The sequence below is a fragment of the Rhinopithecus roxellana genome, chromosome 16, assembly GCF_007565055.1.
Source record: "Rhinopithecus roxellana isolate Shanxi Qingling chromosome 16, ASM756505v1, whole genome shotgun sequence".
Classification (NCBI taxonomy): domain Eukaryota; kingdom Metazoa; phylum Chordata; class Mammalia; order Primates; family Cercopithecidae; genus Rhinopithecus; species Rhinopithecus roxellana.
The window spans coordinates 22,152,709-22,296,887 of NC_044564.1; the positions used below are offsets into that span (position 1 = coordinate 22,152,709).

Genomic DNA, 144,179 nt, shown 5'->3' on the forward strand with positions numbered 1-144,179 from the left:
TTTCATAAACTGCAGGTTGCAACTAATCAATGTATCATGAAATAAACTGAGTAAGCTTTAATCTGCATATTTAAGAATAAGAGACTTCTCCCTCAAAGTAGGATAGAATAGTTTGTGGCAGATTAACGCTCCTGCAAAGAACTAGAAAAAAATGGATTGAAATATGTTTGTTCAAACCACTATGGAAAACAGTATGGACATTCATTGAAGAACCAAAAGTGGAACTACCATTTGATTCGGCAATCCCACCAGGTATCTAACCAAAGGAAGAAGTCATATGAAAAAGACACATGCACACATGTTTATAGTAGCACAGTTCGCAATTGCAAAGATACAGAACCAACATAAGTGCCCATCAACCAACCAGTGGATAAAGAAAATGTGGTATATATACACCGTGGAATACTACTCAGCCACAAAAAGGAATGAAATGTCTTTTGCAGCAACCTGGATGGAGCTGGAGGCCATTATTCTAAATAAAGTAACTCAGGAATGGAAAACCAAATATATGTTCTCACTTATAAGTGGGAGCTAAGCGCCAGGCACAGTGGCTCACGCCTGTAATCCCAGCACTTTGGGAGGCTGAGGCGGGCAGATTACGAGGTCAGGAGATCTGTCTTTTACTTTTTAAAATCTGTCTTTTACTTTAAAAGTGAGATTCTGTCTAAAAATAAAAATAAAAAATAAAATAAATAAAAACAATACATAAGTATGACTGCAGATTAGACATAACAAGACGACAAAGTTAATGAGCTAGAAGACATGTTAGTAAGTAAACTAAAGCACACAAATGGTGGAAAACATACAAAAGGGAATAAAAGTATGTGAGACACAAGGAAAAGGTTTAACTTACATGTTAAGTGGAGCCTCAGAAGGAAAGACTAGAGCAGAAGCAGTATTTGAAGAGATAACAGTAGAGAATTTTTCAAAACTGATAAAAGACATCAACAAAAAGATTCAAGTCTCTCAACAAACTCCAACCAGCATAAATTCCAGAAAACAAAACAAACAAAAAAATGTACATCAAAGTCAACCTACTGAAAACTAGAAACAAACAAAAATATTTTAAGCAGTCAGAGGAAAAGAAACATTACCTTCAAAGAAGCAACAATGAAACTGACAGCTGATTTCTCAAAACAAATGATTGAAACCAGAAGACAATGCTATGACATAGTGAAATGGTAGTTGTAAATTCAACTATATAAGTATATTAAAAGTAAATTGTTTGTAATTCACTATACGAACAAATTTAAGAGAAAACCCATGGCCGGGCGTGGTGGCTCACACCTGTAATCCCAGCACTTTGGGAGGCTGAGGCGGGCAGATCATGAGGTCAGGAGATTGGGACCATCCTGGCGAACATGGTGAAACCCCGTCTCTACTGAAAATACAAAAAAATTAGCCAGGCGTGGTGGCAGGCGCCTGTAGTCCCAGCTTCTTGGGAAGCTGAAGCAGGAGAATAGCGTGAACCTGGGAGGCAGTGGAGTTTGCAGTGAGCGGAGATCGTGCCATTGTACTCCATCCTGGGCAGCAGAGCGAGACTCCGTCTCAAAAAAAAAAAAAAAAAAGGAGAAAACCCATGTAATCATCTTGATACAGAAAAAGGATATGACAAAATTCAGCATTCATTCATGAACAAAAATCTGAACAAACTAGGAATAGAAGGGCTCTTCATTGAAGTGATGGCAAACATCTATGAAAAACCCAGTTAACATCATACCTAATGGTAAAAGAATTATTCTTACCCCATAAGATCAGGAACAAGGCAGGAATGTCTTCTCTCACCACCTTTATTCAACATCATACTGGAGGTCTTTGCCAACGTGATATGGTAAGAATAAGAAATAAAAGGCACAAAATTTGAAAAGGAAATAAAATGGCTTTATTCACAAATGATGACATAACTATTTACACAGAAAATCCTTAAGAATCTACCAAAAAAAGCTACTAGAATTACTAGTGAGCTTAGGAAAGTTGCAAAATACAATGCCAATATATAAAACTCAATTGTATTTCTATAATGAACAATTAGAAATTGAAATTTTAAAAACACCAGTTCAAAGGCATCAAAAACACATGGGAGGCACTGATGAGACAAATTAAAGACGACCAAATACCACGTTCACGAATCAAAAGAATCAATATTTTTCCTGACATGACTTAGAAAAAGAATCAGGCCAGGCACGGTGGCTCCATGCCTGTAATCCCAGCACTTTGGGAGGCCGATGTGGGCAGATTACTTGAGGTCAGGAGTTTAAGACCAGCCTGGCCAACATGGTGAAACCTTGGCTCTACTAAAAATGCAAAAATTAGCTGGGTGTGGTGGCACATGCCCGTAGTCCCAGCTACTCAGGAGGCTGAGGGAGGAGAATCACTTGAACCCAGGAGGCGAAGGTTGCAGTGAGCCGAGATCGTGCCACTGCACTCCAGCCTGGGCAACAGAGGGAGACTCTGTCTCAAAAAGAAAACAGGCTGGGCGCAGTGGCTCAAGCCTGTAATCCCAGCACTTTGGGAGGCCGAGATGGGCGGATCGCGAGGTCAGGAGATCGAGACCATCCTGGCTAACACGGTGAAACCCCGTCTCTACTACAAAGTACAAAAAACTAGCCGGGCGACGTGGCGGGCGCCTGTGGTCCCAGCTACTCAGGAGGCTGAGGCAGGAGAATGGCGTAAACCTGGGAGGCGGAGCTTGCAGTGAGCTGAGATCTGGCCACTGCACTCCAGCCTGGGCAACAGAGCGGCACTCCGTCTCAAATAAAAAAAAAAAAAAGAAAAAGAAAAGAAAACAAACAAAAAAACCTCTCATATGTGCTAGTAACTGTTGGTAGTTCCTTCTACAAACATACACTGACCACAGGATCCATTAATTCCATTCCTGGATATTTACCTAAGTGAAATGAAAACACATGCATACATCAAAACCTGCACATGGATGATTATAGCAGAATAAAACCCCAAAAGTAAAAACTCAAAAGTCCTTCAACTGGTGAATAAACACATTTTGGTATATCCAATTGACTGTCAACAATATTATTCAAACTATTATTCAACAATAAAAAATGAGCTAATATAGACAACCACATGGATAAGTCTCAAAATCATCATGCTAAATGAAAAGAAGTTATACCCAAAAGTCCCATGTAGTAAATGATTCCACTTATATAATACTCTGGAAAACAAACGAAACTATAGAGATGGAAGTCCTATCAGTGATTGCAAGAGCCTGGGAGAAGGAAGGATTGTCTATAAAAAAGCAAGATGAAACTTTTTAGGGTGATGGAAACATTCTAATCTCAACTATGGTGGTAGTTACACAACTACGTATATTCATCGAAACTCATCAAAGTGTACACCTAAAAAGAGTATCAATTCCACCGTATGTAAATTATATCTCAATAAGCCTGAGCCCCCAAAAGGATTTTAAAGTAAACGTACTAAAGAACTCCAACTTAAAGATTACAATTGTCAGACTAGACATTTATAAGAGAAAATGGAATATGCTGTCACTTACAGTAAGGCGAAGCAGTGCTTCATATATGTTTATATGTGATGGATCCTAAAGTCATTAGGAAAACGTAAATTAAAAGCAAATGAGATAGATACTACTAGTGCACTACAAGTGCTTCCATCACGTGTACTTGTTTCTTGCTGTGGCTAGTGGTCAAAAACTTTTGAGAATCACTATTTCAAACCACACCACTTCCCATAGGGAAAAATTAATCATACTTTTATATTTTATAAAAATAGGTAAATTGGACTTCAGAAAATTAAAAACTTTTGTTCTTCAAAATACACGATCAAGAAAGTTAAGCCCGGCCAGGCGCGGTGGCTCAAGCCTGTAATCCCAGCACTTTGGGAGGCCGAGATGGGCAGATCATGAGGTCAGGAGATCGAGACCATCCTGGCTAACATGGTGAAACCCCGTCTCTACTAAAAAATACAAAAAACTAGCTGGGCGACGTGGCGGGCGCCTGTAGTCCCAGCTACTCGGGAGGCTGAGGCAGGAGAATGGCATAAACCCTGGAGGCGGAGCTTGCAGTGAGCTGAGATCCGGCCACTGCACTCCAGCCTGGGTGACAGAGCGAGACTCCGTCTCAAAAAAAAAAAAAAAAAAAAAAGTTAAGCCCACAGAATGGAAAAAACATTTGCATATCATATATATTATCATATATCTGGTAATAGACATATCTAGAATATATAAAGAACTCTTACAATTCAACAATAAAAACAGAATCCAATTTTAAAATGTGCAAAGGATCTGAATAGACATTTCTCCAAGAAAGATACACAAATGGCTAAAAGCATATTAAAAGCTGCTCTATATCATTAATCATTTGGGAAAAGACAATCAAAACCACAATGACATACCACTTCATACCCACTAGGATGACTAAAATTAAAAAGACAGATAACAAGTGTTTGATAGAATGCAGAAAAGTTAGAACCCTCATACATCACTGGTGGGATCATAAAATGGTGCAGTGGCTTTGGAAAAACAGTTTGATAGTTTCTCAAAATGTTAAATGACCCAGCAATTCCACTCCTAGGTATACATACAAGAGAAATGAAAACATGTCCACACAAAAGTTGTTTATATACAAGCATTCACATCAGCATTCATAATAGCCAAGTGGAAACAATCCAAATGTCTATCAAGTGATAGTGATATATCCATACAATGGAATATTATTCAGCTATAAAAGGAAGTACTAATATATGCTACAACATTACGAATCTTGAAAATGTTGTGCTAAGTAAAAGTAACTAAACCCCAAAGGTCTTATATTGTATGATTCCATTTATATGACATGCCCACACCAGTCAAATTCATAGAAAGAGAAAGTAGGTAAGTGCTGGCCAGGGGATGGGGGGTGGGGAAAGGGGAGTGACCGCTAACAGGTATGGGGCTTCTTTTTGAGATAATAAAAATGTTCTAAAATGATATTGTGGTGATGGTTGCACAACTATGAATATATTTTTATTTTTTTTGAGACGGAGTTTCACTGTCACCCAGGCTGGAGTGCAGTGGCACAATCTTGGCACACTGCAACCTCCGCCTCTCAGGTTCAAGTGATTTTCCTGTCTCTGCCTCCCGAGTAGGTGGGATTACAGCCACATGCCACCACACCTGGATACTTTTTTGTGTTTTTAGTAGAGACGGGGTTTCACCATGTTGGCCAGGCTGGTCTCAAACTCCTGACCTCAGGTGATCCACCCACCGTGGCCTCCCAAAGTGCTGAGATTACAAGCATAAGCCATGGCGCCCGGACTGAATATACTTTTAAAACCCCACTGAATTGTACAGGCTTTAAAGGAGTAAATCTTATGACATATGAATTACATCGCAATAAAGCTGTTGTTAAAAAATTAAAAATCCTTTGACAGCTCTCCTTTGCCAAAACACTTATTTTATTGGGGCATTCAAGTACTTTCATGACTTACTTCCATCTAAACTTTGATAATCATCTACTGTCATTTCCCGCTTCCACAATCTTTTGCTTCTACCCCAAATACATAATGATATTTTATACTTCCCTGTCTTTGCACATATTGTTCTCTCAAAAATGTCATGTCCCAAGCTGGGGTGGTGGCTCATGCCTGTAATCCCAGCACTCTGGAAGGCTGAAGTGGGAGGACTGCTTGAGATCAAGAGTTTTGAGATCAGCCTGGGCAGCATAGTGAGACCCTGTCTGTACAAAAAATTAAAAAAAATTGCTGGGTGTGGTAACACATGCCCGTACTACCAGCCACTTGGGAGGCTGAAGCAGGAAGACTGCTTGAGCCCAGGAGGTCGAGGCTGCAGTGAGCTGAGATCACGCTACAGCACTCCAGCCTGGGAGAGTGAGACTGAGTCTTGGAAGAAAGAAAAGAAAAGAAAAGAAAAAAGTCACACTCCTCACTCTTCTCTTTCTGCTGAACTCCTATATATCCTTCAATGACAAATGCTGTTTCTTTCAAGAATTCATTTCTAACTCCATGCAAAGTGGGTCAGTCCCGCTATGCTACAAATACATCTGTCCCTGCTAACAGACCTGAAATCCTTGGGTTTACTAGACAGTAGCAGCTTCAGCCTGAGGACCTAATGCTTGTAAGTACTTAGTAAACATTTATTGAATAAATGAATGACAAAACATTCCCTTCACTACTGACCAGAAGGAGTGCTATTTTTTCTCCAACTAGTTTAATTGGTGAAATCCATACCAATATAACTTGAGTTCTAGCCTTTAGAGACCAACAAAATGAAGTAAAAATACAAATTTGGGGCCAACATTGAGACTTAGGGAAATTACCATAAAGTAACATTTCAGGGGGGGTTCATAGTTTGGATACTTATCATTTGTTGACCAAACATACTTACTGAAGTCAATACTCTTTTATTCAACATATTAAATGTGTTGTTTAACTCTGGTAACCACAGCTGTGACTTAGTTAACGATCTCAATAAATCCTACTTAAATCAGAGACAGGAAAAAATTATGCAAATGAATTCTTATCTGTTTTTCTGCCCAAGGCATATTTGATAACAGATAAAACATACTCCAAATAGTCTCTACTTAATAGTCAGGAAGCCATTTGAGGTTTTATTTGGATCAAAATCAAATACAAAGAAGAGAAGCCTGCTATATTCACAAATGGTTTTATTTCAGAAAGAAATTACACATTAAAAAGAGACATAGTTAAGAGCTTACATTCACATATGGAAGTGAATCTAAGAAAGTCAACAATTATTAATATACGAAACCACATGATTAAAAAAGACAGTAACAGATAATGACAGATGGGCTTGACTTAGATTCATCCACAAAATAATCTTTTGTTTAAAAACAAAAAGATATTGGTCTTAAGATAGCTCTTTAGAAACAAGTTGGTAGTTTCAATGAACTTTAAAATCAAAGCGATCATAACAGTCTTTATGTAGGCTGTATCACACCCACACCCATCCGGCAGGATGGAAGAATCCATCAATTATACCTTGCAGCTAGATAGGATGTCTTCCACTAATCTCTTGTAAACCCAGGCATCGCCCTTAAGCCGCTGCCTCCTGATACCCACCACATCCGGTTTTTGAAGCTGGCACACTTCTAGTTCAAATTGCATTGTCACTTTGCCAAAATCTGACTGTGTTTGACACTTCAGTGTATAACTGCAAAAAACAAGATAAGAAGCTAGTTAGTAGGAGAACCATATTCTGTATAAGAGTTTTCTAAGCCTCTAGGAGGCCAGTGGAGGAAATGAACCATTATTTCATATTAAGCAAAGTATTACTGTTTACAGTTTCCAAATGACCTAACTATGCTTTAGTAATAGAGTATGACTGGTGTTTTCCCAGAAACTGAACTAGGATCCTAAGAATAAGCATGAAAAGGCTTTATTAGAATTCTCCCTTGCTCCAAAGAAAAGCCCCTGTTTCATAGCTATACATGCCATTCATGCTCAAGAAATCTGGCATTCTTTACGTAACCCTTTCAACAGTGTAATCCGCAAACATTGGGCATTTCCACAACATTCACAACAAAGGAAAGTGCAAGAAAGATAATATTTCATATGTGTGAGCCTTGTCAGAGACTTCTGTCTTTCATATAAATAAAGCTGAAGCCACTAACCTGTCAGAAAGGCACGTGTTTTTGAGGTTTTTCTAATTAGTAATAAGAGGTTATGATCATCACATCACTTTATGGCAGAAAGAAAAGCAGAAAAAGTCCAAGGAAATGATATATTCCCATAACTGAAATGTATAGCATTTATAGCTAGAACTGCCGCATTATCTACTCTGAGAATGGAAAGGCCCAGTCAAAATGAAGCCTGAAACTCATCTTAAGACATATGTATGACCCTGAAAAGTTGGATAAATTTAATTCATGTATATAATTTTTAATTAGTTTACATTCTATTTTAGAGTTTTGTCTTACTAATCTTCAATAAACAGAACTGATTTTAAGTTTCAATTCCCTAAATACTTAAGGGTTCCTGATTAGGTGCTGTTCCGCAGATGTGTGGAGAAGTTACATTGTTTCTGTTACGCACTTTTTTCTGTTTCATACTGTTATGTACCAAAATATTCTTTTTCTTAGTAACTTAGTCATGTGTTTTGGGAAAGAGGCTTGATCTCTCAAAAATAAGCAGTCCACATCAGAAATGCCAAAAGGAGCACCCTGTAGTTAAGATTCTTGACAGGAAGATGAGGCATAGAACAATTTAGTCACATGTTAGATCTAACAGATCATTGAGAGGCCTGTGACAGAGATATGCCCAGAGGCTCATAAGCCCCAAGCATGAAGAAGAGATCAGAGTGGGAGAGATGTGTTCTAATGAAGCCTGAGAGGAATGCCAGGGTTCATAGAAGGAATGCTTGCCAACATTTACAGGTAAGTAAAAAGTAAAATTATATCTGTACAGGAATGTTTCTTAAAATCTTACTCTATATTGACTATTCTATTTACCTGTTTAAATCCATGCGTGTCTCTACTGGCTGCTTTAATAAGGAAATTTTAAAGGGAAATAATTGAATGGAAATGCTTAGAAATATGGCCATCTTGGGTAACCAGAAGAGGCCTGGCTATTGAGACCAGGAGATCATAACCAAGGAGCTTTTGATGGCAATTCCTTCAAAAGGAGAGAAATAAGGTGAAAAAACTTCCTAAAGCACTGAAAATCCAGCCCTGAAAAATAGCCAATCATGGAAGAGAAGGATTCTATATAAATCCCTGATTTGTTTGAAATGTCTCACAAATTTAATTATAATTTATAAATACTATTGTAAAGCAGAAAATCAAAGGAAAATAGAGGATCTACAAGAAAGCCAGAAGAATTTTGAATTTTCCTATTTTGAAATAAAAAGTCTCACTTTGAAAGTGGAACAATATCTATGCTTCTAAAACTTTTATAGCTTGAACCAAACAAAAGAGAATAAATTATAAACAATAACACTACCTTAAAAGCTTTTGGAATGAGGTGGGAGAAATATATTTTTTCTAAAGCACAGGGATGGGGAGATCAACTCCTATTTTCTCTTTTTTTTTGAGACAGAGTCTCGCTCTGTCACCCATGCTGGAGTACAGTGGTGTGATCTCAGGTCATTGCAGCCTCCACTCCTGGGTTCAAGTGATTCTCATGCCTCAGCCTCCCAAGCACCTGGAACTACAGGCATGCGCCACCATGCCCAGCTAATTTGTTCGTATTTTCAGTAGAGATGGGGTTTCTCCAGGTTGGCCAGGCTGAACTTGAACTCCTGGCGTCAAGTGATCTGCCTACCTCAGCCTCCCAAAGTGCTGGCATTACAGGCATGAGCCACAGCACCCAACCAACCCCTATTTTCTCAAAGTCCAAAAGACATTAAGTGATAAATGCAACAGCTTGTAAATGTGCTTCTTACCCCTTTTGTACAAAGTCAACATGCTTCTTTGGAAGGATAGACATTATTTCATTCAAGAGTTGATCTGGATTCACTAATCTAGTTGTAGTCACATTATAGTGAAGCTTAAAAAAGAAAAAGAAGAGAAGTAAATTTTTACATCAACACAAAGACTATCACACTAAATCAAGAGTTCCAAAACTCCTCAATATAGTACCATTTCAAATGGAACTATTTCCTGAAAAATACCAAAGGAATTTACAGTCAACTCTTTTTTTTTTTTTTTTTTTTTTTTTTGAGACGGAGTCTTGCTCTGCCGCCCAGGCTGGAGTGCAGTGGCCGGCTCTCAGCTCACTGCAAGCTCCGCCTCCCGGGTTCACGCCATTCTCCTGTCTCAGCCTCCCGAGTAGCTGGGACTACAGGCGCCCGCCTCGTCGCCCGGCTAGTTTTTTGTATTTTTTAGTAGAGACGGGGTTTCACCGTATTAGCCAGGATGGTCTCGATCTCCTGACCTCATGATCCGCCCGTCTCGGCCTCCCAAAGTGCTGGGAGTACAGTCAACTCTTAGTGAGTTCATGGCACACTGGGAAAGCTTGGAGAAATGATGGTTATTAGTAACCACACCCATAGCTTCCTTTTCATACTTTCATCTTCCTCTCCTACCAATCCTTTTAAAGAAATAAATATTAAAGAGCATCCATCTAACTGTTTGATCTGTGCTTGTTTTCCCCTTCCCACACTATTTTAAGAGACATTAACAGTCCTGAAATGTATACCACAGAAAGATAAACACCATACAAACTTTGCTTTGTACCTAGTTGGATATGTTTCCTTAATTCTTTCTGGATTATTTAAAGAATATTATAGAGTTCCAGGAGCTGAATTTATGACAGTTCTATGAGGAAATAAATGTAACAGGTATTCCTTTTAAAAAGTAATGTCATATTATTTTTTCTCATTGATTGAGAGCCTAATTCTCAGAGATAATTTCATTCCTAATTGATATTTATCCTTCATTCATTCACCAACTATTTTTTGAATATTTACTATGTGCTAGGCACTATTTTAGTGGGTCCTGGACACACAAAAATCCTTCCCTTTCTGGTAAGTACCTTCACTGTCAAACAAAACCTTAGTTTCTATATCTTTCAGGTTTGAGTTCATTGTATAAATAAAATGCTGAGGGAAAAAAGTATCCAACTTTTCAAAATAAGAACCTATTGCCCAAAGAAGAGATATAAGTTTCTTAAGGTAGTGCTTCTCATAGTGTGATATAAGATATACAAGATAGACAAGGTAATTCTGGGTGGCACATGGATAAATATTTTTAAATATGTATTTGTTCCCATCTGATTTAGAAAACATAATTAACAACAAAAAAATAACCCTAAAGATATATGTTTCCTTTTAAATAAATTTGAGTTTTAAAAAATTATCTTGATTGTGGTAATGGTTTCACAGATGTTACATATAATGCCAAAGCATATTAATTGTACTTTAAAATATGCACAGTTGGCCAGGTGTGGTGGCTTATGACTGTAATCCCAGCACTTTGGGAAGCCAAGGCAGGAGGATTACTTAAGCTCAGGAGTTCAAGACCAGCCTGGGTAACATAGTGAGACCTTGTCTCTACAAAAAATTAAGACTTAGCCAAGTGTGGTGGCACATGTCCCAGCTACTCAGGAGACTGAGGCAGGAGGATGGCTTGAGCCCAGGAGGTCGAGGCTGCAGTGAGCTATGATCATGCCATTGCACTGCAGCCTAGGCAGCAGAGCAAGACTCTGCCTCAAAAAATTAACAACAAATAAAATAAAATATGTGCAAGTTTATTATATATCAGTTATATTTCTATAAATCTATTTGTTAAAGGAGAGTCAACATAAATAAAAATACCAGATAAATAATAGTGCACACAATACACCCATATAGCAAATGTCGTGAAACTGAGTGTAAACGAAGGGACCCTCTCTTTCTTGGTTCCTGATCCAGTACTCTTTTCACCAAACTAAATTGGCTCTGTCAAGATGATATTAATAATAAACTGAACACCTTCAAATCACAATATAAATTACTGCTTTGGTAAAATAAAGAATAAATCCTAATTTATCTATTTAAATTTTGGATTTTTAATAGACTGCTTCCTAAAAGAGGACATAACTACATATGATTTGCTATCTTAAAAAACTAAGGTATTATTTCTACTATCCTTGCAGCTCTTCTGGTAAGTGTATAGTTTTTAGTACAGTATTTGAAGTTGGTGGAAAAAAATAAGGTTAATTTCCCAAAGAAAGTCCTTCAGTTTTGCAAAAACTTAAAAGCAATAAAAAGTGTTAAAGATCTAAAGTTAAAGTTTTTGATCTTAGGACTCTGCTAATTATAGACCATGGGCCTATAGATGGGGGGGGGGGGTAAAGTGCTCAACACTGATAGTAATCCTTGATATTGGAAATACCACCTTATACTAATAAAGCATTTAATACGCCACGTAGCATCCCATATGTAGAGTCTTGTTTCTACATCTCAGCCCTGTGAGGTTGCCAGGGTAGGCATTTTTCCAGATTTTACAAATGAAGAAACTGAGGAGATCAGGAATAAAATGATTTATCAAAGCTATATAGTACGAAGCTGGAGCCAGAACCCAGGTCTTCTCATTCCCAATCTTGTGGTTTTTCTCCTACATTCTGGAAGTACTGGAGAACTCCCTAGAAAGCCAACTAATACCACAGTAGTTTCTATTGAAAAATGCATTCAGGTTCCAAAATATTTACATAAGTGACCATTTTTAGAACATTATCCATTAGTATTTGGTAACTGCTTAGCTTCTCAATAATGTATATATACATATATATGGTTGAACTAGTTTCCTTAATTTTATTTAACATTTTTCAGTGCAATGGTACTATGGTTTTTTTAAATCCCAGTGTCAGTGCTTGAAATACTTAACTATCTCCAACCAGAGAAATTTCAAAACAAAAGAATAAAATATGCCTAATAAACAGCTGTATGTAACGTAAACGTCTCAGCACACTACAAAGTTCAAGGCAATGACTGCTAGTGGATAAATCCTATCTTCTTCCCCTTTAAGACAGAAAACAAATGAGATCTCAGAACATTCTCCTCTGAAACACCCTTCTGCCTAGTAGCTCAGCATTTTCCTTCCCTCACCACCCAGATTTGCTCATTACGAGAGTCTCAGTGCAAAAACTAAACACAGACCCAGTCCCCAAATGACGGGCACACTACCATCTTCTCCCCAGCTCTGGGCCCACACCTCTTGGAACGTGTTTTTACTATAGCACTAAGCCCAGTGTGTCAGAACAACATCCTAGCCTGTTTTCACAGCCAGCCTAAGAATTCCTCAAGGACACGGGCTGTGTCTCATTTGTCCCTTTACCTCTTAATTACTCCCTTTCCACCAAACAAACATGTATTCATTAGGTGTTTGAATGAATACTCAGAAAGAATCCAAGAGAATAGAAAGTACTTTATATCAACTAATAGTTTATTTTTTCCTTTCCTTCCTTGACCAAATATATTGTCCACACCGGTGACACATTAACCCTTTTAAAGCATACTGGGTCTATTAAATAAGATCCACACCTTTTTAGCCAGGCCTTGAGGCCCTTCCAGCCTACCTTCCTCGCTTGTCACTCACTGTTTTCCTGACACACACCACACTCAAAGTTCCAATTATCTTCCCATGCATTCAAATATTTCATGAGGACCTACAAAGTATCCATGAATCAGGGACACAACTAAGCTCAAGTCCCCCTCCTTAGCAGCTCTCAGTTCTCCATCTGTGCCCCCTGCTTCCTCACCTCCATGTTGCCCCTGTGACTAATCCCTCCAACTGCTCTTGAATATTTGAATGACAGCTGTTTGCTCCTTGAAGGGAGTGACTGTATCTATTTACTGACTGCACAGTAACATATATATTTTAGTTGCTCAAAAAACATATATTAACTAAGTGAATGAATACTCAAATAAAAAAACACTAATAAATTCATTCAGTACCTTTAAAAAAAAAAAAAAGGCAGTCCATTAGCAGTCAGTCAGCTTCTGAAATCCATATGAAAGAATTCCAGCCTGCTTACCTTTAGTCTTCTGGGCCCGTCTCTGGCACAGCCCTTCCTTTTGCTCCTGGTGAGCACAGTGATAACCTTATCCAACCCCCTTTCAAGGCTTCCAAACACTTTGGCTCCCTTTCTTTTTGGAGTCTCCTCCATATGTGCTTGGTTGAGATCCAGTTCCACTGAGCGGCACCTGGAAAAAAAAAACAAAAAAGGCATGAGTAGAGCTGGGCCTCCGGCCTGTGGGGTCCGCAAGGGCGAACTTTTGTCCCTTCATACACATTAGGGTGCCTCATTCAGGTATGCCAGGGCCAGATCACCTCTCTCCTCACCAGGAAGCACCAAAGCCATTTCCTCCTGGACAGGAGCTCTCACCCTTCCACCAGGCAACTGCCACTCAGCAAAACTATTTATCCCCTTCCTTTTTAAAAAATGTCATATATATAGAAAAGTTCAAAGAAGAGTACAGTGAACACCGGTATATCCTCCTAGATTCAACAATTGTTCATATTTTGCCACATTTGCTTTCTGTATGGATATAGATAATACATTAATGTGCATATGTATATAGATATATACTGATATATATACATCAATGCATATATCTATATACATAAATTTAATGTATATAGGTAATACACTAAATTTACTTATTTGCTAAGCCATCTGAAAGTAACTCATCTGAAGATATCATGACACTTTACTCTGAAACACTTCAGTATACATCTCCGGTGAATAAGGATGCTGTCTTCCATAAAGACGATACCATTATCACATCAATAAATTAATAATAATTCCATAATATCTAATACCCTGTTCACATTCTAATTCTCCCAATTGTCTCTAAAATAGACAAAGCCTTTAAGAAATTGCTATAAAAGAATAGCAACTTGAAGGGTTACCTATGCTGCAGAACTTTTCATACAGAGGATTTTCTTTGAAACAACAGTGAGTATCTTTACGATTTGGGAGGACTACAATCTGTTAGTGGATATCTATATTTCACTGGCCTCAGAGAAGGGTAAGATGGGCCTCAGAGAGGCAACCAGTTGGCTGGGGTGAGGGCCACTGTCTTCCCGGCCTGTTGTACTTAAGGTGCCATCCTACTGCTGATCAGTTTCACAATTCTACCCCATGAGGAAGGCAGTGGCTACATGTCCAGGAATGGCCACAGGTCATCCACATATAAACAGATATTCCTACTCTCCAACAGAATCTATGTGATGATTTACCTTAATCAGGTCTATTAATATATGAAAAAGGAAATCTGGTTACATACACTAAAGATTAGAATCTAAAAAAACCAAACACTTACCGTCTCTCAGGGCTAATGACACCTGTCATTAACTTGTCTGTTCCTGTTGAATTTACTGGCATTTTAATTGGAGTTTCTTTCAGGCACTGGTTTCTAGCTATTAGAAACAGAACAAACGCAATCCATATGCAGCACATACTATGGTTCTGAAATTTCTATTATTAATAATAATGCGTGTATCACATTATTCATTGACTCAGAAATAGTATAATCACTTGACCTGTGATGTCAAAGGCTCTAATTCTTTCAAGAAATGTTTCCATGTGATTTATAATAAAAACAAAATCATTTTGCCTTGTATGTGTGGCTCTTCTTTTTTTTCTTCACTGCAAATTGAGGCCATGCTTTTCATTTTATTATAAACAACATATGATAAATCTAAACAGATCATATAAATACAAATCTCATAATTACTGATTCTTTTTCTAAAAATAAAAGTCAATCTGTATTTATACAAGGGCCCAATTTATGCTTTCAATTGATCTAATAGTAAAAGGTGTTAATTCAATTCATAGCCCGATTAAACTCATGTTAGGCAAAAAGAACAGACCCCTGTGAAAGCTTGACATAAGTTATTAAAGAGATGTAAGCTTTGGCCAGGCACGGTGGCTCACGCCTGTAATCCCAGCACTTTGGGAGGCCGAGGAGGGCAGATCATGAGGTCAGGAGTTCGAGACCAGCCTGGCCAACATGGTGAAACCCCATCTCTACTAAAGATACAAAAAAAATTAGCTGGGCCTGGTGGCGGGCGCCTGTAATCCCAGCCACTTGGGAGGCTGAAGCAGAAGAATCCCTTGAACCCAGTAGGCGGATGTTGCAGTGAGCCAAGATCACACCATTGCACTCCAGCCTGGAAGACAGAGTGAGACTTCATCTCAAAAAAAAAAAAAAAAAAAGATGTAAGCTTTGATTTTTTTTATATTCTCTGTTCCAGAATTTTATGTTTTATTCTAAGTAGGGTATTTGCATTCCAGATAGTTTGTGACAAATTTGTACTAACAAATCTGGTTATGCTGATTAGCTCATGATCTAAAAGTTTTATACCCTTTAGAGATAATATTCACACTATAAAAACAAAGACAAAATATCAAAATTTGTACAAGAGATTAGGGGCTTGGTTTTGTTTATGACTATTTGGCTATACTCTCACTTTGCACAAGAACAAGAAAATAAGAGCAATCAGAAAGATCTACAAAAACAGTTTTCATCTTTGTATACAGACAGTATCTATCACCATACAGAACTGACCTTCAACAAACTGCCAATGCCTGCATTGTATAGGAAGGATAAAAATGAAATTAATATTTATGTCAAAAATAACTCACAATGAAAGTAAAATGCAGGGCTGGGCATGGTGGACTCACCCCAAATTTACTTTGGGATTACTCATCCCAAAGTAATCCTAGCACTTTGGGAGGCCGAGGCGGGTGGATCACCTGAGGTCAAGAGTTCGAGAGCAGCCTGCCCAACATGTTGAAACCCCATCTCTACTAAAAATACAAAAAATTAACTGGGCATGGTGGTGCACACCTGTAATCCCAGCTACCCAGCTACACAGGAGGCTGAGGCAGGAGAATTGCTTGAAACTGGGAGGCGAAGGTTGCAGTGAGCCAAGATCACGCCACTGCACTCCAGCCTGGGCAACAAGAGTGAAACTCTATCTCAAAAAAAAGAAAAAGAAAAAGAGAACGAGAAAGAGAAAGGAAAAGGGAAAGGGAAAGGGAAAGGAAAAGGAAAGGAACGGAATAGAACGGAGAAAAGCGCCAATGGAAGCTAGCAATCATGGCTTCAGCCACTTGCTTCCTTAAGTAGCTCTTGTGTTTAAAGAGAAAAGACCAATACTAATAGCTTTGACCAACATAATCTTTCTCGTCATGACAACATATGTCAACTGATAATATTTCAAGACTGTAAAATAAATTCCAAACTACCCACACTGTAAAACCTTCAGAGTTACACAAAAAGTAAAAAATGTCAATAATGGAAGGGATTATGGCACTAAAAGTTTTTTAAAATAAAAAAGCTCTGGGCCGGGCACAGTGGCTCACACCTATGATCCCAGAAATTTGGGAGGCTGAAGCAGGAGGATCACCTGAGGTCAAGAGTTCGAGACCAGTCTGACCAATACGGTGAAACCCCGTCTCCACTAAAAATACGAAAATTAGCCGAGCGTGGTGGCAGGCGCCTATAATCCCAGCTACTAGGGAGGCTGAGGCAGGAGGACTGCTTGAACCCAGGAGGCGGAGGCTGCAGTGAGCCAAGATCACACCACTGCACTCCAGCCTGGGCAACAGAGCGAGACTCCGTCTCAAAGAAATAAAAAAAAAAAAAAAAAAGAAAAAGAAAAAGAAAAAAGAGAAAAAAAAAAAGCCTTGAATGAGCTAAGGTGAGCTGAGGAGGTCCATTTTATCTCCCTGCCCAACCCCATGATTCACAGAGGGTACTGTATTTACAGTAGAGAAAGAACAGAAAGAGACCCTTTCATTGGGAAAGAATGCAATAGCAAGCTACCATTGCAGGGTAGAGGCTATCTCACCGAATTCTCATAACCACCACAGGAAGCGCCACCGCCCCCCCACCCACCATCTCACACACAAACACACACACACACACACCAGGACACCAAACTGGCCTCACATTTTGGGGGGAAAGTGTTATTTGAGTTGATGAAACGGAAAATGTCATTAACATAAAAATGGGACTTCTAGCAAATATTCTGGCAAAGTCTTCCGTAATATCTTTATAGATAAGAAGTTAATGCCTCAAACCGGCTACAAGCTGCATTAGTAAACTAGAAGCACAAAGGTAGGATGCGGTTTCACAGCAGTTCACATGGCAATGCTCCAGAGTTTAGGTTTGTTAGAATCTTAAAACTAGAGAAGGTCACAATTGCTGGGGGAAAAAAGGCTAATAAAGTTTAGGTAACATTTTTTAAAGTGACACAAACAAGATCACCATAAATAAAATTCCTTTGGGTTCTTATTATTTCATTACATAAATATGGCCCCTATTATGTAGTAGGCATCAGGCCTAGTACTATGTACTATGTACCAGACAGGTATGGCCCCTACTACAGACCATGCCGTGCTGCAATAAACAAGGCAGAGAGTCTCTACTGTCATGACACTTACCACCCTATCCTAGTGAGACCCAGTCTAGAAAACTCAGTTTAGTTCTAGGCACTGTATTCTAAGAGGCAGACTGACCAAATAGAATGTGTCCAGATGAGGCCAGCAACCAAAACAGTGAAGTATCATAAAGGAAATGGTTTAAATAACTGGTGATGACTAAACTGAAGAGGAAACCAAGGGAAATGAGGAAGTTGTAATAACTGGACGAAGACAGATATCTGGAAGGGCATCACAGATTCACCCTGTCTGTTAAAGACAGGCAGTAATACCATAGGGCAGAACAGGACCAGACACCAGAAATGGAGCTCCAGATAAGTAAAGGCTCGATGGAGGCGTCAGCTTGAGTCGTAAGTCAGGGTAAAGGGGCGTGCGAAGTCTAAACCTGGGTATATGACCTTGGACAAATCACTTCACTCCTTCTGAGTCTCAGGTATCTTAGTTGTGAAAAAGGGAGTTGGATTAAATGAACTCTAACTTGTCTTTCAGCTTTGATATCCTATGATCTATGATTCAGCTTTATAAATGTGAAAAAGAGGAAAAACTCAGTATTATTTGAGAAGAAATTGAAATTGACAAATATACTTTCATTTCAACTAATGCAAACGACATGATAAAAAAGCAGCTTGACTTCTAGAAATTCCTGAAAGCAATGCTAGTCACTTCTGACCTGCTGTATGTTTACTTGATGTGGTAAGAAAAATGAAACTTCTTACTGCTTAATTCACTTAGCAAATACCTTTTGAGGGTGTAGTGTAACGATTTGGTGTAGTGAGTATTTCTCTCTTATGCTGGTTCTTATTAACTGGAGTCTTTGGCTCAGGAAACATAAAGTACTCTTCATTCTTTACAGCAGACTTAGGAGTATATACATTTTCTTTGTTATTTAATTTATTTGCAGGTGTTCTGCATAAGGCTGGAGTTAATGATTTAGATTCCACCCCATTTGATTCTGTCCAATACTTGGTAAACTGGAAAAAAAAAAAGTTACTTGATAAAGCACACTGAAGAAGAAAAGTCAATTTCTTTACAACATTCCTTAATCATTTGCAAACTGCCTTGTACTATTTATTAAAATGAATTATCAAAAGGTATTATTGACAATATTAGGAAATTTGAAAATATATAGTTTTCTTTAATACATGTAGGTCACTTTAGTCTGTTCTATTGACAGTAATTTTCAATATGATACAGGTTGAGTGTATATACATACTCAGATCCTAGGCAATATTGTGAATGGCCACAAATCAATTGCTAAGAAATGCTTTCCATACCTAGATAGATTATAGCATTATGGCATAATCTATAGATAGTCACGGCTTGCCTCTGATATATACCAAAAAAAAAAAAAAAAAGTTTAGTCAGCAATTAGGGCAGAAAAAACATGTTAAACTACTCTAACAGAAATGTTGGATAAAAAATACTTTTTAATCCTTTTAAATTTATGGTTGAGCTTGCAAGAGAGTAAGGAAAATCCTGAGAGGCCAAACTAAAAACCTGAGAACGAATCCAAAGGTGTAACCAAGGCTGAAACTCTCTGCTGCCCTAAGGGCATCTATCTTCTATCTCTGATAACCTACAGCTTGTGTTTCTACAGCCACAGAAGCCTTGGGCCTCTGCAAGGTGGTGAGTTAGATCCAAAGCTCCCATGTAAAGCCAGGAAGGGCTATAACTATAATGAAAGGCTGAGTTAAATATAAATCTGCTCTTCAAAGGGAATAGGCAAGAAAAAGAGTGTCTTGGTCTTGGTTCTGAGGGAGGTGAAAAATGAAGCTTCTTTTAATAATTTGTAAGTAAACACAGGCCAGTCTTCAAATAAATAAAGGTCCAAATTAATACAACCTGCATGGTCCCAGAAACCTCACGCCTAAATTTAACTTAAAGTAGTCCTAGGCTGGTTGTGCCTAAGGAACCTGGTAGAAGCAAGCACAACTCCTACCTGAAAGAAAAGTTTCAGTCCAACCCAACTCAAGCCCTTAACCCAAGCCTCAGATAATTTCCATAGAGTTCAAAGAAAAATAAACCTACATAAGAAATTCCAAAAGACACAAGCACTATGAGCATAAAGATTTCAGATATTAAAATTACCAAATACAGAACATAAATAAGTATGTTTGCATGTTTAAAATAGCGAAACAAAAACATGAGAAAAGAACAAGACTACCAAAACTGTTCAAATAGATTTGAAAAATAAAAACTTCTAGAAATAAAAACATGATAAAAATGAAAAGTTCAATGCACATGCCAAATAACAGAATAAAGGAAATAGAGACATTTGAATAGAAATATAAATCTGAAATTACTCTGAATGTACTCAAGAGAGAAAAAGATATGAGATACATGAAAGATGGTTTAAGGAAACAGAAAACGAAATAAAGTCCAACATAAGGCTATTCTAAGTTGCAGAGATAGATAATATGGACAACACAAAAGCAGCAATTCCCTCTACTTCTATTCCCAAAGGAAAAGAAATCAATACATCAAAAAGATACCTGCACTTGTATATTTATCACAGTACTTACTCACAATAGCAGAGATACAAAATCAACCCAAGTGTCCATCAACGGATGACTGGATAAAAGAAATGTGAGACAGAGAGACAGAGACAGAGAGAGAGAGAGACAGAAAGAGAGAGAGAGAGAGAGAAAGAATACTATTCAACCATAAAAAAGAATGAAATCCTGTATTTTGCAGCAAGGTGGATGGAAGTGGAGGTTATCTTAGTGAAACAAGCCAGACACAGAATGACACATATTGCATGTTCTCACTCATAAGTAGGTGCTAAAAAAAGGTGTACACATGAATGTAGAGAGTGGAATGACAGAAAATGTAGACTTGGAAGGGTGAAGAGATGGGAGGGGGTAGGTGATGAGAAATTACTTAAGGGGTCCGATGTACATTATTCAGGTGACACCTTAAAACCTTTCACTTGACCACTATGCAGGTAAGAAAACTGTACTTGTACCCTACAAATGTATATAAATATTGTTTTTAAGAAAAAGCACACTGGGCGTGCTGGCTCACACCTGTAATCCCAGCACTTTGGGAGGCCAAGGCATGAGATCACCTGAGGTCAGGAGTTCAAGACCAGCCTGGCCAACACAGTGAAACCTCGTGTCTTCTAATAATACAAAAACTAGCTGGGCATGGGGACAGGCACCTGTAATCCCAGCTACTCGGGAGGCTGAGGCAGGAAAATCGCTTGAACCTGGGAGGCAGAGGTTGCAGTGAGCCGACATCGCACCATTGCACTCTAGCCTGGGCAACGAGAAAGAAACTCTGTCTCAAAAAAAAAAAGAAAAAAAAAAGGAAAAAGAAAAAGCAGTATATTATTCAATAAATTTTCCAAATTTGATTAAAAATACAAATCCCCATACATAGAAAGCATGATGAATCATAAACAGGATACATAAAAGAAATCCACATCTCTACTTACCAGATTATACAACTGTAAAGGACACTATCCACAGAGACACCACTCAGATGGTGTGCTCCCTGGAGGTGTGCAATGCTGTAGCCCTAACAGTGAAGCTGCAGAACACCAAAAGCAAAGAGATGGCCCTAAAAGGAGCCAGAGAGAAAAGACGAACTAAAAAGGTGCTAGACTGAGGTTAGTTTTTCAATAGCAACAATAGAAGCAAGAAGAAAGTAGAATAATATCTTCAGGCCGGGCGCGGTGGCTCAAGCCTGTAATCCCAGCACTTTGGGAGGCCGAGACGGGCGGATCACGAGGTCAGGAGATCGAGACCATCCTGGCTAACACGGTGAAACCCCGTCTCTACTAAAAATACAAAAAAACTAGCCGGGCGAGGTGGCGGGCGCCTGTAGTCCCAGCTACTCTGGAGGCTGAGGCAGGAGAATGGCGTAAACCTGGGAGGCGGAGCTTGCAGTGAGCTGAGATCCGGCCACTGCACTCTAGCCCGGGCAACAGAGCAAGACTCCGTCTCAAAAAAAAAAAAAAATATCTTCAATAACATCCTGTGAATCCATAAATATTTCAAAATAAAAAGCTAAAAACATTCAAGAGCTAATACACTGGACACATCAATAGCAATAGCATGTAATCCAGGAGGGGTAATCAGAGATTCTAAGGCCTTCATATTGTTTAGAAGGAAAGTAAAGATACAGATTCACGGCCGGGTGCAGTGGCTCACACCTGTAATCCTAGCACTTTGGGAGGCCGAGACAGGTGGATCACCTGAGGTCAGGAGTTCGAGACCAGCCTGGCCAACATGGTGAAACCCTATCACTCCTAAAAATACAAAAATTAGCCGGACATGGTGGCGGGTGTCTGTAAACCTAGCTACTCAGGAGGCTGAGGCAAGAGAATCACTACAACCCAGGAGGCAGAGGTTGCAGTGAGCTGAGATCATGTCACTGCACTCAAGCCTGGGCAACAGAGCAAGATTCCATCTCAAAAAAAAAAAAAAAAAAAATACACTCACTTTATATTTGGCTAAATATATTAAAAACTTAGAGTAAATATTAAAAGAATATAAATCAAATAGAAACCAATAAAATGTGGGGGGAAATTAACATCAAAAAAATAAGAAATAAGGGGGAATACAGAAAAAGACAAATAGGAAACATAAAAAATTAAAGATATATAATAAATAAATCCATAATAAAAATAAATATAAGGTGGGTAAGCTCTCAATTCAAAAGACAGATTTTCAGTTTGCATACCAAATCTAGCTATGTTATTTTATTTTATTTTATTTTTGAGACGGAGTCTTGCTCCGTCATCCAGGCTGGAGTGCAGTGGCGCGATTTCGGCTCACTGCACATTCCGCCTCCTGGGTTCATGCCATTCTCCTGCCTCAGCCTCCCAAGTAGCTGGGACTACAGGTGCCCGCCACCACGCCTGGCTAATTTTTTGTATTTTTTAGTAGAGACAGAGTTTCACTGTGTTAGCCTGGATGGTCTCAATCTCCTGACCTCGTGATCCGCCAGCCTTGGCCTCCCAAAGTGCTGGGATTACAGGCGTGAGCCACCGCGCCCAGCCTAACTATGTTATTTTTAAAGAGACATACCTAAATACAAGGTATGAAAGGTTTCATTGTTTTGTTTCATTGTTTTATTTATTAAGGAAATCTTAATTTCTTTAATTTTATAATAGTTCTTGTATCAGGTTAACCAGTTTCCTCCCATCTTCTTATTTTTTAGGCATGATTTAGTTATTCTTGCCCCTTTGTATTTCCACATACATTTTAGAATCATTTTGACTTATTTTACATCCACTGAAAAGTTGAGATTACATTAAATTTAAAATTCATTTTGGGGAAAAAATGAGATCTATACCTTCAAATCTCCCTATCCATAAACAAAGTATACCTCTTTTCTTTCAGAACTCTGTGTATTAGCCAAGGATCACAGCATTTATTCATAGAAAACAGCTAAGTAGAAACAGTGAGCTTTGAGGTGTTTTAATTTGTCCTACCTATCCCCATTCCCCTCTCTCCAGCTCTATAATAGTCTTAGAAACTCACAGACCACAATCATGACAAAAAACAGCAACAGGCTGAAGAACAGGCTGAAGCTCCTTCAAAGCTTTATGCTCAGAAAATTGTCATTATTTAGCCTGGCCAGTAGTTCCCTAGAAGACCCTACTATGAAAGCTGCCTTTTCTGATTCTTTGTTTGTTATTTATTTGAGATGGAGTTTTGCTTTTGGTGCTCAGGCTGGAGTGCAATGGCGCCAACTCAGCTCACCACAAACTCCGCCTCCCAGGTTCAAGCAATTCTCCTGTCTCAGCCTCCCGAGTAGCTGGGATTATAGGCATGCACCACCACACATGGCTAATTTTGTATTTTTAGTAGGGACGGGGTTTCTCCATGTTGGTCAGGTAGGTCTTGAACTCCCGACCTCAGGTGATACATCCACCTTGGCCTCCCAAAGTGCTAGGATTACAGGCGTGAGCCACCGCACCTGGCCTGAAAGCTGTCTTCATTTGACCTTACTCAGAGCCTGCCCAGTGTGAAAAGCCTTTTCCCCAGCGGCATCTGTTAAAAAGATTCAGAGGTGCCAGGCACAGTGGTTCATGCCTGTAATCCCATCACTTTGGGAGGCCAAGGCGGGTGGATCTCTTGAGTTCAGGAGTTTGAGACCAGCCTGGGCAAAATATTGAGACCCTGTCTCTACAAAATAATTTTGTAAAAATTAGCTGGGCATGGTGGCGCATGCCTGCAGTCCCAGCTACTGCCACCGAAGCAGTGGGTAACAGCTGGTGACGACAATAGACTAACAAAAATGCTGAGAAGAAAAAGTTGGAGAATAAGATGTTCACAGTGACTTAGAAAAGCTCCAAAATATACCACGGAATCTATAAGCCCAATGTACATGTATAGGATGTGCTCATACCGAGGGCTGTGTATTTGCTCAGGAAAGACTTTAGAAGGGGCTGGGCATGGTGGCTCATGCCTATAATCCCAGCACTTTGGGAGGATGAGGCAGGTGGATCACTTGAGGTCAGGGGTTCAAGACCAGCCTGACCAACGTAGTGAAACCTCGTCTGTACTAAAAATACAAAGTTAGCTACCAGGTGTGGTGGCACATGCCTGTAATCCCAGCTCCTTGGGAGGCTGAGGCAGGAGAATCGCTTGAACCCAGAAGGCAAAGATTGTAGTTAGCTGAGATCGCGCCATTGCACTCCAGCCTGGGCAACAAGAGTGAAACTCTATCTCCAAAAAAAAAAAAAAAAAAAAAAAAAAAAGCCACACTTTGGAAGGATCTACGATCTCACCTCAAGCTGACCGTGAGATTCTATACAAATAGGAAGTGAAATCTAAGGCAGAGTTGTCGGCTGCCTGGCTGAAAGCTGAAGGCATACCCCAGATGTACACAGAGCCGGCACAAAGACTGAGAGACATATTGATTCCAAGTATCTAAGGAAACCTTGCCAAGCATTAGCTGATCACCATGTTAACTGAGCAGAGAAAAGGTATAGTAAAAATATGGTATTATAATTTCATGGACCATCATCATAAATGCAGCCCAACACTGACCTAAATGACTTTACAGAATTAGTTCAGAAAAGTCACTAAACAACAACAACAAACAGCAATAATACCAAATCCTGAGTAGGGGATAAATCTGATTACCAGAGCTGCCACATTATATTATTTTAAATGTCTAGTTTTCAACAATTACAAGACATATACATGCAAAGAAGTGAAAAAGTATGGCCGGACACGGTGGCTCATGCCTGTAATCCCAGCACTTTGGGAGGCCGAGGCAGGCAGATCACCTTAGGTCAGGAGTTCAAGACCAGCCTGGCCAACTTGGTGAAGCCCCATTTTACAAAAATACAAAAAAACAAAAACAAAAACAAAAAAAGTTAGCCAGGCGATGGCAGGTGCCTGTAATCCCAGCTACTCAGGAGGCTGAGACAGGAGAATCGCTTGAACCCAGGAGGCAGAGGCTGCAGTGAGCAGAGATCACACAGTGCACTCCAGCCTGGGTGATAGAGCGAGCCTCTGTGTTTAAAAAAAAAAAAAAAAAAAAAAAATGATGGCCTATACATAGGAAAAAAAAAAGCAGTCAATAGAAATTGTCCTTGAAGAAGTCCAGACATGGGCCTTACCAAGCAAAGACTGAAAATCGCAGTTTTTAAATATGTTCAAAGAAGAAAAGGAAATGTCTAAAGAACCAAGGGAAAATGTAAGAGCAATGTCACAATAAATAGAGAGTATAAATAAAGATAAAATTATTTAAAAGAACCAAACAAATTCTGGAGTTCAAGAGTACAATAACTGTAACAAAAAATTCACTAGAGGGATTAAACAGCACTTTCAGTAAGCAGAAGAAAGAATCTGAAACTTCTGAAACTTGGAAACAGGTTAACTGAAATTCGTCTGAGAAACAGAATGCAAATAGATAAAGAAAAATAAACAGGACCTCAGAGTACTGCAGGGCATCATCAAGTGTGCCAATATACATGGAAGGGGCGTACCAGAAGATAAAGAGAATAAGGCAAATAAAATATCTGAAAACTTCCCAAATTTGATGAAAAACATTAATCTATACTAATCTTCATTAATCTAAAAAGCTCAACAAACTTCAAGTACAATAAAAAGATTATCAAAAGGAAAGAAAAACAGATCAATTGCCACCGAGAGTTGGGAGGGGAAGTTAACCACAAGGGGAATGAGGGAATTTTGAGGAGTAATGGAACTGTTTTATATCTTAATTTTGGTGGTGGTTATACAACTGTATGCATTTGTCACAGAACTGCACACTAAAAAAGGTGACTTTACCTATTTAACTACATGTAAAGTATACCTCATTATACCTCATTTTAAACAAAAAAGAAGGCCAGGCACGGTGGCTCACGCCTGTAATCCCAGCACTTTGGGAGGCTGAGGTGAGCGGATCACCTGGGGTCAGGAGTTTGAGACCAGCTGCCGACATGGTGAAACCCCGTCTCTACTAAAAATACAAAAAATAACGAGAAGAGGCAGCAGGCACCTGTAATCCCAGCTACTCAGGAGGCACGAGAATCACTTGAACTTGGGAGGCACAGGTTGCAGTGAGCCAAGATTGTGCCACTGCACTCCAGCCTGGCCAACAGAGCAAGACTCAGTCTTAAAAACTAATAATAATAAACAGGAAATAAAGGAGCAGTAAAGAGCTCTAAAATAGAATCTTGGCTTGCTTCAACTTGGATATAATTGATTTCCCTTCCATTCGTATTCCAGTTATCTCTCATTAACATTTTCGGTGGCTTAAGCATTCATTAAATTTGCAAGCACACCTTGGTTTCACATTACTCTGGTTGTTTTTATAATTGAAACAATAGATTCTGCCTTAAATAGTAATAAAAATTACTAACCTGTGATTTTTGGGGAGTAGCAGTACCTGTTGATAAATTATCTTCACACCAATCATAGTCTATTAATCCAGTCACATAATTTTCATCACTTGTGGTCACATCTTCCAGACTCCGATTCTTTGACTATTCAATGAAAGACAGAAGAACTTAAAGACAACAGTATTATGATTCAATATTTAAAATACAGTCATGCATCACTTAACGACAGAGACATTCTGAGAAATGTGTTATTAGGCAATTTTATCATTGTGTGAACATCATAAAAGGTACTTACACAAACTGAGATGTCAGAGTCTATTACACACCTAGGCCACACCTAGGTTTTATGTTATAGCCTATTGCTCCTACACTACAAACCTGTGTAGGATGTTACTCTACTGAATACTGTAGGTGGCTTTAACACAACAATACACATTTATGTATCTAAACAAATCTAAACATAGAAAAAGGCCGTCCCAGGCCGGGCGCGGTGGCTCAAGCCTGTAATCCCAGCACTTTGGGAGGCCGAGACGGGCGGATCACGAGGTCAGGAGATCCAGACCATCCTGGCTAACACGGTGAAACCCCGTCTCTACTAAAAATACAAAAACTAGCTGGGCGAGGTGGCAGGCGCCTGTAGTCCCAGCTACTCGGGAGGCTGAGGCAGGAGAATGGCGTAAACCCGGGAGGCAGAGCTTGCAGTGAGCTGAGATCTGGCCACTGCACTCCAGTCTGGGCGATAGAGCGAGACTCCGCCTCAAAAAAAAAAAAAAAGAAAGAAAAAGGCCGTCCCTGTGGTGATTCATGCCTGTAATCCCAGCACTTTGGAAGGCCAGCACAGGTGGATCACTTAAGCTCAGGCGTTCGCAACCCGTCTGTGCAACATGGTGAAACCCCATGTCTACAAAAAATAGAAATTAGCCAGGCATGTGCCTGCAGGCCCATGTACTTGGGAGGCTGAGGTGGGAGGATCGCTTGAGTCCATGAGGTGGAGGTTATAATAAGCAGAGATTGTGCCACTGCACTCCAGCCTGGGTAATACAGAGAGACTCTGAAAAAAAAAAAAAAGAAAGAGAAGAAAGAAAGATAAGAAAGATAAAGAAAGAAGAAAGAAAGAAAAAGAAAGAAAGAAAGAAAGAAAGAAAGAAAGAAAGAAAGAAAGAAAGAAAGAAAGAAAGAAAGAAAGAAAGAAAGAAAGAAAGAAAGAAAGAAAGAAAAAGAAAGGAGGGAGGGAGGGAGGGAGGGAGGGAAAAGAGAGAGAGAGAGAGTAGAGTAAAAACATGGTATTATAATTTTATGGGACCATCATCATAAATGCAGTCCAATGTTGTCTTTATGCAGCACAAAACTGTATTCCAGGCATAGGGCAAGGCCTTGGAAACAAAAATGAATAGGAGACACTATATTGAAGGAGCTGACCATCCAGCCAGAAAAAGAAGTCAGAAAATTTCAGTTCAAATTATCAGAAAGGAAAAATCTCTGACTCTCAAATAATATGTCTTGCAACATTCTTATGTTATATGGCATACTACTTTTCATTACCACATAATCACTATAATACCAGACGACTCTACTGCAAATTTACAAATAAAAACATCTGACAAAGTAGAAGATGGAGGGGAAACAACTGCGAAATACAGGTTTCTTCTTTGTAAGAATATACAGGGTAGTGAGTAATTTCTACCAGGAAGAAAATTAGCCTTATGAAGGATCTCCCAGGGACAGGACATTTGGGGTCCTGTGCTAACAATGCCACCATATAACTTACGTTCTTTCATTCTTCCTCCTCTATAAACTAAGAGCATACTAATTACACCCTGAATTCAAAACTGTGGGTGTACTTGCATTTTATTTCTCCTTCCTTCCTTTTCCCTCAATATCTTGTTAATCTAGCCAAGCAATTTTACTTGAATTTGTTATATCTCATCCTTTTCCTTCCAAAGTCTCACTGCCACTATCCTAGATCAAGGACAAATCTTCTCATACCTAGACTATTCAAACAGACAATATTGTCTCTACCACTCATCTTTCCACCCTCCCAACCAAGGATGACAGAGTTCTCCAGGATTACCAGTTACCGTCATTTGGAACTGGATGCCTGGAGAGCTAGGCTGAGAAAAATCCTAAAGCTAAGTCTAGGCTTGGTGGGGAGAAGTACAGTGCTGTATGAATGATGGCTGTCATGGGTACTCCGGTAGGGACTAATAGCACACACATCACCCCTGACTGAACAACTGTATACACCACTGGACGAATTTTTCAAAATCATGTTCATGTCTCTCTCTCTTGCTCAAAAATCAATGGCTCCTCATTAATTATTGAACAAAGTCTAAAATTCTGATGTACATTTTCAGGTTTTCTACTATCTGGCTCTCGTCCACCCCTCCAGCTCACTTGCTCGCTCTCTCTCTCTCTCTCTTTCTCTCTCTCTTCCCCTACTGGAACTCTTCTTTTTTAACACAGTCCAGCCACTGTCAATAGAATACATCAAGCAAAATTAGGTGCCCATGCTTTTGCTGATTCCATTTATCTTGCCCTGAATGTTGTGCCACTTCTTTTCCATCTTTCTAACTCGACTGTTGGTCCAGTTTGGATCCCATGGTGATCATTCCTGTCCTCTAAAGCTCCTCAGGGCACCTCTGGCCACTTCTCTGGCCCCCATCATCTACTATGACGCAGTATTATCTATGTATATATATGTCTTGCCTCAACTTGACTGTTAAGAGAACAAGTACCATACTTTACACAGATTTGTTTTCCAGCAGCTCAGCATGGGGCCTGAAAATGCTAATGACACTGATGATGATGTGGTCATTTGTGATTCTTGGATCAGTCTGTATTGCTGTTTCACTGAAAGGGCCATCTATTGATTGATTGATCAGAATTACTTACTTTCTTATAAACACCCCAGAGAAAAGGGATAATTCTATCAAGGGGAAGAACAGTACAACCAGACTATGTGACTTGCTTCATGTCTCAGTAATTTGCATAAAGATCAGAAAAGAACCAAAAATTTGATTTCTATTTCATTTCTTGTCTTTAAAATGTGTCTTGATCTGCCATAAAATTGATTCAATAATATGACTTTGCAAATAATTAAATTATTAGGTAAATGTTCATTATGTAGTAGATGGAAGATAAGAGTAAGTATCTTTCCAGGTCTTTTCCACTTATAATTCATATAAGCAGATCAACTGAGATCAGGTCAGTTCAGATATAAGAAAATCCAGGCAGGGTATGGTGGCTCACGCTTGTATTCCCAGCACTTTGGGAGGCTGAGGCAGGTGGATCATCTGAGGTCAGGAGTTCGAGACCAGCCTGACCACATGGTGAAATCCCATCTCTACTAAAAATACAAAAATTAGCTGGGTGTGGTGGCATGTACCTGTAATCCCAGCTACTCGGGAGGCTGAGGCAGGAGAATCACTTGAACCCAGGAGGTGGAGGTTGCAGTGAGCCAAGACCACACTACTGCACTCCAGCCTAGGCAACTGAGTGAGACTCCATCTCACAAAAAAAAGACAATCCAATGGCTCAGGAAAATGTCTCAGGCCCCTTAACTGAGGTGTCATAAATTTTAAAATTTAATGAAAGTGGTTTTTCTAAACATAGAGGTATAGGTATCTAATAGTTTTCTCCAATTACCTTGAGCAGAAGCAAAATTCAGGGTTTTGCATTTTCCTGGACCCAAATGTGTTACTTGCACTTGAAAGATTAAAGGGTTTAGCAGTGTGTGCGGGACAAGGGATTGGCTGATTCATGGAGTCCATGTGCAAAAGAGCTGCCTAGGCACAGAATATTTACCAGGCATTAAAACTCTCCAACAACAGACTAGAAAACCATGCAGGAGGCCATTACTGCAGGAAAAGGTCCCGCAGAGCTGAGCAGTCAAGATGTGTGACTTCACCGAAGACCAGACCGCAGAGTTCAAGGAGGCCTTCCAGCTGTTTGACCGAACAGGTGATGGCAAGATCCTGTACAGCCAGTGTGGGGACGTGATGAGGGCCCTGGGCCAGAACCCTACCAACGCCGAGGTGCTCAAGGTCCTGGGGAACCCCAAGAGTGATGAGATGAATGTGAAGGTGCTGGACTTTGAGCACTTTCTGCCCATGCTGCAGACAGTGGCCAAGAACAAGGACCAGGGCACCTATGAGGATTATGTCGAAGGACTTCGGGTGTTTGACAAGGAAGGAAATGGCACCGTCATGGGTGCTGAAATCCGGCATGTTCTTGTCACACTGGGTGAGAAGATGACAGAGGAAGAAGTAGAGATGCTGGTGGCAGGGCATGAGGACAGCAATGGTTGTATCAACTATGAAGAGCTCGTCCGCATGGTGCTGAATGGCTGAGGACCCTCCCAGTCTCCCGACTCCGTGCCTTTCCCTGTGTGAATTTTGTATCTAGCCTGAAGTTTCCCTAGGCTCTCTTGTCTCAGCACCTTTCCCATCTTGTCTCTCTTGGATGATGTTTGCCGTCAGCATTCACCAAATAAACTTGCTCTCTGGGCCCTCGAAAAAAAAAAAAAAAAAAGAAAACCATGCAGGAATAAGATTATCTCCCTTCAGAGATTTCTTTACACAACAGCCAGTGTACTGACCAAGCAGGGAGGGAAAAGCGGGGGCAGGTTAGGTCTGGCAGTAACATAAGACCCACTATACCTGTAGCACATGACTGATGAGCACCAAAAGGAGATCTAAATGAGATATTAAAGGAACTTGAGGGAGGGGGAATTCAACAAAAGATCACAAAAGAGGTGGCATTTTAACATTTTTTTTTCTTTTTTTTTTTACAGTTTTGAGGCCTATAAAGGGGAAAAAAAGAAAAAACTTTCATCCACACAGTCAATTGTGTTATCTTGAATTTCATAAAGAGGGCCAACTACCTCTCTCTGAGGATGAGGTGCAATTTCCTAGTGCTAAGATTATTTACATTGTAACGTGAATTAATCTGAGGGAAGATGACATTACAAAGTTCCATACCCATCTGGCAAAGTATTTGGATAGCTGAATTTTAAGCCATGGGAAATACAAAGAATCACACAGAAAACAAGGACTCACACAAGCATTTAGTAATGACACATGCCTCTATGTATGTAAGCTTCTTCACCATTTTAAATGTCCATGACAGGCCAGGTGCAGTCACTCATGCCAATAATCCCAACACTTTCGGAGGCAAAGCAGGGAGCACTGCTAGAGCCCAGGTGTTCAAGACCAGCTTGGGCAACACAGCTGGACTCCATCTCTACAAACAATTAAAAATTAGCCAGGTGTGGTGGCACACACCTGTAGGCCTGGCTACTAGGGAGGCTGAGGCAGGAGGATCGCTTGAGCCTGGAAGGTTGAGGCTGTAGTGAGCCATGATTATACCACTGTACTCCAGCCTGGACAACAAAGCAAGACTTTGTTTCAAAAAACAAAACAAAAAAATTTTTTAAAGTCCATGACAAAGAAAACTGAGACAAAGATGGCAAAGCAGAGAAAAATAATTTGGTTATAACTCACTCTCATGCAAGAACTGCATGAGCTCTAGCTACTGCTCAAAATAACACAGGAAGAAACACTAATCAACATGCTCCATTTCGGTATGCAAATTTTAAAAGAAACAAAAGCCTAAACCCTTAACATAAATATCGAAATATTTATCAAAATATTTTATGTCTTATAAAGTATTATATATTCTATATCACAGATCTTATTCCCAACAATTTATTTGCTTTCTGCAATTCAATAATGTGTCCTTTAAAAGCACTTAAATGCATGCAAATTATATAAACGCATACTTTAAAAAAAGACTGGAAAGACACAATAAATGTTAACTACATCCTCCACAGGTAATTGGTTTATAGGTAAATTCTATTTTCCTTTTAGCTCATCTGTGCCTTAAACATTTTTTTCTTTTTTTTTTGAGACACAGTCTTGCTCTGTCGCCCAGGCTGGAGTACAATGGTGCAATCTTAGCTCATTGCAACTTCCACCTCTCCGGTTCAAGCGATTCTCCTGCCTCACCCTCCCAAGTAGCTGGGACTACAGGCGCTCACCACTACACCCGGCTAAGTTTTGTATTTTTAGTAGAGACGAGGTTTCACCATATTGGCCAGGCTAGTCTCGAACTCCTGACCTTGTGATCCACCTGCCTTGTCCTCCCAAAGTGCTGGGATTACAGGCATGAGCCACCATGCCCAGCCTGGCTTAAACATTTTCTACAGCCATCAGGAATTGCTATTATGAAAAAAAAAAGGAGTCAGGGAAGGAGGTTTATAAAATGCCATGTTAACATTCAGAATTTGAGAGGCTGGGCATGGTGGCTCATGCCTAAAATCCCAGCTCTTCGGGAGGCTGAGGCGGGAGGATCACTTGAGGCCAGGAGTTTGAGACCAGCCTGGCCAACATGGTGAAACCCCATCTCTATTAAAAGCACAAAAATTAGCTGGGCATGGTGATGTGTGCCTGTAATCCCAGCTACTCAGAAGGCTAAGGCAGAAGAATCACTTGAACCCAGGAGGCGGAGGTCGCAGTGAGCCAATATCACGCCACTGCACTCCAACCTGGGCAACAAGAGTGAGACTCCATCTCAAAAAAAGAAAAAAAAAATGAGACTGAAAAGATACAGTAAACTTTAACTACATCCTCCATAGGTAGTAGGTTTATAGGTAAATTCTCATCTGTGGCTTAAATATTTTCTACAGCCATCAGGAATTGCTATTATGAAAAAAAAGGGGCCGGGGGAGGAGGTTTGTAAAATGCCATTTTAATATTCAAAATTTTACAGGCCGGGCACAGTGGCTCATGCCTATAATCCCAGCACCTTGGGAAGCCAAGGCAGGCTGATCACTTGAGGTAAGGAGTTTGAGACCAGCCTGGCCAACATGGTGAAACCCCATCTCTACTAAAAATACAAAAATTAGCCAGGCGTAGTGATGCACACCTGTAATTCTAGCTACTCGGGCGGCTGAGGCACAAGAATCACTTAAATCCAGGAGGCAGAGGTTGCAGTAAGCTGAGGTCACGCCACTGTACTCCAGCCTGGATGACAGAGTGAGACTCTGTCTCAAAAAAAAAAAAAAAAAATTAGAGTTCAACTTCAGATCTTCCCATTTTTCTCATCAAAAATATTGAAATCATAAAACGTCTTGCCTCTGACCCCTTGACACCAGAAAGTTTACCATTCCAGTGGTATACGCACTCAGGAATAGAGAGGGCATGTGGCAAGACACAACAGGCTGTAACACTTACCTTGATGTCTGTGAATGGGGTAGCACTGGCTTGTCCACAGGAGAAAGAAGAAAGCTTTAAACGAACTGGTTTTCCCCGAGCCTTCTTGGCTAGAAGCAGAAGATAGGTAGCTGTGAGGTGATCATACTGCCACTAAAGGAAAAGAAAATCAAGTTGTTTAGAAGACTACTTGTTTGTGGAAATGATGTTCTATTTTTAATTAATTTTTTTTTTCAGTGTAACATTCAGAACTTTAAAAGCCAATAGGTTTACAAGGCATATGATGAAAAACAGCAACCATCGTACCACACCTCCACACACAATTTCCACTCCCCGTAAGGAACAACTTTTAAACACTTTTAGCTGTTTCTTCTGTTATTAATTCTGTATTTTTTTTTTTTTTTTTTTTGGAGACAGTCTCGCTCTGTCACCCAGGCTGGAGTGCAGTGGCGCGATCTCGGCTCACTGAGAGCTCCGCCTCCCAGCTTCACGCCATTCTCCTGCCTCAGCCTCCCAAGTGGCTGGGACTACAGGTGCCTGCCACCACACCCAGCTGATTTTTTGTCTTTTTAGTAGAGATGGGGTTTCACCGTGTTAGCCAAGATGGTCTCGATCTCCTGACCTCATGATCCGCCCACCTCAGCCTCCCAAAGTGCTGGGATTACAGGTGTAAGCCACCGCGCCCGGCCTTAATTCTGTATTTCTAAACTAAATGCTTACATGGCTTAAAACTTTTTTCAGCTTCAAATATTATGTATATTTCCTAGTATGAGAAATATGAATTTAGCTCTACTACAACTCCCTCCCTTTCCCACACATCTTTTCCCTGTATCCTCCTACTATAATTTTATCACAATGTTTAGCTAAGTTAATATTTGCATTATTATGATTATGTAAATAGCATTCACAACTAAGCAGGGATAATGTTCAAAATATTTAATTGGTACCCTGACACCAACCATCAAAATAGAGGCCAAGAGGTCAGTAGGGTCCTGGGAGACGCCTGCCTTTCCAATTATTAATCTTTTAATTGTGAGAAGAGGGGAGGGAGTAGTGTCCAGGGTGTCTAAGGGAAGTAACAGGGCAACATGGAGGGCACTGGAGACGGTGGTTATTTACCAGTCAGTATATAAATACACTAATATTTTAACAACCAATGTGGTCATGTTGGCTGAATATCAGCTCTGCAGCTAAACCACACAGGGTGCTATTCTTGCATTTCCATTTTTTTATACCTTTGTTTTTCCTGAAGATAAAAATAAAAGAGTCAGTTATTCCTTACAAATTGAACTCCACCCTCTTCAACACTTTACCTCCTCTCAACATGTCCACACACATCTGCTAACTGCTTCCCCACTTAGAGAGATTCCACCAGATGTCTGCATGCATCCTCTGCTCCACTCTGGACCAGCTTCTCAGCCAGCTACCCAATTGTCAGTCTAGGGATTCCTTTCCCCTCTATCTTACAATGTAGCCCCAGTTTCCTAGATCCTAAGTATTCTTCTTTCTTGGTTTACTCTCTCATTTGTGGAACACATCCTCCAGTGACTTCCTGAGGGTGCATGCATGAGAGGTAAATTTTTTGAGATCTTGCATGTCTGATAAATGACTGCATTCTATCTTCACACTTGATTCTGATTTGGTTAAGCAGGGAATTCTGGGTTAATAATAATCTTCACAGTTTTGATGGCAATATACTCTTCTTGATTCTAGTATAGCTACTGAAAAACCTATAGTCATTTAGGTTTTGATTCTCCAGCCTCTGTGTATGAACTTTCATTTTTATCTTTGAAAACTTCCTGAATCTTATTATTTCCCCGTTTTCTGAAATTCCACTAGAACAGGCCTTGGTGTGAATCTATTTTCATCTACTGTTTCATCCCAGGTTAGGCCTCTTCATTCTTGAAAACTCATATTCTTCAGTTCTGGAATATTTCTCTTTTTTGTTTTTAACTTTAGATTTTTTTTTAATTTTTAATACAATAGAGATAGGGTCTCACTATGTTGCCCAGGCTGATCTTGAACTCCTGGACTCAACCAATCCTCCCATCTTGGCCTCTCAGTTTTAGAATTATAGGCATAAGCCACAGTGCCCAGCCTGGAATATTTCTTCTTGTATTATTTTTCCTTTTTTTGAGACAGAGTCTCGCTCTGTCACCCAGGCTGGAGTGCAATGGTGCAATCTCGGCTCACTACAACCTCTGCCTCCTGGGTTCAAGTGATCCTCTCACCTCAGGGTCCCAAGTAGCCAGGATTACAGGCGCATGCCACCACACCTGGTTGATTTTTGTATTTTTAGTAGAGATGAGGTTTCACCATGTTGGCCAGGCTGGTCTCGAACTCCTGGTCTCAAGTGATCCACCCGCCGCCTCAGCCTCCCAAACTGCTGGGATTACAGGCGTGAGCCACCGCGCCCAGCTGAGCCAGGTTCTACTTTTAAACGATTTCAAATTAATTTCATTTTCCAACACTTTTACTGAGCACTTAATTTCTGTGGTCATATTTTAGATTTTCAAGAGCTATCTCTTGGAATGTTCATTTTTATTCATCTTATTCCTATGTCAAGAATGAAAATCACTTCTCTTATCTGAGAATATTAATTAGCAGTTTTTAGCCATTTTCTCCTGCTCCCTGCATATCTGCATTTTTTTTCTCAGTATCTACTTTTTCTTCCTCTCCCCACCTTACTCCATTTGTTTCGATCTCTGACTTTCATGTTAGAAGTTTTCTCAAATTTCTAGTGATTTTTGGTTGTCTGTTTCTACTTAAAAGTGAAGAAGTATGTTGCACAGCTGATTCGAGGCTCTATGTGTATGATGGGGCTGCTCAATACGCTGAAGGCTCTTCTCCAAGATGAACAGGCAGGAACCTGAATTCCCAACCACTGATATAGTAGGACATTTATCTTAGCTTTTCCCTAGAGATAAATCTTCCACTATTTTCCCCACCCTCACTGCAAATAGGATACAAATCCTGGTTTCAGCATTCTCAAAGTTGAATAGCAAAGGGAATTCGAGATGGTGGTTCACTGTTCAATATGAAGACTTTGTGCATCCATTTCAGAATGGTTCAGAATGGTTCATCATCCGCATCTGAGCTGTGTTTGGTACAAGAATGCCTTGTGACCTCCAGTCTTCTGCTGGGATGGGGAAGAGGAGGCTGCTATGCAGCACAGGTAGAGAAAGGAATCTAGGGTTCTAACTGCTTCCAATACAGGCTTTCACCCATCTTCCTGTTTTCCCTCATCACTTCCCTGACTTCAGAAGCTCCTAGTACCTCTGATTCCTGAGCCTTTCTGGAGCTCTCATCCATTTGCTTGATGCCTTTTTTCACTGCAAGCACTTAGTTTTCAGTTTTCTCCAAAATGCTCTAACAACTACCACTTATACCACTTATCTATATCTTCCAAACTTCTAATGACATCCCTTTGTCTCCCCTTTTATTGTTTGTAAATGTTTTGCCTTTTTATCCCTTTTTGTTAAGGTTTTAGGAAGTGTTCGATGTAAACTTAGCTGTTCAATCCACTATGTTTAATGGAAAGTTTCTAAATAATGTACTGAGAAAACTATGGGGCTATCTGCCCTACAAAAGTGTTCACTTTTAATAGTACTGAATAGTCTTTCATGCTATGTAGCTCCCTCACAAAGTACGTGACTCAAAAGTCAACTACCAACTCTGTTTTCAGTAATGAATTTTATTAGTTAATAACTTAGATGGCCATGATCATAGTATAAGCTTTGAAATTTGCATAATGGCCCAATCAATCTAGTAGAGGAACCATAAAATACTATCATAAATTATGAAATGTTGCCTTTAATCCAAACAGGATGAGGCAAAGAAAGGACAGAAAAGGCTTCATGGCTGGGCACAGTGGCTCATACATGTTTTAATCCTAGCACTTTGGGAGGCCAAGGCGGGTGGATCACTTGAGGTTAGCAGATCGAGACCAGCCCGGCCAACATGGTGGAACCCCATCTCTACAAAAAATACAAAAATTAGCTGGGCGTGGTGGCAGGCGCCTGTAATCCCAGCTATATGGAAGGCTGAGGCAGGAGGATCGCTTGAACTCGGGAGGCGGAGGTTGCAGGGAGTGGAGATCGTGATGCTGCACTCCAGCCTGGCGACAGAGGGAGACTCCATCTCAAAAAAAAAAGAAAAGAAAAGAAAAGAAACGAATGGGGAAAGGATTCCCTATTTAATAAATGGTGCTGGGAAAATTGGCTAGCCATAAGTAGAAAGCTGAAACTGGATCCTTTCCTTACTCCTTATACGAAAATTAATTCAAGATGGATTAGAGACTTAAATGTTAGACCTAATACCATAAAAACCCTAGAAGAAAACCTAGGTAGTACCATTCAGGACATAGGCATGGGCAAGGACTTCATGTCTAAAACACCAAAAGCAACGGCAGCAAAAGCAAAAATTGACAAATGGGATCTAATTAAACTAACGAGCTTCTGCACAGCAAAAGAAACTACCATCAGAGTGAGCAGGCAACCTACAGAATGGGAGAAAATTTTTGCAATCTACTCATCAGACAAAGGGCTAATATCCAGAACCTACAAAGAACTCAAACAAATTTACAAGAAAAAAGCAAACAACCCCATCAAAAAGTGGGCAAAGGATATGAACAGACATTTCTCAAAAGAAGACATTCATACAGCCAACAGACACATGAAAAAATGCTCATCATCATTGGCCATCAGAGAAATGCAAATCAAACCCACAATGAGATACCATCTCACACCAGTTAGAATGGCAATCATTAAAAAGTCAGGAAACAACAGGTGCTGGAGAGGATGTGGAGAAACAGGAACACTTTTACACTGTTGGTGGGATTGTAAACTAGTTCAACCATTATGGAAAACAGTATGGCAATTCCTCAAGGATCTAGAACTAGATGTACCATATGACCCAGCCATCCCACTACTGGGTATATACCCAAAGGATTATAAATCATGCTGCTATAAAGACACATGCACACGTATGTTTATTGCGGCACTATTCACAATAGCAAAGACTTGGAATCAACCCAAATGTCCATCTGTGACAGACTGGATTAAGAAAATGTGGCACATATACACCATGGAATATTATGCAGCCATAAAAAAGGATGAGTTTGCGTCCTTTGTAGGGACATGGATGCAGCTGGAAACCATCATTCTTAGCAAACTATCACAAGAACAGAAAACCAAATACCGCATGTTCTCACTCATAGGTGGGAACTGAACAATGAGATCACTTGGACTCGGGAAGGGGAACATCACACATCGGGGCCTATTATGGGGAGAGGGGAGGGGGGAGGGATTGCATTGGGAGTTATACCTGATATAAATGATGAATTGATGGGTGCTGACAAGTTGATGGGTGCAGCACACCAACATGGCACAAGTATACATATGTAACAAACCTGCACGTTATGCACATGTACCCTAGAACTTAAAGTATAATAAAAAATAAAAAAAAAGAAAAGAAAAGAAAAAGAAAGAAAAAAGAAAAATGAAGAGGCTTCATGGAGAAGGTGTCTGGGAAACTATGGTGGGAGGAAACTATGTACTTATAATCACTCTCCACTTTCCAAAAACTACATTAAAGACTTTTTCCCACCCCATATCTATTATATCCCCATGTACTATAGCCACCTTTTTGAAAGAGATGTCATAAACTGACTAGAGACAATGGCTAAGAAACAAGTTGTCACTTTCTTATCAACGATGGGATGGCGTAACTCAGGTACTGTAAACAATTCCTGGATAGTGCTAAGAGTTTTAGATGGAGTTTCCTAATCATGCCTAGGATTTCTACAACCATCCTCTAAATCTTCCTTTTCCCTAGGCAAACAAAGCATCTTTTTTATAACTTTCTGGCCAGTGCCACTGTATATTTCTCATTGTAAGATGCACCACAGGAGAGTTCTGTGTTCAAAAACAGATAAATCAACACATTAGTTATGCTTTCAGGTGATGTCAATCCACAAGTCTAAGACAAAAGTTTCCCTTATTTTATAGTCAATTCCCTCTTTTGAAAGTCAAATGTCTGAAAGTAGAGTGAGAACCATGAGAAAGTTCCATTTCTAGAAAACTAAAAACATCTTTAAATCCCCAGTTAAATGTTAAAGAAGTGTCCGGGCACCTGGGTTGAGGAGAGGCAGCCACTAGTGCAGAGGGGCAGAGACACGGAGGAGTGGCCCCACCCTTCCTCTGACCCTCCTCCTGAGGCCTTCAGTCTTTACACGCATGGGTGTTTACATCACAGGGATGGGGAAAATGGATCTGTCCTGGACTGAATAGGTTCTCGAATACACATGTGACCCTTAGTGAAGGTCCACTAGCAGAGGACCGGCTGCTGCCACAATCCAGAGCCACTCAGGGCTGGAGGAACAGGGAGAAAGTAAGGAAAGTACTGTTGGGAATCTCAAAAGGAATACGAGATCAGTCAAAATCACAAGACATAGGAGACTCACTGCTGCATATAAAAAGCAGTTCCAGAGTGCTCCTGTATATAATATAAAAGTGGGAGTTCTTATTGAGAGGTGACAACGTGCTAGCAACCCTCGCTCTCGGGGCCTCCTCGGCCTCACCATCCACTCTGGTGGCGCTTGAGGAGTTCTTCAGCCCACCACGGCACTGTGGGAGCCACTCTCTGGGCTGGCTGAGGCCAGAGCCGCCTTCCTCTGCTTGCCGGGAAGTGTGGAGGGAGAGGCGCGGGCGGGAACCGGGGCTGCACGCCGCGCTCGTGGGCCAGCGCGAGTTCCCACGGGCCCAGGGTCCGGTGTGGGCTCAGCAGGCCCGCACACGCAGCTGCTGACCAGCACAGCTGGTCCAGGGCAGTGAGGGGCTTAGCACCCAAGCCAGCAGCTGCTGAGGTTGCCCCGGGTTCCCCAGCACTGCCTGCACACATGCACCGCGCTCAAATTCTCGCTGAGCCTCAGCCGCCTCCCCGCAGGGCAGGGCTCGGGACCTGCAGCCCGCCAAGTCCGAGCCAACCCCTCCGCCTAGTGGGCTCCCGCTACCCAAGCCTCCCCGACGACGGGCGCCGTCCCCTGCCACCCCCTGCTCCCTGGCAACGCGTACCATCCACCTCCCGAGGGCTGAGGAGTGCAGGCGCCCCTCGAGGCCGCAGCTCCGCCTGCAGCCCCAGTGCGGGATCCACTAGGTGAAGCCAGGTGGGCTCCTGAGTCTAGTGGGGGCCTGGAGAACCTTTATGTCTAGCTAAGGGATTGCAAATACACCAATCAGCACTCTGTGTCTAGCTCAGGATTTGTACATACACCAATCAGCACTCTGTATCTAGCTAACCTAGTGGGGACTTGGAGAACTTTTCTGTCTAGCACTCTGTGTCTAGCTCAGGGATTGTAAACACACCAATCAGCACTCTGTCAAAACGGACCAATCAGCTCTCTGTAAAATGGACCAATCAGCAGGATGTGGGTGGGGTCAGATAAGGGAATAAACGGCCACCCTAGTCAGCAGTGGCAACCCGCTCAGGTCTGCTTCCAGGCTGCGGAAGCTTTGTTCTTTTGCTGTGGAAGCTTTGTTCTTTTGCTCTTTGCAATAAATCTTGCTGCTGCTCACTCTTTGGGTCCACGCTGCCTTTATGAGCTGTAAAACCACAAAGGTCTGCAGCTTCACTCCTGTCAGCGAGTCCATGAACCCACCAGAAGAAGGAAGAAGCTCCAGACACATCTGAACGTCTAAAGGAACAAACTCTGGACCCACCATCTTTAAGAACTCTAACACCGCAAGGGTCCATGGCTTCATTCTTGAAGACAGCGAGACCAAGAACCCACCAATTCCAGACACATTATGAGTTGAATGTTTGAGAGAAATATTGTTACTCTCTCTCTCTGTACAAAGATCAGCAGCACCATACCAGCATATGGATCACACTAAACTAATCTAATCTCTCTCTGTCATGTCTCGTCAGCCCCAAAAGTGAAGGCAGAGCTCTCAGGATGTCACAGAAAAACATAACAGACGCTGGCTAATCTCAAACCTGGTTTTCTGAGGCTGTTCAAATTGGAAAGTATGTAGAACCAATATTAATTCCCTGAGCTACCCAGACAAGGGATTTTCAACCTTGGCACTATTGACATCTGACCTGGATAACTGTTTGTTGTGAGGGGCTCTTCTGTGCATTGAAGGATGTTTGGCAGCATCCCTGGCCTCTACCCACTGGATGGCATTAGTACACATACACAAACTCCAGTTATGACAACCAAAAATGTCTCTAGTCACTGCCAAATGCCCCCTGAGTGCCAAAATCACTCCTGATTGAGAACTGACCTAGACCAATACTTCTGAAGCTTTACTGACCATATGAACCACTTGGAGATATGACACAGATTCCGATTCAGTAGGTCTGAGGTGGGGCCTGAGATTCTGCATGGCTAATAAGCACCCAGATGCTGATGCTGCTGGTCCTAGACCACACATTGAACAGCAAGAATCTAGAGCACTACTTCTCGACTCTGGCTGCATACCATAATCAGCTGGGAAGCTTTAAAAAAATTCTGATGCCTTGGCCAAACCCCAGACCAAGTGAATCATCATCTGTGGGGTTGAGACCTAAACATCAGGATTAAAGTTCCCAAGAAATTCCACTGTACAGCCAAGGTGAGAATCTCTGATTGAGAGTGAGTAGCCTATATCCTACTCATCCCTGGGACTCAACGAAGTATGAACAGGGATTTAAGAATGAGAGAAGAGTACAAAGGAATAAAAAATATTACTTTCCTCACTGCATTATTGATGTTGGTCATGCTTAACTTTAAGCATAACTGAGAAGCTCTTTAGAGAGTTGTAACACCAGGAAATAACCTCTTTGTTATGTTTTATGCATCAGAAGGAAAGCAAATAATTTGTATTTCCATTTCACTTTTAAGTGTGACAATTATAGGTAGAGATGTCATAAAATATACCATTTTAAAGACTTTCTTTCAATGATTATTGAAACTCTTAAGTATGTTACTTTTTTATTTTTTTTTTGAGACGGAGTCTCACTCTGTCACCAGGCTGGATTGCAGTGGTGCGATCTCGGCTCACTGCAACCTCCGCCTCCTGGGTTCATGTCTTTCTCCTGCCTCAGCTTCCCAAGAAGCTGGGATTACAGGCGCATGCCACCACACCCAGCTAATTTTTCTATTTTTAGTAGAAACAGGGTTTCACCATGTCGGCCTTGATCTCCTGACCTCATGATCTGCCCGCCTCGGACTCCCAAAGTGCTGACATTACCACACATGAGGAACCGTGCCTGGCTTAAGTATGTTACATTTAAGATTCAGATTTTTAAAGTTTGTGGATCTCACACCAATTTGTCCTGGATAAAATGACATGCTATCTGGGATTTACTTGGAAATATCCCAGCTGGAAAGGGAGGAAGGGAGAAAGTGGTAGGATACAGATTAAATTGGCAAAACGTTATTAACTATTGAAACTGAATGATGAGAACATGGAAACTCAGTGTTGTTATACTATTCTCTCTATTTTGGTGGGTAAATTTTTCTATAATAACATTTTTAAAAATTTCAGTACCTAAAGTATAGTCTTCCATTAAAGATCATCCCAAAGAAAATGTCCCACAATTTATTTTTTTAGGTGACTTAAATGGAAACTTCTAATTTTCACTAATGAAAGACTAAGGACCATACAAATCTTACAGCAATTCCCAATTCTTACTATTCCTCTAAAGGCATTATCCATGAAAAAGTAAATTACACTACCATTTCCAGATACATTGTTTGTCTTTACTTATTATGTCATTCAAAAGAATTTCTTTATATTTTCTCCTTACTGAAAAGAATTGTGCCTTAGCAAAGCTTTGTTTGATTTTTTTTTAAAAAAAATGCTTAAGGACTCCACCTTGCAAGTTAAAGAACAGATAAAGCAAACATAAATCACAGGTGATAGAAGACATAGCACTGGGCCAGGAACAAAGCGAGGTACAAGTCACCCTTCACATTAGAGACAGCTGTGACTGCCTTGATCTCTTAAAACACACACACACACAAACACACACCCACAGGTATGATCTAGAGACTGAGCATCTGAAAGAGCCAAAATAATCAAACACCAGAAATCATGATGACGCTTTCATGGTATTTGGTTTGTCCACTTAGGGGTGATGTGACGCTGCTGTTGCTTTCAGGTGAGAAGAAAATTGCTTTGTGTTTACCTCAGTTCCACAGCAGAAACCCAGTTGCACGTTAGAGAACTTGAAAGTAGTCAAAATTAGAACTCTGTCCATTCTTTGTGCACTAGTTTGTTGTTTTTTTTTTTTTTTTTTTTTTTTGAGCTGGAGTCTCGCTGTCACCCAGGCTAGAGTGCAGTGGCACAATCCTGGCTCACTGCAAACTCCGCTTCCCGGGTTCACGCCATTCTCCTGCCTCAACCTCCCGAATAGCTGGGACTACAGGTGCCCGCCACAACGCCCGGCTAATTTCTTTGTATATTTAGTAGAGACGGGGTTTCACTGTGTTAGCCAGGATGGTCTTCATCTCCTGACCTCATGATCCACCCGCCTCAGCCTCCCAAAGTGCTGGGATTACAGGCCTGAGTCACTGTGCCCGGCCAGTTGTTTCTTAATTATTTTTTCACTGTAATGCTTCTTCATCAATGTTTTAAGTATGGAGTGTTCATTTTTAAAGAAAATATCTAGCACACATCAGGATTGTGTGGAAATCATATGTAAATATTTTTTAAATGCAGTATTTGTATCCATAATAAAATCACAGGTCTGAAAATGCTATACTATTTTTCATGTACTGATAAAGAACAATGAAACAAAAGATATTACTCTCAAATCCATGCTGTATTGCTGTATTTTTTTTTTTTTTCTTTTTCTTTTTTGAGATGGAGTTTAGCTCTTGTCGCCCAGGCTGGAGTGCAGGGGTGGGATCTCGGCTCACTGCAACCTCTGCCTCCTGGGTTCAAGTGATTCTCATGCCTCAGCCTCCCGAGTAGCTGGGATTACAGGCACGTGCCACCACATCCGGCTAATTTTTGTATTTTTAGTAGAGACGGGGTTTCACCACACTGGCCAGGCTGGTCTCGAACTCCTGACCTGAAATGATCCTCCCACCTCGGCCTCCCAAAGTGCTGGGATTACAGGCGTGAGCTGCTGCGCCCAGCCCATGCTGTGTTTCTTACCAGTGAAATTAAATCCTCCATTGTTTGCCTGTTGTTTCTGTGATGTACAGAAAGTTCTGTTACGCAATCATCATCGAGGTGAATAAACTACAAAAAAAAATTATGCACTTTATTAACAAAAAATTACAAATATATTGTTTTGACATTTTAAAATCAGTATAATTACTTTATACAATCAAATATCATTATGTAAAACATGAATGTGTCAATTTCTTGGGGAAGAATCAACATTCTCTGCAATCTTTTAAGATGTAAGCATATTCCAGCAAGCATTTCAAGATGAGCTCTTTCCCAGCTCTTTATATCCCCATCATTATCTGAGCAACTGTTGTTAAAAGTTCTGTTGTACAATGCGGGGCACAGTAGTTCATGCCTGTAATCCTAGCATTTTGGGAGGCTGGGGCGGGCAGATCACCTGAGGTCAGGAGTTTGAGGCTGGTCTGGCCAGCATGTGAAACCCCATCTCCACTAAAAATACAAAAATTAACCAGGCATGGTGGTGAGTGCCTGTAATCCCAGCCACTTGGGAGGCTGTGGCACGAGAATCACTTGAACCCAGGAGGCGGAGGCTGCAGTAAGCTGACATTGTGCCATTGCACTCCAGCCTGGGCAACAGAGTGAGACTCTCAAACAAACAAAAAAGTTCTGTTGTACAGCCCAGGGACTGTACAACCCCCCTTCCCTACTGCAAGACCTGCATTGGTATTTTCTTTCCTTTTTTTTTTTTTTTGAGACGGAGTCTCGCTCTGTCGCCCAGGCTGGAGGCAGTGGCACGATCTTGGCTCACTGCAAGCTCCGCCTCCCGGGTTTACGCCATTCTCCTGCCTCAGCCTCCTGAGTAGCTGGGACTACAGGCGCTCCTCACCTCGCCCGGCTAGGTTTTTGTATTTTTTAGTAGAGACGAGGTTTCACCGTGTTAGCCAGGAGGTCTCGATCTCCTGACCTCGTGATCCGCCCATCTCGGCCTCCCAAAGTGCTGGGATTACAGGCTTGAGCCACCGTGCCCGGCCTCTGCGTTGGTATTTTCATCAAAGAGCAGCCGCCTAGGCATTTAAAATCAGTGGTTATGCAACAGACTGGTAAAAGATTCAGACTTGTAGAGCATAGGGTACCTCTCATTATATTTACGTTTAGCACAATTCAAGGAGCCTTTACGACAGTGCCATAGATGCCACATAATCATTATTATGCTGAACCACAACTTTAAAAAAGAATAAGTAAAAGCCTCTACACAAAATTCATTTTGTTTAAGGACAGAAATTATCCAAATAATCCCTACATGATGGTACCTCACTAAAGGTAGGGCCGGAAATGGGTTCTCAGAACCAAACAGGCCCGGCGCAGTGGCTCAAGCCTGTAATCCCAGCACTTTGGGAGGCCGAGACGGGCGGATCACGAGGTCAAGAGATCGAGACCATCCTGGCTAACACGGTGAAACCCCGTCTCTACTAAAAAAAAAATACAAAAAACTAGCCAGGCGAGGTGGCAGGCACCTGTAGTCCCAGCTACTCGGGAGGCTGAGGCAGGAGAATGGCGTAAATCCGGAGGCAGAGCTTGCAGTGAGCTGAGATCCGGCCACTGCGCTCCAGCCTGCGCCGCAACAGAGCGAGACTCCGTCTCAAAAAAAAAAAAAAAAAACAAACAAGGATCACTGAGAACAAAAAGGCAGGAATAGCCTGGCCTGGACCTGGAAGGGAGCTCAGAAGATTACAAGGGAAGAGAAGCAGAGGAATATAACTTTAAAGTTCATCTTTCCAACATAAGAACTCTCTTAGGCCAGGTGCAGTGGCTCACGTCTGTAATCCCAGCACTTTGGGAGGCCGAGGTGGGTGGATCATCTGAGGTCAGGAGTTCGAGACCAGCCTGATCAACATGGAGAAACCCCATCTCGACTAAAAATACAAAATTAGCCAGGGGTGATGGCGCATGCCTGTAATCCCAGCTACTCAGGAGGCTGAGGCAGGAGAATCACTTGAACCCGGGAGGCGGAGGTTGTGGGGAGCTGAGATCAAACCATTGCACTCCAGGCTAGGCAACAACAGCAAAACTCCATCTCAAAAAAAAACTCTCTTTCTGGCAGCCCAAGTGAGGGATGCTTTACGTTCTGCTTAAAGGCCTCCTCTAAAGTGTACACAGAACAGCTGGAATGGTTAGCATCTCCCTCCTGCTGCCCGAGGTCTGTCTCCCTGCGATCTCTGTCCACTGGGAATTGGTACAACCTGATGGCTAACAGCCTTTGGAATTAGACAGACCTTAGTTTTAATTGCAACAGGACTAATAACCATGTGGCCTTGAACATGACTACACCTCTGTGTCTCAGTTTCATCATCTGTTAGAGAGAGATAGTACACGCCCTGCAATATATGCAACATACAGCAAGTGCCTAGTACAACATCTCAACAGAGTAGGCCCTCAAAAAATGGTTACTTTCACTAACAGTCATAATTCTATTTCCTCTGTGGTAGAAGAGCCTTTCAGAAATTTGAGAATTCCTATTATAAGCAACCTTTCCTCTGCAAGTCTTCTGTTTTCTAGTTCTGCCAACCTCCACTTTAATGATTAACTCCCCTTACTATTCTGGCCCTTTCTTTAGATCACACTCCAAGTTGATACTACACATCGAAGTGAGGTATTCAGAACCAAACATAACATGAAAGAGAGGTCTGCTCAGCACAAAGCAGGGCAATATCACGAGCTTCCCTTGTTTTGAACATCACACTTGTAACAAAAAGCTCAAGAGAAAGTAAGGCTGCCATCATGAAAAGAAACAGTAAAGATAAATTTTTCTCAATTCATATGCTGAAACCTAATCACTAGTGTAATAGTATTAGGAGGTTGGGCCTTTGGGAGGTGAGTAGGTCATGAGGGGGCTCTGCCCTCATAAATGGGGTTAGTACCCTTATAAAAGAGGCCCCAGGCCAGAGTACAATGGTACATGCCTGTAATCCCAGGGCATTGGGAGGCTGAGGTGGGAGGATCACTTGAGCCCAAGAGTTCAAGGATACAGTGACGTATGATTAAGTTACTGCACTCCAGCCCGGGTAAAAGAATGAGACCCTATCTCAGAAGGAGAAAGAAAAGAAAGAAATGGAAAGAAGAAAGGAAAGGAAAGAGGAAAGGAAAGAGGAAAGGAAAGAGAAAAGGAAAGAGGAAAGGAAAGAGAAAAGGAAAGAGGAAAGGAAAGGGGCTCCAGAGGCCTTTCCCCGTTGTCCCCTTCCACCATGTGAGGACACAGCAAGAAAGAACCATTCTATGAACCAGAAAGTGGGCCCTCATCAAACACCAAATCTGCTGGTGCCTTGATCTTTTTTTTCTTTATTTTTACTCTTCAGAACTGTAGCTCTATGATGACTTGATCTTGAACTTCCCAACCTCCAGAACTGTGAGAAATAAATTTCTGTTCTCTCTAAGCCACTCAATTTATGGTATTTTGTCATAGCAGCTCAAACAGACTGAGACAGCCTTGCATTATTGACTGGTACAAGCACAACCTCATGGGTTACAGACAAAGTAGAGACCACAAAGGTTTATACTAGTGGTACTGTGAAAGTCCAAAGTGCTAAGAAAAAGTTTTCATTGTGCTGCTTTGACTGTGACTGCTCCTAGAACTATAGATTCCCCCTCAAGATGGTCTCAACCTCAGAAGCCTAGACACCTTAATATCTGGTATCTTCTTGTTGATGTCAACACTGCTCAAGCAAGAAAATAAATTTTTGAGGTTCCCTCCATCATCTTAAGTTAAAAAAAAATTTTTTTTAACTGTAAAAGAACCCCTCTCTCCCGCAGCCTCCTGCCTGTACCTTTACCACAAGGCATATGTGTGAGAAAGGCAGGAGACAGAGGAAGGAGGTGCTACCATCTCTGCTGAGCTCCTGAACTGGAAACAATGAAACAAGTGGGGTAGAAAAGATACCAAGGGTCTGAAAAACATGATTAATCTCAAGCTGTGTTTTCCAAAGAGGATCAATACTTAAAGCCTTCTGAATTCTCAGACACACATACTCAAATGAAGTACAAAACTGCATCCCAAAAGCTAGCCAATTATTTTGGATTATCCGTGCCTACTACATTTCCTGTTCACTAAGGCAGAAAATGGAACTGACTATAACTTCTATTTGATACAATACTTGGGTACCAGAACTATGTATGAAAATGGTAGGAGGAGATCATGCACAGAGTTACAGAACAGACAGCATCTATACCTTAAATATTCAAGAAAATCTGAATTTTTTAAATAGTTCACTCTTGATGAAACACAATACTGAAAGAGAAAAGCAAATCCTTCAAAAAGCAACAACAATCCATTATGCCTCTCCTGTATATAATTCATTTGATTTTATAACAGCTCTGCAAGGCAGGCAAAAGAGATTAATGATACAACATGTAAAGGTACTCTATAAATGGCAAAACATGACCCAAACATGCACAGATTGACATTAGAATACCCATATTAGAGGTGATAAAATGAAGACTCAGAAAAGTTACTGTGATCTGCCCAAGACTGGCATTTTTCATTCCTAGCCCCAGGTTTTTCTACCATAACACAATGCCACCTCTCCATCACTCTGCTCCAGTAGCTACTTCAGTAGAAACCAGATAAGCAATGCTTGCTGCAAATACACAGGATGTGGGCCCTGAGCTTGAATCAGCTAGTCTATCAGATCCATTCCATTCCAGAACCCTTTGGTGTAGGTTCAAATCCTGGTTCTACACTTACTCATTGTTTGACCTTGGGCAAGTTACTTAATGATTCTGTGTCTCAGTTGCCTCATCTGCAAAAGGGGGCAATAATAGTACCTACTTCGGAGGGTTGGTGTACAGATTAAATGAGTTAAAAAACATAAAGCCCATAGGGTAGTGCCTGACTCTTAAAGGTACTACCCTAAGAGTTCTACCTATATTATACCACAGTATAGTATACAGAGAGCCCTTACTATAATAGTACACTATTCTACTCTGTGCTCAATAAATAGTAGCAATTATTATATTAAGATGTAAGGGAGGCCAGGCGTGGTGGCTCACATCTGTAACCCCAGAACTTTGGGAGGCTGAGATCGGCAGATCACCTAAGGTCAGGAGTTAAAGATCAGCCTGACCAACATGGATACTCCCCATCTCTACTAAAAATACAAAATTAGCCGGGCATGGTGGCGCATGCCTGTAATCCCAGCTACTCGGAAGGCTAAGGCAGGAGAATCGCTTGAACCCAGGAGGCGGAGGTTGCGGTGAGCTGAGATCACGTCACTGGGCAACAAGAACGAAACTCCATTTTCAAAAAAAAAAAAACGTAAGGGAAACGGTAGACTCTTTTGGAACACTCAAAACTTTATATATTTTACTTTATACTGTGTCCCAAATAAAAAAAAAATTGGGGTTGTAGAAAGTAGAGACTTTCTTCATTTTGTCATCTACCACAAACAGTAATGTATTCTATCCTATTAGGATCATGGCTGAGATGTGCAAAGCCCTCCACACATGGAGAAATGATGACCCCCAATGGCTGAACACAGGCATTTGCACCACCCACTCTCTCCACCTCACAAGGGGCACATCATAGCTTCCCTGGTTCTGCTGCTACACTGCTCAGATGCTTGCACATTCTACTATTCTTAGGATCTTGGTATGGTTGCTGTTAGAATTATGTTGTATTTGCTCAATAGATATTAAAGATGTCACGTAGGGCCAGGGGAAATTTGGATATGAGAAAGTTTTAGGAGTTAACAATCATAGGAGAATCAGGAGTGATTTCAGTTCAGGCCACATGGCCCATTAATAGTGGGCAGAATAGTGAGAAGGGGCCTGGAACAAGTCTAGTCTTTCTTTCCAAGATGAGCTGGCTACTGGGAAGGATATTTACATTGGTGTGATTATTCCAGAAAGCAAATACCCCACAGATCTACCAATTCTATGCTTTGGCATATCTGAGACACACCTCTAAGCTATTCTGTTGATTCATGCACATCCTAGTTCACTGAAAAAGTTTTGGTGAGATATCAGACAATATCCCCAATTATCTGGAAACACTATTAAAATACTTCTCTTTTTTCTAATTACATATCTCTGTGAGGCTGTATTTTCTTCATTTGTTTCAATCAAAATGACGTTATCAAAACAGGCTGAATGCAGAAGCATGAGTGCCTTCTAATAAGACAGACTTCAAAGAAATCGGCAAAGATGTAAAGCCATGCCACTCTTCTCACTAAATTTATTTCATAAATAGTTGTTTTTCATTTTTCCATTCCCTTATCTATAAATAGAGAATAAGAATTGTACAACCTTGAAAGATACAGCTTCCATAGTGGCTCTGGGCTTTGCCACATGGCTTGCTTTGGCCAGTGGGACACTAGCTAGTACAATGCAAGCAGAGGCTTGAAAAATGCTACAGTATTAGGGCTTATCCTCTTTCTTCTTCCGAAATGCAGTTGCTGGCCGGGCGCGGTGGCTCATGCCTATAATCCCAGCACTTTGGGAGGCTGAGGCAGGCGGATAATGAGGTCAGGAGATCGAGACCATCCTGACTAACACGGTGAAACCCCGTCTCTACTAAAAAAAAAAAAAAAAAAAAATTAGCCAGGCATGGTGGCGGGCGCCTGTAGTGCCAGCTACTCGGGAGGCTGAGGCAGGGGAATGGCTCGAACCCGGGAGGCAGAGCTTGCAGTGAGCAGAGATCGCACCACTGCCCTCCAGCCTGGGTGACAGAGTGAGACTTGGTCTCAAAAAAAAAAAAAAAAGAAAACAAAAGAAAAGGAAATCCAGTTGCTACATAAAAAAGTCCAGGTTAGCTTGATGGACACATGTGGCCCAGGAAACAGCCAGTCTTTCTAGCGAGGCTTGGACCATTCAGCCCAGTTGCAAGAAGACTGTAGCCACGACCCCAGGCAAGGCCTACATAAGAACAGCCCAGCTGAGCCCAGCCCAAATGTCTGGTCCACAGAATTGTAAATTATTATTATTTTTTATTATTTATTTTTTGAGGCAGAGTTTCACTCTTGTTGCCCAGGCTGGAGTGCAATGGTGCGATCTCGGTTCACCGCAACCTCCGCTTCCCGGGTTCAAGTGATTCTCCTGCCTCAGCCTCCCGAGTAGTTGGGATTACAGGCATGCACCACCATGCCAAGCTGATTTTGTATTTTTAGTAGAAATGGGGTTTCTCCATCTTGGTCAGGCTGGTCTCAAACTCCCAACCTCAGATGATCCACCCGCCTTGGTCTCCCAAAGTGCAAGGATTACAGGTGTGAGCCACCGCACCCAGCCAAATTATTGTTTTAAACCACTAAATTTCAGGGTAGTTCTTAATGCAACAGTAACTAATACACAAAATATCCATGTCCTATAGTAATATCCACATTTTTACCAAGTGGCCGTTTGTTTGAAAAAAAGCATTTTTAAGGCCCGGCGCAGTGGCTCACGCCTGTAATCCCAACACTTTGAGAGGCCGAGGCAGGCAGGTCAGGAGTTCGAGACCAGCCTGGCCAACACAGTAAAACCCCATCTCTACTAAAAATATACAAATTAGCCAGTCATGGTGGCGCGTGCCTGTAGTCCCAGCTCCTCGGGAGGCTGAGGCAAGAGAATCACTTGAACCCAGAAGGCAGAGGTTGTGGTGAGCCGAGATTGTGCCACTGCACTCCAGCCTGGGCATCACAGCAAGACTCTGTCTCAAAAAAAAAAAAAAAAAAAAGCATTTTTTAAAAACAATGGAAAAATATTTTTAAAACTGTTTAAACTTAAATAACATTTGGTGTTGTTTATGTTTTTTACATATACGCATGTTAGACCAGTTCTCAAAACACGGTCTGCAGATGCCTGAGAGTCTCCAAGATCAAACTATTTTTATAATATTATTTTTCATTTATCAAAGTGTTGACATTTGTATGGATGGTATGAAAGCAGTGATAAGTAAAATTGCTGGCAGCTGGGTACAGTGGCTCATGCCTGTAATCTCAGCATTTTGGGAGGCTGAGGCAGGTGGATCACCTGAGGTCAGGAGTTTGAGACCAGCCTAGCCAACATGGTGAAATCCTGTCTCTACTAAAAATGCAAAAATTAGCCAAATGTTGTAGCAGGTGGCTGTAATCCCAACTACTCTGGTGGCTGAGGCAGGAGAATTGCTTGAAACTGGGAGGTGGAGGTTGCAATCAGTCAAGATCGTGCCATTGCACTCCAGTCTGGATGATAATAGCGAGATTCCCTCTCAAAAAAATAAAAAATTAAAATTAAATAAATAAAATTGCTGGCACCTTAGTATTAATCAATGCAGTGGCACCAAACTGTACTAAAATATTGTATTCTTTGTCATATACCCATAGTTTGAAAAGAAGGCAGTTTCAATTAAGAATTTCCTTGATAAACCAGTAAAAGATATTAATTTTATTACATTTTTACTTTGAGTACATATTCTGTGTGACTAAACAGGTAGTAGCATAATGTACTTCTACATACCAAAGTATGATAGCTGTCTTGAGGAAAAGCACCTGTGTGACTGAATTATGAGCTCAATTAGCCATTTTTTTCTTTTTCTTTTTGAGATAGAGTCTCACTCTCCTCTGGGGTTCAAGCGATTCTCCTGCCTCAGCTTCCTGAGTAGCTGGGATTACAGGTGTGTGCCACCACACCCAGCTAATTTTTGTATTTTTAGTAGAGACGGAGTGTCACCATATTGGTCAGGTTGGTCTCGAACTCCTGACCTCGTGATCTTCCTGCCTGGGATCCCAAAGTGCTGGGATTACAGACGTGAGCCACCGCACCCAGCCTCTTTTCTTTTCTTTTTGAAACAGAGTCTCACTCTGTCACCCAAGGCTGGAGTGCGGTGGCGCTCTCAGCTCACTGCAACCTCTGCCTCCTGGGTTCAAGCAATTCTTCTGCCTCAGCCTCCCGAGAACCTGGAATTATAGGCACTACCATGCCAACTAATTTTTTGCATTTTCAGTAAAGATGGGGTTTTACCATGTTGGCCAGGCTGGTTTAGAACTCCTGACCTAAAGTAATATGCCTGCCTCAGCCTCCCAAAGTGCTGGGATTACAGACGCAAGCTACCATGCCTGGCCTAATTAGCTGTTTTTTTCAAAGAAAACTATTTTGACGAGAAAGAACACTGACCAACTATAGTTATGTAGACTTAAATGTTTAGCAGACATTTTCTCAAAAATGAACCATGGGAACTTGTCAGTTCAAGGAAAATGACACATTTGTTGTCAATGACAGAATTTGAACTTTTAAGCAAAAATTAGAATTTAGAAAACTTTTATTTGCCACCATGATCTTGAGTGCTTTCCAATAGTTAAAAGACTTTTCTACTGAGATCAGTAGTGATTTTAAGGAATGTGATTTAATGTTGTATAACGAAATCTGTTAACGTTTGGCAGATTTGCATAACTCAGTGAACCAATGTTTTCCAAATAACCAATGCATCATGTTATGTGGGGAAAAGATCTAATGGACAGAACAATGGATTTTATGGAATACAGTACAAAATTTCATTGATATGGCTTCAGATTCCACATGCAATTACCCTTTAAGAAACTACCACTTTTCAAGTTTTAATGGGATATCAGAAACTGTCTGAAAGGCTATTAAAATTTTTCTTCCTTTTCCTACTACACATCTGTGTGAGGCTGCATTTTATTCCTTGGCTTCAATCAAAACCTATCAAAACAGACTAAACACAGAAGCACCTGGGTATACATACAGGTGTCTTCTATTAAGCTAGACTTTAAAGAAATTTGCAAAGTTGTAAAACAGTGTCATTCTTTTTGCTGGATGTATTTTGTAAATGGTTATTCTTCATAAAAATATTTGTGTTACTATGTTATAGTTTTATGTTATTTTTTAATGAATAAATAAATATTAAGAGTATAAAGGGGTCCTCAAACTAAAAAGTTTGAGAACTACTGTACCCTCATAACTTCTCTGGGAAGTAGAAGTGGTTTAGCCTACTTTTTACAGATGAATAAATAGGCTCTGCAAAGTTAAGTAACTTGCCCAAGATTCCCAGAGCACCGTGACTGACTGCACATGAGAAACACCAGGGAGCTTTTAAAAACTCCCATTAAGTGTTCTCAGATGGGGAGCAGGCATTTCTTTTTAAGGTCCCAGGTAATTCTCATTTGCAGATAGGGTCAAGGAACCACTGTCTATTAGGTGTCAAGTCTCCCAAACACCAATCTGATTAATAAGGCTACAAAATATATTTTCTTGTATATTTAGACCACATCATTGTAGGTTCTGAATTCACCCAAAGACCACACAAAGTTAAAAAAAAAAAAAAAATTCTACTGGATTTCATTTTACTTACAGGATTCTTGCTTTGCCACTCAACAGGATAGTTGTAATCTTGCATGATCCAGGGATGGTTCAATAGATTTTTCATAGAAATCCGTTTCTTTGGGTCCACCTAGTGGCCATTAAAAAGTAGTTAGAGATTAACATTTCAAATACAGAACACAGAACACCTTTGCTCCTGAGAACTAAAAATGCATCAGAACAGATGTAAAATTTATCATCACAAAAATGCTGTCAAAGACCTTAAAATGGCCTTGGAATAAATTCTTTTAAAAAGGCAACAGAGGCAAGGAAACTATAGCAAACAACACAGGCTTAGAAGATAAATGTTTAACAAACATGAACTTCATTGGTATGAACATTATTCATGAAGTTCAGTCAATCTATTGTATGATGTAATAGTCTTTTGCTGGAAAACCTATTCACGGGAAATATTCACCAATTTAACATTCAAGCAGCCACAATGCAGGGCATTCATATTAAATATGCAATCTCTACCTCCAATGAGTTTACAATCACACAGAACAAGTTGAAAAGCACACCTTTCCATTTGTAATTTTCAAAGGTAAGGAGAGAAAATTAACAAAGATTTAAGGTTTTTTTGGAGTCTAGAAGAAAGAGTAAGGCATTTTCAATTTCATTAGGGAGATTTGGTGGTCTTGCCCTACTTAATCAAGGTGAGTGAGTTTGAGGTAAATTTTGAATAAAAGATGGAGATGATTTAATAGATAAAAAAAAGAAGATATTCTGAATACATAATAAAAAAAAATTGCACTAATAAGATACTCAGATTTTCAAAGTGTTTCTTATCAATCTCACTTTGTCCTCATACTACTACATAGCAGTGAGGCCAGGCTCGGAACCCCCGTTTTATAGATCAGATTAGGTGATACATTGATTAATTGGTAGAGTGCTTACCTAGGCTTCAGCACTCCTATCTTTCACCCTCAGAGGCTCATTCCACTAAAACTGTGGTTCTCAAAGTGTGGCCCCAAGACCTGCAGCATCAGCATCTTCTGGGAGCTTGTTAGAAATGCAAAATTTCAGTCCTGCCCCAATCTATTGAATTACACATTCTGGGGCTGGAGTTCAGCAAACTGTATTTTAACAAGCCTGGGGTAATTTTGATATCTGCTGAAGTTTGAGAACCACTGCACTAGGTAACAGGGCCCATTCAATGGCACATCAACTCATTCAAGCATTTATCATCTTTAATTAATTAATTAAATATTAATTAATATTCAAGCATATATTATCTACTACCATACTTAATGTGCAAGAGTTGGGAACAGGCGGGACGCCGTGGCTCATACCTGTAATCCCAGCACTTTTGGAGATCGAGGCAGGCAGATCGCTTGAGCTCAGGAGTTAAAAACCAGCCTGGGCAACACAGCGAAACCCCATCTCTACAAAAAATATATGGTTTGCTGAAAGTAATTATAAGGAATGAAATGATAAATAAAATTTAAAAACAACCAAAAAAAAGAAAACTAAAGAAAGAACACAAAAAATTAGTCAGGTGTGATGGTGTGTACCAGTGGTCCCAGCTACTCGGGAGGCTGAAGTAGAAGGATCACTTGAGCCTGGGGGTCAAGGCTGTAGTGAGCCAAGATCATACCACTGTACTCCAGCCTGGGTGACAGAGTAAAACCCTGTCTATAAATTTTTTTTTTTTTTTTTAAGAGGCCAGGCTGGGCATGGTGGCTCACACCTGTAATCCCAGTACTTTGGGAGGCCAAGGCGGGTAGATCACCTGAGGTCAGGAGTTCAAGACCAGCCTGGACAACATGGTGAAACCCCATCTCTACTAAAAGTACAAAAACTGGCCAGGCATAGTGGCACACGCCCATAATCCCATCTACTTGGGAGGCTGCGGGACAAGAACCGCTTAAACCTGGGAACCCAGGAAGCGGAGGTTGCGGTGAGCTGAGATCGCACCATTGCACTCCAGCCCGAGCAACAAAGCAAAACTCTGTATCAGAAACAAACAAACAACAACAACAACAAAAGGCCAGTGGCTCACACCTGTAATCCCAGCACTTTGAATTTTGAGAGTCCGAGGCAGGCAGAAAACGTGAGGTCAGGAGGTCGAGACCAGCCTGGCTAACGTGGCAAAACCTGTCTCTACTAAAAATACAAAAACTAGCCAGGCATGGTGGCACACGCCTGCCGTACTAGCTACTCAGAAGACTGAGGCAGGAAAATTACTTGAACCTGGGAGGCAAAGTTTGCAGTAAGCCAAAATCACGCCACTGCACTCCAGCCTGGGCAACAGAGGGAGACTCTGTCTCAAAAAAACAAAAAAACAAAAAAAAATAGTTGGGGCCAGGTATGGTGGCTCACGCCTGTAATTCCAGCATTTTGGCAGGCTGAGGCAGGCAGATACCTTGAGGTTAGCAGTTCGAGACCAGCCTGGCCAACATGGCAAAACTCCATCTCTACTAAAACTACAAAAATTAGCTAGGCAAGGTGGTTCACGCCTGTAATCCCACCTACTCGGAAGGCAGAAGCAGAAGAATCGCTTGAACCCAGAAGGTGAAGGTTGCAGTGAGCCAAGATCGTGCCACTGCACTCCAGCCTGGGGGTCTTCTAAGGAGTGAAACTCTATCTCCATCAATCAATCAATCAATCAATTAATACTTTGGGATTAAAAGAGAGTGGAACAAGAGCTAGTTAGAGAAAACAGACAATGCTCAAAAAAAAGTAAGAAAAACCACACCAGCTATGACATATGGTAGGTGTCTAAAACAAATTAGGTTTACAACATAATTAAGAAAGGATCTAATAGAGGATATTTTCAAGGTAGATATGAGTGGGATTTTTTTCAAGCTAATAGGAAATGACATAGCACCACAGATATCTTAAAAGTTGAACCAGCCGGGCGCGGTGGCTCAAGCCTGTAATCCCAGCACTTTGGGAGGCCGAGATGGGCGGATCACGAGGTCAAGAGATCGAGACCATCCTGGCTAACATGGTGAAACCCCGTCTCTACTAAAAAATACAAAAAGCTAGCCGGGCGAGGTGGCGGGCGCCTGTAGTCCCAGCTACTTAGGAGGCTGAGGCAGGAGAATGGCGTAAACCCGGGAGGCGGAGCTTGCAGTGAGCTGAGATCCGGCCACTGCACTCCAGCCCGGGCGACAGAGCGAGACTCCGTCTCAAAAAAAAAAAAAAAAAAAAAAAAAAAAAGTTGAACCAAACAATTACAATAGACTTCTATTATTTAAAAATAAAGTTTACCTGCAGCATTTGTTGAAGAAGCAGAATGCTACTGGGAGAGAGCCACTTGGGAACATCATATTTTCCTCTCTACAAAAAACAAAACATTTAAGAGATTCAGGTTCAATCAGCCTTGACACAAATTCCTTAGGTAATAACATGCTGGAGGTTTACTTTTAAGCTTGAAGACTTCACCCAACTACAATACTTGGTAAACATTATTAACTAAAAAAAATCAATTTCTTGGCTGGGCATGGTGGCTCACACCTGCAATCCCAGCACTTTGGGAGGTCAAGGCGGGCAGATCACCTGAAGTCAGGAGTTCAAGACCAGCCTGGCCAACGTGGTGAAATCCCGTCTCCACTAAAAATACAAAAATTAGCCAGTTGTGGTGGCAGGCGCCTGTAATCCCAGCTACTCAGGAGGCTGAGACAGGAGAATCACTTGAACCCAGGAGGCGGAGGTTGCAGTGAGCCAAGATCGCGCCACTGCACTCCAACCTGGGTGACAGAGCGAGACTCCATCTCAAAAATCAAGCATATTAAATACTATCATTGCCTCTAAATTACCCACATATCAGAGAAGGGCTACAGCACAAAGAACATAACAGTAGAAAACATAAATGTAACATGGCTTTGGAATCTGTAGTATTAAACGGACAGCAAGTAAACACTGTAGTCCATTTTTGTGCTGCTGAAACAAGTATTAGTTTATAATCTCAGAGCAATTATCAGTTGACAAAACGAAGCAGCAGAAAAGCATATTTGGTGACAAGACATAGGCTATGGTTAAAAACAGGTCATCCACAAAACAGAATTCACAATCTTTGAGGAAAACTAGTGAAAGCCACTTTCTAAGTTAAATACCTCTTTTAGGACTAAAAGAGACTAAGAAGGCAAATGTATACAACCTAGTATACTCAGAAATTATGGCCAGCAAGTCATCAAAGATAAGATAAGGGACTTGGCTAAATACTAACCCATGATAGAATATCTCTTACAAACCTGCCACACACATCCTCTTTCCCAATTCAGAGGAAGCAATACTACAGTTTCTCACAGCAGAAATCACATTGTTTAATGATGCTAAGATAACAGGTTATTTGAGAAAAACTGATTGAACTATAATTCACAGAACATACCAAAATTAATTCCACCCAGATTAAATGAAAATACAAAACCAGGCTGGGCACAGTGGCTCACAACCATAATCCCAGCACTTTGGGAGGCCAAGGTGGGTGGATCACGAGGTCAGGAGTTCCAGACCATCCTGGCTAACAAAGGGAAACCTCGTCTCTACTAAAAATACAAAAATTAGCTGGTCATGGTGGCAGGCGCCTGTAGTCCCACCTACTCGGGAGGCTGAGGCAAGAGAATTGCTCGAACCCAGGAGGCAGAGGTTGCAGTGAGCTGAGATTGCACCACTGCAGCACTCTAGCCTGGGTGACAGAACAAGACTCTGTCTCAAAAAAAAAAAAAAAGGGAAATACAAAACAAAACCATAAGAGTTAAAGAAAGCATGAGTGATTATTTTTATAATCTTTCTAGACATGACAGCAAAGCCAACCACTATAAAGAATAATATATGACAAAATTAACATTTGATATTTCTGTGTAACAAAACATCATTGGCCAGGCATGGTGGCTCACACCTGTAATCTCAGCACTTTGGGAGGCCAAGAAGGGTGGATCATGAGGTCAAGAGATCAAGACCATCCTGGTCAGTATGGTGAAACCCCGTTTCTACTAAAAATACAAAAATTAGCCGGGCGTGGTGGCACACACCTGTAGTCCCAGCTACTCGGGAGGCTGAGGCAGAAGAATTGCTTGAATCCGGGAGGTGGAGGTTGCAGTGAGCCGAGATCATACCACTGCACTCCAGCCTGCCAATAGAGCGAGACTCCGTCTCAAAAAAAAAAAAAAAAAAAAAAAAAAAAAAAAAAAACATTAACAAAGTTAACAACAAATTGAGAAAAAGCCTTTTCCAAAGGTCACAGTCAACTGTCACAGACTACTGCTGACTTCCAGAGAGCCGGCTAGAGCATCTAAAACCCCTCCTTCCCAGGGATAGGCATGGAGCCCAGGCAGCAGTGAGCTTTCAGGTTGGGGTCCAGTTGGCTGTACATGAGGCTTGGTAGGGAAAAATAAATTCAAAGCTTCATTGCTATAATTCAAAAACAAACTCTGAGCTGGGCACAGTGGCTCATGTCTGTAATGCCAGCACTTTGGAAAGCCAAGGTCAGGAGTTTGAGACCAGCCCAACCAACATGGTGAAACCCTGTCTCTACCAAACACAAAAAATTAGCCAGGCATGGAGGCACATGTCTGTAATCCCACCTACTTGGGAGCCTGAGGCAGAAGAATCACTTGAACCCAGGAGGTGGAGGTTGCAGTGAGCCGAGATTGCATCACTGCATTCCAGCCTGGGCAACAAGAGTGAAACTCCATCTCAAAAACAAAACAAACAAAAAAAAACTTTGTTAGTTTCTGTCTCTGGCAAGTGTTAAGGTGCCCTGGCAAGGTATAAATAAGAATGGGCTCTCAGGCTGGGCACGGTGGCTCACGCCTGTAATCCCAACACTTTGGGAGGCCAAGGTAGGCGGATCATCTGAGGTCGGGAGTTTGAGACCAGCCTGACCAACATAGAGAAACCCCGTCTCTACTACAAACACAAAATTAGCCAGGTGTGGTGGCGGGCACCTATAATTCCTAGCTACTCAGGAGGCTGAGATAGGAGAATTGCCTGAAGCTGGGAGGCGGAGGTTGCAGTGAGCCGAGATCACGCCATTGCACTCCAGCCTGGGCAACAAGAGCGCAACTCTTGTCTCCAAAAAAAAAAGGGGGGGGGCTCTCTGGGTAATACTGAGTGCTTTAGACAAAGGGAATAAAAATGTAATATTAAAAGTCATTTGTAAAATGAAAGCTACTGTTCTTCCTAGGAAACACTCGTAGGTCAGTGTGTCTACTCTCATCAGAGAGGTTGATTTTTGACCCTTTCTTTTTAGATTTATTGTTTGACAATGCTTCTCTGGGACTTTGATTATTTCTTTAATATAATCAAAAGCCAGCCTGCCTTAACATCTTAGGACTCTGAGTGATCCATACCTGTCTATTTTCTCCTTCACCTTTAAGATGGACTGATTCTGTAAGAATTATATCCTAGACAGTTCATAGAACAGAGAACCCCAATGCCAGTACCAGTCAATGGCTTCCTCATCTACCTGCCTCCATCCGTCTAGCCGCATTCATTTACAGTTGGCGTATGGGTGTGTGTGTGCGCGCGCACGCGCATGCGCTTGTGATTGTCCTTGTCTCCCTTGTGTTCCCAGACTAAACTGAGGGTCAGGCTGCTACTTCTTTTCTTTGGTTTTTCATTTTTTTTTTTTTTTTTTCTTGAGATGGAGTTTCACTCTTATTGCCCAGGCTGGAGTGCAATGGCGCGATCAGCCTCCGCCTCCCGGGTTCAAGCAATTCTCCTGCCTCAGCCTCCAGAGTAGCTGGGATTACAGGTGCCTGCCACCACACCTGGTTAATTTTTTGTATTTTTAGTAGAGATGGGGTTTCGCCATATTGGTCAGGCTGGTGTCAAACTCCTGACCTCAGGTGATCCACACGCCTCAGCCTCCCAAAGTGCTGGGATTACAGCCGTGAGCCACCTCGCCCAGCCTCTTGGGCTGCTATTTCTTGTGGCCCAATAACAAGATGTAGATGAACTGGGGAGGAAGAATTTTTCTCTCTGTAACCAGCCACAGGGAAAAGGCCTGGAAATTATCGCCAGACCAACTCAAAATTACCAAGTTTTCCAGAGCTTATATATCTTCTAAGCTATATGTCTACATGTAAGTGTGTATTTATCTAAAAACATAAGTGATTAACTTCTTTTAAGCTATAACTAAGGTCTGAGTCCCAAAGACCTTCTGGAGGCTCAGTAAGTTTACTTAATCTAAATGGGTCTAGGTGCTGGGGTGATTACCTTTATCTTGTATCCTGCTAAATCATAAAGGTTTGGGGAGTTCCTTTAGACTCCAGTGAAATTGTTTGTGTAGGCCTGGGGAATTTCTTCAGACCCCCAATATAATTTGTTTAATCCTAAAAGGGTCCTGATAAGAATTCCTTTGTTATCTTGTCATGCTTCAAGGCCCTGCAAAAGCCCAGGCAAAACTCTTGGTGGGCTCTTTGTTACATTCCAGCCTTGGTATAAGGGCACTGGCTCAATTAGCTTTTAATGTATAACCTAGCTACTCAGTCAGTGCTGAGACAGTTATAATAGAGGCCTGCATTAGTGAGACCTGGCTTGCCACACTTGCACTTACTTTTTTTTTTTTTTTTTTTTTTTTTTTTGAGACGAAATCTCGCTCTGTCGTCCAGGCTGGAGTGCAGTGGCCGGATCTCAGCTCACTGCAAGCTCCGCCTCCCGGGTTTACGCCATTCTCCTGCCTCAGCCTCCCAAGTAGCTGGGACTACAGGCGCCCACCACCTCGCCCGGCTAGTTTTTTTGTATTTTTTAGTAGAGACGGGGTTTCACCGTGTTAGCCAGGGTGGTCTCGATCTCCTGATCTCGTGATCCGCCCGTCTCGGCCTCCCAAAGTGCTGGGATTACAGTGCACTTACATTTCTAACCTAGAATCCTTATTCAGTGCATTTTGTCTTTCATTCATTTTGGAGACCCTCTGGAGTTTGTCATAGACCAGTTCCTAATTATATCATAAACAATTCTGTGATGAATGTTACTCTTCATAATTTTTTTTTTTGAGATGGAGTCTCATGGTACAATCTTCGCTCACTGCAACCTCTGCCTTCCGGGTTCAAGCCATTCTTCTGCCTCAGCCTACTGAGTAGCTAGGATTACACACGTGCACCACCATGCCTGGCTAATTTTTGCATTTTAAGTAGAGACATGGTCTCACCATGTTGGCCAGGCTGGTCTCAAACTCCTGACCTCAGCCTCCCAAAGTGCTGAGATTACAGGCATGAGCCACCGTCCCTGGCTCAAAGTTTGTTTTTGAACTACGGCAATGAAGCCTTGAATTCATTTCTCCCCACCATGCTTCATCTACAGCCAACCAGACCCCAACCTGAAGGCTCACTGCTGCCTGGGCTCCATGCCTATCCCTGGGAAGGAGGGGTTTTAGATGTTCTAGCCGGCTCTCTGGGAGTCAGCAGTAGTGAGTTACAGTTGTTGCATGATTGGCCCTGACCTACTTGGCCCCATTTTCATATCTGAGCTTTACTTTATTCCTGAGACCCAGGCTTTTCGTGATCCCAATCCTGAGGACCTGCCTTGTTCTCTTTCTTGGCAAACTGCTTATTTGCCCGGCCTCAAATATTTCAGCTTGCTCTTGCCAGGGTCCCATAGAAAGTGGAGATTAGCTTGGAACAAAGAGCTTCCTATGTGCTGATCAAATGGCCATGAGCTACCTGAGTCTCTGATCACAGCCTGCTCCTAGAGCGTCCTCTGCCAGCTTCACTCCCTGTACTCTGGGTGGTCTCCCCTCTGCTGTTTGCAAAGCTGTTTGCTGCTTACTCTCTGGACACTATCTGCACTGGATTGAACAGTATCCCTCCAACTGCGCAAGAATCCATTTCTGTTGTTTTAACCCATCACTCTCCAGTACTTTGTTACAACAACCCTAGGAAGCTCACACACTATCTTTGAGGGTTTAGCTGCTTCACATCACCTCCCCGACACCAGCATCTGCCCATCTCAAGGACAAGTCTGATTCCAGGTTTCAGTCCTTTCTGGTCTGCTCCAACATACAGGTAACAGACCCATAACCAGATCTATCATAATCAAAAGACATTATGCCTTTAAATTCTGAAGCTATCGTAATAGACATTATGCCTTTAAATTCTGAAAAGTACTCTTAACTAAAAGGAGTACTCCACAGAAACCAAATGTAAAAATAAATACTCAGACCAAAGTACTAAAGAGAGCTCTACCACACTGATTCCAAATTCCTCTTTGCCTTTTTATCACCCCTTTTTATCAACCTATTTTGAATTCTTAAAGCATCTTTTAATAGATTCCCGAGCTATAAGCTGGCACCATGGAAGCAATCCTATCCAGAAAGAAGCAGAAAAAAACAAGTGAATGAGAAGTGTGGTGTTTGGCACATTGGAACAGCAATGGATTGAAGTCATATATTATATTTGAATCCCAGTTCCACCTCTTACTGGCTCCACGGGCTTGTAAGAGTATTCCGTCTCTCTGGCCCCGTTTCCTAAGAAAGGCTCTGAAAACAAATTGCCTAGGTTCAAATCCAGGATCTACCTCTTACTAGCTGTATGACCTTATACAAGCTATTTAACCTTGCCGTGCTTTAGTTTCTTCATCTAAAAAAAAAGTATAACAACAAAAATTAGCTGAGTGTGGTGGCGCATGCCTGTAGTCCCAGCTACTTGGGAGGCTAAGGCAGAAGAATCACTTGAACTAGGGAGACGGAGGTTACAGTGAGCCGAGATCGCGCCACTGCACTCCAGCCTGGTCAAGAGAGCGAGACTCCATCTCAAAAACAAAAAAAAAAAGAAGTATAACAACAATACCTACTGCATAGAATTTTGCTAGGATTCAATGATTTAGTATACATAAAGCACTTAGCACAGTGCCATGAACACAGCAAGAACTTGATAAATGTTAGCTTCGACTGCTGTTGATGATGCTATTACTACCATTATTACTATCTGTAATACAACTAATGCCACTTACAGGATTATAAACCGACAATGTATGTGAAAGCACTCGGCAAACTGCCTTGCACGTAAGAGACAATAAATATGTATTGAATGTGAAATAAACAGGAGGAGATAGGAATACTCAAAAAAGCAGTATTCCTTTTCTGAGGGCCAGAGATGGGCACATTGGCCAAAAGCCGTGTATCTAAAAGTGCTAAATACTCGGTGCAGCAAGAAAGGCTAAAGGCATTCTGAGGAATGTCATAGGCCTTCCCAATGGAGCACTGCCCCACTGCAGCTATCTCAGAATCTCAGGATTGTCTGGTAAGGTACACGTCATCTAGTCAAGCCCTGTTCACATCACCTCCTGAAATGTACCCATCCACTTCCCCTATTTGGGCAGAACACCTCTGTAGAGTATCACTCACAAGTGGGTCATAAGGCTTCTGACTCATTACCATGTCCTGATATTCTCAACTTCATTCTCTGTGTTGAAATACTGGCCAAAATAGAGTTCAGAAATGAGCTCTGCTGCCAGGCTTAACCCAATCTCCTATTTGTACACCATGCTTTAAAATGCACAGAACACCTGTACATATATTTTACCCTGTATAGTAGGCAGGGACTATTAACCACATTATACAAATGGAGAAACCAAGTCTCAGCCAGGGAGATTAAGTACTTGTTCAATATTGTAGGGCACTGGGGATGATTTGTCCTACAAGGGGACATCTGGTAGTGTATGGAAACATTCTAAATTGTCACTACGTGGATATTACCCCTAGCAATTAGTGGATAAAGGTCATGGAGGCTGCTAATCATCCTATAATGCATGACAGTCCTCTACAACAACGAATTATATGGTTCCAATGCCAACGGTGTTAATGTTGAGAAACACTGTTACAGAGCAAAAAAGGGTCAGAGATAGGACCCTTGTTTCTGCTATTCTTTAAAGAATTTGTGTTTGTTTATTTAAGGGACAATTACCTTGCAAATAAGAGCAAGAAACAGATAACAGTGGAAGAATCCAAGTGAAGAGGGGGAGAAAAGATCCATGGACAAAGCAAAATAATCCTGGGAATTCCATTGGCTTGAAATTGTTTTTCACAGTGTTCTAAAAGAGGCAGGCCATCTCTCCAATACATAATCATAATGCTATAGTCAACTCTGTAATTGTAAAAATTTCATAAAGAGACAACTTGCTCATTTTCTTTAAAATTATAAATTATAATTGTTAGGCAGCAATTTTATTTTCAAGCTACTCAATTTTCAATTGCTAAATTATTTATACTTCCCTAATATTTATATACCACAGCTGGAGTACAGTCGTGCTTGTCTTTGAATGCAGTGATGACAAATGAATATAGGTGACATTAATAAGATTAATATTCAAGCCATTAGTAATCATGCTGGAAATTGCAGTTGAGCATTTTGGTTAAAATAGTCAACAAATGCAAAAGATAAACGAAGTCTGCCTTTTAAACAAGAGTTACATACGGTGCATCCAATATTGCTGGGTTTTTCAATCAAACCAAGAACTGAGGAAAGTGTTATTCCCAAGTGAGGAATTTTAGAACATTCTAGGCAAAGATACATACTGCATGCAAGTGATACGACACCTTAATTAGATTCAACCAGCAGACTGTATTACACTGCGACTCGGAACAATAGTTCTGAGCCAAGATTACAATAAATTTCAAAATCTATAATGTGTGAAATTAAATTCTACAATAATGCATAAAAGTCCTAATTTGAATCAATTTTCAACTTGCAAATACATGAAAAACTAAAAAATGAAATTCAGGGTAAGAGAAACAAAGAATATACAAGTATCAGTAAATACTATTAATTAGGAAGGCCAAATTTCCACTGAACAAGAATTAGACATTTTCTACCATATTCATTCCACTGCAAAGATATTTAATTTTTCAAAAATATCAGAACTTGAATCTCACATATACTATTAGGATATACTTTGGTATTATTTTAAGGTAAGCTCTCTCCCTATTAATCTAGGATCCACTAGTGCATTCAAATAAATAAAAGTAGAAAACACTGAAGTTTGTATGTTGGTACATTCACCTTTTATTGATGAAACAATATATTGATAATAGTATGAATTCCATGGCTGCCATATGAATGTGAACTTGCAGTAACAACAAATGAAGACAAATAAACAGCACAGAGGATTAAGGTCCAGACAGGTAAAAAATATAGCAAAGGTTAGAGTTAAGTCAATAAATTAGGATCACCATGAATATAATGTAGTTCCATTTCAGTAAGGTATTAACAAGGTAAGGTATTCAGTCTCTCTGGCCCTGGATCCTAAGAAAGGTTCTGAAAGCAAACTGGCTAGGTTCAAATCCAGGATCTACCTCTTTTTTTTTTTTTTTTTGAGACGGAGTCTTGCTCTGTCACCCAGGCTGGAGTGCAGTGGCTGGATCTCCGCTCACTGCAAGCTCCGCCTCCCGGGTTTACGCCATTCTCCTGCCTCAGCCTCCCGAGTAGCTGAGACTATAGGCGCCCACCACCTCGCCCGGCTAGTTTTTTGTATTTTTTAGTAGAGACGGGGTTTCACCGGGTTAGCCAGGATGGTCTCGATCTCCTGACCTTGTGATCCGCCCGTCTCGGCCTCCCAAAGTGCTGGGATTACAGGCTTGAGCCACCGCGCCCGGCCCAGGATCTACCTCTTACTAGCTGTGTGACCTTACACAAGCTATTTAACCTTGCTGTGCTTTAGTTTCTTCATCTAATAAAAGAAGTATAATAACAAAAATTAGCTGGGTGTGGTGGGTAAGTAAAATAACAGTTACTTATCTTATCTTTGTGGATAAGACTACAAAATCTTAGTTAAGTATAACTGAAACAGAATAAAACTAAAAACCAATACTCAGAACACTTAGGCAGTGGTCCTGTTCTATTCAAGATTTTTTTTGTTTTGTTTTGTTTTTTTCTGAGACAGAGTCTCACTCTGTCATTCAGACTGGAAGGCAGAGGCACGATCTCAATTCACGGCCACCTCCGCCTCCCAGGTTCAAGCAATTCTCCTGCTTCAGCCTCCTGAGTAGCTAGGATTACAGGCATGCACCACTATGCCCAGCTAATTTTTTTTTGTATTTTTAGTAGAGACGGGGTTTCACCATGTTGGCCAGGCTGGTCTCGAACTCCTGATCTCATGATCCACCCACCTCAGTCTGCCAAAGTGCTGGGATCACAGGCGTGAGCCACTGCGCCCGGCCTCTATTCAGTTTTTCAATCAACAACTTAGTTTAGGAATATTTAAGAAATGTGCAAATGCTGGCAGGAGCAATGCTGGCAGGGACAGCTGTTATTACATGAGCGCAGAATCAAGATTCAAAATTTCAAAAAAAGGGAAAGTGGCTGGGTGAGGAGGCTCATGCCTGTAATCCCAGCACTTTGGGAAGCCGAGGCAGGTGGATAAAGGTTAGGAGTTCGAGACCAGTCTGGCCAATATAGTGAAACCCCATCTCTACTAAAAATACAAAAATTAGCTGGATGGGCCGGGCGCGGTGGCTCACGCCTGTAATCCCAGCACTTTGGGAGGCCGAGACGGGCGGATCACGAGGTCAGGAGATCGAGACCATCCTGGCTAACATGGTGAAACCCCGTCTCTACTAAAAAATACAAAAAACTAGCCGGGCGAGGTGGCAGGCGCCTGTAGTCCCAGCAACTCGGGAGGCTGAGGCAGGAGAATGGCGGGAACCCGGGAGGCGGAGCTTGCAGTGAGCTGAGATCCGGCCACTGCACTCCAGCCTGGGCGACAGAGCAAGACTCCGTCTCAAAAAAAAAAAAAAAAAAAAAAATTAGCTGGATGTGGTGGCGGGCGCCTGTAGTCCCAGCTACTCTGGAGGCTGAGGCAGGAGAACCTAGGAGCGGGAGGTTGCAGTGAGCTGATATCGCGCCACTGCACTCCAGCCTGGGCAACAGAGAGAGATTCTGTCTCAAAAAAAAAAAAAAGAAGAAGAAGAAGAGAATGCTAGGCTGAAACAAGAAGAACTGAATGTAAAGAAACAGAAGTCAAAGAACTTATAGCTACTCAGAGCTGGAATGGATCTTGAAAATAATTGATTACTGCAGTGCTCTAACACTGCTGATGAAGGAAACAAGGACCAGTAAGTACCCTTCCGGGGTGACACCTAAAATGCGTGGGAAAGCCGATGCACAGTAATACCTAAATGAATTAGGAGAACTAACTTGTAGCCGTAGTAAATCAGAAAAGATGGGATGTCTGGGAATATTCCCAAATTAATAGGCACAAAAAGATGCTTGGGATGGGGATCCTTCCTGCTTTAGGCATCTGTGATTCTCAGATGACTAGCAACTACCGAGCTGAGAAACAATATTTATTTCATAGTGGTTATGAGAGTGGGCTCCCAGCTTGACTGCTAGGGTTCAAATCCCAGCTCTGCTACTCACTAGCTATAAGACCCTGAATAAGTTATTTAAGGTCTCTGTCCCTTTGTTTCTTGATCTGTAAGAGGAAGACAATAATAGCAACCACCTCATTTAGAGCAGAGCCTGGTAAGTAACAAAAGCTCATGCATGTTAAGTATTACTTTTGTGACAATAGGATGAGAATATGCATGCCGGCAAATATTTTATTTTTTCTGAGCAACCATGTGCAAGAGCCACAAAGATATGTAACACACACACTTCAGGAAACTCTATCCATTTAGAGGGGGGAAACAAGGAAGTAGAGAAAAAAAAAAGAATTAAAACAACCAAAAGAGTGCTGCAGATACTCTAGATGGAAGAGATTTCATTCAGCACAACTCAAACACAGAACTCCATTTCTAGACACCTAAGACTTAGACCTGGTCTGCCGGTCGGCATCTCCCCCACTTTCTACATCAGTTTTCGGGGGTTCAAAACTCACTGAAAATGTTATCATTCCATTTTTTTAAAAATCCACATAACACCTCATTTTGTTTTACACAACATACATCTTTATCAAGACTTTTTATGGTCAAGGTGAATATTCAAAATCTTAGCTGGATAAAATGACTCTAGTTATCCTTTATGGCACAGTATCTCATAACCAAGAAGTAAAGTATGGTTAGAAGGCTCAATATTTACAGAAGAATGCCAATCCTAGCCCCAGTTATACTCACGGCCCCTCTTGTTCTTATTCAGCATCATAGAATACCCATAACTTCAAGTAATTTCCAGGTAGAATAATCCCTAATTGACTGACACTTAATAACTTGGCTGAGAGGTATTATACTTATCAAGGGATTGCCTAAAGAATATGTAGTTACGCCAGGCACAGTGGCTCATGCCTGTAATCCCAGCACTTTGGGAGGCTAAGGCAGGTGGATCATTTGAGGTCAGGAGTTCAAGACCAGCCTGATCAACATGGTGAAACACTGTCTCTACTAAAAATACAAAAATTAGCCAGGTGTAGTGGTACACGCCTGTAATCCCAGCTGGGAGGCTGAGGCAGAAGAATTGCTTGAACCCGGGAGGTGGAGGTTGCAGTGAGCTGAGATCACACCACTGCACACAAAGCGAGACTCCGTCTCAAAACAAACAAACAAAAAACGTAGAGTTAACCATTTACTCATTCTTGATTGGCAGTCTTCAAAGTTGGGGCATGTGTACCACAGAGGATATGCAAGATGATCACCGAGGTGTGGAAAGAATATATTAGCACTTCTATTTATATTCATTTTCTATCTAATAATAAGAAATTGAGCTTTGTTAATATTTAGTATATGGATCAGCACTGGTACCCTCACTAGTCCCTATATAACCTACATTATGAGATACTTTTAAGAAAGAATGGTATTGCAAAGCACTGTGCTTTACAGGAGCACAGTTAAATGGATTTACAGATTATAGTATACAGTTTAATGAAGCTAAATCCTCATTGAATAGACAAGTGGCTGAAGACTCTTGCAAAGAAACCACAGATTGAAGACTATGAATACAAGCAAACAGTAACGGAGCTGACACTTCTACTTTTAGTACATCAACCAAAACACAAAGTTAAAAAAAGACCTAATTAGATTTAACAAGTTGTCTGCAAAACTTGAAATTAGCAAGACTATTTTAAATAAGGACTTACATACACTATTGTTAACAATGAACCTTAAATCTGAAGTATATATAGCTATATTGCCATCACAATTCTATTTTCTTTTTTTTTTTTTTTTTTTTTTTTTTTTGAGAAGGAGTCTCTGTCACCCAGGCTGGAGTCCAGTGGTGCGATCTCAGCTCACTGCAACCTCTGCCTCCCGGGTTCAAATGATTCTCATGCCTCAGCCTCCAAAGTAGCTGGGATTACAGGCATGCACCACCACGACCAGCAAACTCTTGTACTTTTAGTAGAGATGGGGTTTCACCATATTGGCCAAGCTACTCCTGGCCTCAAGTGATCTGCCCATCTTGGCTTCCCAAAGTGCGGGGATTACAGGCATAAGCCACTGGGCCTGACCTTCTTTTTTTTTTTTTTTTAAAGATGTGGGGAATGTAGCCTGAGCTGGAGTGCAATGGTGCAATCATAGCCCACTGCAGCCTTGAACTCCTAGGCTCAAGCAATCCTCCCACCTCAGTCTCCTAAGTAGCTAGGACTAAAGACAAATGCCACCATGCCCAGCTAATTTTATTTTTTGTAGAGACAGAGTCTCACTATGTTGCCCAGGCTGCTCTCAAACTTCTGGCCTCAAGCCATGTCCCTGCCTCAGCCTCCCAAAGTGGTGAGATTACAGGCATGAGCCACCACACCTGACCTACATTTAGATCTTTAAAATCCAGAATCCAGAATATGAAAGCAAATCTCTACAGTTTTGTTTTTTTAATGATGTTTAAAGTCAAGAAAACACACTAAAGCAAATTCTAGATGAATCAAACATTCAAACATTTTTAAAAAGTGAAACCATAAAAGCACTAGAAGAAAACATGGATATTTTAAAAAATAAAGTCAAAAAGCCCTTCCAAATATGACAATAAAAAATTGACAGGCTGGGCACAGTGGTTCATGCCTAAAATCCCAACATTTTGGGAGGCCAAGGTGGGAGGATCACTTGAGGCCAGAGACAAGCCTCAGCAACATAGTGAGACCCTATCTCTACAAAAAATATTAGCCAAGTGTGGTGGAGCACGCCTGTAGTTCCAGCTACTCAGGAGGCTGAGGCGGGAGGATCACTTGAGCCCAGGAGACTGAGGCTGCAGTGAGCTATGACTGCACCACTGTACTTCAGCCTGGGTGACAAAGCAGGACCCTATCTCTAAAAAAAAAAAAAAAGAAAGAAAGAAAGAAAGAAAAAGACTGATGAATTTCACTAAAAACTAAAAATTCCTGCAGAGCAAAAAACAAGTCTTAAACATAACGATCAAAAATAGTGATACACTGTATTGGTGGGGGATATGGAGAAACTGGCATTATTATGCTACTGTTGGTAGTTGCATAAACCAATACGACTTTACTAGGAAGCAATTTGGCAATATCTATCAGATTACTAATTCATATGCCTTTGACCCAACAACTGTTCTAGAAATTTTCTTACAGATTTATTATATTCACTATGTACAAATTACTATTTGGAAATTACTTAAACGTCCATTAACCTAGGACTGGTTAAATAAATTATAGTACATGCATACACTGCAATTCTATGCAGTCATAAAAAGAATGAAGAGGCTCTGAGCTGGGTATGAAGTGCTATGATTCCCAAGACACACTGCTAAGGGAGGAAAACAAGGTGCAGAACAGTGTTTATGGTATGCTACCATCTGTGTAAAAAAAAAAACTGGGGCCGGGTGCGGTGGCTCAAGCCTGTAATCCCAGCACTCTGGGAGGCCGAGACGGGCGGATCACGAGGTCAGGAGATCGAGACCATCCTGGCTAACACGGTGAAACCTCGTCTCTACTAAAAAAAATACAAAAAAAAAATACTAGCCAGGCAAGGTGGCCGGCGCCTGTAGTCCCAGCTACTCGGGAGGCTGAGGCAGGAGAATGGCGTAAACCCGGGAGGCGGAGCTTGCAGTGACCTGAGATCCGGCCACTGCACTCCAGCCTGGGCGACAGAGCGAGACTCCGTCTCAAAAAAAAAAAAAAAAAAAAAAACTGGGAAGGGGGTAGCAGAAAGAGAAAATATATAAATATATAATTCCTTACATATGCAGACTAATGTCTGAAAAAAAATACATAAAAATCTGATAAACGGCCGGGCGCGGTGGCTCAAGCCTGTAATCCCAGCACTTTGGGAGGCCGAGACGGGCGGATCACGAGGTCAGGAGATCGAGACCATCCTGGCTAACATGGTGAAACCCCGTCTCTACTAAAAATACAAAAAACTAGCCGGGCGAGGTGGCGGGCGCCTGTAGTCCCAGCTACTCAGGAGGCTGAGGCAGGAGAATGGCGTGAACCCGGGAGGCGGAGCTTGCAGTGAGCTGAGATTGCGCCACTGCACTCCAGTCTGGGGGACAGAGCGAGACTCCGCCTCAAACAAAACAAAACAAACAAACAAAAAAAAATCTGATAAACATGGTAACAATGATTGCCTCTAAGAAATAGGTTTTATGGCCAGGCACGGTGGCTCACACCTGTAATTCCAACACTTGGGAGGCCGAGGCAGGCTGATCACCTAAGGTCAGGAGTTCGAGACCACCCTGTCCAACATAGTGAAACCCCGTCTCTGCTAAAACTATAAAAATTAGCTGGGCGTGGTGGGAGCCTGTAATCCCAGCTACTCAGGAGGCTGAGGCAGCAGAATCGCTTGAACCTGGGAGGCAGAGGTTGCAGTGAGCCAAGATCACACCATTGCACTCCAGCCTGGGTGACAAAGTAAGACTCTGCCTCAAAAAAAAAAAAAAAAAAAAAAAGAGTTTCACATGCTAGATACCTTTAATAATTTTCCAGCTTTCTAGCTACTCAGGTTACTCCCCTCATCCAATCCATCCACAAATCATGTTAGCTACGCCTTCAAAAGACATCCAGACTGTTCTACATTCTGACTGGCGATGGTTATATGAACCTATACATGTGTTAGAATTCATAGACCTGTATATACAAAGGGTCAATTTTACTTTATGTTAATACAAAAATAATTTTTTAAAAAAGACATCCAGACCAGAAGTGGTGGCTCACGCCTGTAATCCCAGAACCTTGGAAGGCCGAGGCAGGTGGATCACCTGAGGTTAGGAGTTCAAGACCAACCTGGCCAACATGGCGAAATCCCATCTCTACTAAAACTACAAAAATTAGCCACACATGGTGGCAAGAACCTATAATCCCAGCTACTTGGGAGGCTGAGGCAGGAGAATCACTTGAACCCAGGAGGTGGAGGTTGCAGTGAGCCAAAATCACACCACTGCCCTCTAGCCTGGGCGACCGGGTGAGCCTCCATCTCAAAAACAAAACAAACAAACAAACAAAGACATCTGTTATCTACCCACTTTTTACCACCTCCACTGCCACCATCTCTTATCTGAATCATTACAATATCCTCCTGACCAGATGCCCTGGTTCTCTTCTTCACTTCCTACAGTCATCTCCACACAGCAGCCAGTGTGATCCTGTTAAAAACTAAACCAAATCGGCCGGGCGCGGTGGCTCAAGCCTGTAATCCCAGCACTTTGGGAGGCCGAGACGGGCGGATCACGAGGTCAGGAGATCGAGACCATCCTGGCAAACACGGTGAAACCCCGTCTCTACTAAAAAAAATACAAAAAACTAGCCGGGCGAGGTGGCGGGCACCTGTAGTCCCAGCTACTCGGGAGGCCGAGGCAGGAGAATGGCGTAAACCCGGGAGGCGGAGCTTGCAGTGAGCCGAGATCGCGCCACTGCACTCCAGCCTGGGCAACGGAGCGAGACTCTGTCTCAAAAAAAAAAAAAAAAAAACTAAACCAAATCATGTCCTCAAAAGCCTCCAATGGCTATCCATTTCACGTAGAAAAAATGCTAAAGTCCTTATGAGAGCCTACCCAGCCCAAAGCAGCTTGACCTCCTGTTCCCAAGGTTTCCTTTCCTACTGGCCTCTTCACTTACTAAACTCAAGGCTGCATTGGCCCTCTCACCCTCCGTTGACAACACCAGGTGTGTTCCTACCTCCCAGTCTTTGCTCTAGCTGTTCCCTCTGCCGGAAATATTTTTCTCACTTGACACTCTCACATCCTTCAAGTCTCCTTACATGTCGCCTCCATGAAGTTTATCCTGACCATCTTGTTTAATCATGCAACCTACTAGACCTTTCCTCCACAACTCCCCCATCTGTACTCCTGATTCCTCTTTATCCTACTCAATTTTTTTCTCTTTTCCAAAGTACATATCATCTTTTAGTAAAATTTACTTATTAGGCTTATTGTCTTTCTCTATATCCCACTACTAGAAGATAAACTCCACGAGGACAGGGATCTTTCATTCGTTTTATTCACAGATATACCCCACACATCTAGAAAAGTGCCTGGCACATATTAGGTGTTTGGTAACTATTTTACTCCTCCCTGAGGTAAAATGACATCGAATAAATGAGTAAATGAACAAACAAATGAACACATAAACAAGTGGTTGTCTTTCTGATTAGAGAACACTTGAACAGAGACCTGAAAGAAGGGAGGAAACAAAGCATCTCTCCTGGAGAAAACCATCTCAGGTGAAAGGGTAAATACAAATGCCCTAAAGCAGGCACATCTTAGCATGTTCCAGAAAAAGGGGGAAAAAGAAACAACAAGGAGAACAATGCGGGTAGCACAAGTGAGGCAGGAAGTAAACCACAAGGGCAGTGAGGTGATGGGAGGCCACATTACACGGGGGAAACCCCACAGTACACAGTACACAGGGCAAACTCTGGCTTGTGAAAGAGTTTGATGAGAAAGAGGCCACTAGAGAGCTTCAAATGAAATGTTATGATCTATGTTAGTTAAATGTTATATGTTAGTTAAAAATCTTTCCATAAAGAAGGCACAGGTGGAGCTGAACTTCCATCCACAAAATGTTAAGCTCTCCCAAGACAAGTAAAAGAAAGAATACTCCCCAATGTAACTTTATGGGGCTAATACAAATCATGAATCCAAAACCAAACGTACAAAGATAGTTCCCAAAAAAGCACACATTAATTTTTGAGCCAATTTTAAGTCCTGGACAAAATACTAGCAAATCTCATTTAGAAATGCATATAATCCCAGCCTCTTTGGGAGGCCAAGCCAGGAGGATCACTTGAGGTCAGGAGTTCGAGAGCAGCCTGGCCAACATCGTGAAACCTCATCTCTACTAAACATACAAAATTAGCTGGGCTTAGTGGCACTCGCCTATAATCCCAGCTAGTCGGGAGGCTGAGGCAGGAGAATCGCTTGAACTCAGGAGGCAGAGCTTGCAGTGAGCCGAGATGGCACCACTATACTCCAGCCTTGGCAACAGAGCAAGGCTTTGTCTCAAAAATAATTGCCAGATGTGGTGGCTCATGCCTGTAATGCCAGCATTTTGGAAGGCCGAGGTGCGTGGATCACTTGAGGTCAGGAGTCCGAGACCAGCTTGGCCAACATGGCAAAACCCCACCTCTACTAAAAATAAAAAAATTAGCCAGGCACGGTGGCGCATGATTGTTTAATCCCAGCTACTGAGGAGACTGAGGCAAGAGAATCGCTTGAATTGAGGAGGGGTAGGTTGTAGTGAGCTGAGATCGCACCATTGCACTCCAGCCTGGGTGACAGAGCGAGACTCTGTCACAGAAAAAAACAAAAAACAAAAATAAAATAATAATAGCAGCCAGGCACGGTGGCTCACACCTATAATCCCAGCACTTTGGGAGGCAGAGACGAGCAGATCACGAGGTCAGGAGTTCAAGACCAGCCATTGAATTGACCAGTTCAAGGCCAATATGGTGAAACCCCATCTCTACTAAAAATACAAAAATTATCCAGGCATGGTGGTGTGCAACTGTAGTCCCAGCTACTTGGGAGGCTGAGGCAGAAGAATTGCTTGAACTTGGGAGGTGGAGGTTACAGTGAGCTGAGATCTAACCACTGCACTCTAGCCTGGGCAACAGAGCAAGACGCCGTCTCAAATAATAATAATAATAATAATAATAATGATAGCTACATTTATTGAGCACCACTCTAAATGTTTTTCATGGATTAACTCATTCAATCTTCAAAACAACCCTATGCCATGTTATTTCATCCATTTTTACAGACAAAGAAATGAAGATACAGAGAGGCTAAATAATTTACCAAAGTCAACAGATAGAAAGTAGAGATTCTGAAGATTATGAATTTCAAAAACATCAATGATATTCTGATTTAATTGCTCTGGGGGGTGGAACCAATATTTTTTAAAGCACCTCAAGCAATTCTAATGTGCAACTAGGGTTAGGAAGAACTAAATCCAATTAGCTAACTTCCCCCACCCTGAGAGAGAGTACATGGACATAGCCAAGGCAGGAGACGTTTTAGTGAGGATTAAATATAAAACAAGCAACAAGGGTCAGAAAACATGATTTCCCAGGTGTTTTCCAACAGTGAAAGTCTACCATTATCTGTTTCCACATAGTCTTTCTAGAAGTCTAGGAGGTGTAATATTCCACGTTACACCAGCTAGCAGATTCAATTCTAGTTCACTTTGGAGAAATTTGTTAGCTTATTTCTTTGGGATGGAGTTCCCAAAACAAGAATAGGGTAAAATATCCTAGCAGCCTATAATACAAGTTGAGTATCCCTTACCCAAATGTTTGGGAACAGAAGTGTTTCAGATTTCAGGCTTTGGAATATGTGCATTATATGCTTACTGACTGAATATCCCAAATCCGAAAATCCAAAACCTGAAATGCTCCAGTAAGCATTTCTTTTGAGCATCATCTCAGCACTCAAAAAGTGTCAGATTTTGGAGTATTTCAAATTTTGGATTTTCAGATTAGGGATACTCAACCTATACTAGAATACAATTATTTCAGAATAAGAAACACAGCTCTACTTTACAGAAAAGAGTAGCAAAAAGAGGGAAGAATTCAAGAGGCCAACCTAATATTTTGTAAAAGTATAACTGGATAAATGTTACTGAGCTGCACAAAGATCACTTCTGCTGACTGGAGCTAAAGCCACAAAGGGATCCTAACCCTATTCTCCTCTGTATCCTGATGTTGATGCAGTCAGGTGTGGTTCTATGGAGTCAGGAACTACTGCCACAGTCAGCATGCAGAAGCCAAAGCAACGAGTGCTACCCAGCAAAGTTCGAGAAGGTTCAAGAAGTTGTTTTTCGGGAGGAAAACAAGCTGTCTTGGCTACAGCAGCAGGCTCTAGGAGGCCGGCCTCCAGCCCACTGCCTCATTTATCTCCCCTTCACAAGGAGAAGCCTGGACACACATGGGTCCCCAAAGCGGTGTTAACAGCTACCACTCACACTGCTTCTCTTTGACCCTGCAGAATCAGAGCTCCTCAGCCTTCAAGGAGTTGGAACTATTGCAATTCCATCTCTTCCCAAAGCTATTCTCTGAAGCTTGGGAATCAACTTTAAAGAATCTTCCAAGGTGGGATACAGGAAAAACTATAAGTCAAATAAAAGTTGAAGACTGAACTCAGTATCCTTAGACTTGGTGTTCTATAGAGTGGGCAACAAGCCAACTGGGTCTACCACTTTCAACACTGTGTGCTACTTCCTAGAAGTGAGAGTTGCTTTAGGTAGTCTCCTCATCTAATTGTTAGAGATCCAATGGTTCAGCTACATAAAACTGCCCATTCCTCCCCATGTCTCTCCCAACTCTATGCCTTTGCTCATACTATCTGTACTATCAGGAATGTTCTCGCCCACATCCCTTTCTGAAATACTTCTACCCTTCTTTTAAAGACCTGCTCAAACCTCACTTCCTCTAAGATGCCCTCCCAGATCCCACCCCAACTCCTATATTAACTTCATTTACACTGTGTTATAATATGGCATTCCCCACCCTTTGCCATTTTTAGATAGCTTGTACCTGTCTCCAACAAGAAATCAGGCCCTGGTGGATAATAATAAAGTTTCATTAGATCTTTTCTATGCCTTTCAGCACCTCATATAAAGCAGAAATTCAGGAAATATTTGTTAAACAGAATTGGATTCAAGAAGCATTCAGAAGGCTTCTTACAGTAGCTCACGCCTGTAATCTCAGCACTTTGGAAGGCTGAGGTGAGAGGATCACTTGAGCCCAGGAGTTTGAGACCAGCCTGGGTAACATAGGGAAGATCCTATCTCTACAAAAAAAATTTTTTTAATTAGCTGGGTGTAGTGGTGCAGTGCCTGTGGTCCCAGCTAGTTGGGAGGCTGAGGTGGGAGGACCACTAGAGCCCAGGGGGTTGAGACTACAGTGAGCCATGATCACACTCCTGCACTTCAGCCTGGGTGACAGAGCAAGACTTTATCTCAAAAAAAGAAGAAGAAGAAGAAAGACAGAGAAGCTGCTCTGCTAGTCTGACCTCAGTTTGCTATGGAACACAAGATCCACCTGTCTTCTTTTGTTAGTTTGCTTTGAAATATTACTCTTTAAAATAATTTTCCTATTTTCCTTCCTGTGATTTTTTTTCTGATTTTTTTTTTTTTTTTTTGAGACAGAGTCTCGTTCTGTCGCCCAGGCTGGAGTGCAGTGGCCTAATCTCAGCTCACTGCAAGCTCCGCCTCCCGGGTTTACGCCATTCTCCTGCCTCAGCCTCTCGAGTAGCTGGGACTACAGGCTCCCGCCACCTCGCCCGGCTAGTTTTTTGTATTTTTGGTAGAAACGGGGTTTCACCACATTAGCCAGGATGGTCTCGATCTCCTGACCTCGTGATCCGCCAGCCTTGGCCTCCCAAAGTGCTGTGATTACAGGCGTGAGCCACCGCGCCCAGCCTGAATGTGCTTCTTTCTCTCAAAATATCTTACTGTATTATATAAACTCACCAATTTTCAGACCACAGTTGACCATGGGCAACCTAAGATTGCAGAAAGCAAAACCGCTGACAAGGGGGAACTACTGTATACAAGTGTAGCCAACTCCCAGATTAAGAAACAGAACAGAAGCCCACTCCTTAACCATTCCCAAAGAATAACTATGATTTTTGACTTCTAACAGCAGAGAATAACTTTTTTGCCTGTTTTTGTACATTTATGAATGGAAGCATATACTATGCAGAATAGAAAAGTTCTACATTGAAATTCTATGCCTTGTAATACTCACCATAATCTTCTTGTATAAAGCCATTACATTATCATCATCAAATGGTAGAAATCCACACATAAGAACATATAACAGTATGCCCATACTCCAAACATCTGCCTGAGAGAAAGAGGGAAAAAGGAAAATCACTGAAACAAAAATTCAAACATATTTCAGAATGGCTGGACTCTTGATACAATCACAGAATTGTCACAAAGCTAAAAGAGAGCTCAGAGATCAACAATTTCAACCTGCTCGTTCTATAGTCAGAGAACCTGAAGCTAAGGAGGCTTCTCTAAAGTCACCCAGTCAATTGGAGGCCACCCAGGAAGGCCTCCTGACTTCCAATTCAATGCACTCTCCTCCAGCTGGACTTTAACACTTAACAGAAAATAATTTCCAGTAGGCTGGGCTGGACTGGACATGATAAGAAGATGAGACAATTCTACAGTGCTACTGAAGGTTTAGGTTATATATGAAGTTTACGTAAACAGGCATGAGGATGTCTTAAAATTTATTAATAATCAGCAATATGACTAAGCTGTACTATAAAATTCTATGTAGAGAACTTTAATAAAGTTCAATGATTGACTTTTCAAATGTAGAGGCAGCCGGGCGTGGTGGCTCTAATCCCAGCACTTTGGGAGGCCGAGGTGGGAGGATCACCTGAGGTCAGGAGTTCGAGACTAGCCTGGCCAACATGGTGAAACCCCATCTCTACCAAAACTACAAAAATTAGCCAGGCGTGGTGGCGCATGCCCACAGTCCCAGCTACTCGGGAGGCTGAAGCAGGAGAATCGCTTGAACCCAAGAGGTGGAGGTTGCAGTGAGCCGAGATCATGCCACTGTACTCCAACCTGGGAGACAGAGTGAAACTCCATCTAAAAACAAACAAACAAACATATATATATATATGTATTTATATATTTATATATATATATGTATTTATATATTTACATATATATATATGTATTTATATGTATACATATGGAGAGAGAGTCTAGAAATTAGCCTACCAGCACAAATAGTCCTACAAATCTCAAAATCCCAGGAAAGAGCTTAACCTTTATATGTGATATCCATGTGTCCCATGAGTCCTAAGCTGTAACTATTTATTCAAGCAGTATTTGGCCTTAGTCAGTAATGATGCCACCATTAGCTGAGGAGAAGTCACAGCTCTTACTCTCATTTGAGCCTTAGGAAAATTTTTTTTTTTGGAGAGAGGGTCTCACTCTGTTGCCTAGGCTGGAGTGCAGTGGCACAATCTCAGCTCACTGCAACATTTGCCTCCCAGGCTTAGGAAAGTTTAAGAGGAAAAAAAGAAAAAGAGGAAAGAAGGAAAGGAAGGAAGAAAACAAAGAAAGAAAAGAAACAAAGAGAAAACAGAGTTAAAATAACTTGAGCAGCATCATGTATCTGGGTAGTACTTATACTAGATAAGCCAAATCTAACCCCTAGTCCTGTTTACCAAATCATATCAGATTATTAGGACTCTACTATGATGTCTCAAGTGAACAATCTGCTTCGAAGCAAACATCTGATTACTCTTCCAAATTGCAAGAGGTCAGAAATTGACCATTTATACGTCAGGGATGTCAAATATTTAATCTATAAATTGAGACATGATGGCATGACACTCATTCATCGTATTAAATTCAAAGCAGATCGGGTGCAGTGGCTCACGCCTATAATCCCAGCACTTTGGGAGGCCGAAACGGGCCTCCTCCCACCTGAGGTCAGGAGTTCAAGGCCAGCCTGGTCAACATGGTAAAACCCTGTCTCTACTAAAAATATAAAATTTGGTCGGGTGTGGTAGTGGGTGCCTGTAATACCGGCTACACAGGAGGCTGAGGCAGGAGAATCGCTTGAACCCGGGAGGTAGAGGTTGAAGTGAGCTGAGATCACACCATGGCACTCCAGCCTGGGCGACAGAGCAAGACTCCGTCTCAAAGAAAAAATCAAACCAAAGAGGTTGCACAGGAAAGAGTGAGCTACATGGCCTCATCAAATACCACAAGAGGGGCCAGGTACGGTGGCTCATGCCTGTAATCCCAACACTTCGGGAGGCGAGGTAGGCGGATCACTTGAGGTAGGAGTTCAAAACCAGCCGGGCCAACATGGTGAAACCCTGTCTCTACTAAAACGATAAAAAAATTAGCCGGGTGTGGTAGTGCATGTCTGTAATTCCAGCTACTCAGGAGGCTGAGGCAGGAGAATTGCTGAACCCAAAAGGCGGAGGTTGCAGTGAGCCAAGATCACGCCACTGCACTCCAGCCTGGGCAACAGAGTGAGACCCTGTCTCCAAAAAAAAAAAGGGTAGGGCATGGTGGCTCACGCCTATAATCCCAGCACTTTGCAGTGAGCCGAGATCGCACCATTGCACTCCAGACTGGGGGATAAGAGCGAGACTTCGTCTCAAATAAATAAGTAAATAAATGAGGCTGGGCACGGTGGCTCATGCCCGTAATTCCAACACTTTGGGAAGCCGAGGCAGGTGGATCACTTGAGGTCGGGCATTCGAGACCAGCCGGACCAACATGGAGAAACCCCCATCTCTAATAAAAATGCAAAATTTGCCAGGAGGGGTGGTACATGCCTGTAATTCCAGTAATCATGAGGTCAGGAGTTCGAGACCAGCCTGGTCAACATGGTGAATCCCTGTCTCTATTAAAAATACAAAAATAGGCCAGGCATGGTGATGTGCACCTGTAATCCCAGCTACTCGGAGGCTGAGGCAGGAGAATCACTTGAACCCGGGAGGTGGAGGTTGCAGTGAGCCAAGATCACACCATTGCACTCCAGCCTGGGTAACAAGAGCGAAACTCCGTCTCAAAAAAAACAAACAAATAAACAAAAAAAAAGTCAACAGAAAGATTATGTCTAGGGTTAAACTTAAAGAGGAATAAAGTGATAATAACATTCTCATAGTGCTACCAACACTTATTAGAGAAAAGAAAGCAGAAAAAGTATTTTTCAGTTAACTCAAAAAAAACCATTTCCCATGAAAAATTACTGAAGAAATTAGAGATATTTACAATGGAACATGTTCTTAAAGCACGATCAGGACTGTGAACATCAGAATCAACTATTTTATTAGTATTTTAAATGAAGATTCTTAAAGCCCCATCTTAGAAAATGAAACCAAAATCTGAGGGAGTTACTACCCTGAGCTCTGCATCATTTATAAGTACCTCAAATGACTCCTCAGTCCACTATCCTTTAGACACTCTGAGAAGGATAGGAAGTTGAACGAACATGGACAAGAAAACAATTCAAAATTACATAGGAAAAACCCAGATACAGTCAAATCAGCAGATTCTCATCACCTCTAAGAATCTTGTAAGATCAGGCATACGATTATCACTCCTTCTGGGAAACTAAATGGAGCAGTGGAAACAGTACCTCACTCCATTCAAATCTCATTCCAGCCTGGTTAACAAGAGTGAAATTCCGTCTCAAAAAAAAAAAGTCCGTAGAGCTTAAGTGAAAATTATTAAAGGTATCTAGCATGTGAAACTCTTTTTTTTTGTTTTTGTTTTTTTCTGAGACAGAGTCTTGCTCTGTCACCCAGGCTGGAGTGCAATAGTACAATCTTGGCTCACTGCAACCTCTGCCTCCCAGGTTCAAGCGATTCTTCTGCCTCAGCCTCCGAGTAGCTGGGATTACAGGTGCACATCACCATGCCTGGCCTATTTTTGTATTTTTAATAGAGACAGGGATTCACCATGTTGACCAGGCTGGTCTCGAACTCCTGACCTCATGATCCGCCCACCTCAGTCTCCCAAAGTGCTGGGATTACAGGCATGAGCCACCACGCCCAGCCCACGTGAAACTCTTGTACACTGTTGGTGGAAATGTAAGATGGTGCACTCCCTATGGAAAACAGTATGGAGATTCCATAAAATATTAAAAATAGAATTACAATATGATCCAGCAACTCCACTTCCGAATATATACCCAAAGAATTGAAAGCAGGATATCAAAGAGATATTTGTACACTCATATTCCTATCAACATTATTCACAAGAGCCAAAAGGTAGAGGCAATCTAAATATCTATCAGTGGATGAATGAATAAACAAAATGTGGTATATACATACAATGGAATATTATTCAGCCTTATAAAGAAAGGAATTCTGACACATGCTACATGAATGAACCTGAGGACATTATGCTAAGTGAAATAAGCCAGTGACAGAGACAAATATTGTATGATTCCATTTATATGAGGTTCCTAGATTAGTCAAATTCATAGAGACAGAAAGCAGAAGGGTAGGGGAACACGGTAGGGAGAAATGAAGAATTGTTTAACAGGTATAGAGTTTCAGTTTTGCAAAATTAAAAGAGCTCTGGAGATTGGTTGCACAATAATGTGATTATATTTCAGTACTACTAAACTATACATTTTAAAACAGTTAAGATGGTAAATTTTATGTTATGTGTATTTTACCACAATTAAAAATAAAAAGTATCCAGCATGATTCCAGGACCATGATAAACATTCAGAAAACATATGGTCCCTTCCTATAATGCACTAAGAAGGCTACAACATCATTTCTGTGGTATTTCTGCCAAAAATACATAACCTGAATCTAATCATAAGGAAACGTCAAATAAATTCAGATTGATGTACATTCTACTATAAATAACTGGCTTCCTCAAAAATGTTGAGATCAAGAAAAATAAAGCCTAAGGAAGTCTTCCAGATGAAAAGGGACTAAAGAGACACAATAACTAAATGCAATAACTAAATGCATCCTGCACCAAATACTAGACTGGGGGGACAATAAAACTATAAAGGACATTATTGGCACAATTAATACCATTTGAATATGAATTATGAATTAAATAAACGGTATCAATGTTAAATTTTGACACTAAAGTGTGGTTATAAAAGAAAAGGTCTTTGAGGAAAAATATATAAAAAATATTGAGTGATAAAGAGATATGATGTTTCTAGCTAACTCTTAAACGATTCAAAACAAATGCATATATAGAGAGAATGATAAAGCAAATAAGGAAAAATGTAAAAAACTGTGAATTTGAGTAAAAGATATACCAAAGTTCCTCATTCTATTTTTGCACTATCCTGTAAGTTAGAGATTATATCAAAATAAAAAGTCACCAAAACCAATTCCCATCTTCTCGTGTTAGGAGGTGACTTGGTATTCCCAAAGTTCCTTACACTAGTTCCAAAAGATGCTCTCCATCAAAAGTGGATCCCATAGGCAAATAAAATCAGGACCAGCTGCTATCTGTGATGTTCCTTTCCTGAAGGATCACACTGCACAAGAGCACATTAAATATCTGGAGGCCGGGCACAGTGGCTCATGCCTATAATTGGGAGGCCGAGGTGGGTAAATCATTTGAGGTCAGGAGTTTGAGACCAGCCTGACCAACATGGTGAAACCCGTCTCTACTAAAAATACAAAAATTAGCCGAACGTGGTGGCAGGTGCCTGTAATCCCAGCTACTTGGGAGGTTGAGGCAGGAGAATCGCTTGAACCCAGGAGGCGGAGGTTGCAGTGAGCCAAGATCGTGCCACTGCACTCCAGCCTGGGTGACAGAGTGAGATTCCATCTCGAAAAAACAAAACAAAACAAAACAAGATTTGGACATGTCCTAAAATAAGAAACCCGTTTAACCGAGCACTTCCTGAGCTTTTCACAACTAAACTGTTTTTTTAATCTTATGACACTAACATCAGCAAAACTAGTACTCCAGAGAATGGGAGGAGCTGCTAATTTGATAATTTGAGATACAGCAAATATAAATCAGGCAAAGCCCAGTCCTTCTCAGCCTGGACTCCTACACAGGGCTGCTGGCCTTGGAGAATCAGCTATGAATGGACAAAGCACAGGTTTTCTCTGCGCTAACCAGCATCTCTGAAACTGAGCCTGGAACCTTGGTCTTTTGTTCTACCCAGCTAGACTAACCAGTCCAAACTATGACACTATTTAGTTCAAAAACAACCACAACAAGGACACTAGAAATATCCCTGCTTCATAAGTATATTATGTGTTACTATATTTATTGCAAGTTACTAATTTCATTTATAAGTATATATATCTCACTCACCAAATAGACTGAACTCTTTGATTAACAAGATTATTTCTTACTTCATCATTATAGCCCCAATGCACAGTGCCTGACTCACTACAGGTCACCAATATAAATGCCTGTTGATTATATAATGAATTAATCAATGAATAATTACCTCTGATCCAAGATATGATTTGCCTTGTATTAATTCAGGTGCTGCATAAGCCAGACTCCCACAGCATGTCTGCAGATGGTAATCCTTGTTACCCTGTCAATAAGATAAAAATGCAACACTTATTAATTACAGCCCTTAAGAGAATTAAACCTTGATAAACATCCTTTTCTTTTTTGAGACAGAGTCTCACTCTGTCACCCAGGCTGGAGTGCAATGGTACAATCTCAGCTCACTGCAACCTCTGCCTCCCGGGTTCAAGTGATTCTCCTGCCTCAACCTCCAGAGTAGCTGGGATTACAGGCACGCAGTTTGCCACCACGCCCAACTAATTTTTGCATTTTTGGTATAGATGGGGTTTCGCCATGTTGGCCAGGCTACTCTCAAACTCCAGACCTGAGGTGATCCACCCGCCTCGGCCTCCCAAAGTGCTGGGATTACAGGCATGAGCCACTGCGCCTGGCCGATAAAAATTATCGGCCAATTTTTATTGTATGCCAATGTTTATGGCACACAACATATAAAATTTACCATCTTAACCTTTTTAAAATGTATAGTTTAGTAGTACTGAAATATAACCACATTGTTGTGCAACCAATCTCCAGAGCTCTTAATTTTGCAAAACTGAAACTCTATACCTGTGCATTTTATGAGCACAAGCAAAGAGAAGCTAGATGAAAAACTACCCCACATTATAAAGGATTTCTGCAGCCAACACAATACTCTGTATACATGTGTGCATGCACGTGTGGTCTTTGCTTCTCTGGATTCCCAACACCACTACAACCTGGCATGAACAAATCCTTTTCCCTTAGTTCAGTCAAATCAGGTTCATACTTCCCTAAATACCCACATACATAAATAAGCCTAGCATATATCCAAGCATCCAAGTCTTTCCATCTCCAAGTATCCCAGGGGGGAAAAATTTATTTACTGGACCTTATCTCCAGTATCAAATCCTTACAAATACAGAAGAGCTCTATTTTTTTAGAGGGAAAAAAGCAATACGTTACATAGAACAGTGCCTTCAAAGTCTGTTTTCTAGATGCAGTTATAAGACAAATCACTCCCTTAGCTTCCAGATCTGTTAAAATGAGTAATCTGCTCATCCTCCCCTGCCCTCCCACAGAATATCAAGACATAATGAAAACAAAGCTACAGTCCAACAGCTGCATAGAGTTCTTACAGCTGGCAAAGGATTTGTGAATTGTGAGATGTCATTTACAACTGAAACAACATGCCCAGGAGCGCGCTCCTGGGAAGAAGGCTGAGGCAATCCTCTCCCAGGCAACCCCGCTTTCCTTAGATGCGTCTATGTGGGTAATCTGTGGCAGCCATAAATGAAGGCACAGAGTCTGTCACAAGCCTTCTCCACTGCCTCCCATGGAGAACAACTTAAACCAGTTTATCTGTTCAAAGTATGTTTTCTCTTTATATGTCTGTCAATCAAAAAAAAACCTGCCTTCTAGCATTTGGTTTCCAGAAAAAAGGTTCCACTGATAGTTTCTGAAGAGCCAAGGGAATCAGAGAAAAATCAGAAAGAATCATTCTGCCAAAGGGGTAAAATCTGCTTCCCTTTGCACCTAGCTAATTCTGATCGGGGCAGGAAACAGTAATGGGACTACAAAAGCCTGAGACAAGTCTGCAATTTCAACATTCTTAATGAGTGTAGACAGCTCATTTTTGAGATCATGAGTATAATGATTAGAGAACTCCAGAGGAAGCCTCCAACAGGCAACCACACAGGAGATCTGCTGCAGACAGCACAGCGAGAAAGTTCAAAGTCACCTCAAAGAGAAGTTATACTGGAGAACACCAATACGTAACCACGGAATGCAAATTAAGGAAATACGTAACAGTTATAAATTTAGAAGTGCACATGGGCTTTTTCCTTCTTTTAAAAGGAAAAGGGATTGTTTCTCAAAATGTAACTAATTGTTAGTTATAGAACCACTTGGATAATAGATTTGCACTAAATTCTCAACTTTTATCTAAACAAACAAAGGCATCATCTAGTGGCAATATACTCAAACTGCAAGCACATGGTCAAGTCAGCATTCTTGCTATAATAGCCTCAAGTCACCTCTGCACTGCCACAGCACTCATGGAGTCTTCAGCAGGACCAATCCTAGAACTAGGGCAGTGACTCTCAATCTTGATTGAATGTTATGATCGTCTAGAGAACTTACAAAAACTACTGATACCAGGGATGAAATTTAACATTCTTCTCAATGGATGCAACCAAGCTCAATAAAGACTAAGTGGAAGTCAAGACGAAATCACACACTAAGAAACAAATGCATTTACAAAGAACATAGGTGCATCTTATTTCTGCACTTACCTTGGGTTTTGCACAGAGACCAAAGTCAATCAGCTTTAATTTATGATATTCATCAAACAGCAAATTTTCCTGGGAAAACAAAGGTATTTTGATAACTGTATACTGACTTCCTTATATCAAATCCCACCTCTAGCCATTTCTAAAAATGATTTAAGTCTGAGTGTGGCAGCTCATGCCTGTAATCCCCCAGCAATCTGAAGGTAGAGAGGAGAGGATTATTTGAGCCCAGGTTTTCAAGATCAGCCTGGGCAACACGGCAAAACCTGGTCTCATTTTTTAAAAATAAATTAATTAAAATGAGTAAAAATGATCTAAGGTTGTTTCTGTTAAAAAATCTGGATACAACAAACTGAAAATGACTAGAAACTAATGAAATGACAAGAAGTATATAAGGGAAAAGAAGGGCCAGGCACGGTGGCTCACGCCTATAATCCCAGCACTTTGGGAAGCTGAGGTGGGCACATCACCTGAGGTCAGCAGTTCAAGACCAGCCTGACCAACATGGAGAAACCCCATCTCTACTAAAAGTACAAAATTAGCCGGCATGGTGGTACATGCCTGTAATCCCAGCTACTTGGGAGGCTGAGGCAGGAGAATAGCATGAACCTGGGAGGCAGAGCTTGCAGTGAGCGGAGATCCTGCCACTGCACTCCAACCTGGGTAACAGAACGAGACTCCGTCTTAAAAAAAAAAAAAAAAAAAAAAAAAAGGAGGGAAAAGAGGAGGAATGTTGATCACTCTATCACTTCCCCACAAGACTCACTAGTATAAACTACTTTTTCCTATTTTCTCCTTGGTGTTCTGAGGGTCAACTACAAGCAAACACAATTTGTGTCAAAAGCAAATTTAAACCAAAAGAGTGAGTTCAAATCAACGAGTTCAGTATAAACAGGTGGAAAAAGAGTTTCCGGCCAGGTGCCCTGGCTCACGCCTGTAATCCCAGCACTTTGGGAGGCTGAGGCAGGCACATCACTTGAAGTCAGGAGTTTGAGACCAGCGTGGCCAACATGGCAAAACCCCGGGCCTACTAAAAACACAAAAATTAGCCGAGAGTGGTGGCAGGCACCTGTAATTCCAGCTACTCAGGAGGCTAAGGCAGGAGGATCACTTGAACCTGGAAGGCAGAGGTTGCAGTGAGACAAGATTATGCCACTGCACTCCAGCCTGGGTAACAGAGCAAGACTCAGTCTCAAAAAATTAAAAATAGAAATGAATAAATAAACGCATACATACATAAAATAAAGATACGAAAAATTAGCTGGGCATGGTGGCATACACCTGTAGTCCCAGCTACTTGGGAGGCTAAGGTGGGAGAATCACTTGAGCCCAGGAGGTTGAGGCTACAGTGAGCCTTGATCATGCCACTGTACTCCAGCCTGGGTGACAGAGTGAGATCTTGTTTTCAAAAAAAAAAAAAAAAGACATTTATAAAGTCACACACAATTGACAGATACACAGAATGCTCATAAATGCATCCAAAAAGCCTACCAAGGCCAGGAGTAGTGGCTCATACCTGTAATCTCAGCACTTTGGGAGGCCAGGGCAAAAGGATAGCTTGAGCTCAGGAGTTCGAGACCAGCCTGGGCAACATGGTGAAACCCTATCTCTACAAATAACTAAAAAATTGGTCAAACATGGTTGTGTGCACCTGTACTCCCAGCTACTTAAGAGGCTGAGGTGTGTGGATCACTTGAGCCCTGGAGGTCAACGCTGCAGTGAACCAAAATTGCACCACTGCACTCTTGTCTGAACAACAGAAAAAATAAAAATAAAAGTAACACCTCCCAGAAGTCAAAAGTAAGAGGAAGAAAGGCTGGGTATAGTGGTTCATGCCTGCAATCCCAGCACTTTGGAAGGCCAATGCAGGTGGATCACGTGAGGTTAGGAGTTCAAGACCAGCCTGGCCAACATGGTGAAACCCCATCTCTACTAAAAATACAAAAATTAGTTGGGCGTGGTGGCCTGTGCCTGTAATCTCAACTACTCTGAAGGCTGAGGCAGGAGAACTGCTTGAATCCAGGAGGTAGAGGTTGCAGTGAGCTGAAATCACACCACTGCACTCTAGCCTGGGCGACACAGTGAGACACCACCTCTTAAAAAAAAAAAAAAAAGTAAGAGGAAAAAAGAAATGTGATGTTGGGGCCGGGCGCGGTGGCTCAAGCCTGTAATCCCAGCACTTTGGGAGGCCGAGACGGGCGGATCACGAGGTCAGGAGATCAAGACCATCCTGGCTAACATGGTGAAACCCCGTCTCTACTAAAAATACAAAAAAAAAACTAGCCGGGCGACGTGGCGGGCGCCTGTAGTCCCAGCTACTCGGGAGGCTGAGGCAGGAGAATGGCGTGAACCCGGGAGGCGGAGCTTGCAGTGAGCTGAGATCCGGCCACTGCACTCCAGCCTGGGCGACAGAGCGAGACTCCGTCTCAAAAAAAAAAAAAAAAAAAAAAAAAAAGAAATGTGATGTTATGACTGGAGCAACAACAAAAAATAGCAAACCTAAGATAGATTCCTAAACAGATCATTTGGAAACCTAAAAATAACAGGTAAATGATGCTGAACTCTCAGGTGAGCATCTAAATATGATGCAGTCACTTACTGGCTTGAGGTCCCTGTGAGCATAGCCCTGGCTGTGCACGTAAGCGACAGCAGATACTATCTGACGGAAGACAACCCGGGTCTCCTCTTCTGACAGGCGATCCTGGGAAATTATGTAGTCAAACAGCTCTCCTCCAGGGCAGTACTTCAACAGCAATGGAATCACAGATATTGTTACAACTTACAAAAATCACTTCACAGAAATTTAAAATAAAAAAGTACACTTAACTCAGAGATATTGTTAATTCGACTTTATAGAGAATAGAACCTGGCTCAAGCCTGTAATCCCAGCACTTTGGGAGGCCGAGACGGGCGGATCACGAGGTCAGGAGATCGAGACCATCCTGGCTAACACGGTGAAACCCCGTCTCTACTAAAAAATACAAAAAAACTAGCCGGGCGACGAGGCGGGCGCCTGTAGTCCCAGCTACTCGGGAGGCTGAGACAGGAGAATGGCGTGAACCCGGGAGGCGGAGCTTGCAGTGAGCTGAGAGCCGGCCACTGCACTCCAGCCTGGGCGGCAGAGCAAGACTCCGTCTCAAAAAAAAAAAAAAAAAAAAAAAGAGAATAGAACCGAGTAAGGCATATTCAAAAGTACACTCTCAGGATCAAACAAGTCAATAATGACTCCAGGAATGAGAACAATAACTCTTTCCTCGAACAGTTTTATTACCAGTAAGTAGAAGTAAAACCAGCTACCACTGTGATTTTAAAAACCTCACCCAGGGTTTTATATTTTTATAGCAAAGTATTAAAACCCATTCTCATCTTAATGCACTCTCATTTAGTGTAATTACCTGAAATTTTAAAACCCAGCAGTAATTATTGTTTCTCTATCCCAAAGACCAGTGGTTTTCAATCTGTACCAGAAGGAGCCCAGGTCTACAGAGATATCTCAGACGCTGCAGAACAGGTACCAGAGCACAAAGCTCAAGGCTTTCCATCCCTTTCCCAGGACAGTTCCACTTTTCTGTGAGCTGGGTTTCCATTTTAGCAATATCAATTAAAATTACAAATGCATATGGACTTGACCTCACAGTTCTACATTTAGTTATTGCTCTTATAGATGTACTCACTCATATCAAAAAACAGTACTTTGGTCAGGTGCGGTGGCTCACGCCTGTAATCCCAGCACTTTGGAAAGCCGAGGTGGGTGGATCACTTGAGGTCAGGAGTTCGAGATCAGCCTGGCTAACACAGTGAAAACCCGTCTCTACTAAAAATACAAAAAATTAGCCAGGCGTGGTGGCGGGTGCCTGTAATCCCAGCTACTCAGGAGACTGAGGCAGGAGAATCGCTTGAACCCGGGAGGCAAAGGTTGCAGTGAGCCAAGATTGTACCATTGCACTCCAGCCTGGGTGACAGAGTGAGACTTCGTCTCAAAAAACAAACACCACCACTAACAAAAAATGTACCTTAAAGATCATTTACTGCAGCAGCAGTGTTTGTAAAAGCAAAAGACTAGAAACAACTGTCTTAGTCCATTTGGGCTGCTATAACAAAATACCTTACACTGAGTAATTTATAAACGAGATAAAGGTATCGCTCACAGTTCTGGAGGCTGGGAAGTCTAACATCAAGGTGCCAGTAGATCCAGTGTCTAGTGAGGTTCTGTTGCTCACAGTTGGCATGTGCTATGTATCCTCATGTGGTAGAAGGGAGCAAACAGGCTCCCTATAGCCTCTTGTATAAGAGCACTAATCCCATTCATAAGAGCTCTGCCCTCATGACCTAATCACCTCCTTAAAGGGCCCCACCTCTTAACACTGGGGATTAAGTTTCAGCATACGAATTTGTGGGGAACACCAGCATTCAGACCTAAATGCTGATACTATATAAACTATAACACGGAATGGAATTCTAGGCAGTAATTAAAAAAAAAAAAAGGAAGTTCTTTACAAACTGCTATGAAACAATGTCCGGTACTAAGTTAATAAAAGACTACAGATTGATATAGTGGCTTGCAAAAGCATTATGCTGAGCAAAAGAAGCCCAACAAAAAAATAAGCAAAAGAATACTGTATGAGTCATTTACATCACATTCGACAACAGATTAAACTAATCTGCAGTGATAGAAATCAGACGAGTAGTTGCTGGTAAGGGCAGGGTGGCTACAGTTACAGGGAAAACTTCAAAAGGGCTGGAGAAAACTTTCTGAGGTGATAAGAGATGTTTTACACTTTCGGGTGGGAGGTACATGGGTATATACATTTGTCAAACTGCATACCTAATGTGCACATTTTATTATATCTAAATTACACCTCAATAGGAAATTTTTTTAATGTTATCCAATAAGTTTTACAAAAAGAAAACAGCCTACTTCATATTTCCAAATTAAAAAATACAAAATAAAGAGAAATTAAAATGTCTGAAATATCTGAATGTGCTCAGATGGTCTCTAAGATCAATTGTTACATGGGAAAAAAACAAGGTGCAAAGTAATAATTTGAGACCATTTGTGTGACAGAAACCAATAAGCTGGCGGGGCGCGGTGGCTCAAGCCTGTAATCCCAGCACTTTGGGAGGCCGAGACGGGCGGATCATGAGGTCAGGAGATCGAGACCATCCTGGCTAACACGGTGAAACCCAGTCTCTACTAAAAAATACAAAAAACTAGCCGGGCGAGGTGGCGGGCGCCTGTAGTCCCAGCTACTCTGGAGGCTGAGGCAGGAGAATGGCGTAAACCCGGGAGGTGGAGCTTGCAGTGAGCCGAGAGCCGGCCACTGCACTCCAGCCTGGGCGACAGAGCGAGACTCCGTCTCAAAAAAAAAAAAAAAAAGAAACCAATAAGCTACACACACACACACACACACACACACACACACACACACACACATAAAATACACATACGTATGAAATATATGTAGGTATCTACAAGAGACACAAGAAAAATACATGAATAGCTCAGAGAAAAGAAAATTTGAAGGTCGGGAGCAGTGGCTCACTCCTGTAATCCCAAGCACTCTGGGAGGCTGAAGTGGGCAAATTGCCTGAGGTCAGAAGTTTGAGACCAGCCTGGCCAACATGGTGAAACTCCGTCTCTACTAAAAAATACAAAAATTAACCAGAGGTGGTAGCACATGCCTATAATCCAAGTTACTCAGGAGGCTGGGGCAGGAAAATCACTTGAACCCAGGAGGCGGAGGTTGTAGTTAGCCAAGGTCACGCCATTGCACTCCAGCCTTCAAGACAGTGTGAGACTTGGTCTCAAAAAAAAAAAAAAAAAAAAGAGAGAAAAAAGAAAAAGAAAATGTGATGACTAGGGTGGGGCATGGTTGCTCACGCCTGTAATCCCAACATTTTGGGAGGCCGAGGAAGGAAGATCGCTTAAGGCCAGGAGTCCAAGACCAGCTTGGGCAACAGGCCAAGACCCGCATTTCTATTAATAATATAATAAAATTTAAAAATTAAAGAATATTGGATGACTTGGATGTAGAGGAAATAGAGGATTTTGTTTTTTAATATATACTCCCTTGTACCTTTTTTTTTTTTTTTGAGACAGGGTCTCACTCTGTTGCCAAGGCTGGAGTGCAGTGGTGCAATCATAGCTCACTGTAGCCTATATCTCCCAGACTCCTCACCTGAGCCTCCCAAGTAGCTGGGACGACAGGTGTGCACCACTATATCCAGCCTTTTTTTTTTTTTTTTTTTTTTTTTTAAGTAGAAACAAGGTCTCACTATTGCTCAAGCTGGTCCCAAACTCCTTAGCTCAAGTGAGCTTCCCACCTTGGCCTCCCAAAGTGCTGGGATTACAGGCACAAGACACTGCACCTAGCCACTCTCTTGTACCTTTAAATTTTCTCCTAGGTTCATGGATGCTTGGGAGATTTTGTTTAACAATTTTTTTTCTTTTTTCAGACAGAGTCTCGCTCTGCCACCCAGGCTGGAGTGCAGTGGCACAATCTCAGCTCACTGCAAGCTCTGCCTCCCAGGCTCAAGCAATCCTCCTACCTCAGCCTCCCAGGTAGCTGGGACTACAGGCATGCACCACCACAACTGGCTAAGTTTTTGTATTTTTTGTAGAAATGAAGTTTTCCCACGTTGCCCAGGATAGTCTCGAACTCCTGGCCTCAAGTGATCCACCAGCCTTGGCCTCCCAAAGAGCTGGAGTTACAGGCATGAGCCCCTGCGCCTGGCCCTAAGACTTTTATTTGAACAAAGGGATCAGCTAAAAATATAAAGAGGTTTTAAAATTACCATTGTGGACCATGTAGATAGATCTACAGTGTAGTAACATCAGAAAATAGTTCTAGATCCAAAACATTCAATGTTGTAATTTTTTTGTTTTTATTTTTTAGAGACAGGGTTTTGCTCCGTCACCCAGGCTGGAGTACAGTGCCATTATCATGGCTCACTGCAGCCTCAAACTCCTGGACTCAAGCAATTCTCCCGCCTCAGCCTCCTGAGGAGCTGGAATGACAGATGCGCACCACATGCCATCACACCCAGCTTTTTTTTTTTCTTGTACGTAGAGACAGGGTCTTGCTATGTTACTGAGGCTGGTTTTAAACCACTGGTTTCAAATGATCCTCCCACTTCAGCCTCCCAAAGTGCTGGGATTATAGGCATGAGAGGACCTGGCCAAAATTATGATTTTTAAAATATGCTTTTAAAACAGTACTAACCTGTGAAAATCATGTGCAAATTACATATTATTTGGCTGAGACTAACAAAAACTACACAAGTTGAATAACACAAGTTCTAAAGATATCTTTCAAGACAAAAAGGGCAAGTTAAAACTTGAAATTGCTTGGTTTACATAACAGACACTGGAAGCTACCCAGTGCTGTGGGTTGAACTGTCACTGGATCAGCGTAAGCCTAATCCTTGGGTCCTTTTAAGAAGAGAGACATTTGAAAAGAGACAGAGTAGGCCGGGTGCGGTGGCTCAAGCCTGTAATCCCAGCACTTTGGGAGGCCGAGACGGGTGGATCACGAGGTCAGGAGATCGAGACCATCCTGGCTAATACGGTGAAACCCTATCTCTACTTAAAAAAATACAAAAAACTAGCCGGGCGACGAGGCGGGCGCCTGTAGTCCCAGCTACTCGGGAGGCTGAGGCAGGAGAATGGCGTAAACCCGGGAGGCGGAGCTTGCAGTGAGCTGAGATCCAGCCACTGCACTCCAGCCAGGGTGGCAGAGCAAGACTCAGTCTCAAAAAAAAAAAAAAAAAAAAAAAAAAAGAAAAGAGACAGAGCCACACAGAGAGGAAAACACCATTTGAAGACAGAAGCCAAGATGGGAGTGGTGCATCTATAAACCAAGGAGTGCCCAGGACTGCCAGCAACTACCAAAAACTAACAAAGAGGCAGTAAACAGATTCCCCCTCAGAACCTCCAGAAGGAACCAGCCTTGCCCACATTTAATTTCAGACTTCAAACCTCCAGAACTGTGAGACAATGAGTTTCTGTTGCTTTAAGCCACCAAGTCTGTAGTAATTTGTTCCAACAGTCGTAGGAAATTAATATACTATATAAAACTAGAATGAGGCCGGGCGTGGTGGCTCACGCCTATAATCCCAGCACTCTGGGAGGCTGAGGCGGGCAAGGTCAGGAGATCAAGACCATCCTGGCTAACATGGTGAAACCCCGTCTCTACTAAAAATGTAAAAAATTAGCCGAGAGTGGTGGCGGGCGCCTGTAGTCTCAGCTACTCGGGAGGCTGAGGCAGGAGAAGGGCGTGAACTCGGAAGGTGGAGCTTGCAGTGAGACGAGATTGCACCACTGCACTCCAGCCTGGGCGACAGAGCAAGACTCCATCTCAAAAAAAAAAAAAAAAAAAAACTAGAATGAGTCCTTCCCTCTAGGAGAAAATTCTAACATATTCTATCTAATAAACCATACTACCCCATTAGGGGTGTATTAGAAAGATGACATTTACACTGAATCTCCAATTTATTATATACATCTACTTGATCTAAATTGTTACAAATGGAACAAAACAGGTAAGTCGCTTAACATCTATTCTAATCTTTGAGGTGAAATGTACTTTTCTCTTTTACTACTGATAAAGTCACCAAATGTTTTTAGGTATCTAGAACATACTACTAACCTCAAGAACCATGAATATTTTGTTGGCTGTCTCTAGCACATGGTAGAGTTGACATATATGCTGATGTCTCAGATTCTTCAAGGCTTCAATCTCCGTTTTGATTCGGGGCAAATCGCTCTGGGACAAAACATCATATGGAATGAGCAATAAACTTATTCCGGTGGTATTTCAAGCTCCAATACGACCAGCTTTAATACTAAGTAGCAAAAGCTATCAAAAAGCCCCCCAAAAATTGTTCAACACTACAGAAAAATATAGCAATATTTATTTGCATGTACATGAAATGGGCATTGGAGATTTTATGAAAGACAGGTTCAATGTGGGTCAACAGTACAACATCCAGGAAACAATCTCAGACCCCTTAGGTTAGCATTCCAAACAAGGAAAATGACAGAAACACTACTCAGTTCTCATGCCTAAGCTACCACTTTCAGCCTCAGCAACACCATTTAAGAAGTATGCTGAGCAAAAAACCAGTGAACTTAGGTGAAAGGTATACGGGTATTCACTGTCTCAGTCTCCTATCTTTTCTGAGGTCTTGAAACTTTCAAAATAAAAACTTGGGTGGGGAGACGAAGATAAGCCAAGCTGAAAAAACTTTAAAGGACAGAAGCTTAGAGATATCACCAAGTAAAAAGTAAAACTTCATTATAAAAAGGGACTTAGGCCGGGCACGGTGGCTCACGCCTATAATCCCAGCACTCTGGGAGGCTGAGGTGGGCAGACCACCTGAGGTTGGGAGTTTGAGACCAGCCTGACCAACCCCATCTCTACTAAAAATATAAAATTAGGCAGGCGTGGTGCCGCATGGCTCTAATCCCAGCTACTCAGGAGGCTGAGGCAGGAGAATTGCTTGAACCTGGGAGGCTGCAGTGAGCTGAGATCGTGCCATTGCACTCCAGCCTGGGCAACAAGAGCGAAACTCCATCTCAAAAAAAAAAAAAAAGGGACTCTGGGCCAGGCGCAGTGGCTCACGCCTATAATCCCAGCACTTTGGGAGGCCAAGATGGGTGGATCACCTGAGGTCGGGAGTTCAGGACCAGCCTGACCAACATGGAGAAACTCTGTCTCTACTAAAAATACAAAATTAAAAATACAAAATTAAGCCGGGCACGGTGGCTCTCGCCTGTAATCCCAGCACTTTGGGAGGCCAAGGCGGGAGGATCATGAGATCAGAAGATCGAGATCAGCCTAATACAGTGAAACCCCGTCTCTACTAAAAACACAAAAAAATTAGCAGGGCGTGGTGGCGGTAGCCTGTAGTCCCAGCTACTCTAGAGGCTGAGGCAGGAGAATGGCATGAACCCGAGAGGCGGAGCTTGCAGTGAGCTGAGATCGCGCCACTGCACTCCAGCCTGGGCGACAGAGCGAGACACCGTCTCAAAAAAAAAAAAAAAAAATACAAAATTAGCCGGGCATGAAGGCGCATGTCTGTAATCTCAGCTACTCGGGAGAATGATGCAGCAGAATTGCTTGAACCCGGGAGGCAGAGGTTGCAGTAAGCCAAGATCATACCCCTGCACTCCAGCCTGGGTGACTGAGCAAGACTCCATCTTGAAAAACAAATAAAATAAAATAAAAAGGGACTCCGTCTAATGGCCAGTGGCTCAGGATCCAGTTATCCAGGACTATACAACTAGATGTCACGTCTTGACGAAAAATCAACTGTAACTTTGACTATGTTGGTATGATAATCTTTTTTCTTTGTGGGGAGGAAGACTGATGACTAAAACCAGGGAAGTAATCGGCTGGGCGCGGTGGCTCATGCCTGTAATCCCAGCACTTTGGGAGGCCGAGGCGGGCAGATCAAGAGGTCAGGAGATCGAGACCATCCTGGCTAACACGGTGAAACCCCGTCTCTACTAAAAATGCAAAAAAATTAGCCAAGCGTGGTGGCTGGTGCCTGTAGTCCCAGCTACTCCAGAGGCTAAGGCAGAAGAATGGCGGGAACCCAGGAGGTGGAGCTTGCAGTGAACAGAGACCCACGTCACTGCACTTCAGCCTTGGTGACAGAGCGAGACTCGCCTCAAAAAAAAAAGTAAATAAATAAGGCCAGTCCTGGTGGCTCACGCCTGTAATATCAGCACTTTGGGAGGCCGTGGCGGGCGGATCACAAGGTCAGAAGATTGAGACCACGGTGAAACCCCTAAAAATCCAAAAAAAAATTAGCCGGGCATGGTGACGGGCGCCTGTAGTCCCAGATACACGGGAGGCTGAGGCAGGAGAATGGCATGAACCTGGGAGGCGGAGCTTGCAGTGAGCCAAGATCGCGCCACTGCACTCCAGCCTGGACGACAGAGCCAGTCTCCATCTCAAAATGAATAAATAAATAAAAATAAAAATAAATAAAACCATGGAAGTAATCAAAATACTATTAAAATCCTAGGAAATAACTAAAATAAGCATAATAACAACAGAAAATATAAAAACAAGTTTAGAAATCATGAATGTCATACTGACACTTTAGAATAAGTTTTGAGCATCAGTGTGATAACACATTTTGTGTTATTTAAAATTTTGTTTGCTATTTAAGTATTTGAAGTGTTAAAGTAAGTCACACTAAAGTTATAACTGAAATTTAAACTGTTTAAGGGTTAAGCAGTTTAAACTGCTTAATCTTATTGATACTCATGTTTAAATACTCAAGAAAAATGGTTTTAATGCTTTTTTCTTAGATTAATAAATAGAAAATAAAAAATTGAATAAAACAAAAAAACTGAAGGAAAGCCTGAATTGTCCACTGACAGATGATTAAAAATAATTTCTTATACTGGTCACTGTATGATTTTAGCATATATTTAGGAAGAAATTCAAAGAATTTAATGACATTGCTATAACAAAACTACTTACATTCTCTTTGACTTTTTTTTTTTTTTCTGGAGACAGGGTCTTGTTCTGTTGCCCAGTTTGGAGTACAGTGGCACCATCTCGGCTCACTGCACCACAACGTGCCAGACTCAAGTGATCTTCCCACCTCAGCGCCCCCAAGTAGCTGGGACTACAGGTGTGTACCACGACGTCCAGCTAAACTTTTTGTATTTTTTGTAGAGAAGGGCATTCACCATGTTGCCCAGGCTGGTCTCAAACTCCTGACCTCAGGCAATCCACCCACCTTGGCCTCCCAAAGTTCTGGGATTACAGGTGTGAGCCACCGTGCCTGGCTCTCTTTGACTTATTTATGTGTTAATCAGAACTTATATCCTTAACAATTAAAAAAGTAGGTAACAATTGATATTAAGCCCTATCTCATTCCAACAATAAAAACATCAAAACAAAAAGGCCGGGCGCGGTGGCTCAAGCCTGTAATCCCAGCACTTTGGGAGGCCGAGACGGGCGGATCACGAGGTCAGGAGATCGAGACCATCCTGGCTAACATGGTGAAACCCCGTCTCTACTAAAAAAATACAAAAAAACTAGCCGGGCGAGGTGGCGGGCGCCTGTAGTCCCAGCTACTCGGGAGGCTGAGGCAGGAGAATGGCGTAAACCCGGGAGGCGGAGCTTGCAGTGAGCTGAGATCCGGCCACTGCACTCTAGCCCGGGCGACAGAGCGAGACTCCGTCTCAAAAAAAAAAAAAAAAAAACATCAAAACAAAATTTTTTTTTAGACAGGATCTTGCTCTGTTGCCCAAGCTAGAGTGCAGTGGTGCAATCACAGCTCACAGCAGCCTTAATCTCCTAGGCTCAAGGGATCCTCCCAACCACCACTTCCTGAGTAGCTGGGACTATAGGCATGCATAAACATACCTGGCTAATTTTTTTTATTTTTTGTAGAGACAAGTCTTGCCATATTGCCCAGGCTAGTCTCGAACTCCTGGCCTCAAGCAATCCTCTGGCCTCAGCTTCCCAAAGTGCTGGAATTACAGGGATGAGCCACCACATCCAACCAAAAATTATTTTTTATGTTTGATAATTAAGAACATTTACAAAATGTTAGGCTGGGAGCAGTGGCTCACACCTGTAATCCCAGCACTTTGGGAGGCCAAGGTGGGTGAATCACTTGAGGTCAGGAGTTCGAGACCAGCCTGGCCAACATGATGAAATCCCGTCTCTACTGAAAATACAAAAATTAGCTGGATGTGATGGCACACACCTGTAGTCCCAGCTACTTGGGTGGCTGAGGCAGGAGAATCACTTGAACCCAGGAGGCGAAGGTTGCAGTGAGCTGAGATGGTGCCACTGCACTCCAGCCTGGTGACAGAGCGAGACTCCATCTCAAAAAAAAAACAAAAAACAAAACAAAGCATGTTAGGAAGAATTAGAAAAAAAAGATGACTCAAGGTGACTTCAAACACTGGAAGGGGTATAGAAGCCCTAGAAAAACCACCAAAAGAAACAGGCTTTATCTCAATATAAAAATAACTTTTTATACATTGTAGCCAACACCACAAATTGAATGGGCTGCTTTAGGAGGTAACAAGCTGTTCATCCTGGAAGAATTCACACAGAGGAAAAAGAGGCTGATTAGGAAAAGGATTTAATTAGATAACTTCTAAAGCCATTTTGAATAAAATGCTGGGACAGGCCAAGTACAGTGGCTCACCCCTACATTTCCTGTACTTTGGGAGGCTGAGATGGGAAGATTGCTTGAAGCCAGAAGTTTGAGACCACCCTGGGCAACAGAGTGAGACCTTGGAGGCTGAGGTGGGAGGATCACTTAAGCCCAGCAGGTACAGGCTGCAGTGAGCTGTGATTGTGCAACTGCACTCCAGTCTGGGCGACAAAGTGAGACTCTGTCAAAAAAAAAAAAAAAAAAGCTAGGACATAATACTTACCTGTCCACCTATCTATACTACAAAAATGATTCATATATTTATATTTAGTAAAAGTATCATAAGAAAATAAAGATGGGGCCAGGCACAGTGGCTCACATCTGTAATCCTAGCACTTTGGGAGACTGAGGCAGGCGGATCACAAGGTCAGGAGATCAAGACCATCCTGGCTAACACGGTGAAACCCCGTCTCTACTAAAAAAAAAAAAATACAAAAAAATTAGCCGGGCGTGGTGGTGGGCACCAGTAGTCCCAGCTACTCAGGAGGCTGAGGCAGGAGAATGGCGTGAACCTGGAAGGCAGGGCTTTCAGTGAGCCGAGATTGTGCCACTCAAAAAAAAGAAAGAAAAGAAAAGAAAGATGGGACATATTAATATCCAGAAACACCTACACACTACAGATGGATGATAGACTTCAAATATGTGCCACTGCCCTGCATTAAAATCTGAAGAACAAAGTAATCCCTTCCCCCAGATTACTTTTTAAAACCGCAGATCTATCTATATATATATATATATATTTTTTTTTTTTTTTTTTTTTTTTTTTTTTTTGAGACAGAGTCTCACTCTGTCGCCCAGGCGGGAGTGCAGTGGCGCGATCTCAGCTCACTGCAAGCTCCGCCTCCTGGGTTCACACCATTCTCCTGCCTCAGCCTCCCGAGTAGCTGGGACTACAGGCGCCTGCCACCTCGCCCAGCTAGTTTTTCATATTTTTTAGTAGAGACGGGGTTTCACCGTGTTAGCCAGGATGGTTTCGATCTCCTGACCTCGTGATCCGCCCGTCTCGGCCTCCCAAAGTGCTGGGATTACAGGCTTGAGCCACCGCGCCCGGCCTATATGTTTTTTTAAAAGCTATAAAAATATTCTAACAGCAGTAACTAGAACATTAGAACAATTCAGGTTTTAATTCACAAAACTGATCTATAAGTAGACTATTTTTAAAATAAATTTAAACTTACCCCTAGTGTGTTTTTATCCATGATTTTTATAGCTACCATCTCTCCAGTAAGGATATGGCAGGCAAGTTTGACCTTTGCAAAGCCACCTAAATAGGAAAATGTATTATGACAGCATAAGCAAGGACTCAGGCACAAACACCTTTTTATAAATAATAATTTTAAAAGACTCTATCAAGCCAAATGTTCCTAGAAGTTTGTGGCATTTTTTTCCCGTTGCTTCTTGTTATCCAATGTCTAGCTAAAGGTTTTTTTTGTTTGTTTGTTTTTACCATGAAAGTGTATCTCTAACTTTGTAATAAAAAACAAAACAACAGAACTCACTTTAGAAATTTGCTTTATGATTAACACTGCAATTAAATTTCCTTTATAGTTAACACTGCTAGAACACAATATAAAGTTGCTGAGGCCAAAGACAAATTATGTGAAAATTCCACTCAGTTTTAAAACTTTGAAGATAAGCAATTATTTTTCAAAACTGGATCAAAAGCTGGATAAATGTCTCTACTCAGGCAGCTAAAAGAAATCTCCAAATTAAAATTTCCGGCCGGGCTCGGTGGCTCAAACCTGTAATCCCAGCACTTTGGGAGGCCCAGACGGGCTGATCACGAGGTCAGGAGATCGAGACCATCCTGGCTAACACGGTGAAACCCCGTCTCTACTAAAAAATACAAAAAACTAGCTGGGCGAGGTGGCGGGCGCCTGTAGTCCCAGCTACTCCGGAGGCTGAGGCAGGAGAATGGTGTGAACCCAGGAGGCGGAGCTTGCAGTGAGCTGAGAGCCGGCCACTGCACTCCAGCCCGGGCGACAGAGCAAGACTCTGTCTCAAAAATAAAAAAATAAAAATAAATAAAAAAATAAATAAAATTTCCAAAAAGAACTTCCTAGTAATCTCTCCCATGGTCTTCTTCCTTTCAACAAAGGGCAACTCCATTTTCCCTGGTGCTCAGGCCAAAAACCCTGGAACCATCCTTAGCCCTTCTCTTTCTCTAGCACTCCAACCCATCAATAAATCCCACTGGCTCTGTCTTCAAAATATATCAATGGTTACCTTGGGGGAAAGTAGGCAGGTACTCCCTGGCAATGGTCTATGTCTTGATCCACGCAGGGAATATATGGGTGTGTGTATACATATATATGTGTAAAACTCTACTGGGATTATTGCACTTTGCATATTTTACTATATGTTATACCTCAATAAAAACACACACATAGGTGTGTATATATGGGGGTGTGTAAAGTATATAGAATCCCACCCCTTTCACTGCTTTTACTACATCATGCTCATCCACACCACCATCACCTCTAGCATCAACACCTGAATTATTGCAATAGCCTGCTAACATCTCCCTGCCTCTGCTCTTGCCCTCCTTCACCCAACCTCTTACCTACCAAGCACCACAGCAACTCTGTAAAAACAAAAGTCAGATTATCCCTTAACTCAAAACTCTCCAATGACTTTTATTTAGAATAAAAGTCAAGAAATAAAAGAAATATTTAGAGGCCGGGCGCGGTGGCTCAAGCCTGTAATCCCAGCGCTTTGGGAGGCCGAGACGGGCGGATCACGAGGTCAGAAGATCGAGACCATCCTGGCTAACATGGTGAAACCCCGTCTCTACTAAAAAATACAAAAAACTAGCCGGGTGAGGTGGCGGGCGCCTGTAGTCCCAGCTACTCGGGAGGCTGAGGCAGGAGAATGGCGTAAACCCGGGAGGCGGAGCTTGCAGTGAGCTGAGATCCGGCCACTGCACTCCAGCCCGGGCGACAGAGCGAGACTCCGTCTCAAAAAAAAAAAAAAAAAAAAAAAAAAAAAAAAAAAAAAAAAAAAAGAAATATTTAGAATAAATTTTTTATTTAGAATAAAATCAAAGTTCTTGCAATAACCTACAGGGCTTCTCCTACTATTCTCCTCTCTGCTTGCTCCACGTTTTCTTACTGAAGTAGGTAGAAGAATTTTAAAACTGGATGGGTTAGACGAAAAACCTCATGCCTACCCAAATAATCTATACTCTCAAATAGTTGATCTATCCACTACCTCCAAAAATAATAATAATTACCTGTCCCAATAGTTTCATGTAATTCATAATATTTGAGAAGTTCATCATAATCTTTCATAGTCCTCTTGCAAGTTTATTTAGAATTAGAAAAAGAACCTAGAAGACAGAGAGTACATAATCAATAAAGGAAGTAATACTGGATCATCTCCTCCATTCTTATAACTGCAAATCTAAATAAGTCTTATGCATATACACGATACTGAAAAAACTGATTATTGGCCATATGAAAAAAGGATTCCTATCTCACACCATATATAAAAATGAATTCCGGCCGGGCGTGGTGGCTCAAGCCTGTAATCCCAGCACTTTGGGAGGCCGAGACGGGCAGATCACGAGGTCAGGAGATCGAGACCATCCTGGCTAACACGGTGAAACCGTCTCTACTAAAAAATACAAAAAACTAGCCGGGCGAGGTGGCGGGCGCCTGTAGTCCCAGCTACTCAGGAGGCTGAGGCAGGAGAATGGCGTGAACCCAGGAGGCGGAGCTTGCAGTGAGCTGAATTGAGATCCGGCCACTGCACTCCAGCCTGGGTGACAGAGCGAGACTCCGTCTCAAAAAAAAAAAAAAAAAAAAAAAAAATATATTCCAGATAAAGACTTAAAAAGTATGAAACATAAACCTTTAAAACTTTTTTTTTTTTTTTTTTTGAGATGGAGTCTCGCTCTGTCGCCCAGGCTGGAGTGCAGTGGCCGGATCTCAGCTCACTGCAAGCTCCGCCTTCCGGGTTTACGCCATTCTCCTGCCTCAGCCTCCCGAGTAGCTGGGACTACAGGCGCCGGCCACCTCGCCCGGCTAGTTTTTTGTACTTTTTATTAGAGACGGGGTTTCACTGTGTTAGCCAGGATGGTCTCGATCTCCTGACCTCGTGATCCGCCCGTCTCGGCCTCCCAAAGTGCTGGGATTACAGGCTTGAGCCACCGCGCCCGGCCAAACCTTTAAAACTTTTTAAAGAATACTGTCATTATTTCAGGATAGGAGAGGATCACTTAAATAAAGTACCAATAATAATGAAAACAAGTAATATATTAAACAACATTAAAATTAAGAACTTCAGCTGGGCACAGTGGCGCATGTGTTGTCAGCCACTAGGGAGGACTGCTTGAGCATAGGAGTTCGAGGCCAGCGTGGGCAACATAGCAAGACCATGTCTCTAAAAAGAATAAAAATAAAAATAAATTCTTCTATACATACAAAGACACCATCAAAAAAAGAAAACCATAAATGTGAGAAGATACTTGCAACAAATATAATAGTGGATGTACACAGAAAATACATAAACTCTGACAAAACAGTAAGAAAAACTCAGCAGCAAAATAAGCAAATGATACAAAAAAGTTTTCTCGGCCAGGCATGGTGGCTCACGCCTGTAATCCCAGCACTTTGGGAGGCCGAGGCGGGCAGATCACGAGGTCATGAGTTCGAGACCAGCCTGGCCAACATGGTGAAACCCCATCTCTACCAAAGATACAAAAAATTAACCAGGCGTGGTGGCATTCACCTGTAATTCCAGCTACTTGGGAGGCTGACAAAGGAGAATTGCTTGAACCCGCGAGGTAGAGGTTGCAGTGAGCCGAGATCGTAGCCTGGGCAAAAGGGCGAGACTTTGTCTCAAAAAAAAAAAAATTTCTCAAAGAAACACAAATGGCCAATAAAAACATGAAAAAGGGAGTCTCTGAGCCTACTCTGGCTTGGGAGGCTGCCTGAAGAAAAAAAAAAAAAAAAAAAAAAAGACATGAACCTGGGCGAGGTGGCTCACACCTCTAATCCCAGCACTTTGGGAGGCTGAGGCAGGTAGATTACCTGAGCTCAGGGTTCGAGACCAGCCTGGCCAACATGGCGAAACCTGTCTCTAGTAAAAATACAAAAATTAGCTGGGTATGGTGGCAGGAGCCATCTTAGCTACTTGGGAGGCTGAGGCAGGAGAATCGCTTGAACCTGGGAGGCAGAGGTTGCAGTAAGCTGAGATCACGCCATTGCACTCCAGCCTGGGCAACAAGAGTAAAACTCCATCTCAAAAAAAAAAAAACCCGGGCAAAGTGGCTCACGCCTGTAATCCCAGCACTTCAGGAGGCCAAGGTGGGTAGATCACAAGGTCCGGAAAAGAAGACCATCCTGGCTAACATGGTGAAACCCCATCTCTACTAAAACTACAAAAAATTAGCCAGGCATGGTGGCACGCACCTGCAGTCTCAGCTACTCGGGAGATTGAGGCAGGAGAATCAATTGAGCCCAGGAGGCAGAGGTTGCAGTGAGCCAAGATCACACCACTGCACTCCAGCCTGGGTGACAGAGCAAGACTCTCTCTCAAAAAAAAAAAAAAAAAAAACATGAAAAAATTATCAGTATTATCAGGAATACCCAAATTAAGAACCCAGTCATACACAATTTTAATATGAATATGATGTATTTTATTATGCTTCACAACTTATGTTGGTTATATATACAGTTAAGTATACATCAAATAATATATAAAAATTAGTTGTAAAAAAACTTAGGTAGATCTTATTGATTTTGTCTCCCTGAGTTTTAAAATCAAGTAATTTATTTTTTAAAAAACCATAGACATGAGTAGGGCCGTGTTATGCACATTAATAAACAAAGTCACACTCTATACCATCTCTGTCTTACTTGTGGAAAATATCCTCTTGGTTGACTTTTAGAGATCAGCAGTGTGTCTGGAAGAACTGCAAATGCAGTCCTAGAAAACTCTTGAATTTGCTTTTATTCATTCATTTATTCATACAGATGTTTACTGAGCACCTATGATATGCCAAACCTGCCCTTGGCACTAGGGTTGTAATGGAGAAGAAATGTGATTCTGCCCTCATGGAGTGTATATTCTAGTAGAGAAGACAAAAGGCAAATAAGTAGACAACAAATTAACAATTATAATTGGCCGGGCGCGGTGGCTCAAGCCTGTAATCCCAGCACTTTGGGAGGCCGAGACGTGCAGATCACGAGGTCAGGAGATTGAGACCATCCTGGCGAACACAGTGAAACCCCGTCTCTACTAAAAATACAAAAAAAAAAAAAAAAACTAGCCGGGCGAGGTGGGGCGCCTGTAGTCCCAGCTACTCGGGAGGCTGAGGCAGGAGAATGGCGGGAACCCGGGAGGCGGAGCTTGCAGTGAGCTGAGATCCGGCCACTGCACTCCAGCCTGGGCGACAGAGCAAGACTCCGCCTCAAAAAAAAAAAAAAAAAAAAAAATTATAATTTATAGGCCAGGTGCGGAGGCTCACGCCTATAATCCCAGCACTTCGGGAGGCCGGAGTGGGCGGATCCCGAAGTCAGGAGTTCAAGACCAACCTGGCCAACATATTAAAACCCGGTTTCTACTAAAAAATACAAAAATTAGCCAGGCCTTGTGGTGTGCGCCTGCAATCCCAGCTACTCGGGAGGTTGAGGCAGGAGAATTGCTTGAACCCGGGAGGCAGAGTTTGCAGTGAGCCAAGATCACACCATTGCACTCCAGCCTGGGCAACAAAGCAAGACTCTGTCTCAAAAAATAATTATTATTATTATTATCCATAATAAACACTGAAATAAAAATAAGCAACAGTGGTTTCTGAGAAGGTAACATTTAAGCCAAGCTCTAATTCAAAGGATGAGAATTGAGAAAATCCGCCCTGCCAGTAATCAGACTGTGATATTCCTATCAAAACTTGAACAATGGTTTCAATAGAATCTGAACATGACCATGTAAACAATGTTTCCATTCAAGGCTGTTAAAATAAAGAACCTTTATTTGGCTGACTTCATTCTCTTCAAGGACATCCTCAGCCCCACCTCATTATTCCCTCATTCTGCCCCTTTCAACTCACACTGAGACTACCCAAAATTCTCAAGAGTATGGTTTCTCTTGCTGCAGCAAGCTAAACACATCTAATGATTTTTACTACAGATGTGGTCTTTGGTCTGTAGGCCTTAACAGCAATTAGAGGGAGAATATTCCAGAAAAAGGGAATTTAGGTGCAAAGATCCTAGAGGAAGTAAAAGTTGACAGGTACTGAACTGAGACTGCTTTTAGAGGTAACAGGTGATGGAAATGCAGATCTGGAGCTGGGACAATTGGTTAGGCGAAGGAAAAAAAAAAAACATTGGCTCTCTATCTCACACCATACAAAATCAATAATAGTTGTAAAGACTTAAAAGTAAAAGACAAATCTCTGAAATGTTGAAAACATAGATAGCTAAGGTCTTACCCATACCAAACCTACAGCTAGGAGTGGCAAAAGGAAGAAGCATAAAGATAGCTGGGCATGGTGGCTTGTGTCTGTAATCCCAGCACTTTGGGAGGCTGAGACGGGCGAATCACCTGAGGTCAGGAGTTCAAGACCAACCTGACCAACATGGAGAAACCCCATCTCTACTAAAAATATAAAAAATTAGCCAGGTGTGGTGGCCCATGCCTGTAATCCCAGCTACTAGGGAGGCTGAGGCAGGAGAATCACTCGAACCCGGGAGGCAGAGGTTGCGGTGAGCCAAGATCACGCCATTGCACCCCAGCCTGGGTAACGAGCTAAACTGTGTCTCAAATAAATAAATAAATATAATAAAAATTAAAAATTAAAAACTAGGCCGGGCGCGGTGGCTCACGCCTGTAATCCCAGCACTTTGGGAGGCTGAGGCAGGCGGATCACGAGGTCAGAAGATCGGGACCATCCTGGCTAACATGGTGAAACCCCGTCTCTACTAAAAATACAAAAAATTAGCCGGGCGTGGTGGTGGGTGCCTGTAGTCCCAGCTGCTTGGAAGCCTGAGGCAGGAGAATGGCGTGAACCCAGGAGGCGGAGCTTGTAGTGAGGTGAGATCACACCACTGCACTCCAGCCTGGGCAACAGAGCGAGACTCTGTCTCAAAAAAAAAAAAAAATTAAAAACTAGTCAAGGTCAGTCACATGCCACCACTCCTGGCTAGTTTGTTTGTTTGTTTGAGATGGAGTCTCACTCTGTTGCCCAGGCTGGAGTGCAGTGGTGCGATCTCAGTTCACTGCAACCTCCACCTCCCGGGTTCAAGCGATTTTCCTGCCTCAGTCTCCCGAGTAGCTGGGACTACAGGTGAACACCACCACACCCGGCTAATTTTTGTATTTTTAGTAGCAACGGCGTTTCGCCATGTTGGCCAGGCTAGTCTCAAACTCCTGACCTTAGGTGATCCACTCTCCTTGGCCTCCCAAATTGCTGGGATTACAGGTGTGAGCTACCGCGCTGGCCAAGCATGACTGTTTAAGCCTCAAATTGATGAGTGGCAGGTGCCACATAAACTACCTTCAAATTCTGTGTTCTTTACCCTGTTCTTATCCAGAACTGAGTGACTAGCATGTTACTAAGCCTTAATAATGGCCATGAATTTGGAAGACCTAGAGTATGAGTTCAACCTCAAAAGTGGGGTAAGCTTATAAAGGAAGACAGAGTAATAAGAGAAGGCCCTTCATACAATGATGAGTAGTCTTCTTAAATTGAGGTGGAGAAAAATCTGAATGAAGTTATCAAAACCCCAAGAGCCACAAAGGCTCTTTTTATTTTAAAAAGATGATATTTTAAAAATATCATTTTTCAATGCCTGAAACACTGATTCCATGAATCATTTTACTTGGAGAGAAAAGGAAAATTATTATCAGCAAGTAAAAAGCTGGCGGGGCACAGTGGCTCCCGCCTGTAATCCTAGCACTTTGGGAGGCCAAGGCAGGTGGATCAACTGAGGTAAGGAGTTCAAGACCAGCCTGACCAACATACAGAAATCCTGTCTCTACTAAAAATACAAAAATTAGCCAGGCATGGTGGCGCACACCTGTAATCCCAGCTACTCGGGAGGCTGAGGAAGGAGAATTGCTTGAACCCAGGAGGTAGAAGTTGCAGTGAGTCGCGATCACGCCACTGCACTCTAGCCTGCACAACAAGAGTGAGACTCCATCTCAAAAAAAAAAAAAAAAAATTCGTCAATGAATAGAAAACTAGAGCAGAAGCTTTAGAAGGAGAAATATCAAAACTCAAGAAAAAAATTAAATCGGCTTTAAAAAACAGGGCTCAGTCTTCAACAGCAAAGCAGAAACAGCACGCAAAAAGATAACATGCAAAAAGACATTCTGATAAAATAAATAATATTAAGCCATTTCCTAGGAAGAGATCACACTAGACCCAACTTAATAAGTAGGTTGATAATTTAACCTAACGAAATCTGCGCGAACACGGTAGGCAAACATTAGAAGCAGCAAGGTCAGGTCCCAGTGCTGAGGGAAAACTGTTGATAGCAATCAAACATTCTGCTTCCACTGAAGTAGAAAAAGTTACTCATGGCAAAGAGATACCACAGAGGACAAATTTATTCTCACTGGGCACCTGAAGGCACAGGATTAAATACTTTAAATAGCAACACTAATTCAGAAATATTTTAAAGGGCATTTGTCAGCGGGGCAAATGTGGGGATAAACTGGAACCTCATCCTAAAAACAAACAGGAACCATAGGACTAAAAAATTCCAAAAGGCAACAAAAACAGTAAAAGTACAGAGGTCAACCTAAGTCTCAGAAATCTCTGGAATCCTGACACAGGAGAAGAAAATGAGCAGGAGAATGGAAATGGAGAAACACTGGGCTATAAATCTGAATGTGCATGTCTACATTCCATGCAAAGGACTGGACTATTTCAAATTGTCACTCAGAAAGAGAAAGCAATTTGTAAGATGTTGGAATTCACTTCCCAGATTAGGGATTTAAGAGTGTCATAATTAACTTAATAGACTTCTCCCTAAAGGGTTATAAACATCCCAGTCATGGCCTCTGGAAAACTACCAGAGATGGGCTAGCTGTCCATTTAACAAGTAAGGTAAGAGTGAAGCCATGTGCTTTTTTTTTTTTCTTTCTTTCTTCCATTTTCTCTATCTACGCCCTTCTCTCAAATTACACCATGTCTTTGGATGAGTAATACCAATGTGGGCCTAGATTATATCTACTGAATCCAGGGAATATCGTTGATGCTATGCAAGAAAACTGGTGCTTACATTACAAACTGCTACACTAATCACAGATTATACTTGATTTGTAAATCTTTGTGAATGTGGAGCTGGTTCTAAATATTCGTATGTGCCCTGTTTATCCTCTAGAGTTTGTTAATACAGAATACAGAAAAGCCTTGTGAACAGAGTTACCCAACTTTGTAGCTGCTGAAGGAGGTATATTAACAGTCAATGTGGAAGACAGTCTCTCAACTGTGAATAATGAAGAAGGAAATTAGACCCCAGTCAGACACCTGAGTGCCCTTCTGGGCTTGACTAAATAGATAGAAGAATTGGGGTATATGTAACTGGTTTTTTTTGAGACGGAGTCTCTGTTGCCCAGGATGGAGTGCAGTGGTGTAATAATCTCGGCTCACTGCAACCTCCACCCTCCGAGTTCAAGCAATTCTTCTGCCTCAGCCTCCCGAGTAGCTAGGATTACAGGTGTGTGCCACCACGCCCGGCTAATTTTTTGTATTTTTAGTAGAGACAGGGTTCCACCATCTTAGCCAGGCTGGTCTTGAACTCCTGACCTCATGATCCACCCACCTCGGCCTCCCAAAGTGCTGGGATTACAGGCGTGAGCCACCGTGCCTGGCCTATAATTGGGGTCTTTAAACTTCTCTGAAGAGAAAGGAATTGGGATAACGAGAAGACGTTTATGGTTAAATTTTAAAGGATAGCAACAAATCGGGGGCATTTTTTAACAGTATTATTTGGGCTAGTCTATTACTTGCCACATAATACATTTACCTTTTCCTCAGAGCCTGGAAAGACACTGATGCTGAGGATAATTTCAAAGAGGAAGTAGAATACAGAATGATTTTTTGGGTTTTGTTTGTCTGTTTATTTGCTTGAGACAGGGTCTCCTTCTGTCACCTAGGCTGGAGTGCAGTAGCTTGATCTCGGCTCACCGCAACCTGTGCCTCCTCCTGGGTTCCAGCGATTCCTGTGCCTCAGCCTCCGAAGTCGCTGGGATTACAGGCATGCGCCACCATGCCCGGCTAATTTGTGTGTGTGTGTGTGTGTGTGTGTGTGTGTGTGTGTGTGTGTGCGCGCGCGCGTATGTGTGTGTTTTTAGTAAAGACGGGGTTTCGCCATGTTGGCCAGGCTGGTCTAGAACCCCTGGCCTCCAGTGATCCGCCCGCCTCAGCCTCCCCAAGTGCTGGGATTACAGGCGTGAGCCACCACGCCGGGCTCAGAATGGTTTATAATGTGGCCTTGCAACACATTTAATTAGCATCCTGCCCTGCTCCCTTGCAAAGGCTTCTGGGAACACCAACAATGAGGCACTCATTGGGATGGATTCGCCCATCTAGTTGGTCCACAGTAGTTACACAGAAAGGGCAGACCCTCTGGCGAAACAAGCCCACGAAGGCCCAGTAAGGGCTTTTCTGACTTTTCTGATTTTCTAATTTCTCCCAGACTCCATGGGAAACAGAAACCAAAATATAAACCAAAGTTAGGAACACTGGCCTCTAAGCAACAATCCAGGCTCCTGATACTCACCTCATTCAACTAACGAAGGAGAAATACCAAAGGTAATTACTCGCCCTAAGTACTAGGGGCCTAATCCCTCTCTTGGGCAGCCTTTCCTGAGTATACCCCTTCCAACTCCCCCAACCCTACACCAGGTTTCTTGGTGGGAGCAATCCTGCTGCTCCTATTACTGATACAGCATTCGGTGCAAATTCCCCTTTTAGGCCGGGCGCGGTGACTCACGCCTGTAATCCCAGCACTTTGGGAGGCCAAGGTGGGCGAATCACTTGAGGACGCGAGTTCGAGACCAGCCTGGCCAACGTGGTGAAACCCCCCTCTCTACTAAAACTACAAAAATGAGCAGGGCGTGGTGGCGCATGCCTGTAATCCCAGCTACTCGGGAGGCTGAGGCAGGAGAATCGCTTGAACCCGAGAGGCGGAGGTTGCAGTGAGCCGAGATCGTGCCATTGCACTCCAGCCTGGACAACAAGAGTTAAACTCCATCTCGAAGAAAAAGAAAAAAAAAATCCCCTTTTAGTGTGAGCCTCTGAAGCCACTACTTTGGGGAGATGATAGGAGAGGATGGATTTGGACTCTGAAAAGGTAGTGATAACACATCTCCTTTTTTACTGGACTGCCCCAGGAAACTGAGTTGTACAAATAGAAAAAACTCGAAACTGTTCTGTGAACTTTTTTAGCGGAGAAGAGTCACGGAAACTGGAAATGGGAATTCACATCTATCGCAGCCTCCTAGGTGGCAAACGCTTGGTCTGAACACTTCAATAACCCTGTTAAGTAGACATGGTCATTATCCCCACTTACGGAGGAGAAAAACGCGGGTTGGAAAGGTTAAATATCTTTTTTTTTTTTTTTGAGACGGAGTCTCGCTCTGTCGCCCGGGCTGGAGTGCAGCGGCCGGTTCTCAGCTCACTGCAACCTCCGCCTCCCGGGTTTATGCCATTCTCCTGCCTCAGCCTCCGAGTAGCTGGGACTACAGGCGCCCGCCACCTCGCCCGGCTAGTTTTTTTTTTTTTTTTTTTTTTTTTGTATTTTTTAGTAGAGACGGGGTTTCACCGTGTTAGCCAGGATGGTCTGCGATCTCCTGACCTCGTGATCCGCCCGTCTCGGCCTCCCAAAGTGCTGGGATTACAGGCTTGAGCCACCGCGCCCGGCCTTAAATATCTTATCCAGGGAACAGGGCTGGTAAAGCGCGGGGCTCCGATGAAATCCTCCAGTCTCCCGAGAGCCAGGAGCAAACTGGGCTTGGGCCGCTGCGCCCCGCACAGCCCAGACTCCAGCCCTCACCTGTGACTCCGGCGGGCAGGCGGGAAAACTGACCTGAGGGGCGGAGGGCACGGCGGGGCGGCGCCCGACAGAAGGACAGGGGCGCGCTGTCCTGACAGAAGCGGCTGGTGCAGCGTTGCTAGGAATCTTTTCGATCGCCGGGTTGTGGCCGCTTCCGCCCGCCAAGGGAATCAAATCTCCCGGGCCGGAAGGGGCGGGGCGGGGCGGGGCGCGGCCGGGGCGCGCGCGGCACAGAATCCCAGGGAAGCGGACGCGCACGGCAGGCGGGGGCGCGCACAGTGCGGGGAGGTTCTCACCGGGGCAACGGTACGGGGTAGCTGTGCAGCCCTGAAAGGGATGGCCGGGAGGTCCACTCGGCTGCGAGGGGTGACTTGAGGCCTTGGTCTTAGGGGTGACTTGAGGCCTTGGTCTTGCCCCGGAGGGCACGTGATGATTTTCCGTGTGGCGTGGATATGTCAAGTCTCCACATAACCCAACTTTCTTACGTTCTCTTCCTAAAATTGACGTGCCCTCTGGCAGTCACAGTTCTCATTTTCGTTCTCCCTTGCCCACTGGCCGTTCTCCCACCCAGCAAAGACAGGAATACCTCCCCCTCTCCAAAATGTGTTGCCACGAGGAATAAGAACTCCGATAGCTGAGACTACAGACACGCGCCACCACGCCTGGCTAAATTATTTGTGGATAGAGACGGGATCTCGCTATGTTGGCCAGGCTAGTCTCAAACTCCTAGCCTCAAGCGATCCTCCCGCCTCGGCTTCCCAAAGTGCTGGGATCACAGGTGTGAGCCACTATATCCGGCCCAGAAAATCTTTAGACAAATTAAACTTTACAGAGTTGAACTGACCAAAGAATGAGTCCAGAATCCAGCCATTCCCGGAACCAAAATAGGTTCAGAGTGACTCGGGCTGCCGTATCTTCAAATAACATTTATGGACAGAAAAAGGAAAATGACTTACAGAAATGGCAGTCGAGTATGGAAACAGCTGGATTGGCTGCAACTCAACCTCTGACTATTTTGAGCACTGTTTAAACAGTTGGCCACCTGTGATTGGCCAAAAATCCGCTGCTGTGATTGAGACTCGCTACTCCTTACAAGAAAGGTTACAGTCTCTTTACACAATTCACAATGTATGGAGAAAATGTTAGGCCGGGTGCAAAGGCTCAACGCCTGTAATCCCAGCACTTTGGGAGGCCGAGGGGGACAGATCATTTGGGGTCAGGAGTTTGAGGCCAGCCTGACCAACATGATGAAACACCATCTCTACTAAAAATCCAAAAAATTAGCCGGGCGTGGTGGTGCATGCCTGTAATCCCAGCTACTCAGGAGGTAGAGGCAGGAGAATCTCTTGAACCCGGGAGACAGAGGTTGCAGTGAGCCGAGATGGTGCCACCACACTCCAGGCTGGGCAACAAAGCAAGACTCTGTCAGAAAGAAAGAGAGAAAGAGGGAAGGAGGGAGGGAGGGAGGGAGGGAGGGAGGGAGGGAGGAAGGAAGGAAGGAAGGAAGGAAGGAAGGAAGGAAGGAAGGAAGGAAGGAAGGAAGGAAGGAATTAAGGAATTGTTAGGCTGAACTTAAAATGCATAAGGAGGCAGCTTTAGGCTAAACTTAATTAAACATGGTCATCTGAATCTTCAGCAAATCATAATCTTTTTGCTGGTGGAGGGTCTTGCCTCCATGCTGCTGAGTGATCAGGGTGGTGGTTGCTAAACATTGGGATGGCTGTGGCAATTTCCTAAAATAAAACAACAATGCTACATCGATGGACACTTCCTTTCATGAAAGATTTCTCTGTAGCATGTGATGCTGTGTGATACCATTTTATCCACAGTAGAACTTCCTTCAAAATTAGTTCTCTGAAACCTTGCCACTGCCTTATCAACAAAGTTTATGGAATATTCTAAATCCTTTGTTGTTATTTCAGCAAGGATCACAGCATCTTCACCAAGAGGAGATTCCATCTCCAGAAACCACTCTCTCTTTGCTCATCCATAAGACGAAACTCCCCATCTATTCAAGTTTGATCATGAGATTGCAGCAGTTCAGTCACATATTCAGGCTTCACTTCCAATTCTAGTTCTCTTGCTGTTTCCATCAAATCTGCAGTTACTTCCACAAGTGAAGTCTTGAATCACTCAAAGTCATCCATGAGGGTTGGAATTAACTTCTTCCAAACTCCTGTTAATGTTGATATGGTGACCTCTTCCCATGAATCATAAATGTTCTTTTTTTTTTTTTTTCTTTTTGGAGATGTAGTCTTGCTCTGTCACCCAGGCTGGAGTGCAGTGAAACGATCTCGGCTCACTGCAAGCTTCACCTCCCAGGTTCACACTATTCTCCTGCCTCAGCCTCCCGAGTCGCAGGGACTACAGGTGCCCACCACCATGCCCGGCTAATTTTTTTGTATTTTTAGTAGAAACAGGGTTTCACCATGTTAGCCAGGATGGTCTCAATCTCCTGACCTCATGATCCGCCCACCTTGGTCTCCCAAAGTGCTGAGATTACAGGCATGAGCCACCGCGCCTGGCCATAAATGTTCTTAATGACATCTAGAAGAGTTAATTCTTTCCAGAAAGCTTCCAGTTTACTTTGCCCAGATCCATCATAAAATCACTATCTATGGCAGCTGTAACCTCACAAAATATATTTCTTAAATAAAATTACTTGACAGTCAAAATCACTCCTTGATCTATGGCCTACAGAATGGATGTTGTGTTAGCAGACATCCAAACAACCTTCATTTTCTTGTACATCTCCATCAGAGCTCGTGCGTGACTGGGGCATTATCAATGAGCATTAATATTTTGAAAGGAATCTTTTTTTCTTAGAAGTAGGTCTCAGAAGTGGGCTTAAGATATGCAGTAAACCTTAGCCAGGTGTGGCGGCATATGCTCGTAGTACCAGCTATTCAGGAGGCTGAGGCAGGAGGATCACTGGAGCCCAAGAGTTCGAGGTTACCGTGAGTTATAATCACATCACTGCATTCCAGCATGGGTGGCAGAGTGAGACCCTGCCTCGAAAAAAAAAACACAAAGATACTCAGTAAACCATAGTACAAACAGTTATACTGTCATCTAGGCTTTGCTGTTCCATTTATAGAGCACAGGCAGAGTAGATTCAGCTTAATTCGTAAGGGCTCCGGGATTTTGCAGGCCCAGCCTACAGCGTCTTTCCTTAAATCTCATGAACCGACCTCTGCTAGCTTCCAACTTTTCTTCTGCAGCTTCCTCACCTCTCTCAGCGTTCACAGAATTGAGGGGAGTCGTGGCCTTGCTTTGGATTAGGCTTTGGCTCAAGGAATTTTGTGGCTGGTTTGATCTTCTATCCAGACTGCTACCTATCAGCGAAGGCTGTTTCGCATTCTTATCACCCATGTGTTCAGTGGAGTAGCACTTTTAATTTTCTTCAAGAACTTTTCCTTTGCATTCACAATTTGGCTAATTATTTGGCACAAGAGGCTTCCCTTTCAGCCTATCAGCTTTGGACATGCCTTCCTCACTAAGCTTCATCATTTCTAGCTTTTTATTTCAAGTGACAGATGTGTGACTTCCTTTCACTTGAACACTTAGAGGCCATTGTAGGGTTATTAATTGGCTTAATTTCAACATTGTTGTGTCTCAGGGAATAGGAAGGCCTGAGGACAGGGAGAGAGACCAGGAACAGTCAGCCAGTGAAGCAGTCGGAACACACACAACATTTATCAATTAAGTTTGCAGTCTAATTATGGGCATGGTTCATGGTATCCTAAAACAGTTACAAAAAGAGCATCAAGATAACTGGTCTGCTGTGTGGCTCACGCCTGTAATCCCAGCACTTTGGGAGACTGAGGTGGGGAGATCACGAGGTCAGGAGTTCAAGACCAGCCTGACCAACACGGTGAAACCCCGTCTCTACTAAAACTACAAAATTAACCAGGCATGGTGGCGCATGCCCGTAATACTAGCTACTTGGGAAGCTGATGCAGGAGAATCGCTTGAACCCGAGAGGCAGAGGTTGCAGTGACCCAAGATTGCACCATTGCACTCCAGCCTGGGCAAAAAGAGCAAAACTCCATCTCAAAAGAAGAAAAAAAAAGAGTCACTAACTGGGTAGGTCAGGCCATTTGGAATGTAACATCCTTTTTTATTGTTGTTCTTTTTTTTTCCTTTTTTTGAGACGGAGTCTCTCTCTGTTGCCCAGGCTGGAGTGCAGTGGGCTCACCACAACCTCCGCCTCCCCAGTTCAAACAATTCTTCTGCCTCAGCCTCCCAAATAGCTGGGACTAAAGGTGTACGCCACCACGCCGGCTAATTTTTGTATTTTTAGTAGGGACAGGGTTTCACCATATTGGCCATTCCAAAGGGCTGGGATTACAGGCTTTTTTTTTTTTTTTTTTTTTTTGAGACGGAGTCTGGCTCTGTCTCCCAGGCTGGAGTGCAGTGGCCGGATCTCAGCTCACTGCAAGCTCTGCCTCCCAGGTTTACACCATCCTCCTGCCTCAGCCTCCGGAGTAGCTGGGACTACAGGCGCCCGCCACCTCGCCCGGCTAGTTTTGTGTATTTTTAGTAGAGACGGGGTTTCACCGTGTTAGCCAGGATGGTCTTGATCTCCTGACCTCGTGATCCGCCCGTTTCAGCCTCCCAAAGTGCTGGGATTACAGGCTTGAGCCACCGCGCCCGGCCTACAGGCTATTTTTTTGAGATGGAGTCTTACTGTGTCACCCAGGCTGGAGTACAGTGGCGCAATCTTGACTCATTGCAACCTCCACCACCCGGATTCAAGCGATTTAGCTGCCTCAACCTCCCGAGTAGCTGGGACTACAGGCGCACACCACCTCACCGGGCTAATTTTTGTATTTTTAGTAGAGATGAGGTTTCACCATATTAGCCAGGCTGGTCTTGAACTCCTGACCTCAGGTGATCCACCCACCTCGGCCTCCCAAAGTGCTGGGATTATAGGCGTGTGCCACAGCACCCATCCGAATGTAACATCTCTACCAAGAATAACACCATTAGCAGCAATAATAAAACCCACAACAGTCTTTTGAATGATTTATGTGCACATCCATGCATCATCTCTATACTCAAAAGCCTGCCCCTCTCTCACAGGGTAATTTGTGCTATTCATTCTTTCATCAGTCACTGATGTCCACACTGTGCCAGGCCCTGGTCAGGGCAATACCAGAGAAATGAAGAAAAGAGACGTGGTTTCTGCCCAAGGCAGCTCACAGACAAAGGAGCCAGATCCCTACTAGAGTTGGCTAACACTAATGAAGGACCCCATAAAAGTGCTAAATACAAGTGCAGGTAGCTATCTTGTTTAGAGCTCAGAGGGAAGCGACTGAAATATTTTCTACCGGAGCTAGGCCTTGAAAATAATAGAAAAATCCAACAGGGGAAGAAGAGCATTCCCCAGGCAGGGGAAACTAGGTGTGCAGAAGCAGGGGGCAAGAAAACACAAGTCACCGTGGAGGAAGGCCAGTTGGGTGGGGCACAGGATGACGGAAGGGAGGAGAGGAAGAACTGGTAAGCAGGGGACCCAGTGGGAGAGCCTTGTTGTGCCAGGCTAGAGCTGGGAGGTGTGCTGACCAGGAAAAGAATGGATTTGCATTTCAGAGAAAGCCAGAACAGACACTGGGCCAGCATAGGAGTGTGCCAGGCCTGCCAAGGCAGGGTGAGAGCTGTGCTTCTCTGTTGGCAGAATGAATGCCATGAATCTCAGTGCCACGTGTGGCTGAGTCATCCGTGGAACGGGAAACAAAGGCTGGAGTCCAGTCTCTGAAGGCACCTCTCAGTACAATGCCCTTTCCCTTCTGTGGGCCTCCAGGTTAGCCAGCCTGGGGCTACAAGTCATGCCCAGATTTTACATCCAATCCAAGGGCAAGTGGGAAGCCACACAAAATCAGGGTTTTGGTCACAGTCCTGCCAGAAAAGGAAACAGCTTTTAAAAACTATTAAAAATATTTTAGGGATTTGAATTCAGAAACTACTTCAGGAATTTGTTAAATTTTGTAATTTTGATAACTGAACTGTGGTTAAGTGGTTATATAAGACAAAGTCCAGGCTGGGAGCAGTGGCTCACGCCTGTTAATCTCAGCACTTTGGGAGGCCAAGGTGGGTGGATCACCTGAGGTCAGGAGTTCATGACCACCCTGACCAACATGGTGAAACCCCGTCTCTACTAAAAATACAAAAATTAGCCAGATGTGGTGGCACCTGCCTGTAATCCCAGCTACTCGGGAGGCTGAGACATGAGAATTGCTTGAACCTGGGAGGCGGAGGTTTCTGTGAGCTGAGATTGCATCGCTGCACTCCAGCCTGGCGACAGAGCAAGACTCCATCTCAAAAAAAGAATAAAAAAATACAAAACTTAGCAGGGTGTGGTGGCTTGTGCACCTGTAATCCCAGCTACCGGGGAGGCAGAGGCAGGAGAATCGCTTAAACTGGGGAGGCAGAGGTTTGCAGTGATCCGAGATCAAGCCACTGCACTCCAGCCTGGGCAATAGAGCAAGACTCCACCTCAAAAAACAATTATATGAAAATGAAAACCAAGCCAGGTGTAGTGTAGTCCCAGCTACTTGGGAGGCTGAGGTGGGGGGATTGCTTGAGCCTGGGAGGTAGAGGTTACAGTAAGCTGAAATGGCACCACTGCACTCCAGCCTGAGCAACAGAGCGAGATACTGTCTCAAAGCAAAAAAAAGTAACAAAAAATTTCAGGAATGTTAACTCTGTTTATCCCTTAGTACCCACCATAGAATCTTAACATTATTCTAAATAAACAATGATTTATTTCTTAAGTTTTCATTCTCTGCTAGACACTAGATTAGGGGGTTGTAAATACATTATTTCTAATCTTGTAAAATAATTTTTTCTATTCCCATTTTACAGGTGAGGAAACCAAGGCCAAAGAACATGAGGTATTAGCCAGGTGTGGTAGGGTACACCTGTGGTCCCAGCTATTCAGGAGACTGAGGTGGAAGTATTACTTGAGCCCGGGAGTTCAAGGCTGCAGTGAGCTAAGATCATGCCACTGCACCATAGCCCAGGTGACAGAGCAAGACCCTGTCTCTAAATTTTCTTTTTTTTTTTTGAGACGGAGTCTCGCTCTGTTGCCCGGGCTGGAGTGCAGTGGCCGGATCTCAGCTCACTGCAAGCTCTGCCTCCCGGGTTTACACCATTCTCCTGCCTCAGCCTCCCGAGTAGCTGGGACTACAGGCGCCTGCCACCTTGCCCGGCTACCTTTTTGTATTTTTTAGTAGAGACGGGGTTTCACCGTGTTAGCCAGGATGGTTTCGATCTCCTGACCTCGTGATCCGCCCATCTCGGCCTCCCAAAGTGCTGGGATTACAGGCAAGAGCCACCGCACCCAGCCCCCTGTCTCTAAATTAAAGTAAAAAATAAATAAAAGGTGATTAGGTATCTAGTAAGAAGCAGAGCCAGGTATCGAAAGCCAAGGCTTTTTCCACTGAAGTTCTTAGTGTTCACTGAATTAAATATAGGAGTTAGAACAATTAAAGTTTAAGGTACTGGCCAGGTGTAGTGGCTCACACCTGTAATCCTAGCACTTTGGGAGGCCAAGGCGGGTGGATTGCCTGAGCTCAGGAGTTCGAGACCAGCCTGGGCAATATGGTGAAACACCTTATCTACTAAAATACAAAAAATCAGCCAGTCTTGGTGGTGCACGCCTGTAGTCCCAGTTACTCAGGAGGCTGAGGCATGAGAATTGCTTGAACCTAGGAAGTTGGAGGTTGCAGTGAGCCGAGATGGCACCACTGCACTCTAGCCTGGGCAACACAGGAAGACTCAAAAAAAACAAAACAAAAGTTTTAGGCTGGGCTTAGTGGCTCACACCTATAATCCCAGCACTTTGGGAGGCTGAGGCAGGTGAATCACCTGAGGTCAGGAATTCAAGACCAGCCTGGCCAACATGGTACAACTCCCACCTCTACTTAAAAAATACAAAACTAGCCAGCCGTGGTGGTGGGCACCTGTAATCCCCGCTACTCGGGAGGTTGAGGCAGGAGAAATGCTTGAACTTGGGAGGCAGAGATTGCAATGAGCCGAGGCTGCGCCACTGCACTCCAGCCCAGTGACACAGCAAGACTCAGTCTTGCCCGGTGGTTCACGCCTGTAGTCCCAGCACTTTGGGAGGCTGAGGTGGGCAGATCATGAGGTCAGGAGTTAAAGACCAGCCTGGCCAACATGGTGAAACCCCATCTCTACTAAAAATATAAAAATTAGCCAGGCATGGTGGCACATGCCTGTAATCCTAGCTACTCAGGAGGCTGAGGCAGGAGAATTGCTTGAACCTCGGAGGTGGAGGTTGTAGTGAGCTGTGATCACACCACTGCACTCCAGCTGGGGTGACAGAGTGATATTCCGTCTCAAAAAAAAAAAAAGCCTGGGCGCAGTGGCTCATGCCTGTAATCCCAGTACTTTGGGAGGCCAAGGCGGGCGGATCAAGAGGTCAGGAGATTGAGATCATCCTGGCTAACACAGTGAAACCCCAAACCCCATCTCTACTAAACAAATTAGCCGGGCGTGGTGGCGTGTGCCTGTAGTCCCAGCTACTCGGGAGGCTGAGGCAGGAGAATTGCTTGAACCTGGGAGGTGGAGGTTGCAGCCACCATACTCCAGCCTGGGTGACAGAGACTCCGTCTCAAAAAAAAAAAAAAGAGAAATATTCGAGACTCTCTGTATTAATGAGAATGATGATGAACACTGTGATCTAAAGAGCACCCTCATTATTAGGCAAAGGCAAAGCATTATACAGAGGAATATTATGCAATTATTTTTCGAAAGAGTTACTTAAGCATAATCCCATTAGTATTGCCAAATAAAATAGCAACATATTAGGGACATAGATATGCTAAAAGATCAGCCATTTCAAATTTAAATGGGCATCCTGTATTTTTATTTGCTGTATCTGGCAACCCTAAATGCTATGGAAAGATGTCTGGTTTTTTTATATGAAAGAAATAAGCTACTGAGATATAAAAATAGCACAGTCCCACTTTTGTTTAGAAAAATGTGTAAGTAGCCAGGCGCGGTGGCTCAAGCCTGTAATCCCAGCACTTTGGGAGGCCGAGACGGGCGGATCACGAGGTCAGGAGATCAAGACCATCCTGGCTAACACGGTGAAACCCCGTCTCTACTAAAAAAATACAAAAAACTAGCCGGGCGCGGTGGCGGGTGCCTGTAGTCCCAGCTACCCGAAGGCTGAGGCAGGAGAATGGCTTAAACCCGGGAGGCGAACCTTGCAGTGAGCTGAGATCCGGCCACCGCACTCCAGCCTGGGCGACAGAGCGAGACTCCATCTCAAAAAAAAGAAAAAGAAAAAAAGAAAAAAAAGAAAAATGTGTAAGTATAGAAAAAAGTCTGGAAAAATATATATTATAGTGTTAACATTCTCTCTAGGGAATGAAATTATCTAGCGTAGCCATGGAGGGAAGACTATTAGTATTTACTTATTTACTTTCTAAACTACCATATTGCCTGCATTTTTAATTGAAAATTTTATTGAGATAATTTCAGATTCACACGCAGTAGTAAAAAATAATACAGGCTGGGTGTGGTGGCTCACGCCTGTAATCCCAGTACTTTGAAGGGCTAAAGCAGGCAGATTGCTTGAGCCCATGAGTTCGAGACCAGCCTGGGCAGCATAGTGAAATCCCATCTCTACAAAAAATATAAAAATCAGTCCAGTGTGGTGGCTCACACCTGTAGTCCCAACTACTTCTCAGGAGGCTGAGATGGGAGAATCACCTGAGCCCAGGAGCTTAAGGCTGCAGTGAGTTGTGATGGCACCACTGCACTCCAGCCTGGGTGACAGAGCAAGTCCCTGTCTCAAAATAATAATAATAATAATAGTAATAATACAAAGAAATCCCTTTTTTGCTTGACTCAGTTTCAACCAAAGGTAACATTTTGCAAAACTATAGAACAATATCATAATCAGGATATTGACATTGGCTCAGTAATCCACTGGTCTTATTCAGATTTCCCCAATTTACTCACTTATGTATGTGTGCATTAAGTTCTATATAATTTTTCACCTATGTAAGTTCATGTACCTACCAACATAGTCAAGACAATGAAAAGTTTGAACATCACAAGGATCCCTTATGTTGTCCTTTTATAACAACTTCTACCTCCCACTGGATCTATCCCCACCCCTACCCCCTCTCCTTTTGACAAACACTAATCTGTCCTCTATCTCTGAAGTTTTATCATTTCAGAAAGACTATATAAATGGCATTTTACACCAGGTAACCTGAGATTGTCTTTTTTCACACAGGATAAATTCCTGGAAATTCATCCAAGTTGTTGTGTATATCAATAGTTCATTCTTGGCTGGGTGCGGTGGCTCACGCCTGTAATCCCAGCACTTTGGGAGGCCCAGGCAGGTGGATCACTTGAGGTCAGGAGTTTGAGACCAGCCTGGCCAACATGGTGAAACCCCGCCTCTACTAAAAATACAAAAACTTAGCCAGGCATGGTGGTGTGTGTCTGTAATCCCAGCTGCTTGAGAGGCTGAGGCAAGAGACTCACTTAAACCCGGGAGGCAGAAGTTGCAGTGAGCCGAGATCCCGCCACCACACTCCAGCCTGGGCGACAGAGCCAGACTCCATCTCAAAACAAACAAAAAAATCAGTTCATTCCTTTTTATTGATGAATAGTATTTTATGATACGTATGTACCAGTTTGTTTAACCATCTACCTGTTGAAGGACATCTGAGATCTTGGCTCACCACAACCTCCGCCTCCTGGGTTCAAGCGATTCTCTTGCCTCAGCCTCCTGAGTAGCTGGGATTACAGGCGTGCACCACCACGACTGGCTACTTTTTGTATTTTTAGTAGAGATGGGTTTCACCATGTTGACCAGGCTGGTCTTGAACTCCTAACTTCAGGTGACCCACCCACCTCGGCCTCCCAAAGTGCTGGGATTACAGGCATGAGCCACTGCGCCTGGCCTATTATATGCATTTTTGAATAAAATTTTCTATCAAAAAGTAATAGACTATTGTGTTAGTCAGGGTTCTCCAAATTGGCATGACCATTAAGAGATATAAAGATAAGAGAGAAGATTAATAAAGAGAATTGACTCCAGTGATTATGGGAGACTCAGCAAGGTATCTGCAATCTGGAGACCTTAGTATGCCAGTATTGTGGTTCAGTCCAAGTTCAAAAGCCTCAGAACCAGTGGAACTGATGGTACAGTTCTCACTCTGAGGCCACAGGCTTGATAACCCTGCGGGAGGGTGATTGTAAGCCCTGGAGTCCCAAGCCCTGGAAAGCCTGGAATTCTGATGTCCAAGGGCAAGAGGAGGAGAATATCCCAGCCTGGGGATCAGGGGAGTGAGGAAGGAGGAAGAGGAAATCCTTTCCTCTCTTTTTTTGTTCTATTGGGCCCCTAGACAATTGGATGGTGCCCACTCACACTGAGAGTGAATCTTCCCTTCTCAGTCCACTGACTGTGAGGAAACATCCTCAAAGACACATCCAGAAACAATGCTTTACTAGTTCTTTAGGTATTCCTCAATCCAGTAGAGGCAACACCCAAAATTAACCATCACAATTATATAAAAAAAATCAACACGATCAAACACAAATAAATTCAAAAGCAAACAAAAAAAGTGAGAAATATTTACCACTTATGTACGGGCAAGGGGCCAGCTTCTTTAATACATAATTTCTCCAAATCAATAAGGAAAACTAAATCAATAAAAAACTAAGCTGGGCACGGTGGCTCACGCCTGTAATCCCAGCACTTTGGGAGGCTAAGGCAGGTGGATCACGAGGTCTGGTGTTTGAGACCAGCCTGACCAATATGATGAAACCTCATTTCTACTAAAAAATACAAAAATTAGCCAGGTGTGGTACAGGTGTGCACCCCTGTAATCCCAGCTACTCAGGAGGCTGAGGCAGGAGAATCGCTTGAACCTGGGAGGCAGAGGTTGCAGTGAGCTGAGATCGCACCATGGCACTCCAGCCTGGGCAACAGGAGCGAAACTCCGTCTCAAGAAAAAAAAAAAGGAAAAAAATTTTAAGAATGTTGATGATGAAATGAAGGTGCTTCCTTTGAGATAGGAGTTTGGCAGGACTGGTTTCACAAGACACAGCTCACAAAGACCCGGCTGATAAAACATAGAGCAAAAGAAGCCGGTCAAAACCCACCCAAACCACGATGGCCAGGAAAGCAACCTCTGATCATCCTCACTGCTTATCATATGCTAATTATAATACATTAGCATGTTAAAGGAAACTCCCACTAGTGCTATGACAGTTTACAAACACCATGGCAATGTCTGGAAGTTACCTTGTATGCTCTGAAAGAAAGAGGAACCCTAGGTTCCAGGAATTCCCTGCCACTTTCCTAGAAAACTCATGAAGAATCCACTCCTTGTTTAGCGTATGATCAAGAAATAACCATAATAACCATAAAAACAGCCACCCACCAGCCCTCAGGGCTGCTCTGCCTATGGAGGCTACTTTTTATTTTATTTTTTTTTCTTTTCTTTTTTTGAGACGGAGTCTCTTTCTGTCGCCTAGGCTGGAGTGCAGTGGTGTGTGATTTCGGCTCATGGCAAGCTCCGCCTCCCGGGTTCACGCCGTTCTCCTGCCTCAGCATCAGGAGTAACTGGGACTACAGGCACCTGCCACCTCACCTGGCTCATTTTTGGTATTTTTAGTAGAGACGGGGTTTCACCGTATTAGCCAGGATGGTCTCAATCTCCTGACCTTGTGATCTGCCCTCCTCGGCCTCCCAAAGTGTTGGGATTACAGGGGTGAGCCACGGTGCCCGGCCTATTTATTTATTTATTTATTTTTGGGACGGAGTTTCACTCTTGTTGCCCAAGCTGGAGTGCAATGGCGTGACCTCGGCTCACTGTAACCTCTGCCTCCTGGGTTCAAGCCTCAACTTCCCAAGTAGCTGGGATTACAGGCATGTGCCACCACGCCTGGCTAATTTTTTGTATTTTCAGTAAAAACAGGGTTTCACCATGCTGGTCAGGCTGGTCTTGAACTCCTGACCTCGTGATCCACCCACCTCGGCTTCCCAAAGTGCTGGGATTACAGGCATGAGCCACCACTCCCAACTATTTATTTATTTATTTTTTTTTTATTATTTTTATTTTTTTTTGAGACGGAGTCTCGCTGTGTCGCCCAGGCTGGAGTGCAGTGGCGCGATCTCGGCTCGCTACAAGCTCCGCCTCCCGGGTTCCCGTCATTCTCCCGCCTCAGCCTCCGAGTAGCTGGGACTACAGGCGCCCGCCACCACGCCTGGCTAGTTTTTTTTGTTGTTGTTGTATTTTTAGTAGAGACGGGGTTTCACCATGTTAGCCAGGAGGGTCTCGATCTCCTGACCTTGTGATCCACCCGCCTCAGCCTCCCAAAGTGCTGGGATTACAGGCTTGAGCCACCGCGCCCGGCCTATTTATTTTTTTAAGACAGTCTCACTCAGTCGCCCAGGCTGGAGTGTAGTGGGGCAATCTCAGCTCATTGTAACTCCCGCCTCCTGGGTTCAAGTGATGCTCATGCCTCAGCCTCCTAAACAGCTGGGATTACAGGCATGTGCCACCACACCCGGCTAATATTTGTGTTTTTGTAGAGACGGCATTTCACCATGTTGATCAGGCTGTGAATTACTGCCTGTGAAACCAAGAACCCACGGGGCCTCCCAGGCTGAACCCCAATTCTGGAATTCACCCTGTGACACCTTCAAACTTTAACCAAGGCCGGCACAGTGGCTCATGCCTGTAATCCCAGCACTTTGAGAGGCCAAGACACATGAGGCCAGGAGTTCGAGACCAGCCTGGCAAACATGGTGAAACCCTGTCTCTACTAAAAATGCAAAAATTAGCCAGGCGTGGTGGTGGGTGCCTGTAATCCCACCTTCTTGGGAGGCTGAGGGATGAGCATAGCTTGAACCCCGGAGGTGGAGTTTGCAGTTAGCAAATATCACACCACTGCCCTTCAGCCTGGGCAACAGAGCGAGAACCTATCTCAAAAACAAACGAACAAACCTTAACCAAGAGAACAGAAAGCACATAACTAAGAGGGTATAATTGTCAGAGGCATTTGAACTAGAGCAACTCCATCTTGAATAAAGCTGGGTAAAATAAAGCTGAAACCTACTAGGCTGCATTCCCAGAAGGTTAAGGCATTGTAAGTCACAGGATGAGATAGGAGGTCAGCACAAGATACAGGTCATAAAGACCTTGCTGATAAAACAGTTTGCCGGAAAGCAGCCAGCTAAAACTCACCAAAGCCAAGATGATGGTAAGAGTGACCTCTGGGTGTCCTGACTCCTACACTCCCACCAGTGCCAACTGTCACAAATGCCATGGCAACGTCACGAAGTTACCCCAGATGGTCTAAAAAGGGGAGGAATGAATAATCTACACCTTGTTTAGCATATCATCAAGAGATAACCATAAAAATGGGCAACCAGCATCCCTCAGGCTGCTCTGTGAAGCAGGCATTCCTTTCTTCCTTTACTTTGCTAATAAACTTGCTTTCATTTACTCTACTGACTCGCCCTGAATTCTTTCTTGTGTGAGATCCAAGAACCCTCTCTTGGGATCTGCATCAGGACCCCTTTCCGGTAACATAGTTGTCAGAGAAATGATAATCAAGGAAACTGTAAATTGCTGGTAACAAAAGTGGAGAAGGAAGGGAACCTGCATGGAGCCCAGAGGGAAAAAGGATAAACTTTTTTTTTTTGAAACGAAGTTTCACTCTTGTCTCCCAGGCCGGAGTGCAATGGCCGACCTCGGCTCACTGCAACCTCTACCTCCTGGGTTCCAGTGATTCTCCTGCCTCAGCTTTCCACGTAGCTGGGATTACAGGCAAGCACCACCATGCCTGGCTACTTTTTTGTATTTTTAGTAGAGACAGGGTTTCTCCACGTTAGTCAGGCTGGTCTTTTTTTTTTTTTTTTTTTTGAGACGGAGTCTCGCTCTATCGCCCAGGCTGGAGTGCAGTGGCCGGATCTCAGCTCACTGCAAGCTCCGCCTCCGGAGTTTACGCCATTCTCCTGCCTCAGCCTCCCGAGTAGCTGGGACTACAGGCGCCCGCCACGTCGTCCGGCTAGTTTTTTGTATTTTTTTAGTAGAGACGGGGTTTCACCGTGTTAGCCAGGATGGTCTCGATCTCCTGACCTCGTGATCCACCCGTCTCGGCCTCCCAAAGTGCTGGGATTACAGGCTTGAGCCACCGCGCCCGGCCTGTCAGGCTGGTCTTGAACTTCCGACCTCAGGTAATCCAAGTTTGGGAGTAGCCTGGCCAACATGATGAAACCCCATCTCTACTAAAAATACAAAAAAGGCCAGGCGTGGTGGGGTGCAGCTGTAATCCCAGTTACTCGGGAGGCTGAGGAGAATCACTTGAACTCAGGAGGTGAAGGTTGCAGTGAGCTGAGATTGCCCCACTGCACTCCAGCCTGGGCGACAAAGCGAGACTCTGTGTTTAAAAAAAAAAAAAAGAAAGAAAGAAAGCTAAAGAGAAAGTTCAGTCTCCCAGGGAAAATGGATGGCAATGGAGGACAGTGGGACAAACAGAAAAAATAACAGCACCACTGTAAGGGGATGTAGGGTGAAGACAGGAAGGAAAAGTGACTCCAATATAGACTAAAACAGAAGATTGGCATAGAAGTGGTTGAGAACAAGTCTTGACACCAAACTCCAGCATCACCACTGTTTTACAAAACACGAACACCATGGTTTAATATTCCTGGGTGTTGTGAGAATTAAATGAGATATGGATATAAGGTTCTTGGGCTTAATAAATTATAACTATTATTTCACGCTATAAAGACACAGCATTAGACTATTTTATTTTTTTAGAGACAGGGTTTTGCTATGTTACCCAGGCTGGACTATAGTGGCTGATCATAGTTCACTGCAGCCTTGAAATCCTAGGCTCAGGCAACCTCATGCCTCCACCTCTCAAAGTGCTGGGATTGCAGGTGTGAGCCCACTGCACCCAGCAGCATTGTTTAATTTAATTTAATTTAATTTATGTATGTATTTATTTTGAGACAATCTTGCTCTGTTGTCGAGGCTGGAGTGCTGTGGCCCGATCTTGGCTCACTGCAACCTCCAACTCCCAGGTTCAGGTGATTCTCTTGCCTCAGCCTCCAGAGTAGCTGGGACTACAAGCATGCACCACCATGCTTGGCTAATTTTTTTTTTTTTTTTTTTTTTTTTTTCTCGAGACGGAGTTTCACTCTTGTTGCCCAGGCTGGGGTGCAATGACGCAGTCTCAGCTCACGGTAGCTTCCTCCTCCCAGGTTCAAGTGATTCTCCTGCCGCAGTCTCAGAGACAGTGTTTCTCCCTGTTTGTCAGGTTGGTCTCGAATTCCCGACCTCAGGTGTTCCGCCCACCTCGGCCTGAACAGCTGGGATTACAGGCACACGCCACCACGCTGACTTATTTTGTATTTTTAGTAGAGACGGGGTTTCTCCCTCTTGGTCAGGCTGGTCTTGAATTCCCGATCTCAGGTGTTCTGCCCACCTCCGCCTCCCAAAGTTCTGGGATTACAGGAATGAGCCACCGTGCCTGGACGCCTGGCTAACTTTGTATTTTTAGTAGAGACGAGATTTCCCCATGTAGGCCAGGCTGGCCTTGAATTCCTGACCTCAAGCGATCCTCCCACCTCAGTTCAGGATTACAGGCATGAGACAGTGCCCGGCCTTATTTTAAAAGTAGCTTTAGGCCGGGCGCGGTGGCTCAAGCCTGTAATCCCAGCACTTTGGGAGGCCGAGACGGGCGGATCACGAGGTCAGGAGATCGAGACCATCCTGGCTAATATGGGGAAACCCCGTCTCTACTAAAAAAATACAAAAAACTAGCCGGGCGCGGTGGCGGGCGCCTGTAGTCCCAGCTACTCCAGAGGCTGAGGCAGGAGAATGGCGGGAACCCGGGAGGCGGAGCTTGCAGTGAGCTGAGATCCGGCCACTGCACTCCAGCCTGGGCCACAGGGCGAGACTCCGTCTCAAAAAAAAAAAAAAAAAAAAGTAGCTTTGCGCCTGGGCAACTTAGACCACATCTCTACCAAAAGAAAAAAGCAAAAAAAAAAAAAAAAAAAAAAAAGACTAGCCAGGCGTGGTGGTGCGTGCCTGTGGTCCCAGCTACTCAAGAGGCTGAGATGGGAGAATAGCTTGAGCCCGGCAGGTTGAGGCTGCAGTGAGCAATGATTTTGCCACTGCACTCCAGCCTGGGTGACTATCTAAAAAATAATAATAGGCCCGGCACGATGACTCATGCCTGTAATCCCAGCACTTTGGGAGGCCGAAGCGGGTGGATCTCCTGAGCTCAGGAGTTCGAGACCACTCAGGGCAATACGGTGAAACCCTGTCTCTACTAAAAATAAAAAAATAAGAATAAAAAAAAATTAACTGGGCGTGGTGGTGGGCGCCTCTAGTCCCAGCTACTTGAGAGGCCAAAGCAAGAGAATCGATTGAACCCCAGAGGCGAAGGTTGCAGTGAGCCGAAATCACGCCACTGCACTCCAGCTTGGGCTACAGAGTGAGACTCCGTCTCAAAAAAAAAAATAATTAATAATAATAATAGGCCGGGCGCGGTGGCTCAAGCCTGTAATCCCAGCACTTTGGGAGGCCGAGACGGGTGGATCACGAGGTCAGGAGATCGAGACCATCCTGGCTAACACGGTGAAACCCCGTCTCTACTAAAAATACAAAAACTAGCCGGGCGAAGTGGCGGGCGCCTGTGGTCCCAGCTACTCGGGAGGCTGAGGCAGGAGAATGGCGTAAACCCGGGAGGCGGAGCTTGCAGTGAGCTGAGATCCGGCCACTGCACTCCAGCCCCGGCGACAGAGTGAGACTCTGCCTCAAAAAAAATAAATAAATAAATAAATAAATAAATAAATAAATAATAATAATAATAATAATAATAATAATAATATAAAAGTAGCTTTGAAGTATCATGTTTGAGAATCATGATGATTTATTGTAGGTTCAATGAAGAGGACAAGTCCTACCGTCTGGGATCTCACACCAGTGTTTCTCTTCTTTTACTACTCCTTGAACCTGTGGCTATGGCATGCTGCTACCACCCGGTGGCAGCAGACCCCAATCACGGGTTCCACTGTTAGGCGAGATGACTCCTTTGCAAAGATCATGGACAGAAAGACAACCAGACATGAAGCATCTCATGATGGAATGCACAGCACAGTCTATTAGGTAGCCTGAGTCAAAAAAATCAAACCTGAATCCAATTAAGGCTCTGGATCCAACTACCAATTTATAGGAAGTGTAAGAGAGAAAGGAACATGCTCAACAACATCTGGAGGATATTGGCAGCAAAATCCACACTGGAAAACTCTACAGAACAAATACCTAGTTTCTTAAAAATAAATAAATAAAAGTAAGGAAAAGAAAAAACTAGGAGAATCTTCAGATTAAAAATGACTTAAGAGGCTGGGCGGGGTGGCTCACACCTATAATCCCAGCACTTTGGGAGGCTGAGGCGGGCAGATCACAAGGTCAGGAGTTCGAGACCAGCCTAACCAAAAAAGTGAAACCCTGTCTCTACTAAAAATAGCCAGGCATGGTGGTGCGTGCCTGTAATCCCAGCTACTCAGGAGGCTGAGGCAGGAGAATCACTTGAACCTGGGAGGCAAAGGTTTCAGTGAGCTGAGATGGCACCACTGCACCACTGCACTCTAGCCTGGAAAACAGTGCGAGACTCCATCTCAAAAATAAATAAAATAGGCCGGGCGCGGTGGCTCAAGCCTGTAATCCCAGCACTTTGGGAGGCCGAGACGGGCGGATCACGAGGTCAGGAGATCGAGACCATCCTGGCTAACACGGTGAAACCCCCGTCTCTACTAAAAAATACAAAAAAAAACTAGCCAGACGACGTGGCGGCGCCTGTAGTCGCAGCTACCCGGGAGGCTGAGGCAGGAGAATGGCGTGAACCCGGGAGGCGGAGCTTGCAGTGAGCTGAGATCCGGCCACAGCACTCCAGCCTGGGTGACAGAGCGAGACTCTGTCTCAAAAAAATAAATAAATAAATAAATAAAATAAAAAGTGACTGAATAGGCATATGAACAAATCACAATAAAAAAAGCATTCATGGGATAATCAGGGAAATGTGAATTGACTGGATACTGGATGATACTAAGAATCATTGTTAAACTTTTGGGGAGCTCCTGGTGCTATTGTGATTATATTTTCCAAAGGAAGCACTTTGAACTTTTTAATGAGATATGTAATTAAATACAGGTAAATGATAGAACGTCCAAGATTTACTTCAAAATAATCTGGGGCAGAGAATGGATAAGAAGATGGAAACAAAACTGGCCAGTAGTTAACAACTGTTAAAACTGAGTTATGGTATTTGAAAATTTTATCCTTGCTACTCAAAATGTCAGCAGACAAGCAGCACGAATGTCACCTAAGAGCTTGTTAGAAATGCAGGGCCGGCCGGGCACGGTGGCTCACGCCTCTAATCCCAGCACTTTGGGAGGCCGAGGCGGGCGGATCACAGGGTCAGGAGATCGAGACCATGGTGAAACCCTGTCTCTACTAAAAATACAAAAAATTAGCCGGGCGTGGCTGGGCGCGGTGGCTCAAGCCTGTAATCCTAGCACTTTGGGAGGCCGAGACGGGCGGATCGCGAGGTCAGGAGATTGAGACCATTCTGGCTAACACGGTGAAACCCCGTCTCTACTAAAAACTACAAAAAACTAGCCGGGCAAGGTGGTGGCGCCTGTAGTCCCAGCTACCTGGGAGGCTGAGGCAGGAGAATGGCGTGAACCCAGGAGGCGGAGCTTGCAGTGAGCTGAGATCCGGCCACTGCACTCCAGCCTGGGCGACAGAGCCAGACTCCGTCTCAAAAAATAAATAAATAAAATAAAATAAAATAAAATAAAATAAAATAAAATAAATAAGAAATGCAGGGCCTGCCAGGGCACAGTGGCTCACGCCTGTAATCCCAACACTTTCAGAGGCTGAGGTAGGAGGGTCGCTTGAGCCCAGGAGTTCGAGACCAGCCTGGGCAACACAGTGAAAACCTGTCTCTACAAAAAAATACAAAAATTAGGCCAGGTGCGGTGGCTTACACCTGTAATCCCAGCACTTTGGGAGGCTGAGGTGGGCGGATCACAAGGTAAGCAGTTTGAGACAAGCCTGGCTAACATAGTGAAACCTGTCTCAATTTTAAAAAATACAACAATTAGCCGGGTGTGGTGGCAGGCACCTGCAATCCCAGCTACTTGGGAGGCTGAGGCAGGAGAATAGCTTGAACCCGGGAGGCAGAGGTTGCAGTGAGCTGAGACCACGCCATTGCACTCCAGCCTGGGCCACAGAGCAAGACTCTATCCCCCCCCAAAAAAAAAAAATTAGCCGGGGTGTGGTGGCAGGCAGGCCCAGCTACTTGGGAGGCTGAGATGGGAGGACTGCTTGAGCCCAGAAAGGCAAGACTGCAGTAAGCAGTGATCGAACCACTGGACTCCACCCTGGGTGACTTAGTGAGACTCTGTCTCAGAAATAACAACGACAAAAGCAATGCAGAGCCTCAGGCCCTGCCAAAGATCTGCTGAGTCAGATCTGAAATTTAAAGAAATCCCTTGGTGATTTGCAGGCACACTAAACTTAAGAAGCCCCAAATTATATTATTCTGGGCCAGGTATGGTGGCTCATGCCTGTAATCCCAGCATATTGGGAGGCCAAGGTGGGAGGATCACTTGAGCTCAGGAGTTCAAGACCCGCCTGGGCAACATAATGAGACCTTGTTTCTGTAAATAAATAAACAAATAAAATTGCATTATTCTGTGTTTTGTTTTGTTTTGTTTTGTTTGTGTGTGTGTGTGTGTGTGTGCGCGTTTCTTTTTTTTTTTTTGAGACAGAGTTATACTTTTGTCGTCCAGGCTGAAGTACAGTGGCACAATCTCAGCAACCTCTGCCTCCCACGTTCAAGTAATTCTCCTGCCCCAGTCTCCCGAGTAGCTGGGGATTTCGGGTGCCCACCTCCACGCCTGGCTAATATTTGCATTTTAGTAGAGACGGTGTTTCACCATGTTGGCCATGGCTAGTCTCAAACTCCTGACCTCAGGTGATCTGCCCACCTTGGCCTCTGAAAGTGCTGGGATTACAGGTGTTAGCCATCCCACCAGGCCTTTCTTTTTTTTGGATGGGGGTGGGGGACGGAATCTTACTCTGTCGCCCAGGCTGGAGCGCAATGGCATGATCTCAGCTCACTGCAACCTCTGTCTCCTGGGTTCAACAAGCAATTCTCCTGTCTCAGCCTCCTAAGTAGCTGGGATTACAGGCTCCCACCACCACACCTGGCTAATTTTTGTAATTTTTTTTTTTTTGAGACGCAGTCTCCCTCTGTCACCCAGGCGGGAGTGCAGTGGCGCAATCTTGGCTCACTGTAAGCTCCGCCTCCCGGATTCACGCCATTCTCCTGCCTCAGCCTCCGGAGTAGCTGGGACTACAGGCACCCGCCACCATGCCCGGCTAATTTTTTGTATTTTTAGTAGAGACGGGATTTCACCGTGTTAGTCAGGATGGTCTGGATCTCCTGACTTGGTGATCCACCCGCCTCAGCCTCCCAAAATGCTGGGATTACAGGCTTGAGCCACCGAGTCCGGCCCAATTTTTGTAATTTTAGTAGAGACAGAGTTTCACCATGTTGGCCAGGATGGTCTCAAACTCCTGACCTCAAGTGATCCACCTGCCACGCCTACCACAGTGCTGGGATTACAAGCATGAACCACTGTGCCTGGCCATGATAATATATATTAAATATTACATAAAATGTGGTCATCAAATATTGACTGGAGTGAGTTGGGTGAGGTGTGGATAACAAATATTTCTAATTTTCCTATTAGTAATAATTGTATCATAATTGCAGCATGTTTTTGTTAAAAATACAGCACATATGGGCACTTTAAGCTTTGGAATAAACCTCTGAGGCTTATCATCATTATCGATCTCAGGGATAGAAAACTTAAGTTTGGAGGGGTCAAATGACTCATCCAAGATCCCACAGCTCTTACGTGGAAAAAGCAGAACTCAAAACCAGGACTTCTAAGTCTTTGTTTTGTTTTTTTGAGACGGAGTCTTGCTCTGTCGCCTTGGCCGAAGGACAATGGCATAATCTCGGCTCACTGCAAACTGCATCTCCTTGGTTTAAGCAATTCTCCTGCCTCAGCTTCCCGAGTAGTTGGGATTACAAGCGTGCACCACCAAGTCCAGCTAATTTTTGTATTTTTAGTAAAGACAGAGTTTTGACATGTTGGCTAGGTTGGTCTCAAACTCCTGACCTCAAGTGATCCACCCTCCTCGGCCTCTCAAAGTGCTGGGATTACAGGCATGAGCCACTGTGCCCAGCGATTGGCCAGAACTTTTTATTCAAAAGCCCATCTTTTGGTACCACTACATCATACGTCTAGGAATTGAAATACGTCCTAGGCATTTGTGGTTTGCTTTCATGTAATTTGGTCTTAGTTTTAGTCTTATATATCTATTTTAAGAAGTTTCTTCTTATAACCCAGCATGTTAGGCCACAGTTACTTTTGCTTCCCCTTTGAGCTCTACTGACATTCTGCTGGGAAAATACCACGCTAACTATAAATCTTACTTATTCTGGAGAAATGATCTTGACCCTTGATTTTTTCATTCCTGAGACATTGTCTTGCTCTGTTACCCAGGCTGGAGTACAGTGGTACGATCTTGGCTCACAGCAATCTCCGCCTCCCGGGTTCAAGCAATTCATCTCCCTCAGCCTCCTGAGTAGCTGGGATTATAGGTGCACACCACCACATCCAGCTAATTTTTGTATTTTTAGTAGAGACAGGGTTTCACCATGTTGCCAGGCTGGTCTCAAACTCCTGACCTCATGATCTGCCCATCTCGGCCTCTCAAAGTGTTGGGATTAGAGGCATGAGCCCCTGTGCCTGGCCTCAGCCCTTGATTTATCTCATCCATAGGATCTTGAAACTTTAGAACTAAAATGAGTGAGACATGGGAATAGTATCAATGATTCATGAATTTGTTTGTACATTGAAATACCTGGGGAGCTTTTACAATTCCTAATGGCCAGGTCACATCCTAGACCAATTAAACTAGAATCTCTGAAGCAGGGACCCAGCCGCAGGTATGTTTATAAAGTGCTCTAGGCAATCTGAATGCACAGCCTAGTTTGAGAGCCAGTCATCTAATGATTCTCAATAGACGCAATGCTACCACCTAGATAATATTTTAGAAATTTGTGGGCAAATTTTGATTGTCAAAATACTAAGAATGGCTAAAATAAAAATAGTGATAATGCCAAGAGCTTGTGAGGATGCAGAGACTCTGAGTCACTCATACTTTCCTGGGTAGAACATAAAATGGTACAGCTGCTCTGAAAAACACTTGGGCTATTTCTTTTTCCTTTTCTTTTTTCTTTTTTTTTTTTCTGAGACGGAGTGCCGCTCTGTTGCCCAGGCTGGAGTGCAGTGTGCGATCTCAACTCACCGCAACCTCTGCCTCCCGGGTTCAAGCAATTCTCCTGCCTCAGCCTTACTAGTAACTGGGATTACAGGCACGCAGCACCATGCCTGGCTAATTTTTGTATTTTATTTTATTTATTTATTTGAGACGGAGTCTAGCTCTGTTGCCCAGGCTGGAGTGCAGTGGCGCAATCTCGGCTCACTGCAAGTTCTGCCTCCCAGGTTCACACCATTCTCCTGCCTCAGCTTCCCAAGCAGCTGGGACCACAGGCGCCTGCCACTAAGCCCGGCTAATTTTTGTATTTTTAGTAGAGATGGGATTTCACCGTGTTAGCAAGGATGGTCTTGATCTCCTGACCTCGTGATCTGCCCGCCTTGGCCTCCCAAAGTGCTGGGATTACAGGTGTGAGCCACCATGTCCAGCCTGCTAATTTTTGTATTTTTAGTAGAGATGGAGTTTCACCATGTTGATCAGGCTGGTCTCGAACTCCTGACCTCGTGATCTGTCAGCCTCAGCCTCCCAAAGCGCTGAAATCACAGGCATGAGCCACCCCGCCCGGCCACAGCTGTTTTTTTAACAACCCAAAATGAACTTAACATATGACCCAGCAATTTCACACTTGGTCATTTATCTCAGATAAATATATATATATTTTTTTCACACAGAAGCTTGCAATAATGTTCACAACAGCTTTATTCATAATAGCCAAACACTATAAACTATCTAAAGGTATTTTTGGAGCAGAGTCTCACTCTTTCACTCAAGCTGGAGTACACTGGCACAATTTCAGCTCACTGCAACCTCTGTCCCCCAAGCTCAGGTGATCCTCCCACCTCAACCTTCTAAGTAGGTGAGATTACAGGTGTAAACCACCAAGCCTGGCTAATTTTTCATTTTTCTGTAGAGACGGGGGTTTGCCATGTTGCCCAGGCTGGTCTTGAACTTCTGGGCTCAAGTGATCCTTCCTGCCTTGGCCTCCCAAAGTGTTGGGATTACAGGCATGAGCAACCACGCCCAGCCTCCAAATGTCTTTCAATAGATAAAGGGCTGAACTGCAGAACATTCAAACCATGGACTACTACGCAGCAATAAAAGGGAATGAGCTATTGATACATACAACTTGGATGAACCTCAAGTGAATTATACTAAGTAAAAAAAGGCAATTGGAGGTTGCGGCGAGCCCAGATCGCACCATTGCACTCCAGCCTGGGCAACGAGAGCGAAACTCCGTCTCAACGAACAAACAAACAACAACAAAAAAACCCGCCAATCTAGGTAGGGCCGGGCGCGGTGGCTCATGCCTGTAATCCTAGCACTTTGGGAGGCCGAGGCGGGCAGATCGCCTGAGGTCAGGGATTCAAGACCAGCCTGACCAAAGTGGAGAAACCCCGACTCTTCCATAAATACAAAATTAGCCAGGCATGGTGGTACATGCCTGTGATACCAGCTATTCAGGAGGCTGAGGTAGGAGAATTGCTTGAACCCGGGAGGCGGAGCTTGCGGTGAGCTGAGATGGCGCCATTGCACTCCAGCCTGGGCAACAAGAGCGAAACTCCGTATCAAAAAAAAAAAAAAAGAAAAGAAAAAGATTCTTTCCTTCATCTTAACTTTAGATAACCTGACAACAATGTGCCTTGGAGATGATTTATTTTTATTTTATTTATTTATTTATTTATTTTGAGACAGAGTCTTACTCTGTTGCCCAGGCTAGAGTGCAGTCGCACAATCTCAGCTCACTGCAACTTCCACCTCCTGGATTCAAGCGATTTTCCTGCCTCAGCCTCCCGAGTAGCTGGGACTACAGGCATGCACCATGACACTGGCTAATTTTTGTATTTTTAGTGGAGATGGGGTTTCACCATGTTGATCAGGCTGGTCTCAAACTCCTGACCTCAAGTGTTCCACCTGCCTTGGCCTCCCAAAGTGCTGGAATTATAGGCATGAGCCACTGCGCGCAGCCGTTGATGATCTTTCTGTGATGAATTTCCCAGGTGTTCTTTGAGCTTCTTGTGTTTGGATGTCTGGGTTTCTAGCAAGGCTGGGGAAGTTCTCCTTGATTATTCCCCCAAATATGTTTTCCAGACTTTTAGATTTCTCTTCTTCCTCAGGAACGCCAATAATTCTTAGGTTTGGTGGTTTAACATAATCCTAGACATCTTGGAGGCTTTGTTCGTATTTTCTTATTCTTTTTTCTTTGTCTTTGTTGAATTGGGTTAATTCGAAAACCTTGTCTTCGAGCCCTGAAGTTCTTTCTTCTGCTTGTTGATTCTATTGCTGAGAGTTTCCAGAGCATTTGCATTTCTCTAAGTGCATCCATTGTTTCCTGAAGTTTTTATTGTTTTTTTATTTATACTGTCTTTTTCACTGAAGATTTCTCCCTTCATTTCTTGTATTATTTTTTTTGATTTCCTTAAATTTAGCTTTGTGTTTTTCTGGTGCCTCCTTGATTAGCTTAATAACTGACCTTCTGAATTCTTTTTCAGGTAAATCAAGGATTTCTTCTTGGTTGGATCCATTGCTTCTAAGCTGGTGTGATTTCTGCAGAGTGTTAAATAACTTGTTCTGTCATATTACCAGAGTTGGTTTTCTGGTTCCTTCTCACTGGTGTTGGCTTTGTCAGAGGGAAGGTCTAGGGATCAAGGCTGTTGTTCGGATTCTTTTGTCCCATGGGGTGTTCCCTTGATGTGGTACTCTCCCCGTTTTCCTAGGGATGTGGTTTCCTGAGAGCAGAGCTGTAGTGATTGTTATCTCTCATCTGGATCAAGCCACCCAGCAGGTCTACCAGGCTCCCGGCTAATACTGGGGGTTGTCTGCACAGTCATGTGGTGTGACCATCTGTAGGTCTCTCAGCCATGGATACCAGCACAGTATTTAGGGTGTCTCCCAGGTCCTGCAGGAGCAATCTGCTTCCTTCCTGGGGTCTGTGGGTTCTCTCGGTTTTTCCTGATCTATTCCTGCAGTACTTCTGGAGCAAAAGTTCACAGTGCGAGGGTCTACACACTGCTCTGTCCGTCCAAGTGGGAGCCGCAGTCTAGTCCTGCCTCCCTACCGCCACGATCCCTCCCTACTCAACAGTTGTATATCTTGATTGTAATGGTAATTATACAAAGCTAGGCATGTGGTAATATTATATAAAGCAAGACATATACTAATGACTGCAAGTATAATGTTATATAAAGCAAGACACACACTAATGACTGCAAGTATAATGGGTGAAGCCTGAATAAGCTATGAGGATTATACCAATGTTGGTGTCCTATCTGAATAGGCTCTGTGCGTTGTACCAATGTTGATTTCCTGGTTTTGATATTGCACTGTAGCCATGGAAGATATTAACATTGAGGGAGAATGGAGTGAAGGGTGCACTGGACCTTCCTGGACATTTCTTTGGAAGTTCCTGTGAATCTATAATTATTCCCCCCCCCAAAAAGTTTACAAAATATTGAGACGCTATAGGCATGTAATGGGGGAGAGCAGCCAAACTCTCTTCATAGCAAATAATTGTTTTGTGTCTTTTAGGATTTTCCACTGTTATCACCAGAGATTCCTGTAAGATAAAAATCTGTTTATAGTGATCTGAGCTTATTCTGTTTTACATACACACCCCCACTCCACATACACATGAAGAAAAGTATTTTTGCATGGTTTTAACATTCACTGAATTTTCCAGGAACCAAACTCCTGTGTAAATGTAGGAAAAATGTACTTTGTTTTGTTGGGAACCTTACCAAGTAATGTTGACCATTTTGGGAAATCAAATTGTTTTTGGCCGTGCATCTACTAGAATGTGAGTGTCAGTACAATATTCCTGGGTCACTACATTTGTAATTGCAAATGCACATGCAGGCCAGCGTGGTGGCTCACACCTGTCATCCCAGCACTGTGGGAGGCTGAGGCAGGCAGATCACTTGAGGTCAGGAATTCAAGACCAGCCTGGCCAACATGGCGAAACCCAGTCTTTAGTAAAAATACAAAAATTAGCCGGACATGGTGGCACATGCCTATAATCCCAGGTACTCAGGAGGCTGAGGCAGGAGAATTGCTTGAACCTGGAAGGCAGAGGTTGCAGTGAGCCGAGATCGTGCTGCTGCACTTCAGCCTGGGCAACAGAGTGAGACTCCATCTCAAACAAACAACAAAAGACAAATGCACATGCAAGTAGGTAACAGAGAAGATTCAAAACTCCTTTTAATAGACTTAGAACCAAATAAAAATTATTAAATTGGCAGAGTAATGAAATGCAAATACCATTAAATTTCATTAGTAAGGGTTATTTTATGAAAAGCTAATGTTTTTGCCACTTTATAATTTTGACCCAATGCTAAAAAAGTTATTGAAATTTACTTATTAAACCATTTAGTTAAGTTTTCCATGTATTTCAACTTTGATACATTTCCCATGGGTCTTCATCACAATTTCTCTCTTGCAGTGCTATCCCATAGAAGTATAATGCAAGCCACATTATAACTTTAAATTTTCTTTCTTTTTTTTTTTTTGGAGATGGAGTCTCGCTCTGTCGCCCAAGCTGAGGCACAGTGGCATGATCTCAGCTCACTGCAACCTCTGTCTCCCGGGTTCAAACTTTAAATTTTCTAGTAGCCATATTAAAAAGTTTTCTTTAAAAGGTGAATTAATTTTAATATTTTATTTAACCCAATAGATACATAATATGATTTCAACATGTAATCACTTAGAAAAAAAAAAGTTGTTTTTGAGGTAGAATCTCACTTTGTTGTTCAGGTTGGAGTACAGTGGTACAAATACAGCTCACTGCAGTCTCAGACTCCTGGGCTCAGGTGATCCTCTCCACCCAGCATCCTGATCAGCGGGGACCACAGGTATGGGCCACCATGCCCAGCTGATTTAAAAAAATATATTTGTAGAGTTGAGCCCAGGTTGGTCTCAAACTTCTGAGCTCAAGCAATCTTCCTGCCTCAGGTTCCCAAAGTGCAGGAATTACAGGTGTGAGCCACCATGTCTGGCAGAAAAAATTATTAATGAAGCATTCTATTTATTTTTATTTTTATTTTATTTATTTATTTATTTATTTGGAAAGGGAGTTTTGCTCTTGTTGCCCAGGCTGAAGTGCAATGGTGCAATCTCAGCTCACCGCAACCTCGGTCTCCCTGGTTCAAGCGATTCTCCTGCCTCAGCCTCCTGAGTAGCTGGGATTACAGGCATGTGCCACCACGCCCGGCTAATTTTCTATTTTTAGTAGAGACGGGATTTCTCCATGTTGGTCAGGCTTGTCTCAAACTCTCGACCTCAAGTGATCTGCCCTCCTCAGCCTCCCAAAGTGCTGACATTACAGGCGTGAGCCACCATGCCTGGCCTATACTTTTCTTTTTCTTTTTTTTTTTTTTTGAGACGGAGTCTCACTCTGTCGCCCAGGCTGGAGTGCAGTGGCCGGATCTCAGCTCACTGCAAGCTCCGCCTCCCGGGTTTACGCCATTCTCCTGCCTCAGCCTCCGCAGTAGCTGGGACTACAGGCGCCCGCCACCTCGCCCGGCTAGTTTTTTGTATTTTTTAGTAGAGACGGGGTTTCACCGTGTTAGCCAGGATGGTCTTGATCTCCTGACCTCGTGATCCGCCCGTCTCGGCCTCCCAAAGTGCTGGGATTACAGGCTTGAGCCACCGCGCCCGGCCTGGCCTATA

At 43.0% G+C, this 144,179-nt stretch overlaps 2 protein-coding genes across 3 annotated transcripts; one reads left to right on the forward strand and one right to left on the reverse strand.

Moving 5' to 3' along the window:
* Positions 1 to 6,620: 6,620 nt before the first annotated feature.
* Positions 6,621 to 115,259, reverse strand: MELK (maternal embryonic leucine zipper kinase). Of its 2 annotated transcripts, XM_030919640.1 has the most exons (18): positions 115,114 to 115,259; positions 105,303 to 105,398; positions 103,249 to 103,334; positions 97,522 to 97,638; positions 91,473 to 91,616; positions 88,877 to 88,945; positions 86,539 to 86,631; positions 80,344 to 80,442; positions 58,551 to 58,619; positions 55,327 to 55,425; positions 45,033 to 45,119; positions 33,907 to 34,038; positions 26,696 to 26,818; positions 18,605 to 18,836; positions 14,738 to 14,834; positions 13,447 to 13,615; positions 9,374 to 9,477; positions 6,622 to 7,144 (listed from the first exon to the last, which is right to left on the reverse strand). In XM_030919640.1, exons 2-18 carry the CDS (start codon positions 105,358 to 105,360, stop codon positions 6,967 to 6,969), a joined length of 1,956 nt encoding a protein of 651 aa, XP_030775500.1. In that variant the 5' UTR covers positions 105,361 to 105,398; positions 115,114 to 115,259; the 3' UTR covers positions 6,622 to 6,966. The 2 variants fall into 2 exon arrangements, with proteins under 2 accessions (XP_030775501.1, XP_030775500.1); XM_030919641.1 differs by lacking the exon at positions 105,303 to 105,398 and having other exon boundaries at positions 6,621 to 7,144; positions 115,114 to 115,194.
* Positions 30,520 to 31,186, forward strand: LOC104667508 (myosin light polypeptide 6). The gene has a single exon (XM_010369953.2). It carries the CDS (start codon positions 30,568 to 30,570, stop codon positions 31,021 to 31,023), a length of 456 nt encoding a protein of 151 aa, XP_010368255.1. The 5' UTR covers positions 30,520 to 30,567; the 3' UTR covers positions 31,024 to 31,186.
* Positions 115,260 to 144,179: the final 28,920 nt, after the last annotated feature.

Excerpts from the sequence above, each read along its gene's own strand:
- LOC104667508 (XM_010369953.2), top strand. The coding sequence starts at position 30,568 with ATGTGTGACTTCACCGAAGACCAGACCGCAGAGTTCAAGGAGGCCTTC.
- MELK (XM_030919640.1), bottom strand. The coding sequence starts at position 105,360 with ATGAAAGATTATGATGAACTTCTCAAATATTATGAATTACATGAAACT. Across the intron at positions 58,620-80,343 it reads CTTTATACAAGAAGATTATG|AGAGGAAAATATGATGTTCC; the intron begins GTGAGTATTACA and ends TGTTTTTTGTAG. Across the intron at positions 9,478-13,446 it reads ACGGGCCCAGAAGACTAAAG|CTTCACTATAATGTGACTAC; the intron begins GTAAGCAGGCTG and ends TTCTTTTTTAAG.